The sequence below is a fragment of the Arachis ipaensis genome, chromosome B10 (genome assembly GCF_059453495.1).
Source record: "Arachis ipaensis isolate K30076 ecotype BB chromosome B10, ASM5945349v1, whole genome shotgun sequence".
NCBI classification, from domain to species: Eukaryota; Viridiplantae; Streptophyta; class Magnoliopsida; order Fabales; family Fabaceae; genus Arachis; species Arachis ipaensis.
In genome coordinates, this window is record NC_142435.1 from 2,569,492 (window position 1) to 2,713,670 (window position 144,179).

Here is a 144,179-nt window from a genome sequence, read left to right on the forward strand (position 1 = left end):
AAATTCTGGCTAAAATTGAGGGACCTGAGCAAAAATCTGATTCAGAGACTGACAAAGGACTGCTGATGCTGTTGGATTCTGACCTCCCTGCACTCGAAATGGATTTTCTGGAGCTACCAGAGTCCAAATTGCGCGCTCTAAATTGCGTTGGAAAGTAGACATTCAGGGCTTTCCAGCAATATATAATAGTTCATGCTTTGCTCGAGGTTAGATGACGCAAACTGGCGTTGAACACCAAATCTCTGCCCAATTCTGGAGTCAAACGCCAGAAACAGGTTGCAAAGCAGAGTTAAACGCCAGAAACACGTTACAAACTGGCGTTTAACTCCAAGGAAGACCTCTACATGTAAAAGCTTCAATGCTCAGCCCAAGCACACACCAAATGGGCCCCGGAAGTGGATTTCTACATCATTTACTTATTTCTGTAACCCTAGTAACTAATTTAGTATAAATAGAAATTTTTACTATCATCTTCGGGGAATCTCTGGATGTTTAGTTCTTAGATCATGGAGGCTGGCCTCTCGGTTATGCCTGGACCTTGTTCTTATGTATTTTCAACGGTAGAGTTTCTACACACCATAGATTAAGGTGTGGAGCTCTGCTGTACCTCGAGTATTAATGCAATTACTACTATTTTCTATTCAATTCAAGCTTATTCCTATTCTAAGATATTCATTCGCACCCAAGAACATGATGAATGTGATGATTATCTGACGCTCATCACCATTCTCACCTATGAACGCGTGCCTGCCAACCACTTCCGTTCTACATGCAAACAAGGCTTGGATGTGCATCTCTTAGCCTCCTGATCGTGAGATCAGAGTCTTCGTGGTATAAGTTAGAACCCATGGACAGCCATTCCCGAGATCTAGAAAGTCTAAACCTTGTCTGTGGTATTCCGAGTAGGATCTGGGAAGGGATGGCTGTGACGAGCTTCAAACTCGCGAGTGCTGAGCGTAGTGACAAATGCAAAAGGATAGTAAATCCTATTCTAGTATGATCGAGAACCGACAGATGATTAGCCATGCAGTGACAGCGCATTGGACCATTTTCACTGAGAGGACGGTGATAAACCACTATTTTATGGTTTATCTTGTGCTCAATTGAGTGGTTTTTATCTATTCTTTACCCACTTATTCATACTATTGCATGGTTTTGTATTTGCCTTCCTAATTATGTGCTTTGATTGAAAACATGCTTCTTTGGCCTTAAGTTCCCTATGTTTAATCCTCTCTTATTACCATTAGATGCCTTGATATGTGTGTTAAGTGATTTCAGAGATTACAGGGCAAGAATGGCTCAGAGGATGGAAAGGAAGCATACAAAAGTGGAAGGAATACAAGAAGTTGGAGAAACTGCTAAGCTGTCCAGCCTGACCTCTTTGCACTCAAACGGCTATAACTTTAGCTACAGAGGTCCAAATAATGCGGTTTTAGTTTCGTTGGAAAGCTAACGTCCGGAGCTTCGATTGGATATATAATATGCCATAGTTGCCCTGACGCTAGGCGACGCGAACACGTACTTCACGCGGACGCGTCGCAGTGACAAAAAATCAGCGTGTTTGAATTCGCAACCAGCAAATTCTGGGCTGTTTTCGACCCAGTTTGCGGCCCAGAAAACACAGATTAGAGGCTATAAAGTGGGGGAATACATCCATTCAGAAGGAGGCTCTCATAATTCATAATTTTAGGTTTAGATGTAGTTCTTAGAGAGAGAGGTTCTCTCCTCTCTCTTAGGATTAGGATTTAGGATTTCTCTTAGTTTTAGGATTGCTTCTCAATGTTCTTTTTATTTATTTTCTCAATTTAATTTATGAATATCCATGTTAGATTTAAGTTCTTTTGTTAATCCAATTCGAGGTATTTTCAGATTTAATTTTGCTTTGCTTTATTTATATGAATGCTTTTAATTTAATTTAGATATTTTCCCTTTTGGCTTTGGTTAAATAATTGGTGACTCTTGAGTTATCAAACTCATTGTTGATTGAAAATTGAAATTCTTCAAGAATTAATTCGAGATCCAATAACTCTAACTTTTCCCAAGGAAAGACTGGGACTTGAGGATTCGAATTAATTCGTCCACTTAACTTACCTTCATAGTTAGAGGTTAACAAAGTGGGAGAAAAATCCAATTCTCATTACAATTGATAAGGATAACTAGGATAGGACTTCCAGTTCTTCATACCTTACCAAAAGATTTTATTATTGTTAATTTATTTTACTTGTCATTTAAATATACCTGTGCCCATTGCCCAAACTTCAAAACCCCGATTTACAATTTTCATAACCAATAATAAGAACATACTTCCCTGCAATTCCTTGAGAAGACGACCCGAGCTTTAAATACTCGGTTATCAATTTTAAAGGAGTTTGTTACTTATGACAACCAAAACGTTTGTAAGAAAGGTTGATTGCTTGGTTTAGTAACTATACTTGCAACGAGAGTTTACTATAACTTCTAAACCATCAATCTTCAAGTTCTTCAGACGGGATGTAGCCATTGACAACGGTGATGCCCAACATACAGCTTGCCATGGAAGGGAGTAGGAATGATTGGATGAAGACAGCAAGAAAGTAGAGGTTCAGGAGGAGCGAAAGCATCTCTATACGCTTATCTAAAATTCTCACCAATGAATTACATAAGTATCTCTATCCTATTTTATATTTTATTTCTATTTTAATTATCAATTCACCATAAAACATTTGAATCCGCCTGACTGAGATTTACAAGGTGACCATAGCTTGCTTCATACCGACAATCTCCGTGGGATCAACCCTTACTCACGTAAGGTTTATTACTTGGACGACCCAGTGCACTTGCTGGTTAGTTGTGCGAAGTTGTGACAAAGTGTGATTCACGTTTGAGAGCACCAAGTTATTGGAGCCATTGTTAAAGATCACGATTTTATGGACCAGTTCGCCACTAAATTTTGGGAGCCACTCCTATCTTTAATTTCTAAATCAAATTCTTGTAGCAACAATATCCAACGTATTAACCTTGGTTTGGACTCTTTTTTAGCTAATAAATATTTTAGAGCTGCATGGTCTGAGTATACTACCACCTTAGTACCAAGTAAATAGGCTCGTAATTTATCCAGAGCAAAAACAATAGCCAGAAGCTCTTTTTCAGTGGTAGTATAATTAGACTGAGCAGCATCTAAGGTCTTAGAAGGGTAAGCAATTATATAAGGGTCCTTACCTTCACGCTGAGCTAGTGCCGCTCCTAATGCATAGTTGGAGGCGTCACACATTATCTCAAATAGCTTGCTCCAGTCTGGCCCTCTCATAATTGGAGCTTGAGTCAAGGCGATCTTCATCTTATCAAACGCTCCCATGCAGTCCTCACTCAGTTCGAATTCAACATCCTTCTGCAACAGTCGGGATAAAGGCAATGCTACCTTACTGAAGTCCTTGATAAATCGCCGGTAGAAACCTGCATGACCAAGAAACAAACGGACTTCCCTCACGGAGGAGGGGTAAGGTAAACTAGAAATGACATCTACCTTTGCTGGATCAACTAAAATACCAGTATTAGAAACAACATGTCCTAGAACAATGCCTTGTTTAACCATAAAATGACATTTTTCAAAATTCAAGACAAGGTTTGAACTAACACACGTGTCTAATACTCTAGCTAAACTATCCAAGCAAAGGTTAAACGAATCACCATACACACTAAAGTCGTCCATGAAAACTTCCATACAGTTCTCAAGAAGATCTGAGAAAATGCTCATCATGCATCTTTGGAACGTAGCCGGTGTATTGCATAAGCCAAAAGGCATCCTCTTATACGCATACGTTCCAAAGGGACATGTAAAAGTAGTTTTCTCCTAATCTTCAGGAGCTATATGAATTTGAAAATAGCCAGTGTAACCATCTAGAAAATAGTAGTGTGATTTACCTAACAGGCGATCAAGCATCTGATCGATGAAAGGCAGTGGATAGTGATCCTTGCGAGTAGCCTGGTTGAGACGCCTATAATCAATGCACACTTTCCAGGAGTTTTGCACTCTAGTTGCCATGATTTCTTGATGTTATGATTTTTGTCAGTAAAGAATGTCATAAAAACAGTCGCGTTGTAGATATAGTCTCTAAACCAACAAAAATCCCTTCGTACAAACGTTTTGGTTGTCACAAGTAACAAACCCTTTTGAAATTGATAACCGAGTATTAAACCTCGGGTCGTCTTCTCAAGGAATTGCAAGGAAGTATGTTCTTATTATTGGTTATGAGTTTGTAAATTGGGGTTTAGGAAGTAAGGTGGGAATATGTTATATGACAAGTAAAATAAAATAATAATAATAAAAATAAAATAAAATCTCTTGGCAAGGTATAAGAACTGGAGGTCCTATCCTTGTCAACAGTGATGAAATTTGGATTTTAATCTCACTTTGTTAACCTCTAACTATGAAGGTAGATCAAGTGGATTAATTAGCTTAATCCTCAGGTCCTAGTCAATTCCGATGGAAAGACTAGAGTTATTGGAGCAACTCCTAATTTCAATCACTGCTTTATTGACAGCTCAAGCGTTACAAATTACTTAACCAAAGTCAAAAGGAAGAAAATAGTAAATTTACTGAATAAAAAATGTCTTCAGATGGGGAGCAGTAATCATGTAAATAAAAGAAAGCAATCATGAATTGAAATACCTCAAATAACATTAATTAAGAAAATTATATGTAACATGGAAGAGTTCATAAATTAAATTGGGAAAATAAATACTATAAAAATAAAGAACCTGGGATTGAGACTCACTCCTAAAATTAAGAGAAATCCTAAATCCTAATCCTAAGAGAGAAGAGAGAACCTCTCTCTCTAAAAACTACATCTACTCCTAAAATTGTGAATTGTGAAAGCCCCCCCTATGAATGTATGCAGTCCCCCACTTTATAGCCTCTAATCTGTGTTTTCTGGGCCGCAAACTGGGTCAGAAATAGCCCAAAATTCGCTGGTTGCGAATTCAAAACGCGCTGATTTCCGTCACTGCGACGTGGCCGCATGGATCACGCGGTCGCGTCGCCTAGCGTCAGGGAAACTATAACATATTATATATCAAATCGAAGCCCCGAACGTTAGCTTTCCAACGCAACTGGAACCGCGTCATTTGGACCTCTGAAGCTAAAGTTATAGCCGTTTGAGTGCGAAGAGGTCAGGCTGGACAGCTTAGCAGTTTCTCCAACTTCTTGTATTCCTTCCACTTTTGCATGCTTCCTTTCTATCCTCTGAGCCATTCCTGCCCTGTAATCTCTGAAATCACTTAACACACATATCAAGGCATCTAATGGTGATAAGAGAGGATTAATAATAAGCAAATATAAGTCCAAAGAAGCATGTTTTCAATCAAAGCACATAATTAGGAAGGCAAATGTAAAACCATGCAAATAGTATGAATAAGTGGGTAAAGAGTAGATAAAAACCACTCAATTGAGCACAAGATAAACCATAAAATAGTGGTTTATCATTTCTCCATGCTCATTCTTCACTGTTGTGATGCCAGACTTTTTTGGTACCACCTGTACTGGGCTGACCCATTCACTATCTGAGATTGGATAGATGATGTCGGCTTCAAGCAATCTGGTCACTTCCTTCTTGACAACCTCTAGAATGGTGGGGTTCAGCCGCCTTTGAGGTTGACGGACAGGCCTTGCTCCCTCTTCTAAAAATATACGGTGCTCACAGACCTAAGGGCTGATGCTTACTATATCCGCCAAGCTCCACCCAATAGCTTTCTTGTGTCTTCTCAGCACACTAAGCAACTGCTCCTCTTATTGGGAAGTGAGTTCCCGTGCAATGATAATTGGGAGCTTCTAATTATCCACAAGGTAAGCATACTTGAGGTGGGGTGGAAGGGGCTTCAACTCCATTTTCTGCTCATGGCTAGGCACTTGATCATCTAGAGCCATTGGTGGTCGCAAGGTATCTTCAGTAAGCTCAGAGGGTTTCCCACACTTGCACCTTGCTCCATGTTCATCTCTTCTACTTCTTCTTGATGAACTTCAGCCACGGTCTCATCAATAATGTCGCACTGGAAGATGGAGTGATCTTCCGATGGGTGCTTCATAGCTTCATCCAGGTTGAAGCTCACTACTCAGCCATCTATCTCAAAAGAGTAAGTTCCTGAGAAGGCATCCAATTTAAACCTTGAAGTCTTCAAAAATGGCCTTCCAAGCAGGATGGATGATGGTCTTCCTGAGTCATTAGGGAGGCATCTCCAAAATGTAGAAGTCAATAGGGAATGTTAGCCCCTTAATGCTCACCAGCATGTCCTCAGAAATTCCAACCACCGAGATTATGCTTTTATTTGCCAAAACAAAACGTGCTGCCAACCTTTTTAAGGGAGGGAGCCTCAAAGCATCATATACAGATAATAGCATAATACTCACACATGTACCTAAATCACACATGCAGTAAAAAAATTGTACACCCTCAATAGTACAAGTAACTATGCATGGACCCGGATCCCCACATTTTTTTGGTATGGCACCCATTAAAGCAGAAATAGAGCTACCTAGAGGAATGGTTTCTAAATCATGTATTTTATCTTTATTCATGCATAAATCTTTTAGAAACTTAACATATTTAGGTACCTGGCGAATAGCATCAAAAAGGAGAATGGTTACCTCAACCTTTTTGAAGATCTCCACCATCTTGGGGTCTAGCTCCATCTGCTTTCTGGGTTTCCTAGCAAGGTATGGAAAAGTATTGGGAATGGCTTCTCTTGTAACTTCATCTTCCTTTGGTTCTCCATTCCCTGGTTGAGCCGCTTCTTCTTCAACCATGTCTTGTACTTCATCCTCCTCTTCAACATCCTCTACCTCAACAATGTCTTCAACTTGAATGTCTTCTTTTGAGTTTGGCTTCTCATGACTCCTCTCTTGCAGTATGGTTCCGGATCTCAAAGTAATGGCATTGATGCCACCTTTGGGGTTAGGTAAGGGTTGAGAGGGAAGTGCACTTGAGCTTGAAGGCTGATTGTTGGGGATAGAAGATGGTTCCAAACGGGAGATAAGAGCCTGTAAAGTGGAGTTAAGACCATTTATGGTAGAGTTAAGTGTATTCTGAATGCCTTTTTGTCCTTGCGCAATAGAGCGAAGCATCTCATCATTGAAAGAGGAAGGGGGTAAGTAATTTGAGGGGCTTGCTGTTGGTTGTTTTGAGGTGCCTGGGCTTGCCTTTGGTGAGGTGCTTGGTAAGGCTAGCCTTGGTTCTGCTATTGGTAAGGAGGGTTCTGCTGACACTGGTTCTACTGATTGTTGTTGTTGTTCCACCTCTGATTTCCACAGTTGTCTCTGCCTCCTTGATTGTAGTTGTCCCTCCATCCTTGGTTAGAATTATCTCTCCACCCTTGGTTGGAATTGTCTCTCCAGCCTTGGTTGGAATTGTCTGTCCATCCCTAGTTGGAGTTGTCTTGCCAACCTTGATTGTAGTTCCCACCTTGGTTATAATTACCGCCTTGTTGATAATTCCCTTGATTCGGGCGGTTATAGTAGTTGCTAGTAGCTGCCAAGGTGTTGTCTTCTTGTTGGAATTGTGGACATTCATCAGTGTAATGAGAATAGAAGGCACATATTCCACACATTCTCTGAGGAACCAACTGTTGACACTGTTGTTGTGGAGGAGGCTGAGGTTGCTGTTGATTCAGCTGTAGCTGCTTCAATATGTTGGTCATCTCTCCCAGAGTCTGTGTGAGAGTAGTAGTCTCACTACTAGAGGAAATCTCCGCAATAGCCTTGGGATAGTTCTTCCTGTGCCTGGCATTCCGGGTAGACTCATCTAGATCGGCGATCAGTTGCCACGCTTCTGTCGCTATCTTGTACTTAGTCAGAAAGCCATTACTCGCAGCATCTAATATAGTTTTGTATTGAGGCTTCATGCCTTGTGTGAAATAACTAATCAACACCAACTGGTCAATCTTGTGGTGGGGACATGAGCCTAGGAGATTCCTAAAGCGTTCCCAATACTCGTAAAGAGTATCTGATTCGCCTTGGATAACGCAAGAAATTTATTTCCTCAGTCTATTTGTAACTTTAGCCGAAAAGTATTTGTCCAGGAATTCCCTTCTGAGCAGATCCCAATTAGTAACAAATTCTTCAGGTTGAGTGTAGAACCACTTCTTTGCCTTTCCCTCAAGAGAAAACGGGAAGGCATATAGCCAAATAGTAGTCTCATCTGCACCATGACGCCTAGTAGTTGAGCAGGCTGTCTGAAAATCTCTGAGGTGCTTGATAGGCTCTTAAGCAGGTAAGCCATGAAACTTGGGCAGTAAATTGATTAGCGCAGTCTTCAGTTTAAAATCCGCAGCTAAATTTGGATGACGCACTTGGTATGGTTGCAGTGTAAACTCCGAAGCTCCTGCTTCCTGGAGAGTAATCCTTCTAGGCTCCTGATAAACCACTATTTTATGGTTTATATTGTGTTTAATTGTGTGGTTTTATCATGATCCTTACCCACTTATTCATTAATTTAGCATGAATTTATATTCCCTTCCTGAATTTATTACATGATTGAAAATTGCTTCCTAGAGACTTTTAATTATGTATTTTTAATTCTCTTTTACTCCACTCGATGTCGTAATCTGTGTGTTAAGTGTTTCAGGCTTTATAGGGCATGAATGAGTTGGAGATTGGAAAGGAAGCTAGCAAAAATGGAAGGAACACAAGAAATTGAGGAGATAACCAGCGAGAAGTGACGCAGTCGCATGGCTCACGCGACTGCGTGAATGAGGAGAAACTGCAGTGTCGCGGTCGCATGGCTCACGCGACCGCGCGAATTTTAAAAGCTCGAGCGACGCGGAAGCGTGGACGACGCGAACGCGTGGCAGGGAGAAACGCGAATGACGCGTCCGCATGGATGACGCGATCGCGTGACATGCGCGATCTGCAAAATCTGCAGAATTCGCTGGGGGCGATTTTGGACCCTATTTTGACCCAGTTTCTGGCTCAGAACAGCAGACTAGAGCCAGAGAACATGCAGAAACAAAACACAACATTCATTCTACACAGTTTTTAGTTTTAGATCTAGTTTTACTCCTCCTCTAGGTTTTCTCTCTAGACATTCATAGTTTTTAGGATTTTAATTTTCAATTGGTCTTTGTATTGGAACACTGAGAAGAGTTATTACCTCATCAAGACTTCGTCATTCTAGTTCTTTTTCTTTACTTGGCTTTACTCTTCCATGTTCTTTGCTTTGTTCAATTTTACCATTAGAATACTCTTAGGATTATTTAATACAAAGATTATTTTTATTTTTAATTAATCATTCTAATTTCTATTTATCATGTCTTCTTTTAATTCCCTTTCATATGTTATGGATTTATTATTCACAATGAGCGAGTAGTTTCCAAACTTGATGGGGAGTTGATTGAAAGGAATTCTTGAGTTGGAAGGATTGAAAGAGAAATTGTAATTGGGTTAACTGTTGGATTGCTCTCTAGTCACTAATACCAATCCCTTTTAATTAAGTGGATTGCAACTTGTGAACAGACGTAGCATTCCAACTTGTTTGACTTTCCCTTACCTAGTAAAGGATAACTAAACAGGCCAACCTTTAATTATCAATTACTCTTGAGAGCATTCCAACAATAATAGAGATTCCAACTAATCAACTCCCAGTCAAGGCTTTTTTATTTACATTATTCAATTTCATCAATTTTAATTTCCTGTTTACTCAACTCACTTCTTTGAAAACCTCTGGTTAATAAAATAGCACACTTTTCTGCAACTCGTTGGGAGACGACCTGGGATTCATACTCCCAGTATTTTAAATTTCAATTTTCTGTGACACCTTTCTAAATTGATGAGCGGATTTCTGGCAAGTTAAGAACTATACTTGCAACGTAAATATTTTAACAATTTTTAATTTGCCAATTTATGCATCCCATCAATTTTTGGCGCCGTTGCTGGGGAGTTGCAATAGAGTGCTAAAGTTATTAATTAGAATTTATTTATTTGCATTTTATTTTATTGTTTTTACTATGAGCTGCATGTTTCTTTCGTCAAATGGCGCGTTCACTACCTGACCCCAACTTGCCAATATTCGATCCTGAAATTGAAAGGACTATTTCACGAATAAGGCGAGCTAAGCGTCGGTTAGTCCTCTCTGAGGGCAAATCTGAAACGTCAGTTGAGGAAGAAACCAGCCCCCGCTCTACTGATTCGGTTGATCCACGCGCAGAAGACATGGCAGCTAGGAGAGTTACCATCCAGGAGGAAGGAGCTCCTGATTTTACAATGCAACCGTTTCAAGCGCATCACCCAGCGGTAGCTACAGATTTTGAAATAAAGACCACGCTGCTCAATTTGATGCCCAAGTTTCATGGCTTACCTGCTCAAGAGCCTATCAAGCACCTGAGAGATTTCCAGGCAGCCTGTTCTACTGTTAGGCGTGATGGTACAGATGAAACTTTAATTTTTCTAAAAGCTTTCCCATTTTCTCTTGAGGGAAAAGCAAAGGAGTGGTACTACACTCAACCTCTAGCAAATGTATCCAACTGGGATACACTCAGAAAAGAGTTTTTGGAGAAATTCTTTCCATCTGAAGTTACTGATAAACTGAGGAAAGACATTTCCACAATTGTTCAGGATGACAATGAGACTCTCTTTAAATACTGGGAGCACTTCAATAATCTTCTGGAAGCATGTCCCCACCACATGATTGACAAGATAGTGTTACTCAGCTATATCACACAGGGTATGAGGCCCCAAGATAAGACCACATTGGAAAGTGCTAGCAATGGGTCCATGAAGAAGTACAAGACCACTGATGAGGCATGGCAATTGATCAGTGATTTAGCTGAATCTACTAGGAACCACAGGCAGAAACAAGGCCGTTCAAAAGCCGTTCCAAAAGTATCCTCTAGCCGAGAGACTACTGCTCTAGCTCAGAGTATTTGTGAGATGACCAACTTGCTGAAGCAAATGCAATTGAATCAACAACAAGTTCAGCAAGCTCAACCTCCTCCACCACAGCAAAGCCAACAGTTAGTCCCACAGAGAGTTTACGGAGTCTGTGCTGATTATAGCCATTATACTGATGAATGCCCGCAACTCCAACAGGAAGACATCATGGTGGCATCCACTCATAACTTCTACGACCGCCCCAACCAAGGGTACATCAAGGTGGAAATAATAACCATGGATGGCAGGACAATTCTAACTAGAATTGGAGGGACAACAATAACAGAGGAGGCAGAGATAATCAGGGAAATCAGAGGTGGAATAATAACAACAACAGGCAACAGAACCTTACAGAGCACCTCACCTAAGGCAATCCCAAAGACCACAGAACACCCAACAGCAGACCTCTCAATTTACTCATTCTTCTTTATCTCCTAATGAGGAGTTACTACAATCTTATGAGTGGAGACAACATACCATGGAAAATAACATCATGAATAACATTAATGCCAGTCTGAATGGTCTGACCTCTACTTTGCAAGCTCTTGTTTCACAGATTGGATCAATGCAAAATTCTAGTAACCAACCTTCAAGCTCCACTGGAATCCCCTCTCAACCATTACCCAATCCAAAGGGAGGCATTAATGCCATCACCCTGAGGTCTGGAACCACACTGCAGGAGAGGAATCAGGAGGAGCCAAGCTCACCAGAACACGCCTCAGCTAAAGAGGTAGTTGAATTAGAAGATGTTGAAGAGGAAGAGGACATACAAGACATAGCTAAAGAAGAAGAAGCTCAACCACCGGAGGAAGCACAAAAAGGCGCAGACACTGCAGAAAACACCACTCCTATTCCATTTCCACAACTTGCAAGGAAGCCCAAAAAGCAGCTGGAACCCGATCCTAAAATGGTAGAAATATTCAAAAAGGTTGAGGTAACTGTTCCTCTTTTTGATGTTATTCAACAGGTACCTAAATATGCAAAGTTTCTAAAAGATTTATGTATACATAAAGACAAAATTAATGAATTAGAAACTATTCCTTTAGGTAGTTCCATATCTGCTTTAATGGGAGGATTACCTGAAAAATGTAGTGACCCAGGTCCTTGTATAGTTAGTTGTACTATTGGTGGTGTAGTAATTTATGATTGCATGTATGATTTAGGAGTATGTGTTAGTATAATGCCTTTGTCTATATATGATATTTTGAGGCTCCCCCCTTAAAAAGGTCAGCAGCTCGTTCTGTGTTAGCAGATAAAAGCATTATTACAGTGGCTGGAGTTGCTGAAGATGTTTTAGTGAACATTAAAGGGCTTACATTTTCCACGGATTTTTATATCTTGGAGATGCCCCATAATGACTCAGATAAGCCATCATCAATCCTACTTGGAAGACCATTCCTGAAGACATCAAAATTCAAATTGGATGCTTTTTCAGGAACATACTCTTTTGAAATAGATGGCCGCATAGTAATCTTTAATCTGAATGGAGTCATTGACAACCCTCTAGAAGATCATTCTATCTTCCAGTGTGATGTCATAGATAAAAGTGTAGCTGAAGTTCACAAGGAAGAGTTAGAAGAGAGGCACACTGGACAAGGTCCAAGTGTGGGGACCCTCTTAACTGACAATGAGGGCACTTCGCCATTTTCACAAGCTCCAGATAATCCAGAGCCTGCCCATGATCAGAAGTTAGAATTGAAACCCCTTCCTCCACATCTCAAATATGCTTATCTTGAAGATGAGCAGAAGTTTCCAGTTATCATTGCAAGGGAACTCACTTCTCAACAAGAAGAGCAGTTACTTGATGTACTGAGAAGGCACAAGAAGGCAATTGGGTGGAGTTTGGCAGACATAGTAGGCATCAACCCTCAAGTATGTGAGCACAGAATATTTTTAGAAGAGGGAGCAAGACCTGTCCATCAACCCCAGAGGATATTGAATCCCACTATATTGGAAGTTGTCAAAAAGGAAGTGACCAGACTATTGGAAGCAGGTATCATCTATCCCATTTCAGACAGTGAATGGGTTAGCCCAGTACAAGTGGTGCCCAAGAAGTATGGAGTCACTACAGTGAAGAATGAGCATGGAGAGCTCATAGCAACTAGAGTTCAGAATGCTTGGAGAGTCTGCATTGATTACCGGCGTCTCAACCAAGCCACCCGTAAGGATCACTACCCACTTCCATTCATTGATCAAATGCTGGATCGCCTGTCAGGTAAATCAGATTATTGCTTTTTAGATGGTTACACAGGTTATTTCCAGATTCATATAGCTCCTGAGGATCAGAAAAAGACCACTTTTACATGTCCTTTTGGGACTTATGCTTACAAGAGAATGCCCTTTGGCTTGTGCAATGCACCAGCTACTTTCCAAAGGTGCATGATGAGTCTTTTCTCTGATCTTATTGAGGACTGTATGGAGGTTTTTATGGACGATTTTAGCGTTTATGGTGATTCTTTTAGCCTTTGCTTAGATGGATTATCTAGAGTATTAGATAGATGTGTTAATACAAACCGTGTATTAAATTTTAAAAAATGTCACTTTATGGTAAAACAAGGGATTGTATTAGGACATGTGGTATCTAATAATGGCATTTCTGTAGACCCAACAAAGGTGAATGTTATTTCTAGTTTACCTTACCCCTCCTTTGTGAGGGAAGTCCGTTCGTTCCTTGGCCATGTAGGTTTTTACAGGAGATTTATTAAGGACTTTAGTAAGGTAGCACTTCCCTTATCCAGATAACTGCAGAAGGATATTGAGTTCGAGTTCAGTGAGGATTGTAAAGAAGTGTTTGATAAGCTAAAGACCGCTCTGACTCAAGCTCCAATTGTGAGAGGACCAGACTGGAGCCAGCCGTTTGAAATCATGTGCTATGCTTCCAACCATGCAGTAGGAGCAGCGTTGGCTCAGCGTGAAGGTAAGGATCCTTTTGTTATTGCTTATGCGTCTAAGACTTTAGACACTGCCCAGTCCAATTATACTACTACTGAGAAAGAGCTTCTTGCTATTGTTTTTGCTCTGGATAAATTCCGAGCTTATTTACTTGGTACTAAAGTAGTAGTGTATTCGGACCATGCAACTTTAAAGTATCTATTAGCTAAAAAGGAGTCCAAACCAAGACTTATACGCTGGATACTGCTATTACAAGAATTTGATTTAGAAATAAAGGATAGGAGTGGTAACCAGAATTTAGTGGCAGACCACTTGAGTCGCCTTGAGCACATTAAGGATGATTCTACTCCTATAGATGATAATTTCCCATTTGATAACCTGTAAGCAGTATCTGAGGTAGTCCCTTGGTATGCACCTGTAGCTAATTATCTAGTTAGCCGCACATTTCCTCCAAACTTTTCTAAGCATCAAAGAGACAAGCTGAAAAGCGAGTCTAAATATTATATATGGGATGACCCATATTTATGGAGATGTGGCGCTGATCAGGTAATTAGACGTTGTGTGTCTCAATTAGAATTTCAGTCCATTTTAGAGGCCTGTCACTCATCTGAGAGTGGAGGACATTTTGGCCCTCAAAGAACAGCTAGGAAGATCTTAGACTGTGGATTCTGGTGGCCTACTCTTTTTAGAGACGCTGCTGAGTTTTGTAAATCTTGTCTCCCATGCCAAAAATTTGGTAATATATCCAGGAGGGATGAGATGCCTCAACAAATTATGCTTTTTTGTGAAATTTTTTATGTTTGGGGCATTGACTTCATGTGTCCATTTCCAAATTTTAATGGATATTTTTATATATTATTAGCTGTGGATTGTGTTTCCAAATGGGTGGAAGCAATTCCTACCCGCACTGATGATGCTAACACTATTGTTTCCTTTGTGAGAAACCATATTATTTGTCGCTTTGGATCACCACGAGCAATCGTGAGCGATCAAGGCACCCATTTTTGTAACAGGAGACTAACAGGATTAATGAGGAAGCATGGGATAATTCATAAGGTTGCAATAGCATACCACCCTCAGACCAATGGGCAAGCCGAGGTGTCAAACAGAGAGATAAAGCGTATCTTGCAGAAGATAGTCAAACCTCATAGAAAGGACTGGAGCACCAGGCTACAAGATGCACTCTGGGCATATAGAACAGCATATAAAACACCCATTGGGATGAGTCCTTTCCGCTTAGTTTATGGAAAAGCTTTCCATCTACCAGTTGAAGTGGAGCACAAAGCCTTTTGGGCAGTCAAGGAGTGCAACATGGGAATGGAGAAAGCAGGAGCTGAAAGGAAGTTGCAACTGCAAGAACTGGAGAGCCTTCGCCTAGAAGCTTATGAGAACTCAAGACTATACAAGGAGAAGATGAAGGCTGTACATGATCAGAACATCAAAAAGAAAGAGTTCCAACATGGGGATTTAGTCCTCCTTTATAAATCTCGACTGAGGCTCATGCCAGGCAAGTTGAGATCAAGATGGGAAGGTCCATATAGAGTAGAGAAGGCCGAACCATACGGAGTTTATCACCTAAGCCATCCCTCAAGCTCTGAACTTTCAAGGTTAATGGACAACATCTGAAGCTATACCATGGCGAGAAGATGCAGAGAAACAAGGAACTTGAGATCTTCCTCTTGGAAGATCCCCACATAGTAGAAGATTGAGCTAGTGGAGCATCCAACTTACGGGCGTTAAAGCAAAGTGCTAGGTGGGAGACAACCCACCATGGTATGATCGTTCTTTTCTTTATTTTTAGTTTTTCCTATTCAATGACTCTTCTCTTTATCAGTACATTTCGTGCATCTGCATACCTTTAATTTAAAAAAAAAATTGCCACGCGACGCGATCGCATCAGCAACGCGTCCGAGTCGCATGGAGAGGGGAAAAAAATAAAAACGAACAGAGAGTCACGCTAGAGCGTGGCTGGAGGTGTGCCAATGGCACAAATCGTCCCACACGACCGCGTCGCTGATGCATCCGCGTCACATGGGAATAATGGCTTCCCACGCGACCGCGTGACCCACGCGGCCCCGTGCCCTGATTTTCGACGTAAAAAGGGTGCACAACGAAATATTGTGCGAGAGTGGTGCTGGATTGGTGCTGGACGCACAATCCCTATCACGCGACCGCGTCGCTGATGCGTCAGCGTCATTCCTTTCTGGAGCCCACTCACGCGATCGTGTGACCGACGCGATCGCGTCACCCCAATTTTGGCAAATAAATTAATTTGAACAGAGTGTAACTCGCGCCAGAAGCATAACATGGGTCACGCGACCGCGTGACCGACGCGACCGTGTCACCTTACTTGAAGCGCATTCACGCGCCCACGCGGCCGCGTCGCATGCGCCGCACAGCTCAACCTAAATTGCCAAAATATCTTATCTTTCTCTTCTCCAAATCCTAATTTTTCTTTTCCCTCCTTATTCCTTCCTTCTCCCTTCCCTCTTCTATCTCACCTTTCACTCTCTCTCTCTCTCACCTCCATTACCAAGGTTCTATTTTCTTCTTCCCTCTTTCCTTTTCTATCATTCTTATTATTTTATAAGTTATTTTCTTTTCTTTTCTTTTCCTTTTCATTTTTCATATTTTCTTTCTTCTTCTTTTCCTTTTTACATGGTGTTAGAAATTTATTTGAGTCATTATTCCTCATTATATGCTTGTGGATTGTTGCAAATTGTGTGGCAATTATATATTATTTTCTTTAAAGAGTTGCTTGCATGTTCACTTTAATACTTTCTATACCTTATTCACCATGCATGCTATGTGTTTGTGAAAAAGCTCATATGGCATTATGCACTTCTCTATTATACTTTCTACTATTCAATGCTTGCTTTTTCATAAATTCTCTTTACTATTGTATTACTTGAATTTAATTGTCAATACAAACATGGCGATTTATTACAAGTAATGCCTGATTCATGCTACTCATGGCCTTTGCCGGCATGCCAATAAACACCTTGCATTCACTTGTCCTTATATGCACTAGCTATTTTCCATTGATGGCTTTTCACATGTACTCGCGAGCATGTGTTAATGTCAGTATATCTTAATGTGCATCCATCACCACCTTTTCCGTTCCCTTCCTTGCTGTATATCCCTTTGAATTTAATTTACTTTCTCTTCCCTTTTTCAGGATGGCCACCAAGAAAGGAAAAGAGAAAGCTACTCCCAAACCACCAGCAAGAAGAGGAACTAAAAGAGCACTAGTGGCAGAGCCTTCTTCAACTGCAGTCAAGCCCTAAACAAAAAGAGTTAAGAGGATTCTCAAGGTTGATGAAAAGGAGAAAGCTTTTCCATCAAAGGACACTGCGCGATTTCCCAATCGCTACTTGATGAGCGGATAATTTATACGCTTTTTGGCATTGTTTTTAGTATGTTTTTAGTAGAATCTAGTTACTTTTAGGGATGTTTTCATTAGTTTTTATGTTAAATTCACATTTCTGGACTTTACTATGAGTTTGTGAGTTTTTCTGTGATTTCAGGTATTTTCTGGCTGAAATTGAGGGACTTGAGACAAAAATCAGATTCAGAGGTTGAAGAAGGACTGCTGATGCTGTTGGATTCTGACCTCCCTGCACTCAAAGTGGATTTTCTGGAGCTACAGAACTCAAAATGGCGCGCTTCCATTTGTGTTGGAAAGTAGACATCCAGGCCTTTCCAGAAATGTATAATAGTCCATACTTTGCATGAGTTTAGATGACACAAACTGGCGTTCAACGCCAGCTCTCTGCCCAATTCTGGCGTCCAGCGCCAGAAACAAGTTGCAAAGTGGAGTTCAACGCCCAAAATGGCACAAAAGCTGGCGTTCAACTCCAAGAATGACCTCTCCACGTGTAGACTTCAAGCTCAGCCCAAGCACACACCAAGTGGGCCCCGGAAGTGGATTTATGCATCAATTACTTACTTCTGTAAACCCTAGTGACTAGTTTATTATAAATAAAACTTTTTATCATTGTATTCGTAGTCTTGGTTACTTCAGTTCCCCTCTGGGGCCGAGACCAATGAACTCCATTATCACTTATGTATTCTCAACGGTAGAGTTTCTACACTCCATAGATTAAGGTGTGGAGCTCTGCTGTTCCTCAAAGATTAATGCAAAGTACTACTGTTTTCTATTCAATTCATCTTATTTCGCTTCTAAGATATTCATTCGCACTTCAACCTGAATGTGATGAACGTGACAATCATCATCATTTCCTATGAACGCGTGCCTGACAACCACTTCCGTTCTACATCAGATTGAATGAGTATCTCTTAGATCTCTTAATCAGAATCTTCGTGGTATAAGCTAGATTGATGGCGGCATTCATGAGAGTCCGGAAAGTCTAAACCTTGTCTGTGGTATTCCGAGTAGGACTCTGGGATTGAATGACTATGACGAACTCCAAACTCGCGAGTGCTGGGCGTAGTGACAGACGCAAAAGGATAGTAAATCCTATTCCAGTATGATCGAGAACCTCCAAGATGATTAGCCATGCAGTGACAGCGCATCGGACCATTTTCACAGAGAGGAATAGGATGCAACCATCGACAAGTGTGATGCCTCCAGACAATTAGCCGTGCTGTGACAGAGCATTTGGACCATTTTCCCGAGAGGATTGAAAGTAGCCATTGGCACCGAGGACATCCTTACATAAAGCCAGCCAGGGAAAGGAGTAAGACTGATTGGATGAAGACAGCAGGAAAGCAGATGTTCAGAGGAACGAAAGCATCTCTATGCGCTTATCTGAAATTCTCACCAATGATTTACATAAGTATTTCTATCCCTATTTTATTATACTATTTTCGAAAACTCCATAACTATTTTGCATCCGCCTGACTGAGATTTACAAGGTGACCATAGCTTGCTTCATACCAACAATCTCCGTGGGATCGACCCTTACTCACGTAAGGTTTATGACTTGGACGACCCAGTGCACTTGCTGGTTAGTTGTATCGAAGTTGTGACAATTTATGAATTGAGATTAGAGCACTAAGCCTTTGGAGCCATTACCAGAGATCACAATTTCGTGCACCAAGTTTTTGGCGCCATTGCTGGGGATTGTTCGAGTTTGGACAACTGACGGTTCATCTTGTTGCTCAGATTAGGTAATTTTCCTTTTGTTTTATTTTCAAAAATTTTTCAAAAAAAAAAATTTCTTTCAAAAAATTTCTCATCTGTTTTCGAAAAAAATAAAAGTGTTTTCAAAAATACATTTTTCTTCAGAATTTTTAAGAATGAATTCTAGTATTTCATGAAGCATATGAAGCCTGACTGGCTGTAAAGCCATGTCTAAATTCTTTTGGACTGAGGCTTCCAAACCATCAGCATAGAAGTAAGTTACCTTGATAAGTAATAAGCAGTATATTCTCTGATGTTACATGCTAAAGCTTGGCTGGCTATTAAGCCATGCCTGACCCTTTGATTGGAGCTTTAAACTAAAGAGCATAAGATTCCTAGAATTCATATTAAAAATTTTGGAATCCTTATTTTTCTTTTTCAAAATGATTTTCGAAAAAAAAATTAAAAGAAAATAAAAAAAATAATAAAATCATAAAAATCAAAAATATTTTTGTGTTTCTTGTTTGAGTCTTGAGTCATGTTATAAGTTTGGTGTCAATTGCATGTGCATCTTGCATTTTTCGAAAATTTTCATGCATTCATAGTGTTCTTCATGATCTTCAAGTTGTTCTTGGTAAGTCTTCTTGTTTGATCTTTGCATTTGCATGTTTTGTGTCTTTTCTTGTTTTTCATATGCATTCTTGAATTCTTAGTGTCTAAGCATTAAAGAATTCTAAGTTTGGTGTCTTGCATGTTTTCTTTGCATAAAAAATTTTTCAAAAATATGTTCATGGTGCTCATCTTGACATTCATAGTGTTCTTGATGTTCATCTTGACATTCATAGCATTCTTGCATGCATTCATTGTTTTGATCCATAACTTTCATGCATTGCATCATTTTTCTTGTTTTTCTCTCTCATCATAAAAATTTCAAAAAAAAAATCAAAAAAATATCTTTCCCTTTTTCTCTCATAAATTCGAAAATTAGATTTGACTTTTTCAAAAATTTTTAAAATCAAGTTATTTTTATGAGTCAAATCAAATTTTCATTTTAAAAATCTTATCTTTTTCAAAATCTTTTTCAAAAATCAAATCTTTTTTCATTTTTCTTAGTTATTTTCGAAAATTCCAAAAAAATATTTTTCAAAAATCTTTTTCTTAATTTTATTACATAATTTTCGAAAATAGCATCATCAATTAATATTTTGATTCAAAAATTTCAAGTTTGTTACTTACTTGTTAAGAAAGATTCAAACTTTAAGTTCTAGAATCATACCTTGTGATTTCTTGTGAATCAAGTCATTAATTGTGATTTTAAAAATCAAATCTTTTTCAAAACTAATTTCAATCATATCTTTTTAAAAATATCTTCTCATCATATCTTTTTCAAAAAGTTGATTTCAAAATATCTTTTCTAACTTCTTATCTTCTTATCTTTTCAAAATTGATTTTCAAAATTTGTTTCAACTAACTAACTAACTTTTTTGTTTGTTTCTTATCTTTTTCAAAACTACCTAACTAACTCTCTCTCTCTAATTTTCGAAAATATCTTCCCTCTTTTTCAAAATTTCTTTTTAATTAACTAATTATTTTAATTTTTTATTTTAATTTTCGAAAAAAACTACTAACCTTTTTCAAAAAAAACTATTTTCGAAAATCACTAACTCTTTTTCAAAAATTATTTTCCAAAATTCTCTCCTCCTCTCATCCCCTTCTATTTATTTATTCATCTACTAACACCTCTCTTCATCTCACATCTCTGCTCCTATCATCACCTTTGTGTTTGGATTCTTCATTCTTCTTCACCCTTATTCCTTTTCTTCTTCTACTAACAATAAGGAACCTCTTTACTGTGACATAGAGGATTCCTCTTCTTTTCTTGTTCTCTTCTCTTTCTTATGAGCAAGAACAAAGAAAAAGGCATTCTTGTTGAAGCTGATCCAGAACCTGAAAGGACTCTGAAGAGGAAACTAAGAGAAGCTAAAGTACAACAATCCAGAGACAACCTTATTGAAAATTTCGAACAAGTAAAGGAGATGGCAGCCGAACCCAACAACAATAATGCAAGGAGAATGCTTGGTGACTTTACTGCACCTAAGTCCAATTTACATGGAAGAAGCATCTCCATCCCCACCATTGGAGCAAACAATTTTGAGCTGAAACCTCAGCTAGTTTCTCTGATGCAGCAGAACTACAAGTTTCATGGACTTCCATCTGAAGATCCTTTTCAGTTCTTAACTAAATTCTTGCAGATATGTGATACTGTTAAGACTAATGGAGTAGATCATGAAGTCTACAGGCTCATGCTTTTCCCTTTTGCTGTAAGAGACAGAGCTAGAGTGTGGTTGGAATCTCAACCCAAAGACAGCCTGAACTCTTGGGATAATCTGGTCACGGCTTTCTTAGCCAAGTACTTTCCTCCTCAAAAGCTGAGCAAGCTTAGAGCGGATGTTCAAACTTTCAGACAGAAAGAAGATGAATCCCTCTATGAAGCTTGGGAAAGATACAAGCAACTGACCAAAAAGTGTCCTTCTGACATGCTTTCAGAATGGACCATCCTGGATATATTCTATGATGGTTTATCTGAGCTATCAAAGATGTCATTGGATACTTCTGCAGGTGGATCCATTCACCTAAAAAAAACGCCTTCAGAAGCTCAAGAACTCATTGACATGGTTGCTAATAACCAGTTCATGTACACTTCTGAGAGGAATCCTGTGAGTAATGGGACGCCTATGAAGAAGGGAGTTCTTGAAATTGATACTCTGAATGCCATATTGGCTCAGAACAAAATATTGACTCAGCAAGTCAATATGATCTCTCAGAGTCTGAATGGGATGCAAACTGCATCCAACAGTACTCAAGAGGCATCTTCTGAAGAAGAAGCTTATGATCCTGAGAACCCTGCAATAGCAGAGGTAAATTACTTAGGTGAACCTTATGGAAACACCTATAATCCATCATGGAGAAATCATCCAAATTTCTCATGGAAGGATCAAAAGCCTCAACAAGGCTTTAATAATGGTGGAAGAAACAGGTTTAGCAATAGCAAGCCTTTTCCATCATCCACTCAGCAACAGACAGAGAATTCTGAGAAGAATCCATCTAGCTTAGCAAATTTAGTCTCTGATCTATCTAAAGCCACTGTGAGTTTCATGAATGAAACAATGTCTTCCATTAGAAATTTAGAAGCACAAGTGGGCCAGCTGAGTAAAAGGATCACTGAAATCCCTCCTAGTACTCTCCCAAGCAATACAGAGGAGAATCCAAAAGGAGAGTGCAGGCCATTGAATTGATCACCATGGCCGAACCTGTAAGGGAAGGAGAGGACGTGAATCCCAAGGAGGAAGACCTCCTGGGACGTCCAGTGACCAATAAGGAGTTTCCCTCTGAGGAACCAAAGGAATCTGAGACTCATCTAAAGACCATAGAGATTCTATTGAACCTCCTTATGCCATTCATGAGCTCTGATGAGTATTCCTCTTCTGAAGAGAATGAGGATGTTACTGAAGAGCAAGCTGCCAAGTTTCTTGGTGTAATCATGAAGCTGAATGCCGAATTATTTGGTAATGAGACTTGGGAAGATGAACCTCCCTTGTTCACCAATGAACTAAGTGATCTGGATCAACTGACATTGCCTCAGAAGAAACAGGATCCTGGAAAGTTCTTAATACATTGTACCATAGGCACCATGACCTTTAAGGCTCTGTGTGACCTTGGTTCAGGGATAAACCTCATGTCCCTCTCTGTAATGGAGAAATTGGGAGTCTTTGAGGTGCAAGCCGCCAAAATCTCATTAGAGATGGCAGACAATTCCAGAAAATAGGCTTATGGACAAGTAGAGGACGTGTTAGTAAGGGTTGAGGGCCTTTACATCCCTGCTGATTTCATAGTCCTAGATACTGGGAGGGATGAGGATGAATCCATCATCCTAGGAAGCCCCTTCCTAGCCACAGCAAGAGCTGTGATTGATGTGGACAGAGGAGAGTTGATCCTTCAAATAAATGAGGACAACCTTGTGTTTACAACTCAAGGATATCTCTCTGCATCCATGGAGAGGAAGCGAAAAAAGCTTCTCTCAAAGCAGAGTCAAACAAAGCCCCCACAGTCAACTCTAAGTTTGGTGTTGGGAGGCCACAACCAAACTCTAAGTTTGGTGTTGAACTCCCATATCCAAACTCTAAGTTTGGTGTTGGAGAGTCTCAACAATGCTCTGAACATCTGTGAGGCTCCATGAGAGCCCACTGTCAAGCTATTGACATTAAAGAAGCGCTTGTTGGGAGGCAACCCAATTTTTATTTATCTAACTATATTTTTTCAGTTATATGTCTTTATAGGTTCATGATCATGTGGAGTCACAAAATAAATATAAAAATTGAAAACGGAATAAAAAACAGCAGAAGAAAAAATCACACCCTAGAGGAAGCACCTGTCTGGCGTTCAACGCCAGAACAGAGCATGGTTCTGGCGCTGAACGCCCAAAATGGGCAGTATCTGGGCACTGAACTCCCAAAATGGGCAGCATCTGGGCGTTTGAACGCCCGAATTGCACCCTGGAGAAGAGCTGGCGCTGAACGCCCAGAACAAGCATGGTTCTGGCGTTCAACGCCAGAAATGGGCAACAAATGGGCGTTGAACGCCCAAAATGGGCACCAACCTGGCACTGAACGCCCAGAGTTGTGTGCAAGGGCATTTTACATGTCTAATTTGGTGCAAGGTTGTAAATCCTTGAACACCTCAGGATCTGTGGACCCCATAGGATCATCTCAGGATCTGTGGACCCCACAGGATCCCTACCCACCTCACCCTCTCTTTCTCCATTCATGATCATCCCTTCTGTTTTCCATTCACCACTCACGTCCATACACACATCCCTCCATCTCCTCCATATCTTCTTCTTCTTTTATTCTTTCTTCTTTTGCTCGAGGACGAGCAACATTATAAGTTTGGTGTGGTAAAAGCATAGCTTTTTTATTTTTCCATAACCATTAATGGCACCTAAGGCCAGAGAAACCTCAAGAAAGAGGAAAGGGAAGACAATTGCTTCCACCTCTGAGCCATGGGAGATGGAAAGATTCATCTCACAAGCCCATCTCTAAGAAAAGGATGGAGCAAACAAGAGAGCACATTCATGGATCTCAACAGGCACATGAAGAAGCTCATCATCAAGAAATCCATGAGATACCTCAAGGGATGCACTTTCCTCCACAGAATTGTTTTGGAGCAAATCAACACCTCCCTAGGAGAATTAAGTTCCAACATGGGACAACTAAGGGTGGAACATCAAGAGCACTCCATCATCCTTCAGGAAATCAGAGAAGATCAAAAAGCAATGAGGGAGGAGCAACAAAGACAAGGAAGAGACATAGAAGAGCTCAAGGACATCATTGGTTCCTCAAGAAGGGAACGCCACCATCACTAAGGTGGATTCATTCCTTGTTCTTACTTCTTCTATTTTTCGTTTTCTATGTTATGTGCTTATCTATGTTTGTGTCTTCATTACATGATCATTAGTAGTTAGTAACTTTGTCTTAAAGTTATGAATGTCCTATGAATCCATCACCTCTCTTAAATAAAAAATATTTTAATTCAAAAGAACAAGAAGTACATGAGTTTCGAATTTATCCTTGAACTTAGTTTAATTATATTGATGTGGTGACAATGCTTCTTGTTTTCTGAATGAATTCTTGAACAGTGCATATGTCTTTTGAAGCTGTTGTTTAAGAATGTTAAATATGTTGGCTCTTGAAAGAATGATGAAAAGGAGACATGTTATTTGATAATCTGAAAAATCATAAAAATGATTCTTGAAGCAAGAAAAAGCAGCAAAGAACAAAGCTTGCAGAAAAAAAAAAGTAGCGAAAAAAAATAGAAAGAAAAAGAAAAAGCAAGCAGAAAAAGCCAAAAGCTCTTAAAACCAAGAGGCAAGAGCAAAAAGCCAATAACCCTTAAAACCAAAAGGCAAGGGCAAATAAAAAGGATCCCAAGGCTTTGAGCATCAATGGATAGGAGGGCCTAAAGGAATAAAATCCTGGTCTAAGCGGCTAAACCAAGCTGTCCCTAACCATGTGCTTGTGGCGTGTAGGTGTCAAGTGAAAACTTGAGATTGAGCGGTTAAAGTCAAGGTCCAAAGCAAAAAAAAAAAAAGAGAAAGTGTGCTTAAGAACCCTAGACACCTCTAATTGGGGACTTTAGCAAAGCTGAGTCACAATCTGAAAAGGTTCACCCAGTTATGTGTCTGTGGCATTTATGTATCCGGTGGTAATACTGGAAAACAAAGTGCTTAGGGCCACGGCCAAGACTCATAAAATAACTGTGTTCAAGAATCATCATACTGAACTAGGAGAATCAATAACACTATCTGAACTCTGAGTTCCTATAGATGCCAATCATTCTGAACCTCAATGGATAAAGATCCGATCGACCGGTCCGTTCCAGTTTCGAGGTTTATTGTTGAGAACAAAAACCGCTATCAATTAAGCATCAACACATTTCGTGTTCAATAGTGAGGTTGCAATTTTTCATCTTTTTATTGCAATATTTTTTCTGTAGGAGCAGCATGAAAGAGGTCCTGATGGAGGACCATGATCTATTCTCTTCATGGCAAATCTTGGTCCAAACTGCACTGAAGATGAACTCAGACAAACTTTCTCAGTGTGAGTTGTTGTGTTTATAGTAAAGTTGTTCTTATTGGAGCAGTGCTGGACCTACTGGTTCTTCTTATATCTTGATCTTGCAATGTTCATCTTCCACTTGATTTTGAGTTTTTACTATCGAGCTTTAATGTCTTAAATCCATTTTCCAGGTATGCTGGATTCAACATGGTCAAAATCCGTTCTAGAGGAGGAATGCCGGTTACATTTGCTGATTTTGATGTGAGTCATAGTTCTTGTTCAATCCCCTGATGGTCAGTGTAGTAAATTTTGCTTGCTTACCCCTTATCAATTTACTAACCTTTATTCTTTTACAGGTAGTTGAACAAGCTACTAAGGTCATGGAGCAGCTTCAGGGCAGCATGCTGTCGTCGTCAGATCGGGGTGGCATGCACATAGAGTAACTTCTAACCTAATGGTTTCTATTAATTTTAGATACTCTAGCTAGGATTGATGTCTTATGTCCCTAAATATTTTCTTGTAGATACGCAAGGTCTAAAATGAGGAAGCATTAGAAGAAAGGGAAGCAAGCCAACCAATGAATTTATGTTGTCTGAACCCTCTCAGGATTGTCATCATCAGCCAACCAATGAATTTTGCTTCACATGATTCCTAGAAGTCAAGAATTCAAAAAAGCATAGGACATTGTCAACATCAGCCAACCAAGATTTTTTGGTTTTATTAATTGCTTCAAAATTTTAAGATTTTTAAAATGGATAAACTCTATCAGTCTCATTAACTGCTACTATATATTCAGCATTTTTTGCTTTTGTTTTGTCATGTCTATACTTACCTCTTTTTTAATTATGAGATATTAAGATTAGTGCTATATTTTATAAAATATGAAGATATTGTGTCATGAGTCATGAGACTTGCATATATTAGAGTTTAGTGTACATTTTCATAAATAAAATGTTTCTGATATCATTCAAACTCAAAAAGGTGAAGTGTCATTATTAATTACCCTGTGATTTTAGTAAAAGGCTAACTCTGATTTGTCTGTGTCACTGTCCAAGTTGGTTCAGAACTTTAGGTGACAACCATCAAACCATGTTTGTTTGCTTCTCAACGCATGCATGTGCATGGACACGCACATGGAAAGTGAAAAGGGATAATTAAACCAACAATCTTTGAACTTAGAAGAAGCTACTCCATTTCATTTCATTTCAAGACCCCACAAACTCTCTCAAGTCAAAGAGGCCCTTTTAGGCACAATAGTGTGTACATGATTTTCCCTGAAGAATTTCAAAAGCTTCTATATTTTTTTACCTATCCTACTTTCACCCTGCTATTATACACATGCAAAATTAGATCACTGCAGAAACATAGATAGAAAGATGCAAAATTACAAAATAGGAGGGAAAATAAACAAATTTAGCATAACAAGAAAAAAGCAATTTTCAATTTTGATCAAGTATCAACCCCTTTCTAAATGTCATCTTCACATGAAGTCCTTCTTGCTTTGTTGTCCCTATCCCAATATGCAGGCTTGTATTTGTCAAGAGATATCTTCCCACTGAATGATTCAAGTGACTCCTCTAACAGAGGACCGCTGTAATGGTGCTGCCTCTGCAGCGGCTCCGACCAGATTCGGCCACTCCGGTTTCCCACATCATAACTTGGAGTTGAAATGTAACTTGTGTCCATGACCATGTCGCCGTCCAGTATACGAAGAACCTTGAATAAACAAGCAAAAATAATTTTAAAAACAGTTAGTCAGGGAACATGGTCAAATTCAAAAAACATGATCGAAACATGCAGCATTAGCTTTTCCTATTGATTTTAACTTAAAACAGAGTTTGATCAAATTATAATAAATATGTGATTGAGAATTCTTCAAAGCAATTTTTTCCAACAAAAAATAAGTTCAAGAACTTGTTTACCTGTGACATGCGTGGTCTAGAATGAGGATCTCGCCGTATGCATAATGATGCAGCATGCAACATGCAATAGACCTCATTTTCTAAGTATTGGTTCCCCAGCCTTGGATCAATCAGTTCCTCAATGGCATATTCTTCCAACAGAGGTGGTGCCTGTTAAATATCAAGACATTTACTCAAATTTCGACAAGACTTGGCATGAACAACCAGAAACATAAAAGGATATTAATATAGGATTTCTGATTGTTAATTATAGACATAGCCATACTTTAAATCTTAGGCAATGTTTGGTTGGGGATAAAATAAAAGGTGAAACTTTTCACAGAATGATTCGAGTAAAAATTGCAAATATAACTTACCCACTCAGTAAGACACTGCTGTCCCTTAGGCCGCATGAGATCCACAGCTTTTCTCCCTGTAACAAGCTCCACCAATACCACCCCAAATGAATAAACATCAGCTTTTTCAGTTATTTGGCCGCTTTGAGCATATTCAGGAGCCAAATACCTACACAATAACGACATATCTTAATTGTGAGTTCATATTTCTCAGACAAGTTTTGATTATGAAAACCATTCAGGACAAACACAAATACATACCTGAATGTTCCAATTACTCGGGTTTCCACACCCGTGTCTCCATCAGGTTGTCACCTCGCCAATCCAAAATCACCAACCTTGAAATCACAATATAATGCTGTTAAAAAAATTAGGCATGTATGTAATCCAACTCAAATTCAGCATACACCAGAGTTTAGAATGTAATCTATACAAGACTCAGAAAATTTTGTCTTTTACATCCAATGGTAATTAAATTTAAAAATGTAGATGGGTGGATATTCAAAAGTGAGGTAAAGGTGCCTTTTATAGTGTAAACTACAAACCTACAAGAATGCATTGTACAATAGGCAAGCACTACCATACCAGTGGTTCAAAATCATGAGTTATGAGAATGTTGTTAGGCCGCATGTCACGGTGGATAATGCATTCCACTCTGCACTCTTCATGAAGATATTGTAACCCACGAGCAGCTCCAATGGCAATTTTTTGCCGTGCAACCCATTCTAATGGTTCTCGCTGTCTCCCTGAAATAGTTTGAAATATTAGACTAATTTTCAATCATATCAGGAAAATATATGTCTTGTTTCAATCACTGTATTCAAAATGAAAAACATCGTCACATTAATCCTACTTCACCACCTGCTTTTAGTTGGCATCAGATTAATAAAAATCAAAGTAGCAAACATAAGTCTGATATTATAGTCTAGTGCAATTGAAAAAAATTCTGTAAGAACAGAAGTTCGGATGCAAGAGAGCAAGAGAAATCACCATATAAATGTGAATCCAATGATCCATTGCATATGTACTCGTAAACTAGTAGCCTTCTCTTATCCTCTATACAGAATCCAATCAGCATAACAACATTTCGGTGCTGAGCACAACTCAGGACTTCTACCTCTGAGCAAAACTCAAGGTCACCCTGAGAACTAGCCAATTTATGTTGCTTGACAGCAACGACTTGTCCATTCGGTAGAACCCCTCTGTGAACGGATCCAAATCCCCCCTCAGCCAGGAAGTTGGCCTCAGAGAATCCACCAGTGGCAAGTTCTAACTCGGCATAGCTGAACCATCTTCAAGTCAGTCACTGACTTGCCATTATCTTACACAAGAAATTAAGTAAGTATTTCATGAATCAGTTTAACATGAAGCCAACCCTTGAAACTATCTAACTAATACAAGGTTAGCATTGGCTGACGGCTCTGTGAGTTATGGTTAACAGATTGGCTTAGAGCATGAGAGAGATTTGCTCTCAGTATAGGTAAGAATTTCTCTGACCACGCTCACTATCTCAGATTTTAGAACTATATCAGATTGAAGAAACAAAAAATCATGAAATTTTTCAGAACAATATCAAATCAATAACAAAATTTCCAAACAATATCAAATCAATAACAAATAAATTCAGAACTGTATCATAATTCAGGCAAATCAAATTCATGAAAAATAAGTTATCTAAAAAAAACCTCAGGAGGGCAGTTCCAGAACTGTTTTGCTAGAAAAGGGGAGTTGAGGGAAGGGCGAAAGCGAGTCGGCTGCTTGAGGGTGAGAACGATGGTGAGCGTACGGCTTCTTGGACGGTGAGAACGAAGGTTGGGGACTGGGGGGGCACTAGTGAGTAAAGCCCGCCTTCTTGGTGTTATCATCGTTCTGCTTCTTCGTCGCCATTGAAGCTCAAGCTCTGAACTCTGAATGGGGATGATTGATTTTGAGTCTGAGCAAGCCGTGAGACACCTACTATCATTTGAGCCGCAAACACAATATCACCAAAACAAAAGGAGTAGTCTGGGTGCTCTACAAGTTCGTAGGCGCTCACAGTTTCCTCTGTTTTTTCTCCAACAAAATTATCTTTATTGGAAATGGAAACAGCTTTCCATTGTACAGAGTTGAGTTGATTTTTTCTTCAATTTCAGAAAAAAATGGGATCGAGGTGAATTGAGTTTTTGCACAATGATAAAAATATAATTTTACTTTTTAATGTTTATAGAAATTATATATTTATCCTTCTTATAAAAATATTTAATTACAAAATTACCCTACTTTAGTTAACATATTAACTCTTATTGAGTTAAATTAACTCAAACTAAAACTAAGCATCCAATTAAAACACGCCACGTCACAAGGGGTAATTTACATGTTGGAATAGAGGGGGTTGGGTAGAACTCACCTTTATTTTAACATCATATTATAAAAAATATTTAATATTATTAATTATTACTATTTACTAATTTTTTTTTGAAAAATCTTGGGGGAGACCATGCCACCTTAGGCCCCCATCAATCCGCCTCTGATGCTGGTTTTGGTTGTATCATTCGAAATTCTGATGGATGTTGGTTGAGAGGTTGTATTGAAAAAATCGAAGTGTGCAGTGTTCTTTTTGCTGAATTGTATGCGATTTGGAGAGGTTTACTTATAACTTGGGATAGTAGATTTCGTGAGGTTATTTGCAAAACAGACTGTTTAAAAGCTTGTTTTGATAAACCAAAGAATGTTTGGTAATGATATTCCGAAATGAGATTTGACAAAGCATGAACAGGAGCTTATGAATTGGAATTAGAGAATCTCTATTCTTTAATGCAGAGAAATACGAATAGTGTTGTAGATTGTATGGCTAAAGCAGCTGCTTTTAACGCGGACATTTATTCGAATTAGAGTCAACCATGGAAATATCACTCCAAACCAAACCATTTTAAAAAAACCAGTTTTTTTTTTTAAAAAATCCAAACCACATTGCATTAATTTTATGTGGCGTCGAGCTTCCCTCGGCGCTTCTCCTTCGGTCTTCTCCTTTCTCGTTTGCGGTTGTCATCCTTTGATTTCACCGTCTCCGTCTCGCCGACTTGCCGTCACAGGTGTGGTCACAGCGTTAGGACCATTACCTAATGCTCGTAGTCTTTGTTTGCTTATGATGTTTCTACCTTCCAAACTTGTTATTCTTCTATTTTTCTTGCCACTGGGTTAGGTTAATTTAGTTAGTTTACTAGTTTCTGATTCTTGGCTCAATGTATTTGGAATTGTTCTAAGTTGGTGATGTATGGTGGAGATTCACTATTTTACTACTGTTTTTCTGAGTTTACTGTTATATTCTGTTGAACCAGTTTGATTGATGTTTTTGTTGGATTAATGGATAATTTGCCAACGAGCTAAATTGGTTACTTGATCTGATTGTCTAAATTCTGTTAATCCATGATATTGATTGCTGGATTCTTTGGTTTTTACTTTATTATTGCTATTTGCCATGCTGTTATGCTATATGGTTTAGTGAATATGTATTATGTGCTGATGAATTGGAATTGCAATTTATTGATTTGATCATGCCGAATTTCTCAGCTATCTTGTTGCTTTTGTGTTATTAAGGCTGAATATTTTATCTCTCATCCAACGCACTATTTTTTTTTTTTTGTTCCCTTTTTTTGTATTCTTTTTCATTCTTATGTGGCTGGGGAAGAAACAAAAGCTATATCGAAGCTTTGCTTCTACTTTGAGGGAGTGGCTTTAGTCTTTAGCAAGAAAAGGTTGCTAAATAATGTAACAAGACATTTTGTTGCAAAATTTAATATCGTTTTGGGTTCTTAGCGAATTCAAAATAGATCCTATATCTGATTTGTACCTATGTACAGATACTAGTATATATTCTACGAATTAGCCCTGAAAGTTGGACAGAAATGACAGAGAGAGAAGAGAAGAACAATATTGGTATTAAAGTATTTGTGAAGGAGGTTTAGGAGTTTTAGAAGGAGATAGAAAAAAGAAAAATACATCTGTTAATTGTGAGAACAAACGTGGGGATGGTTTAAGAGTGAAAGTCCTCAGTTTTTGAGATTAGCCCATCATTTTAATTTTAATATTAATGCTGAGTTGTTTAAGACTTAAGAGTCCAATAATCCAGATATGTTGTAGTAAGTAGTCTATAAAAATATTAACAAAACTAATCAGTTGTTCTTTATACTATGTGATAGGGGTGTTCAAAACCGATCCAAACCAAACAAAACCGACCAACCAAACCGAAAAACTGAATAAATCAAAAACCGAAAAAACCGAAAAAATAACATTTTGCAGTTTTTTTGCGGTTTGGTTCGGTTTTTGGTTCTTCAAAAAAAACCCTAACCGAACCGAACCGAACCGGTTCACTTAAAAAGCCTAATTTATAAAGCCCCCTCCCTCAAGCAGATAACCTAGCTAGCCGCCACTCTCTTCACTCGACCACTCCACAACGCCAAAACTCCTCCTCCCACCCTCCTCTCTGCATCTGACTCGCCGGACAGCACAGTCACGGCGGCCCTTCCGCATCGCGCTCCTTCTTCTCGGCGCGATCCTTTCTCTGCCTCCCTTCCTCGTCGCGCTTCCTTCTCGCCGTCGCACACTAACCCTCAGTCAGGGAGCGAGCCCAGACCCCAGAGCTCCCCTCCCTTTCCCCTGCACAGCGCCGTCTCCGATATTGCAGTCACAGGTTGCTGATTGCAGCGTCGTAATTGTCCTCTACTACTCTGCCATACGTCTCCGTCTTCTTTAGTAGGATTTTTTTAATTCTGATGATTTTGGGTTTCAATTTGTGTTTATGATTCTGAATTTTCATTTCTATTTTGATGATTCTGTCATTCAAATTCTGTGTTTAGGGTTCTGATTTTTTTATTGTATTTTCAAAATCTGTTATAATTATGCAGTTATGGGACTTGGTGTTAAACCTCTTTTATTGTTGATTTGTTTTTTATTGATTATCAATGTTCTGAAAACCGGATCGGACCGGCCAGTCGAACCGATCCAACCGTGAACCGACAGCTTAAACGGTTCGGTTTACTAATAGAAACCGCTATTTTAAAAACCGGATATGAACCGCTGAACCGGCCGAGAACCGGTTGGTCAGACCGGACCGGAACCCGGCCGGTTTATAAGAAACGACGCCGTTTCCTTCTTTCGTTGAATGAAAAGGTTGCACGCGTTTCTCCCCCAGCCCCATTCCTTTCTCTAACTCTTCCCTTCAGCAAATGCCCTAGCTTCACCAAAGAAAGAAACCCTAGCCTCCACCAATCTTGTCGCCGTCTGTCGGAGTGGGAAACTGCTGCTGCCGCCTCCGTTGCACTCAAGAACTTCCGTCTTCGTGCTATCGGCGTTCGCTACTTCGATCTCACCAACCCCTGTTCGCTCTACATCCCCTGTTCGCTCTCACGAATCGCCTGGTCGCCGTCGTCTGCGCGCTCAACAGCTCTTCGTCGTCCGTCGAAGGTCAATACTCACTGCTAGTGGCTTGTTCTTTGTGTTTTTTTATTGTCTGTTCAGAAATCAAACCCTCTTCGTGCTTGTTCATCGATGGTCAGTGATAGTCATTTCTAGTGTTTTTGTTTTCATTGCTTGATGATTATTGATTAAGTGATGCGTTGCTGTTTTCTTTTTTTACTTTGTGCTTGAGATTGAATGCTCTGTCAGTGCTTAGTGCTTGTTCTTAGTTGATTGGCTTTGCTCACTACTCTGGCTTGTTCTGGCCTGCTCTTGATTGATTAACTCTGTTACTGACTTATTGATTGATGATAAATTGCTACTGATAAGCTGTTACTGTTTTGTTAGGGATAAATTGTTACTGTTACTTATAAATTGTTAGGGATTAGCTGTTACTGTTTTGTTATGTTTGTTGCTTAATGGTAAAATAGAAATCAAATCAAATATTGTTTGTTGCTGAATGATAATCTTTGTTGCTGAATGCTGTTGGTAGTATTAATTCTGTGCTGCTATTAATTCTTTGGCGGTGCTGCTGCTGTTTTTAATTTTGTGAATGATTTATTAATTTCAATGAAAAATTTGCCACAGATGTTGAGGGACTCTTAAGCTTATATGAAGCTTCACATCTTAGGATTCATGGAGAAGACATATTAGATGAAGCTCTTTGATTCACCTTAAATCCATTGATCTTTGTTGCCTATGTTAGTTAGTGTTTGTTGATGGCCTGGAGTTTTGAGCTGTTTGTTAGATGAGTTTAGTTGTGATAAATTTTGATAACTGTTATATTTTGAGAAGGTTTGGTTCAGTAATTAGGTTGAGCTTGAGTTTAGATTGTGATAAATTTTGATAATTGTTATGTTTTGAGAAGGTTTGGTTCGGTGATTAGGTTGAGCTTAATTGTAGAAGAGGTCTTGCTACTTAGTTGTAAGATTGTACAGTATTAACTTATTAAATGATTAGAATTGCATTTTGTTTGAACAAAATTGCATTTTGTTTGAATAGTGTTGACCTATTGAATAGTATTCAATGATTGGAATTGCATTTTGTTATAGATGGTGGTGATTTTCTTATGGAATGACTAAGTTTGTATTACACTACAAGTATGTGTTAGGCGTTTATTTATAATTTATTTATTATTTTATTATTAAATGGTTTTTCCGGTTAGACCACGGTTGAACCGGTTGAACCGATGAATTAGTGAACCAGTAACTAAAACGGTTCGATGACCGGTTCGGTTTTCAAAACCTTGTTGATTATTATTCCCTATTGAGTATTTATTGTTGATTTTTTGGAAATGTTATTGATTATTTGTTGAACCTATTTTATTTTGTTGTTCTGCTGCTTCTGTTAAACTTTTATATGATTCTTTGTTTCCAATTTTGATTTTTAATGCATATATCCTCGAACTCCAGCTCTATCTCCTGGTTTATCTGCAGCTCTGGCCGGCTCTCATGGTATCTCAGATAGTCATGAATGTCGCAACCGGCTGGATTTGTTTGAATTTCTGCTTCTGTTTGAATAATTTATGTTCTATGTTCAGTGTATTTTGAAATTGCTAATTGTTGTTGATTGTTGTATTTGTTTATGCAGTTTGTTATATTTGGGGGTTTTAGCTTATGAATGTGTATTATTTCTAATTGTTAGGGTTCTAGGTTTTGATTGTTAAAGAAGGTGTGTTTTTTAGTGTTAAGGTTCTAGGTTCTAATTGTTGTATTTGGGGGTTTTAGCTTATGAATGTGTATATTTATTTGATTAGAGAAATTGCTTTGATAAGATTGGAATATATGGACCACGTAACATTATATTCTTTGATAAGATCTCTTGGATGTTGTACATGTATATGTGTTGTGTGTGCATGTTTTCTAAGTTATTGGGTCCTGTTTACTGTGCAGTGCTCTGATTTCTTTTGGTCATCTAAGATATCTTCATTTGTTAATTGTTATGTTAATAGATCACGCTTTAAGATACTGAAAGATGGAATGATCAACTATCATGTATTTCCAAATTTGACTTGTGATTTAGTCTATTGGTTCACGTTAGATAGCTAATTAGCAATGTACTGATCACTTATTAACAGTGGTTTTAAAAATTATGGTTTGAAAATTGAATTTCTAGAAACTGGTTTTAAAAGTGGATTTTTTGTTAAAATATCTGGTTTGAAAATTGGATTTTTAAAAACTAGTTTTAAAATTGGATTTTTGGTTGAAGAAACTGGTTTTAAAACTGGATTTTATAAAAAAAAACCGGATTTAAAACGGTTTGTATGTAAAACCGAATTGAAAACCGGTTTGTAAGTAAAACCGGATTTAAATTCTAAAACCGGTTTAAAACTGGTTTTTATTTTTTCAAACCGGTTTAGAACTGGTTTTTCTCTTCAATCCAGTTCTGGTTTAGTTTCATGAACCATAAAACTGGTTCTGAAGTGGATCTAGTTTGGATTTATAAAAATCCAAACCATGTCCACCCCTAGTGATATTCAACATTTAATAGATTTAGATATGAATCTAGCCAATTAATTTAGCTTTGCCTTTTTCTTTCTTTCTTTTTTGTTTAGTCATAAAAAAAAAAGGTAGGACCAAATATAGGATTTTTTTTTCTTAATTTAGATTAGAGAAAGATAAGATGTGATATGTGTTGAATTGAAGATTGGTTTGTGATAACACATCTCTGGGCAAATATAAACATGTGATGTGCCTCCTAGTTCCCTTTTGGTGTCTGCAATTCCTTTTCCTTCTCATCTTTTTTGGTTCCCGATAAATTGTATTGATTTGTGAGGAATCAAAATCAAATCATGGAAAAATTATTCTGCTTTCTTGGCCTCGTTCGTGTTTGATTAATTTTCTGTCCTTGGATTCAGTTTCTTCACATTTAGGGTTTTGAGGAAATGGCTGCGGCTTGCAAGCGATTGGCTCAATTGTCGGGCTTTAGGTCCTCAACTTTCAACTCAAGTCTCAGATTATTTTCCGCAAAGGGAGGGATTGGTGATACAACCGCTATTGTAATTTAAATTTACCTTCTTACCATTTTTATTTTCTGTTTTCATGGTTTTTTGTTGTGTTTTCTAACTAATGTGCAATTTTAAGCTCGATAATGAGTGTTAATGAGTGGTTTGTCTTACCATTTTTTGTCTTGCTTATGGCTTTTGCTTTTTAGACTAGGGGACTTGAGGAGCAAGGACTGCCCAAAAAGCAGGCTGAGGCAATAACTGCTGAAGTTTGGGAAAATTTTCAAGAATCATTCTGGAAGAGGGTGAGGTCTTTTGATGTTTGTATTCTTTGTTTGTGAACTTTACCACTTTCTTGGAATCTAAAATAGTAGTTTCGTGTACTAACATAAATTTTTTTTCCCTCCTTTTTCTTTTTGTCCCTTGAAAGATTGAAATGCTTGAAGAGTCCAATCAGTTGAAACCCAAAGCTGAAGTGGAGAGCTCACAGGTATTTGGAATTTGTGCATATCTCATATTCTCATTTAATCATGAGATGAGAAATTTGATTATATTGATATAGATTTGATTATATTGATATAGATTTAAGATGGAAAATTTATAATGTAGATGAAGCTGCAAAGTGAGATTGAGAAACTGAGGATTGATATGGAGATTAATCACAATAAATTGAGGTCCATTTTAATTTAACTGATTGACCAGTTGACCCACTAGTTTTTTTTTGTAACTTTATCCTCTTTAAAGTGCAACTTAGTGCAACTTTGTGGATGTGGATTGTGATGCAGGTTAGCCATAGATGAAGCTAAGAGGACTTTCAAAACAGAGTTGTCATCCATAGAAAATGAAGCTGAAGGATATTCTCTAAAAACTATTTTGAAAGTGTCTGTCTTTGTTTTTCTTGGCCAAATGGGTTTTTTTTTCTTGGCCGAACATATAGATAGTTTAATTTAGGATAGTTTAATTTAGGAGTATCTAGTACTGGTTCTGGATCAGACTTTGATGTAGTTTCTCACAATTTGTTGTTTCTATTTGAATTCTCTTTATTTCTCTCTTCGTTCATCATTACTTATCAAACAAAATGAATAAAATTCTTACGGTGATAAAAGAAGAGAAGATGAAAACAGAGATGCTGATGTAATTTTGAGGGTTAGAATTTTACACCAATGAAGAGACTAGAATAAATTGAATAAAAATATTTAAAATTAATGTCCGCTATTAATATCATAAATTTGATCATTTTATGATTAGAATTAAATATTCTTATCATGATTAGACCGGTGACATTATCATATATTATTATTATTATTAAGATAATTAAAAGTATTTTTAATTAATAATTAATAAGTAGTTTAATTATGTATTAAATATTGATTTGATATAATTATAATGAAAATATGTTTCTAAATTAGTATAATTATGTATTATTTATTAAATATTAATTATAATATTATTATACTAAAGATATTTTTTATAAAATAATTTAAAATAAAAAAAACTGCATTCATTTTGGAGGGAAAATGGAATTACGAGGAATCGACACCTCACCTTTATTAGTTGAAGGAAAACCAATTTTAGTATATTAAGTAGATAGATAGAGAGCATGAAAAATAAATATATTTCTATGTACGTTTCTATATTCATAAAATGCAAAATTCATTTACAAAATGGAATAAACTACACTTTATTGTCACCGAGGACCAGAAAGCTCAATGGCTTCAATAACAAAGGAAGGTTCTTCATGAACATCACTATAATTTTGGGAGAAACTGCATGCTCTTTCTTCATATAAGTTAGACCCTCCTTGCGGCTCCTCCGGCTGCGCCGAATGCCCAACCAGGCCTTCTAGAATCTTCAAGACTTCCGACATCTTCGGCCGCAGACTCGGAAGTGACTGAGTGCACTGTAAAGACAGCTCCACTGCCATTTCTAGGTCAACTGGATCAAAGCATCCCCTTAGATCCCTATCAACTAACACTTCTAGCCGCTTCTCCTCAAATAATGTCTTAACCTTCAGGAATTCAGGCCAGTACACATTACTCAAAGTTTAAGGTCAATATATACTCAATGATGGAAAAAAAATGGATTACATGAAACTAGAATTGAGCAATAATGACATGTTGCATTGATTTTAAGATTACTTGGTTGTGAAGCAACAAAACATTTGAAAAAATTTACTTGTTACTTACCCAATCAAGAATCATTCCCTTTTGTACTTGACCATTCCCAGCATCTAGTGCCTTTTGTCCTGTTATGAGCTCCAGAAGTAATATGCCAAATCCAAAAACATCTGTTTTCTCAGAAGACTGTCCAGTGGAGAGATACTCCGGGGCAATGTGGCCTACTGTACCGCGCACGGCGGTGGTGACATGCGAATCCCTTTGATCCAACAGCTTAGCAAGGCCAAAATCCCCCACCACAGCTTCAAAACTTTCGTCTAGCAAAATGTTTGCAGCCTTAACATCCCTGTGGATTATTTTAGGGTTGCACTGCTCGTGTAAATACAGAAGCCCGCGTGCAGCGCCAACAGCAACTCGCATTCGCCTGTTCCAGTCCAGAGATGGCTTTTCTCGGCATGTGTCTGCTTCGGAACAAGGGAAAAGATAAAATCCATCAAACACTAAACATATCACAAGTTAATAAAAGAACAAACAAATTAATGAATAATTGGTAGCACCAATACATAAGATTTAGGCCTCTAACTACCAACTATACAAGGAGAATCACTGTTTCTTGTTTCCCCATGTAATGGAATCAGTAATTGACATTAATTTTGAGACACATTGTCTTAACTATAAGATAGGATGAACAACAAATGATAAGGATTAATATGAAACAAACCTCTCAAGCGATCAGCAACACTGCCATTAGGCATGTAGGGATAAACAAGTAACCTTTCATCTGGAGTCATACAAAATCCATAGAGACGCAAAAGGTTACGATGCACGGCCAAGCCGATCATCTCAACTTTAGTTTGAAATTGCATTTCTCCAGTGTAATTGGGATCTCAGCCTCTTCATTGCCACCAGCATTTTGTTTGTAAGGCATCCTTTGTAGACAATGCCAAAGCCTCCTTGTCCAAGGATGTTCTTTTGACTGAAATTTCCAGTAGCAATTTGTAGTTCACGGAAGGTGAACCTCTTCAAACGGCCAATATCAAATTCACAATCTTGCTCCACTTCAGATGTCAATTATTACATATTGTCAGAATATGTGCATATCTAGAAGCAATAAAAAAGGTAATGAAGTTCATTTAAGGAGGTACCATAAGATGTATAGAGGATGCGTGATCTGTACCAATGCAACTAACACACAAGCATCACTGAAATTATAAATGTGCAACTGATGCCAACAACAACAGAAATCACCCTTTGGTGATGACTCTTGACTTTCTGAGATGATCCTGTATCTGTAATTGAATCATTATCTGTAACATAGTCCACTGATTATTGGGTTTTAATAAATAAAAGTTAAATATATTACCGTTTAGTGGTTTTGAAATGTCCATACAATGTTCCGAAGGAGATGTACAAAGGAAGTTATTTCCTAAAATACTATTATGATAAAAGAAGTATAGTGTCAGTTAATGCATGATTAAAGAAAATTAAAAAAAAATACAAGTGTTTATTCTTTTTAATAGGATAATCAGAATTTAGCTGTTGCATATCTATTCTATCCTTCTTATAATAACATGTAATTTACCCCCATGACATGTCATCTTCTAATTAGTTGCTATGTTAACCATAGTTGTCCATAGTGAATAATTATGTAATTTACTAAAAATTCAATCTTTGATTCTTCCCAAATTAAGCTCTCACACAATGAGCCCTAATCTTCTGTATCTCCTTCCTCCATATCCGTTTGTCCCTCTGTCTCCTCTCTCTCTATGGATCCTACTTTCATCACTACCGACACCCAAATACGTACATTCCTCTTCCTCCGCCGTATAACCACCACCATCTCCGTCAGGTTCCCAACCACGTTCTTGTGAACCCTACCGCATTCAATTTCAACCCTCCCGTTTCTTTACCCCCCAATCCACTCTTTGTTCCTCAGGTTCCTGTTCTTTTCGGGCATGATTCGCGTCACCGTAGTTCAATGCTATCGCAGCCTCCTTCAAATTCTAACCCTAGCCGCAGTGCTTCCAGGTTCAGTAAGGAGTGCTTTGGCGGAGCAAACCGCCGTTGCCGTGTGGTTGTTCCTCCGAATTCCAGTATCGAATCGAAACTTTGCTCGGAAGAGGCGCGAGACTCTTCTCTCAAGACAACGGCTTTGGAACTGGATAGGTACGATTACTATAGAGCAGATAGGGTTCATGAATATAATGGCATTCCAAAGAAACAGGTTAAGAGAAAGAGTGCTTTTCTTAGAATCCAGGCGCCAAAACCGAGCAATGGTAAGAATGAGGATGATGAACAATTACATTGTGATGATTGTGCTGTTGTTGACTCATTGGTTATTTTAACACTAAAAAAATTATTTGGATTTACGTGCATATCTACCTTAGTTCCTTTGGTGCTTGGTTTTATTGCTTTGTTTATTATATTCTGAAATTGTAAGTCATGTAAGGTGTTAAATAAGCATATGGTTTCCTGGTTTGTATCTCATCAAGTGTTTGTAGGTTGGAACTACTGAATGTTTTGTCTTTTTATCACAAAATGTAGAATCACCATTAATAGATTGTTCCAACTCTTACTTCCTTGTGCAATTTGATTTTAACATGCTGATTTTTTATGTTGTAAGATATGATTCTGATTGGACTGAAAAAAATATTTTTTGCAAATCCTTGTTTGGACACAGAACAGCATAGTGAGTTCAAATTCATAATGATTAATGAGGTCTGATAAATAAATGTCCTACTCCCTCCGCAAGTGAATTATGGTTAATATTAATAAACATGGCATAGAGAGTTCAGAATAATTAAAGAAAGGGAACCGAGGAGTTTTCACGGTTCTTCCGGATTTTAAGCATTTGTTTAAAGATAGGTTTGGAGCAATGATTGAGTTGTCTTTGTGTGCATAAAAATAATTAGCTTCTACATTTTCCTTTAATGTTGAGTGTTTCTTGTTTTAGAGGTTCTTGGTTGCCTGAAACTTGAATTTAAGTAAATGGTGGAAATGTGTAAAGTAAAGTGGATTTTTTTTCTTCTTTTCATTCTATTCCTCTAATACTTGAAATCTTAGTTCATAATCATTAGCAACTGCTCCATTGTAGATTGATTTTGCCTTTGATGATGCTGATGCTATAGAAGAAGGGACACTTGTTGCTATCATTGGGCGCCGTCGTCACAAGTAGTGCCGCCTTCCTCACGGTATCCTTCCCTCTCACCTAATATTATTATTATCAAGATCGGTACATGGATGGATAGACGATAAGCATAATTCCTTTGTATTTTGGGGGTACATGGATCAGATATTTTTCCATCTACACATTCAACTTATCATTCGCAGGTCTGCAAACTCTCTAAATTGCTGTTGTAATGAATAAGCCTCGTTCTTTCTGCAGTTTGCTTGACTTTAATATTCATTCTGAAGCAAGATTTTAGACATCCTAACCACTTCTGGATTTGTTCAAGGCAAGTGGACCTCCTGGGATTGGATTAAGGCCATTAAATTCTCCAAATACAGTCTCTAGTATGGGTCAGTATGGCCAGATCCTCCAGCAGTATCAACAGCACCAGAAGTAGTCGCAGTTCCACCTTCAAATGTCAGCCGTAAATCAGTCGTTTCGGGATCAGGGCATGAAAGCTATGCAAACTGCACAATCCACACCAGATCCATTTGGTTTGCTTGGCTTGTTAAGTGTGATCAGGATGAGTGATCCAGACTTGACATCTCTTGCACTTGGATTGATCTTACTACACTTGGATTAAATTTGAATTCATCTGAAAATCTACACAAGACGTTTGGGTGTCCATGGTCCGATGAACCTGCAAAGGGTGATCCAGAGTTTAATGTGCCACAATGTTATTACGCAAAGCAGCCCCCTGCTTTACATGCGAGGTTTTTTAATTATGCCATAGAATCGATTTCTTTATTTGCAAATCCTTCATTAGGCTTACTGCTTGTTGCATGATGCAGCAAGGTTACCTTTCAAAGTTTTCGGTGGAAACATTGTTTTACATATTCTACAGGTTTGCAATTACCTCTTACTTGATTTCTAATTGGCTTGCTTAGTATTATAATTAACCAGTTTTTTTTCTTGGTTGCAGCATGCCCAAAGACGAAGCACAATTATATGCTTCAAATTAAATGAGCTGTATGCACATACCCTCCAATTCATCCTTTTTTTGTTATTTATATTTTATTTTTCTGTGGTTAGGGCTTATTTCCAAATTATGTTGGGATTGTTACAATTTGGGAGCAATTAATGGTTAAATCAGTCAATACTTGGTAACCTTTATTTGTTTATCAGTCACGGATTTTAAGTATTCCTCCTGCAAAACTTGGCAGGAACTCCTGAATTAAAATCTAAATTGTTTTCCTCTGACTAATAATTTCTAACAAGGTAGGTGATTGTTGCTTTCGGGCACAATAGAGGATGGTATTATCACAAAGACAATCGTTTCTGGTTTATAAGAGTTTCCAACATGGAGCCGCTTGTTAGAACGAACACATACGAGAGAGGATCTTATCACTGTTTCGATCCAAACACATTTGAAACTGTTCACAAGGTTAGCTTTATACATAATAGTATTCGTAGTGTTCTTAAAATGATATCTCGTGGTCCAACGTTTATTGTTTTCCTTTTATCCCTGATCCTATTTTAGGCCTCTAATGAAAAAAAATCCTTGCAGGATAACTTTGTTTTACATTATGAAATGTTGGAAAAGAGACCGCCTCTACCACAGCATCGAGTAGGAATCAGAACCTTTATTGTAGAGTTTCAACTGTAAATTTTCATTCTGGATTTTAATTCCTCAGAATGTCATTAGCATAAGTATTCCTTTAGTTTGGGCTTTCTCGTACTATATGTTGCTTGAGTGATCCAAGCATTTCTTCTTTAACTGCTCTAATTTGAACAAAAGAATTATGATACGTAGGTATTTCGATAACCTAGTTATCTGATGGATTTTGTCTGCCCCCTAGCTCCAATGCACACAAAAGAAAAGCACCTTTGTCAATATTTGATATGGTTCCTAGGAATTATGCGTCAGAGTTAACACCTAGCTGAATAATGATTTAATTAATGTTAACCTGATATCTGAATCTGACAGACCAAAAACTAATTTGTTACAAATCAAGGTTTCATTTAAGAGTTTGTTTTTGGCTAATGACTTGTATGCACAAGGCAGGAGTTGATTATAGGATTGTTTAATTTTCCAAAGTTACACTCCCATTGCATGACATCATTTTGCCCTTTCCCCTGTTCCATTGTAGTTGGGTCAGACCAGTAAAAGTATATTTATTTCATTTCGGATTATTTAGTTCTTTCGGCTTTCATATTAAAACAATTAGAATGTTGCTTGATATTTTAAGTGATCTAATCCATAATTATCTTGGTATTTTAACAAATGGTTATGAAAAATTGTCTTTAGGTTCTAAATTCTTTGGTAGCATCATTGAGGCTCTGGCTCAGAATACTTGTTCAGCATAATATGAGTATTATACTTTAGTCTTTACTCTTTAGGCACACTTTTAAATATTATTGACTAATTATTGGATAAAAACAATAAATCGTGTTGATCCCGTCACGTTGCTCCAAACATTTTTCACTTATTTTTCTTTCATTAGAATTAGAATTTATAATTTTCAAATCAACATAATGTTGGCCAAGTTCAGCACCACTAATATCTATGACAACCAAGTCTTAAAACAAGTCTTTTCAATAAATAACCAGAAAACATTCCTGTTCCTAGTGCTTTACACTTAATTAAATTGATGAAATTAAATACCAAAGCACGTAAAAAAAAAGACATTATCATCACAACAAAATGTCGGACACCAAACCTCAATCCGAGGAGGTGGAATGCATAGACCAATAGTTTAATACATTCAAAAAAGTTGAATCAACATTTGGAAAGTTTAGCATCCCTGGTCAAGAGTACCGAAGAATTTCGAAGCTAAGACAATTCATCTGCAAGAAAGAAACCAGGCAACATCTAACTCAGTTTAAGGAAAACACACACAGGATTAAATAAAACTAATGCAGATGCCTATAATTTCTATATCTATTTAGTTGGAACCTAACACAATGGACATATTGAATTCCATCTTGCCTCAGAGAAACACAATGTTCAAAACATACATCACGAGAGAGGCAGTGGCTTGATGAGTGTCAATGGCTCAAGCCATTTTACTTGTGGAATACCCTTCTAAAGCTTTTAAATGTTATAGAATTAACTACTATATTAAACATGATTCCACATAAAAATGTGACTATATTTGTAGAACTCCAAAGTGTGAAACAACTTGTCAGTTGCCACCATTCAAAATTCACCTTTGCCTTAAGATTACATTATGGTCTTGCTTTCCATCTCAATCTTATGGCTATCTTCATCTTCTGAATCTGCATAATGGAAATGAAGCAGTTTGAAATCAAATAATCAGTTGGAAGAAATTCATATTAAGCTTTTGAAACTTCTACAGGCTGAAGCTTCTACTGAAAATAAAGCAATATAGTTGACGTAAATCCATCAAGATTTATTGAATAAAAGTAAACTGCAGACAGCAATGTGTTTAGGCACAAAGATGTCCTAAAATCATATACAATTACATTGAAGGAAGCAATTTAAGGGGAAGAAGTCAACCAAAACCTAGCTACCATATCAATACAGATACCAGATTCAGATGACACATTAATAACCCGTGCCAGAACTTCTAAAGCATGTCTACTTCCATGAACACACTAAGCATGCAAAACATATTGAGAACAATGCTCTTTGAATCAAGAGTTTACATTAGCAAGCCAGGATCTTTCAACTTACCAGATCGAACATCATCACTAATTTTTCCTCTTGCTTGAAGTTGTCTAACAAGCATCCGAGATATCATCACCCACCAGTATATATGCAGAACAAGCAAGCAATATAGAAGACTGTTGAACACATAATAATATTTTCGACCCTCCACTTTGTGCTTTTCCTTATCCAATGTGAGCAAAACTTCATAGCTGGCAAAGAAAGATGTAAAACTAATGAGCATCGAAAAGCAAGATTATACAGACAACCAACAACTGTAATATTACACTTCGTAATCAATTGTTGAAATTTATACATGGAAAGATCTTCTTTCTAATTTAGTGAATCTTTTATATGAGCTATTATTTGATAGGAAGGGGAAAATACAACATAGGATAAAAGATTACCGAAAAGAAACCACAAAGCTAAAGGAAAACAAATGATATCCCGACCCCCCTTTTATTCTTTTTTATTCCGCCAAAAAAAACACACAAATTATTGTCAAATGCATTATTCGGAGGACTGGAGCAAGTTATTATTCACAAATGCATTGTTAGCAGCAACAACTAATCCCTAGTAACACTGAACCTGAAATTACAACAGCAGCAAGTACAGCAACAGGTAATCCCTAATCACACTGAACCTAAATTTCAACAGCAGCAAGTAATCCCTAATCACACATTCACACTAAACCTAAAATTTCAACAAACATTACAACACAGTAACAAGTAATCCCTAGTCACACTGAACTTGAAATTTCGACAGCAGCAAGTAATCCCTAATCACACTAAACCTGAAATTTCAACAAACATTACAAAACAGCAACAAGTAATCCCTAATCCCTAAACAAAAATTTCAACAATGATTTGATTTTCAATTTTAGCAGCAACAAGAAAATTTAAACAAAAATTTCATGAAGTAAAGAAAGAGCAGCATCACAGAATCAGCAAAAATTAGCAATTTCACAGTTTCACATTAAAAATCAGCAAACAGAGGCTATGGGGAGAGAAGACTGAGACACGAACTGAAGAACTGAAGAACTGAAGGACTGACGAATTGAAGAAGTGAAATCAGCAAACAGAGGCTCTGGGGAGAGAAGACTGAGACACGAACAAGAACTGAAGAAGATAGCTGTGACACTAACCTTCGACGGAGACACGAACGGCGATCGGGGAGACGACGGCGAGCGACGACACGGCGAGCTGCTCCAAGCCAACAAAACAGAGAAGCCACGGAGGACGGACGGAGGACAGGGGGAAGGAGGACGCTGAGCTACAAGAGAGGGCTTGGCCACAGACGATGCCGACAGCACGGACGGCGGCAGCAGTGCGGCAGAAATGTTGCAGGGAGGACCTAGGGTTTTGGTTTGGGGATTTAACTTTGCTTCAGAGTACAGTGATTCACGAATTGGTAGGGGGGTTGTTGGGGGAAGGGGTGAGGGTGTAAACTGTAAACGCATTAACGCAACGTTGGGTTTTTTTTTTTCCCCTCAAAAAAATCAAAATAGGGTCGTTTATCAAGAACCGAAGAGTTACCGGTCGGTAGAACCGGCCGGTTTTCAGCCGGTTCGACGGTTTGATAGCGATTTTCTAAGAAGAGGTTATTAGAGATGGACCGGATCGTTTTTACTGCCGGTTCCCAATTGGACCGGTTCAATTGGCCAGTTCGGTCCGATTTTCAGAGCATTGGTAATTAGCATGATTTAATCAAGAATCCTCACAGATATAAGTATATAACCATTTCAGTTTGAATTTTGCGAAAAATAAACAAACACAAACAAATTAAGAAAATTATAGATTTGTATCTCCAAAGAAATTACAATTAAAAAACAAAAAAAAAAATTTGCATGACAAGACAATAATAAATTAACACACCTAACAATGTAAGACAGCACAATGAGAATGAAAGTAGCCACATGGTGACCCATGGACACCCCAAAGTCAGAGCACCGTGTCTCCCAAAATATTAAAGCAAAGAAGGAGTAGGAATATAATCCAGCAGCATACATGTAAAGTGCCTTCAGTTTTAACCTGAAATGTTTAGAGCTTACAACTCTATCACCAGACTTAATTTGAACACAAAATTTATAGCAAGGGAAAATGATTGATGAAAGATATTAAACATTGCAACTGGATAACTATAATAACTGGGCTTGTAAGCAAATAATCTTACTTAATCTTTTGATCTGGCCAGACCTGGCTCCCTGGCCCCACCCAAAAATTTCTTCTATTAGTAAACCAAGGTTCATCATAAGCTACGGACAGAGCAAGTACTTCTGCTGACAGAAAATAAACACATTTCCAGGCTGATTCCTTGAACTTCCTAATTTTTTTCTTCTCTTATCATTCTGGAAATCCAGCTGCTTATGCCCCTTTCCAAATATCAACCGTCTACCCAATTTCTGTAAATGTTGTTTACTTCAGTTTATATGAACAAACTAGAACCAGAAATAGAAAATTCTAAAAGTATAGAACGACCACAGTGCAAGGCCACCAAATGATGACTCCTATCATCATCACAGTTTGATAGATAAAACAAGTGATGAAAAGCATAAAGAAAAATAACATGAAAAAATGAGACGAGAAAAGAAGCTTATATGTTACCAAGATTATATAAAGTAAGAATGTAATCACCTAATTCAACATAAATATTTAAAATCAGTTTTACCATCTATCATGAACGAGGGAGGGGGGATGAAGCATGCAGATATTCGTTGTCTTTGGAATTTCCAATGATGAAGGGTCAGCATTTTTGCTCTTTTAACAAAAAAGTATGTTAACATCATAAATTTAATTAGCTTGTGAAGAAAGCTAACCAAACCCTCACTGATAAACACACTAATCCAATAAAGGAAAGCAAAAAAAGGATCAAAATGTTGATGCTGAAGCCCCCAGTAGAAATAAAGAAGATATCATAAATTATCAAGGCATATCTGTGAAGATAGCATAGAATCAATTTTGTTATTTACTTTATATATGATCAAATCACATCAGTGTTATTTTAATCAAAATTATACCATTAATTTGCATTGAATTTTGTGAAAATTGAACATCAATAAGACTGACAACTCATATTCATGCATATTTGAAACTCTTATATATTACCATCAATTTTGATCTATAAAAGAGTATGTCTAATGATTTTAGATTGATATAAAATTTTTTAGATTTGATCTACAATGCACAAACTTCTAATCCAACCTATTCAACGTAATAATTTTGATATAATTCAAGTTTCTATCTCTTCCTCTCCTACCTAAGACCCTCAATCTCAACAGAGCTCCAGATAACAGAATTGGATTGAATTTAGGGATTCAAAAACACATTGAAGATACTGTAATCACCCCCAAGCTAAACAGTGTAAGAACCATCTCACACATCTGAAACTATAATAACAATAACGCCGCACAGAACAACACTCCTTAAACTGATACAACAACTCACACATATTATACTAAAAAACTCAGTAACGAGTAGCAAACGTAAACAACAATACATTCAAGTCAACGCCACCATGAAAACACTACTGAGAAAAAAATTACGAACTTAACGTAGAAGCCCTTGCAATCGCAATTGTACTTTCCTCAATATTAAAGGCATTAATATTAAAAAAAAAAGGAACACAAGCTAATAAGAATAAGTAAAAAAATCCAGTATGAGTAACTAAGAGAGAATTAGGGAATATTCAAATAAAGTTTGCCCAAGTTAATTCTTTGGTTGACATGTATGCTAAATGTGATTCGGGGAAGCAATTATGATTTTTGCAAATTGGGCTCTTCAAAGTTCAGTTCCTTGGACAGACCTGGTCTCGAGTAATGTTCAGACGGGACACCCTAAAGAAGGTATAAAGCTATTAATTGATATGTAAAGAGCTGAAAAGACTGCAGATGTAGCTACCTGTGCTAGCATCCTAAAAGCCTGTGCAAATTTAGCCTCTCAGGCTCTGGGAAAGCAGTTACACTCGCACATTAATATTTTGGGTAATTTTCAGTTGGTCTACCAATCTGATATTTAATACATTACTAGTGTTATCGACAGTATATTTGTGAATCTAGTAGATTCAAACAAATTTTGATAAAGCTTTTTGCGGCTGAAAGCCTAAATACCTTACGATATGAATGTAAAAGTGTTCTTTCAAGTTTCTTGTCGAGTCTTTTCAAAGGCTATGCACTGAGGGAAAAAAAGAATATTCAACATCAAATCACATTGCAAGGCTTGAATCACTACAGAAGCACTGGAGGTCAAATCATTCCTAAAGCTCAACAAAATAATAGACACATTACCTCTCTTCAATTACTGCTCTAAATGCGTCCATGAATACTTCAACATTATGGTTTGAACATTCACATTCAACTTCTAATTATACTGTTCACAAATCAGAGAGGAGAATAGTTCTGATGCTTAAGAAAAACGATATTTTCACCCGACTGGTCGCAACTGTAAATTGAAAAATGGTTGGCAATGAATTACATAAACCTTAACAACAAGATTTGTTGCAAAATTAGAAATGCCATCCTTTCCCTCCAATGCTTCTACAACAGCAAGAGCCTTATCTGCCAGAGGTCTAGGAAAACTCTTGGACTACAAAAGGAAATAATAAACAAAATGTAAGTACTCATTCTATGGCTCCTACTAATGCTCAGCAGCAAACACAAAAGCAATACATACGTTGATGCAAATAACATCTTATTCTTACAATTGCAACTCTGTCTCCAGGACTAACTGAAATAGATTCAGAACTTGGAGCCTCCTGAAGCTCAACACCGTTCTTCAATTTGTTCTGTTCATCCTGCAGATGATGAATCTATTGCGTTAGACCATATTAAACCCTCTAGATATATATTACGTTTACAGACAATTTATTGTATAGAATTACCAGATCATGAAGAAGCATATCCACCACAGGAGCTGCTACTATTCTTAGTAAATGCCTATGTAAAACAACCTGCCATCATTTACATGTCAATTTGCACATTTCAACAATGATAACAGAAAAATAAAACTTCTAAAAAACATAACAGAACTTACATAAGAGTAAAAACTGGAAATGCAATACATCAAAAGAATTTAAAATTGCGTCCAATTGTTGCCAACCAAACATTGAGAGAAGGATCATCAAGGGTTCAACCAAAACAAAGGCCCAAGAAAGAAACCATAAAACCTTAATCTGGACATCACTTTGACAATGCATAATCGATCGCAAACATGTCAGTTACAGCTGGTGTCCAATGCACTCCTGCACGAACTGATCCTTGAATCTCGCCTTCCTTCACAAGTCCATTAAACAAAGATTGGAAGAAAGATTCATCAACCGCTACACCACCAGTTCCGCCCATTTCCTGCAGTAACTGCTGCAATGAGCTCCACAACACCGTCAAATTTGTTGGCACTGTGATGCCCCTTGCTGCCCCCCGAACCATTGCATTCATGCGGGCCACATAGGCGGGAGTATACAATTGCCCTCCCTCAAGCCTTCCTTTCACCTGTCCCAAAGATCAACATCACGTAAAATATAACTCCGATGTCATTCCAGATCTTACATAACACATGAGAAACACTATTGCGGTGGGTCGTGGCTCAGTGGTCAGGGATAAATAACAAGGAACAGAGTTGACGAGAAGATGGGTTTAGAGAAGGATAGACGATGGTTTTAGGGAATAAAAGCTCAGCAAAACAGAGATTCTGGTGAGAAGCATTGACGAAGGAGTTAGGGAAGGATGGAGAAGAATGTTTTGTTTTGGGCGGGTTTAGGTTTTCCTTTTGCCCCAAATTTTGGGAAAAATTGAAAGAGGCGCTTATTTATCTAAGATTAAAATTTTTTTTAAGGGGTTTATAAAATCATGTAAATAGAATTTTGAAAAAATGAAAAGGAAAAAAAGACTTCTCCTATTAATATTGCATGAATTTATAAAAAGTCATAGTAAATGATATCAGTAAAATAAAATATTTTTTGGAATGCACAATAATTTTAAATTGGATGAAACATTATTCAAATCTAGTGTACTGACCTGCTTAAATATTATATTAGTAGTTTAATATATTCAGTAGCTTTTTAAAAGATTAAATTTTCTAATTTTAATTTTAATCTTATTAATTGGACATAATAATTTAAACATTACAAATAAAAACATTAAAAAACGTTTAAATTTTTTTTAATTTATATTATATAAAATTAATAAATTTAAATTAAATAAGATATTAAACAAATTTATTATGTTGTAATAACAACATAATAAATTATAAATAATTTATACACATTATTTTTAATTATTTATAAACGTTATTAACTTTACTTATCTATTTTTAATAGTATCTAATTTGAAGTAGAGATAAAAATTCATATTCAAAATAATCTTTATATTCATACTTAATATCAATTGATGAAAAATTTTTTGTTAAATTTTATGTTTAATTTTTTAAATTATCTTTATTTTTATTTTTTTTCAAAACATTAATATACATTTTTGTAATATCCCTTCACTATATTAAACAATATTCTTTTTCTTATTGTATACTAATCTCTGTACACATACCTAATATTAACTATTAAATTATATTGGCCTTCCTTCTTATTTTTTTCTTCTCCCGTTACCTTCTCTTCACCCGATCGTTATGAGTTATCACCACGTATTATCATCGCAACTTTCACCCTTGTCTATCACTATAATCTACAACCATCTATGCTGTTAACTTTTATGAGTTGTTGAAGGTTTGTGGAAAAAATTAAGACACAAAGCATTTATAATTTTTGGTCAAATTATCAAGATTTGATGTTAGTAATCCTATAAAACAATATCAAAATTTATTATTTCGAACTAAGTTAAAAAAAAAACATCTCATAAAAAACAGCTCATGAAAGTTATATCTTTGGATTTATCTTGAAAGCTAAAAATTAAAGTTATATGATATTAGCATCTTTTATTAAGCACATAAATAAACATAAAAAAGGCTCAACAATAGGTTCGATTAGAGAACAAAATATCCTATAATAAAAGAATCACTTAAGCTAAAACGTGCGTAACAAAATATGACGTGTCTCGGAAAATATAAAATGCGATGAAAATAATAAACTATATATCCTTTTGCAGTCGTGACTATTTTTGTAGTATTTCTTTCATATATGCACGTGCCTTATCCATAACTTCTGACTTCTTTAAATTGAATTCCTTGCTAACCAAGTCGATTGCTAGCCTCATCCTATCACTGTCATAGACCTAATAATTTTAAAAAGTACGAAGCAATTAGAATAACATATATATACCTGGATACATATTACATTTTGTCCTAATAATAATGAAAAATTTAGAAAATGAATAAAGTTGGTTACCGTGATGCCAAAATCATCAGTCCATCCGCACTCTTTCATCCATTGAGCAATCCAGATACCGCAGTCATTACTGTTTAGTTAAATGTGTGATTGTACTAATTCATCAGTTTAACCGAAACACATGATTTGTACATAACAAACTCAAAAGACATGACAGCAAAAAAAAAATTTAAAATTAATATTACTTACGAGCCTTTCCTCTGTTGTGGCAGGTCGGACGGTTCCACGACACGAAACTCAGAAATCCTAGGTACAGTGATTTCACTAGACATGTAGAAAGATTTGTGTTCTAACATTCGTTCGATGAATATAGCCTATGTGACATAAAATATTGTTGGTTACTGTGTAGTACAAGCAATGTAACGGGTTAATTTTTATTACCTGTCTAAAATGGATAGATTATAAAAAATTTAAAAATAATTAATTCGGTATTAGTGTTAACAAATGAACCTTCATTTCAAATTAAACAAACTACTAAATTACTTACAAACCAAATATAGCAATGATCTTAAATTACAAATTCAAATCGTAATTTCAAACGATGTCGTGTTTTTTTTTTGTTATATACAAAACATTCAAAATTAATAGAGAATAAACGTTTAAAAACTAAATGTACTTTTAACAAAATCAAACTGGACCACTTACCATGGTTTTAACTGATAATAGCCTACCATAGTTTCTGTCTGGTATTTTACAAGAATCAAGCACAAAGATCTTTTCTTTTTTCACGTCTACGGTCATCAGGAACCAATGCTCATTGAGGTCGTTGATGGGGACAAAAATCTACTTATTTACAAAATAACGAGGATTGTGAATCTATGCTATTAAGATAAACATACAATTTGGATTAAATAAATCATATATTCTTTACTAAAAAATAAAGGACTTATTACCCTTGACAAATACTCAATCTTATGCATGTACTTATCCGCATATTGTTTCCTTAGTTGATTGGGTGGTCTAGACCATGTAAGTGCTAGTTGCTTGAGTATATTGTGAAAAAAAAAATAATACATCAAATTATTCATATGCGGCTTGAAACTTAATTTAAACAAAATATCAAATACAGATTTTTTTTGGGTATTTTTTTACTGAAACTTACCGAAAAGGTTGTTGGCAAAAACCATATGGATGGCAACTTGTTAAGCTTTTTATGCTCTTGTGTGAGAATGCAAGTAAGGGAATCTATAACCTACAAACAAATAAATTTGTACATTTTCAATTTTACGATATATAACATTAACATTTTGTACTTTTTTAATGTTAACTAATAAAAAATAAATATTTACATCCTGGATGACTTGTTCTCCTGGAACTAATGTGGCTAAACTTTCTCTATTTGCATATGCGGTACGAGTTGACACCAGTACTTCATCCCTTTACGAATACACATGCAAATATTTATCTCATAAAATTGTCATTACGAAATGATAAATTAGACCTGCATCAAATCGAATAGTGTTATAAGTATTTACCGATTAACTTGCCACTTTAAATCCGGGCCAAAAATATAGGCGGCACAAGCAACTTCATCCGTCGTTAGAATCATGTCCTCCGGTGGTCTAAAACTAATGGGCATCCACTGCAAATACGACACCATCATCATGTGTAATTAGACAATAAAATTAAAAAAAGTAATACTAAACAAAGTCATCACAACACATTCTCATGTTTTTATACACATACCTGTGGAACTTTCGGGCCACATGAACGCCGCGGCAGCTCAAATGATGAGGTACCCTTTTTACCAATATATATTTCCGTATTTGAATTCAAATCTAATTCAGATGATCTTCGTGGGGAGGCATTTGGTTTGAATATCTCCTTGAGATTCACGTCATTTGCGTGGTTATCAGAATCGTTGCTAGTGGAGAATTTGTGTAGGGTGGGTTGTACAACTGTTTTTTGACATTCTTGGGATCGAATGAATTTGCTCATTATTTTATCTATGTCGACTTTATTATCAGTTTTTGAATTATTAATATTCGTGGTATTATTAATAGCTAGATTTTTTATGTACGGATTGTCTGATCTAGTTCTATTAACGGCGTACAATGGATAAGCCATTTGGTTTTGTTTTTCTAGGATTTTCGTCAGACAGGTTATGGCTGTTGTCATCTTATCAACTGCATTAGTAAAAATAATATCACAATGGTGGTGGTACTGGTTGTAGGTGGGTGGTGAGTGAGCTTCAACGTCTTGAGAATGGTTCTTCTTAAGGGGCGAACTCACCTCTTTTTTTACCCGTATTTAAACTTCCATGAAAACTGTATTTTAAATGTTGCAAATAATACACAATTTAAGAACACTTATTTAAAGCATCAGCAGATACTAAATAATTAATAAACGTTAATATTGTATTCTAAATATTACATAAAATTTAATAAAAATTAATTCCTATTAAAACATGATCACAAAGTTTGTATCTTATTGAAGTTGAAAAATTGATTACTTCGTTGTTCACTAAATGTACGCTGAAATATTAATCTGATACATTGTTCAATAAGCTCTGGTGCAGAACGAAATTAATTACACAGGAAAAAATGGTTCACGTTTTAAAAATTATAATTAAAATTGATCTACAAAAATTTCATAGGTTGTTTAAAATCTTGTACTAAAAATATGTACTAATAAATAATAAAACAGGTTTTTTCCTATTATATTAAATATTACGGGATAATAATTAAGAATTAAATTAATGTTAAAAAAAACACAAAATTGAACGTACATCTATTACTCAAATAAACCGACTATACTATAAAGAAAATATTTAGTTGTATAATAAAATTGGACCGGTTACCTTGAGGATGTATCTATTATTTGTTTTAGTGTTCTTTTCCTCTGTTTTGTCTTATTCTTGTTCATGCTGTCCGTTGATTCGCTTGTTACGTTGATGGTATATCTAGCTCTTTCCTTGCTCGGCCTCCTACCTCTCCCCCTCGAAGACATGTTTTCGTGATAATAGTTAATTCAAGCTAAAATTAACTAAATTTTTTCTCGTATGAATAGGTAAATTATAAAAACTTTTGACTAGAGTAGATCCATGTGCTCCGAATTTATAAGGGCTACTGATAGAGTAGATTTCAAAATTTCAAATTTCAAATATTGAATTTTGAACAAATCAAATTTAAAGTTACAGAATTCAATTTGTTTTCAATCTACATCATGTCAACCACATTTGAAAAAAATACACTAAACTATTAAATTTAAGTGATAGTTTCCCTTTTTAAATTTATCCAAAAATATCTTATTCCAATATAAAGACGCAAACACATTTTTTAATATATCTTTAGAAATTGCTACTAGCAATAGCGGTTTACGTAAACACATAATCCGCTATAGCCAGCTGCATATTACATGCAAATGGGGGAACACATAATCCGCTAGAACAAAGTCGTAGTTTCTGTTTATCGATGCTTGGCCATAAACCGCTACTGGCAATAGCAGTTTATGTGCATAGAGACACGTGCGTAAATCGCTGGAGGCTATAATGATTTAGTTTGAAAAAAGATATTTGTTGTTTCTGTACCATTTAAGAGAAAAAAAATAATGCATTTAAACTCAAAAAGCATTAAATCGAATTTATTTTTAACCGAATTGCTGAATTTCTTTAGTTTAAAATTTAAATGGTATTGTTGTTATTGTTTTCATATATCGTAGTTAATTAAAAAATAACAGAAATTGATAGCGATAATTAATATTATTCTATTACGCCTATACATCTAATATTCTTCAATTTTTGAAACCACATATGTAATATTTAATTTGTAACCATACGGTTTGGACTTTTTTTTATAAATCATTGGAAATTTTAGTTTTTAAATTTCAGTTTAGGTATATCATTTATTTGCAACTCATTTTACACATATTTAATCTTATTTAAATTTTCGTTTCCAACAAATGCTGGAACGATAAACTATCGCTTTTAATTCTTTTTAAAATTTGATTTTTTTTTAAATCGAATTTGTAACTTTCTTAATTTTAAAATTTAGATGGTATTTTTTTAAACTATTGGAGATTCGTTTACGAGTAACGATGATCATGAGATTAACGTTGATCATGAGCCATCCTCTCTGTGTAGAAGATATCGTTGGACAATTTAGTTGGTTAGAATATCTCATTCTTGGACTATTAGATAGTTTTAGTAACAAAATACGTTTGTCAAACTTTTTAAATAATTGTTACATAATTCTTATTTAATTTTAAATATAATTTAATCTTTTATATACTATTTAATTATTAATTTTATCTTTTATTTTATAAATTATTATCTCTTATTCATGTATTATGTAACACCCTACTACACAGTGTTTTATGCTTAAGTCATAGAACAGAGGTAGTGTGGTATTACAGACCTTTAATAGTAAGGATATACATATAATACTGAAAGAAATAATATACTAGGAGCCTTGAAACAGAGCGGGTAAACAAAAATCGCAAAATAAAAAAGCGCAACGCTCAAGGAATAGGATTACTTGCGTGCTAAGAAACCTAATAGGAACATGATAAAACAATAAACGAAGGGATAAAGAAAAGCCAAGGAACAGCATAACTAGCCTCTGACTCAGCCTGCGAAGCTAAGGCTGGCCGGAGGATACATATATACATATAAACATAGATAAGTGTCCCCAAAATATACCAAAATACCAAAGTAAACTCCTATCTCTCCCTCAACCTCTAAGAGGAGCGGCATACATAAGTTACTTGGAGAGTAAGCTACACATATATATACATATATACAAATAGAAACCAAAATACACCCAAGGACTACTTCGCTTTCCAGAATCCAGATGCCTAGCGAGGAGCCTCTCGACCTGCATCTGAAAAATAACAATACAATATGGAATGAGAACCGGAGGTTCTCAGCATGGTAAAAGTGCCACGCGTATAAGAAATACGGTCCTGAGAATGCCATAGGCAATCCTAGAACTCCGTTATTCAATTATCCAACTTAAGTACTAAACAGAAGCCATAAACAGGGGTAGGTATTCTAAATCTGCCTAACTTACTCAAGTTCAAGCTTAACCTAACACCAAACCATTTCCTCCGTTTCCTCCATCCTTTCATCATTCAGAATGCAACAGAAACAAGCAACCAAACAAGTTCACGCACAAGTAATGATCAAATAGTACAAATAGCAAGTATAACAAATAGCAGGTAATATATATCAATTAGGCATACCCAGGAAATGCATAGCAATCAATACAAACAAATGCATATGATGCATGCCTGTCCTATGGCTGATGGGGCCCATCTGTCGGTTATCCAGCCAACCCGACAAGTCCGAAAACCTTAGACTGTCCCCCGTCGCGCATCCCCAAGAGTCTATGCATAGAGTTCACATTCAATCATCATATAATCACTCAATGGGGCTATCCATACCCGGGAATTTATACGTGCCCGGTCACCCTTACGACGTAGGGTCAACAGAGTATCGAGATTCAACCTGGAACACGTGGTGGCGAGCCACGGTTCTTACCCAGGGAAACTCGTATCTCAGATATCATTATTCATAAGCCATTTCATAGTCATAATCATTATTTAATCATTCATCAAGCCATGGCATATTAACTCCTTTTATTAACAACCTCCCTTTCACATTTTTCATCGTTATTCCCTTATAATTCATCTTGATTACCCTTTCCGGGTCCTGACCAAACTTTTTATCAAACTCTTCTCATCCTTCTTAATATCGAATAATCTTAAAATCAACCCAACTCTAACATTAAATCAATCACATCACACGAGGATTGAACTTTAACTTCTCGAACTCATGACTATCACTAAGACATCCTCAACACTCTATTTTCTTTTCTATTTTTAATATAGCAAATGAACTCGGAATTGCACAAACTTTATGTCCAGGCGTTCATATTGAAATAAGCTTTCTAACAAACTAAATATCATAATTTTCTGATTTTTCTAGCCTCAGAAATAAAGGAAAAACCGTGACTGCTCTGCAGTGCATAAAACCCAAAAAACAGCAGCAACATGTGATATTCAAAATTCAATATAAAATCCAAGTTAAATCCAATGACTTTGAAAATTAGTGTAGTTAAACTTTACTCATCCAGGTTTCTTTCTCAATTGGTTTTGAGTCAATACCATTTTTAATGAAAAAGTTACATTACCTGGAAATTAAGTAAAAATGAGACAAAATCTGTTTTAAAAACCAACAAGCTTAGTACCTTTCAATTGGAATAACTTTTATTACAAAACTCCAATTAAGCTAAATTTTGATTTGAGAACCACTAGCTCATCTAGAAACAAGTGTGTCTTGGTTGCAACCCAATTTCTATTTAATTCTAAGAGTTACAAGCATTGGAAGTTGATGCATAGCTTGCTAAAATCTGTTTCTTTTCAGTTTTGACCACCAATATTCAAAAATTCACAGCTCCCAATCCTCAACTCTTAAAATTCTGAAATTTTAGTGAAATAAAGCAAGTTAATCAAATTTTATAACAAAATTGGTTTCGCTCCAAAACTCAACTCGTAGAAGTCGCAGCAAGACAAACAAGTTGCTGCCCTGTTTGATCTTTTCTGCTGCTGGACAGATTTAACAACCTAACTTTAAAAATTTGCCATAAATTGTATATTTAACAAAAAGGTCCCAAATTTTTCAGTTTAGTTTCTTATATTCCCAAGTTTAGCCCAAACTTGGTCTCATACAATTCCGATCATTACATAATTAGTTACAGCATATACAATACCACCACAACACAACTCTACATCCTTATTAACAAACACCAATTCTAATCCATCATAAATAAATATAAGAGCACACTATTAATAACTTTCACACCTCATAATTCTAATGTATAAATTCACTAACAAATCTATTCTAACAACATTACAAGGCTAATCATTAAATACAACAAACAATCTAACTTATTCTATGGTTCCTCTAACCTAAGTTTTCACAACACCGTAAATATTAAACGTGCGAAACTTAAACCATACCTTGGCTGATCACTTAATTCACCCAAGGCAGCTTCTCAACATAAAATCACAGCCCCTCCAAGCTCAATCAAACAGCCCCAAAGCAAGCCTTGTCACCAACAAAGCTCCAAGTAATCCAAATTCAAGTTCAATGCATAAGCACCCTCTTAAACTACACCTAATACACATATATATGTTCTAATTCAGTTTTTTATTACCAAAAACAAGATTGAGCTAGGGTTAGGGTGTTCTTACCATACCCATATGCTCAATAGCTTGAGCCCACAAGTTCCGGAAGCTAACTTGAACCTAGAACACAAAAATTGGACAAGATTCACTATAGGTTTTCAAGTTTACCAAAGAAAGAGGGATAGAGATTCTGAATTCAATAGAAGGCTTACCAGAGAAATTGTTTGGATAGAAAGGTAGAGCTCAACGCGCTGAGCGCGTGGCCGCGAACGGTGCGGCAATCGGAGCCCGGATGAGGAAGTTATGGTAGTTGGAAGGAATGGTGAGGGTTAGGTTTCTTCTCTTCTCCCCCTTGCTGTGTTTTTCGTTGCTGTGGTGAAATGGAGAAGATGAAGCTGCTGCTTCATTTATGTTAGGGGCCCGGTTGAACCCATGGGTCCGGTTTGGGCCCCGGTTCAACCGGTTTGGTCCTTCCGGTCCGTTTTTGGACCAAATTTTAGAAATTGGTATCAAAATTTTCGTTTCGACGAGCTCTATCCTATTTTGATATTAGTTTTGTATTTTTAGCTTTCCTAATTAAAATTCAATTTATTAACTAATAATTTACCGATTTTAGCGGGGTTTACATATTATATTTAATAATGTTAAAAATAGAAGAAACAACGAAACACATCTTCCATTAATCAACAATTTTTTGTCCTTGATCCATCTTTAAACACCAATAAATTCGTGTTTCTTGGTAAATCAATCGAATTGGCCGTACAACACCGTCGTTTGAATATCGTATGTTTCTTCAAGATTCAACTGATTAGTGGTAACACCTTTAATTTCTAATTTTTATTTAAAATTATACGAATATGTTTATTTAAATAAAAAAAATTAAAATAATAAGAGTACATTTATTTAAAAAATTTTAATTTAAAAATAACATAAATGTATTTATTTGTAAGTTAACATTTAACAACCGTAATTTATTTCTTTTAAACAAAATCTAATAAATAAAATTAATAACATCAGTACAATAATACAAACACATGCAATTTAATAAATCATTAAATTTTTAATTACAAAGTACTACAAATTTTATAATTTAGATTATTAATTATTTAAATAAAATTAAATTTATCAAAAGATAAAAATATACTAATACACTTCAAATTGTATTAAAATTATACAGGTTTGATGAGTCCATAAACAAACTTTACTTAAATAAATAAGTCTAAGTCAACGGTGAATTTTGTGCAAACATTTCGAAAACACATTAATAATATTAAATATTAAAAAGTAACATGATTTTTTTCAGAATTGCATTTTTTTTTATCTATAACAATATACCATCAGAATACGGAGAATCTGTTCTCAAATTCTCTCTTCCTATTTTACTCCGATTTTTATAATCTAAAACTAGAAATATGTACCCAATTTCTGTCAATTCTACATTAAGTCAGCACAAAAATATATAACTGCTTCACTTTCAACCATCAAAAGAGATTTAAAAAGAAAAACCGCTCAGTCTCAACGTAAAATTATAAAGATAGATTCGTTTGCAAAATAATTTTTACACGGTAATTTTTAAAAATAAATCTTCCAGCAAATAATTTTCCTCTTTAACATACATGTAACAATATATAATGGGAATATGAAAGATGTAGTATCCAATTCTCTTTTTTCTATTTTACCCCTATTTCTTATAATCTAGAACTACATGCACGTACTCACGTTCCGTAAAAGTTTACATTGACTCTCGAGAAAAAAATGTAACTACTTCACTTTCAACTATTAAGGAAATTTAAAAAATCTACTTACTCTCAACCTAAAATTTAAAAATAGATCAACTTACAGAATAATTTAAACAAGCTGATTTCTTAAATTAAATGTACAGAATAATGTTTCTCTTTAAACTATTATCATACTATGTTAATATACTCTTGATATTTATACAATATATTATGATAATTGGTGTCTACATTCAAGCTTTAATAAAATAGGTTTATTATTAAATAAATTCTTTCGTCAATTATGTTAAATTCAAAAATCTCTAACCATTTTTTCACATATATTTTTGCTGGATGTAAATTAATCTTACAGATTTTCTTAATAGGATATTTTTATTCGTAAAGGAATTAAAATAGTTGAACAAGGCTAGTTTTTTGTTAAAAGAAATTTATAAAGACAAATTCTTCTCGTTAAATTATAAACACACCTTTCTAATATACTCTAGGTACCTACACAATATATGATATCAATTACCGTTTATATTTAAGTTATAATATTGTTATTAATGAGATAGGTTTATTATTTTTCAAACAATATAGAGACAATAATGTTTGTGTTAACATATCATGATCTATTTGACATATAATATTTATTCATCTGAGTCCATGAGGTGCTTTAAAAAATAATGTTTAAGTAATTTATTTATTTTTGTAATTTTTTTATTTTGAAATTCAAATTTTAGTACATTTATTTTTATTCAAGGCTTATTTTTTTTATTTTATTTTAATTCTGTTAAAACAAGTTATGAATTTTAATTTTAGTTTATAATTTTTCGGATAAATAAAACGCTAAGATTAATTTTATAAATTAACTTAGTGAAACATATTTAAGATTTAAATTAAATTTTGAAAGGCAACATTTTTAACATATAGTTTAAACGGTTTGCCACCTGTGCAAAGAGTAACTTGAATTTGAATATTGTTAAAGGCCATCAGATAAAAATTCGTAACAAATTCCACATGTGTAGTTGAATTAATTTAAAATTGAAAGAAAAAAATTTAACTTAAACCTCCTATTTTTTAGATAGTATTATCTTTTCAAATTTCAAACGACAATGGAAACATTATAAATAACTGTTAGAGTAGTCACTACTATTCAGGCCTCCCTAACAACTTGTTTTATGTTTCTGTGTTATTCACCCTTTTTAGCATTCACATTACCATTAAAGTGACAGCATGACTGGTCGTGCAACTAGGAGCAGTTCAAAGAGATTCGTAACGTCAAGTTTTTTATTAATTTTTTTGGTATCTAATTTTATTTCATTTTAATTTTTGTTTAATTTTTATTCGTTCCATACTATGCTTCGTATTTTATTGTCTACGTCTTAGTATTAACGTATAAAATTGTAACTGATGATTAACTTATTTAAAACTCAATCTGACATTATTTACGTGTTTTTACTTTGTTTGAAGAGTAAACTCAACGCAAAAAAAAGATATGAAAAAAAAGGTCACGCACAAGATGCTGTTTGTGACATATCCTCCAGGTAAATCTCAATTTAAAGGTATTTCTAATATTATTCAATTTTCACATTACCAACTCCAGTGAAACATTCACGAATTGGAGTCCAAGTCAAAAGGGACGACCAAGAAAATAGAGTATGAGATTATATACTAGTATTCTTATTCAAAATTTTAATGGTTAAATTTTCACGCATAACTGGTTAAATTTACACACCCTAATGGTAATATTATTAGATTACATACAAACATGTATAAACTTAGTTATGTTCATATGATTTAATGGTTAAATTATTAAAATTATATAAAATTATATAATCATTAATCTTTTCAAAATATAATTTTGTTATTATGAAGATAAAAGTTATATTTCTCATTTGTTTGTTATTCACCGATAATGTAAAATTATTTCCACTGTTAATTAATGGAACTTGGGAGGGTAAAAAATGGTAACAAAATATATACAAAGCTACGTTCAATCATGAAAACAATGCAACATAAGGAATAAAAATATAAAATTTAGTGTTCAGTTTTTATATTTTATTTGATAATAAATTACACATAAAAACTAGAATATAAAAGTGTATTTATCATTATTTTTCATACAAAATTTTACAAAATATATATAATGACAAGAAATTTATAAATAAACAATTGATAAGAATAATAAAAAATAAAAATTAAGTTGATATCCTAATTAATATTTCACGTCTTTCGTATAAAAAAATACAAAATATATTAATTTTATGTTTCTAAATATCATATATGTGTTTATATCTTATTTACTAAATATAATTTTATAATTTTATTTTCCTGTTTTAAACATACTGTTAACTTATTTATTTATTTACAAAAATTAATCTAAACTTTAACTACTTAGGCCTGCGAAATAACATGGGAAGACTCAAATAATTGCAATGCAGGATTGATTGAAAATATTTATTTTGTTTTCATGAATTTAGATTTTGAAACTTTTTTTTTATTTGTGTTTGAAAAAAAATATGGGATACACAAGTCATAGTTTTCGATATGTGTTTAAAAAATTTTATTAAATTGGAGTATACAGATCTACATTTCGGAGTGTATATTCCAAATTTTTTTAATTTTTTAAACTCAAATCCGACGATCCGATTTCTACTTCCTAAATAAGATCATCACACTTTTAATACTAGAATAATTTACAATTAAAAAGCATCCCATTGTTAAATCAGTATTAAAAATAATAATGTGGAAATATGTAGTGAAAGTCTATGATAATAGATGTTAGGGTCGGCTCAAGTGAAAAGAAACCTCTAACTTTTAATTACACTCCAATTCGGGGATGCCCTATCGGAGGTGTCATTTGTACTGGAGCCCGCCACAAACTGTGGTCTCCCCATTTATTGCGTAGGTGCCGTGCCAGAAATGCCTGTTGCTCATGTCAATCCTAATTCATGGCTACCACATCTAAACTAGAGTGTAAATTCAATTCGCAGACGCGCCGCCTATGCTTTTGTGAATTTTCGGAACCATTTATCTTCATGCTTTTTTTTGGAAATAATATAGTTGTGATATTTGTCTATATAAAAAAGCCTATGTATATTGATAAACAAATTTTCTTAAAATTGATTTTATAAGAAATCTTTTCTAATCACAGCTATGACTTCCTAATTTAATTTACTTTATACATTAGTTATTTGACGTCCAGAAAATAATTCACTAATTATTCTTTATTCTTAAATTTCAGTAACAATAAATTTTTTATAGAGCACTTTTAAGTTTTTTTTATCAATCTAAAATTAGACTATGATAATCTCAGCAACTATGTTATACTTTTAAGCCATGTTATATAAATAATTATATGTTTGAGTACATTAAAAATATTTTTAATTCATATCATATTGTAACTATAATATATTTTATTAAAATTATTATGGCTCCTTTATCATAAAACTTAATTTTATGAACAAAAATTTATAACGGACTATACTGTGTATTAATTTATCATAACATTTGGTTTTGATAAGAAAATAGCACTTTATATAAGTATAATATTAATTACTTAATTAACACCTTAAGTTTTTAACTGTAATAATATTTGTAATATTATGTTAATCTAAATAATTAATTAGTTTTTTTTTATATATTAATGACGAATAAAAGAGTGATACATTGTGCAAAAAATCTTGTAAACTATCTCTTTAATCTTTTGAAAACGTAAGATGTTTCATTCCACTAGTCATTATTAAAGAAACACTTTCATATTAATCAACTGCAAAATTTCAATCAACCGGAATTTACAGGATGGATTTGCTGGTTACACTTTTTTTTAATAAATTTGAACCGTTTTAATAAATTTTATGCATAAATTCATTAATCAACCATGAATAAATATTTAAAATTAACAACTATATATTTTCGGCTTTATAAAAGTCAATTGTCTTAATCTTATTTGTTTAGTATTTGACTATCAATTTTATTTTTTACAATTTAATCCTATGTCAAGTAAATTAATATTAACTAGATTCTTGTTACGGTATTTTTTTCTTTTTGTTATTTTCTCACAAGAAGAGACCTGTATGACAGTCTAAAAAAAATTTTTTTAACTATAATTTAATTTCGCACTTGTGTAGCCAAAGTCTTTCCAAGAAGAACACAGAAGCCTCCTTCGACAATTTATTTGTCAGCAATCAACATTTAGATTTACTCTCAGAACCAATGTATCAATGTTTAATTGAATACATTGATTCAAAGATTTTGAGAGTGAAACAAGAGGTACAAATAACGATACGCCAAGAGTTTCAGAATTTGGCCCAAACATTAACTCCTCCTGCAAACACCGTAATGTCTACTGCTGGAGGTGAAGAAGCAAATGGCAATAGGGTAAGTAGAATTAGTAATCTCTGTTTTAAGGATTACTAAAGTTTGCCAAATGCGAATTTCATACTTAATAGTAGGTGAATATAGTAACATATGAACAGTACGAAATTGTGTTTAATGAAACTGAAAATGATCAAAATAAATATTTGTAATGTATACATTTAATATGCAGGCGACTAACCGTGATGGACAACTGTGTGGGTTGGATGTCGTCAAATGTGAAGTTGAAAGATGGCGTTCGTTGACAATACCAGTAAGTAAAAATTATTTTATTAAGAACATGTTCATTATGAATAATTTGACTATGATTTCATGATTATTTTTATTTCAGTTGACGTTTGAAATCCCCAGAGATATGCTGGTCAATGAAGAAGAAGCAATGGTAGCTATATACTTATATAATGCTAATGCCTCTCCCGAGTAAGTATCTTGTTAATATACATATAGATAAAAGTTGTTAAATATTTTATTTCACGTGGTAAGATTATTTATTTATTTATCTATTTATTTTTACAACAGTGAGAAAATACTTATATACGAAGGTGTGGATGGTTGTAGAAGATCATTCGATGCACTTAAGCCTATGCGACAGATAGATGCTGATGTAACATTCCAAATTTTTTTCGTTAAATTTTTTATTTTTCAAACCTCTGAGACTAACTTTATTTGTTACCTTTAAACTTGCTAGATATTAACAATGGTTGCATGCAAAATGACTCATGATGAAAAAAACCGTTCCGGAGGTCCAAAGATATGGTTTCTTCCGCCTAGGGTCTCCGTAAGTCATATGAATTCAAGGTCTACTATATGCTTTAATAAAACAACCAAAGTGAATCATAATTTTCATTGACTGTAAAACTTGATAGGAACAAGCACTTTCCTTTTTCTACCCACCATCAGAGGTGGTAAGGAACCATTCAGCATACTTATCTGATGTTAGCAGCTTATCAAAGGTAGCTAATGTATTTGTTTTAACTTTGAAACCTACCCATCTACTTTCATTTGCCATTATATGTTTTTATAATATTGGGTTTTTGTGATTTTTAGATTTATGTACCAATTAAGGACCTCTTTAAACACTGGTACTTATTATGTGTTGACGTGAAGAAGAGGAAGTTGATATGTATAGATCCGATGCAACAACGACCAAGGAAAACCATAAGGGATCGACAGATTCGACAACTAGTGAGTTATTCATGCTTATAAATTGAATTTGTCGCCAATAACTCATTTAATTTTCAGCAACAATTACTTATAATTACAATTCCTGTCAATGTAGGCAAATTTCATTGACTGGATGATCCATGAACATTTGGCCGATGAGAGAATAGCGGGTAAGTCAGAGTTGGATGAAGTTGCATATCAACTCGGTGAATTTCGGATATACTATCCACAGAATCTTCCACAACAGGAGAACTCGTAAGACAAGTTACTATATGAATTTAAGCAAATTCAAATAAGTTTCTAATGAAAGTGAAGCAAATACTTTAATTCGTGTGCCTCAGGTTTGATTCTGGAATGTGGGTTGCTAGATGGCAGATATATGCTGAGACCAGAAATTCATTTATCATACCAGTGAGTATAATATTATAGTTGTTGATATTGTATCCTTATTAAATAGAATATTCACTAATCTATTAATTTCACAACATGCAGCCAGTGGACGATACTACACGCATGCGATTGGCCTTAGACTTAGTGCTGAGTAATTACAATAAGGCCAAAGAAAAGACCATCGAAGCCGCAAAGAATTTGGTCACCAAAATTAACTGAAGTGCAGCCATTTATTATGTTCATGATCCGAGTCTTATTTATTTTTCTAAGTTTAAAATACTTTGAATTATTTACATTGACAGGATTTGGTATTTTATTTTAGTAAGACTTTATATTATAGACCGTTTCTAAATATTTGTTTCTAATTCTGCTGTTTTTGTCGATAGTAGTGTGTTGTTTCCGTTTATTTTACTAAAATTGTAAACTAAAAAGAAGACACGTTGCAACCTCATAATTCAATGAGGAGTTACGCTACAAAATAATTACAATTTTACCGAAATTATATAGCAAAGGTGTTAAAAAACTCCCGCATGTTTACACAAAAACTCTACTCCCTCTGTAATTTAACTGATAGCGGTTTTTGTTTTGAATAGTTTGGGTGGTAGAAACCCCCCCCCCCCCAAAATTAAAATCTCTGATATTCAAACAAGATACTCTCGCGCACAAACCCGCCAAACCAAAAACTCCAATAGACCCAAACCCGCGAAAAATAAAGCACTCACCTAAATTTGTGACCCTATCTTCAGCCTTTCCTTCAAATAGGCACTCCCAGGAGTGTCATCGTTGTTCATAGTGGCCCTCTTCTCGAACTGCTCCTCACGTTAGTGGGTTTGGTATTCTCTTTCTTGAATTCCTGTTGTATTTAACTTTTTCCCCCTTTTTTGCAGATGACAAGTCAAGCGGATAATTAGGTCAGATGTTAGTTTCTTCTCCCTTTAGAAAGTCTTGGAAAAATGAAGAGAAACTTGTTCATCCCAACTCATGCTACATAAAATTTTGCCCATTTCCAGAGGATAGGGTTTACAAAAAGTTTGGTCTATTCATCATGACATGTCTTCCAGCAGAGGCTGAGAAACTGGAACTTGATATTCATCTTGCTGATGGTAGATATGTTATATCAACATTTGTTCCATTTGGAGTAGTAGAATTCGACAAAGATGAGGTAAATGGCATTTTATTTTGTGTTAAGCAAAAAAAAAATAATAATAAATTTTTTTTTTTAAGTTTATGATTGGACTCTTCCTCTTGCAGATTAAGATGGCTAAACATCTTTAAGAGATGTTCCTTAAAATTATTCTTGACCGATCAGAATTTGCGTCTAATTGTGTAACCCTAGGTAAAGGTGCTGAATCTCGCAATGATTCTTGAAATTGTTCTTGTACTTTGAATAGTATCTTCTTGTTCATCCCAATTGTTGTGTTCAGTTTTAAAACTTGTTGTAGTCCATCAATTTTAATATCATAATTTGATATTATCATGCTTGTGGCAGGCAGTTCAAGAGGTTGTCTGCTTCGGAATTAACAGATTTTGGATGATTTCTTATTATGAGTGGTGGATTCATTCTTCTGCAGAAGACAGGTCTTCTGATTCTCTACTCCTATTATCGTATGTTATACCACTATTTTTTTGTTGATTAGGTATACTGCTATATACTGAATTTGTTTTAGTCATCCTGAAAATCACGCTGCCTCAGATATCAGCTTAATATATCATATGATTCCGTGGTCAAGGACCAATCAAATTATATGTGGTCTTCAATGTTTTAGAGATGAGCATTTTCGTAATACATAAATCTCAGATATAGGGAATAAGTAGTTCTCTATATGTCGATCCGTATTGTCAATTTTCAATCAAGAGTAATGTTAATGTGAGGAAGATACTGGCGTGACAATGGAAGGGAAATAATTCAACTCTGACATCAGTATCAATATGCTATGCTATCTCCATGTTTTTATTTTTCATATGGTAAGATATGTGAGTGGCAGTATCCCTGCTCTTCCAAAGAAGTAAATTCACCATTTGGTTTTGTATCAAACCTGAATTAGTACCTTTTGGCAGGAAAATGATCCACTTTAATTATAGGTCAACTCATAATAAATTATTCTTCTTCTCCTTTATCCTCCTTCTTTCAATGTTGACCTGAGGGAAACACAACACAATCCCTTGGCCATAGGGGGAAAGAAGAAAACAAGAAAGACAGAAAGAGCCACAAAAATCAATATCACCGCCAATCATCATCTTGTTGGAATCCAATCTAATTCAATAAAATATCACACGTAATTGTATATTCATATCCCTAATCCTTTCTTAATTTTTACCCTTTTTCTGAATCAATTTTGTCATACGATTAATCATCAGGAAATAGGAATTTCTATCCAAGTTCTCCTATTGCTTTAAAGTTATATTTTTTGTTAGTTTGTTTCACTTATGTTGCTTTGTTGTGTTCTTTGATTGCAATAATAATTTACAACTTTTATTGGGAATTTGGATTGATTTGTATAGACCAATATTGGAAATTTTTTACTGGTTTTTGCGTGACCAATTATGGGGAAGCCAACAGGGAAAAAGAAAGATCATGAAAGTCCCAAGGCAAAAGAAGCTAAGGTTCCTGCTATTAATAAGACTATGGACCGTAGCGCCTCAAAGGCCCTTGATGATGACACTGCCATGTTCATCAACATGGCACAATAGCTCAAGGAAGAAGGCAACAGGCTATATCAGAAGAATGATCATGAAGCTGCCATGTTGTAGTTTGCGAAGGCGTTGAAGCTCCCGCCTAAGAGTCACATTGATGCTGCACACCTTCACACAAGTATGGCCGTCTGTTACATGCAAATGTGACTAGGGGAGTACCCTCATGCCATCAACGAATGCAATATGGCGTTAGAAGTCTCACCTAGATATAGCAGGGCTATGTTGAAGAGGGCAAAGTGCTACGCAGCATTGAATCGGTTGGATTTTGGCAATGAGGGATGTTAGGATTGTTTTGAATTGGGAACCTAATAACCTTACAGCATTTGAGATCCAGGATAGTCTGAGAATTACAATGGAAGAAAAGGGCATCACTATAGATGAGACTGAGATTGCTTTGGCTACAATCGCAGAGCCTCCAGTTGCCCGGTTGCGAAAAGTGGTGAGGGAGAAGCTAAAGAAGAAGAAAGGTCATCACCAGAAAAGTGACGAGAAGATGGAAGAGGATAAGGAGGTTGTGCACAAGGAGGTGGTGCAGACGGATCATGTGCAGGAGAATGTGAAGAGTCATGTTAAGGAGGAGGATAAGGAAGTGGTCAAGCACACAACTGAGAAACACAATTTGGAAGCAAGACCTGTTAAGTGGCGAGAAACTGCGGTTACAAGGACAGTGAAATGATAATTTTCCCATTCATAACTTGAGAGATGTTTTTACATGTATTCTTGTGGTGGAAATGACAGTAAAAAAGCTTTGGAGACGCATGTATGGAAACACGGGGTGCATGTGCTTGACCTTATAGTAACTATTACTGACTGGATAATTGTGATTAGTTGACAAATGCTTAGGTTCATGTTTCCTTGAATTATAATTTGATGTTGCTGTCTTTAGTACTACCTGAGATTTCTTTGAAGAAGCAATATGAGTTATTGATAAGGCTCCAGAGACGTTAGGTCAGCTAAGACATGCTTAGTATTATTTATGGGAGAAGGATCATCATATTTCAAATTTGAATTATTTTTATATGGAGATTTGTGTGAGAAATAGGCTTTGGTAGGATGTTAGGAAGTATTCCGCAGCTAACTGAAAAGCTTCTTACGGGGAAGAACAATATTATTTATCCAACAGAAAACATTTTGAGGGATTTCATGGCCTTGTATACGTCAAACTTTAATACAAGACCCGACTTACAAGAGAATTTACATGATTGATGTATTTTAACTAAATATATATAAAACATTAATAAAATAGGAAGCGAAAAATATATTTATGTTTTTTGTGCACTAATTCTAATAATTTTATATAAAGAAAAAGGTATTACTTTTGTAGTTTTTACAAATAAATTTATTGATTTGAATAATAAAATTATTCATTATTTTTCGTAAAATTGGATTAGTTTAAATATAAATTGGTTACTATAATTTGTTATTTTTTTAAAATTGACACCCCAAAATATTATATAAAATTCGTTTCTAAAAGATATATTACATAAGAATTTTTTTAAAATAATTTGTTGAATTGAAATTAGAATTATATTTTTTATTTATTAGATTTTTTGAAATTATGAATAATAAAAATATGTCTTTATTCTTTACAAATATGTATAAAGTAAAATGCTATATATTTGATACAACAATCCGCGTATTGCGCGGGCATTTACCTAGTTGAAAATTATAAGAGAATATCAATCACAAACAGAAAGAGTAAAGCAGAAACCAGGGATTGCATCTCATAGTTATGTGCAAAATAGGATTGGCTTCTGAAATGACATAATTCTTCATGACTTGATTTGATTTTTGGTCAATGTCAGATTCCATGACGTAACTGACTTCGCCTAGTAGAATAAGACTTTGTTATTGCTGTTGGATTGCATGATAGTGCATATAATTCAATATTTTATTTTCTTCTAATCCTTTCAGTTAAGTTGTATTTATATAATGTCAATGATGACATTGTATCTCTTTGATTGCAGGGATTTTTTGTCATATTTTTTTTATTTTCTCCCCCTCCATGCTGCTTTGAATAGCTCATTGATGGTTGCTGAGATTGGATTATGTTTTCATTTCCATGTCAATTTTGAATGAAGTTGGGATGTCATTGTAGAAGGCATTGTTATATGTATATTTTTTAAATCTTTTATTAGGGTATTATGGTGTAAGTTTGTCATTCTTTTCGATTGTAATAGCAGTATATGATTTCATTTATTGGCAAGGTAGTGAGGTGACCTGAATTTTTCAGATGGAAAAAGGAAAAAAACCAGTAAAATGATTGTTCAGTGTGTTGATCAGCTGAGGTTTGCTGATTATTTTGGTTGTCAAATTTCCATTTTGTAACATTATATGATTGTCATATAGCAAAAAGTATGTATTTTCATCCTGTATTCCTTTGTTACTACTTATATACTATCCTTTTCCACTGTTAAATTTACATATTGAGGAAACGTTGGTGTTATACTTATAGGTTGTTATTGGCTCATTGTATGTTATGTTGGGGTGTGAAATTTGAAAAACGGTTAGAAACAAATCAGACCATATGAGCTTCTTAATTATTTTATATTTTAAAACCTCAACACTAACCCGGCAATTTTCCAGCCTTATAAATAAAGAAAAAAGAAAAACCTCAAATCGGAGGTTCCGAGTTACAACCCTTCAAATTTGAATTTGTCATTCCATAAATCAAAGCCTCTGGTTTTTTTGCTTTTCAAAAACTGCGGTGCAGGGACAAATAATTTTAATATGAATTGTCAGAATATCCCCCAAAAACAGAAAACAAAAAAAATAAAAAAATTCAGATTCTTCATCTTTAGAAGCTGATAAATAGTATCTCTGGGGAGAAGTCAGCTTTTAGCTATTTCATTTATATAAAAAATAGAACTCATACAAAATCACTTTTTCTTTATTCAGTAGTCAGGTTTTGCAAGCCACAAAAAAACCAAGCAGTCGATCATCTCAACTGTCTTCTAGCCAAACATAACAATATAGAATGGTTCTCAAAAGGATGGCCAAGACCACAGTTTACCATACCATCAGAGGAAGGCAAAAGTAAGATAGATGTTAATGCTCACCAAGTTTATTATACATGATTTTAAGTTCAGAATCAACAACTAAAAAAGATATATGCTTCAAACTAGTGAATTAAATTTTATGGAACAAAACATACAGCATTCACTTTTGTAAAAAAAAAAATAAAGCAAAATGAAAGAGCCAAGAGAGATATACAAAGTGAAAGTAAATAGCAGTAAAAAAGATGCATCAAATCAGAAGGCTACTGAAGTGACTGTTGTAAATAAGGGATATACAATTAGTTCTTTTGCATCATAGGAAAACGAAATTCAAGAAAGGAAGGAAGGGGGAACGACGAAAAAAGCGGGAGATAAATATGTACAAGTATTATTTACTCATTTTCAGTCATTAATATGTGCAAAGTATTCAAAACAGAAAAATCAAAACCAGCAAAGAAATGACTGTTTTACTGAAAACTGAAAACTTATCCAACATTAATAAGCAAAAGATAGAGCAGGCCATATAAAAACTCTGCATAATGCCTCATCAACCATTAAATTGTGTAACATCACCTTACCCCAAACTTTAATAGGTATAAATTCGTCCATTGTGCAATGGTCTCACCATTCTCCATTTGAACAGCATCCACTGGGTTGATGCCATATAACCCTGCATGCTGCAAAATTGGATCAGATGAACAAATTAAGTATAAATGTCAAGCGTGATAGGAAACTAAGTTAACTCTTCAAGGAGGCCAATTGGCGAAGCTAATTTTCAACAAAATAGTGTAGCATATGCGGTGAAAGTATTTACCTACCTCACAAAACTTAAGAACTGACATGTGGCAAGAGTGGCATAAGCAAACAATACCAAGAAGCCCTGTATTGCTGAGAAGAAGGTATCCACCTTTTAAGATAATATAAATACAAATGTGAGTTGTCAATATAAGTAGAATGGATATCCCTTAACTGCAGTTGGGGTAAACAGAATCTTGCATCTCTCCCACAAATTATCTGGAACAATGATTAACTCCTCAGTAGCTACCTTGGCCTGCATTCAACTCTTTTTTAAAACTAACATAGTCATTCTGAACATGAATATCTTTTTTAGAGAGAAAAAGAATTATAGAAATAAAAAACGCAGCAAAGGCAAGGGGGAAAGACACGGTAGTAAATAGAAGACACGAGTTAGCGTTTGTAGTTATAATTTGGTGGTTAACATCCGTATACGTAATTACTTACTACAGTACATGGGGACACTTCAAATGAACTAGCATTAAGCTCAAATTCGTTTATTGATAGAATAAGTCGAAAAGCAATTTCTACAAATTTAATAGTAAATGAGCAAAATGACGTAATCTTCCTAGTTCAATAAATGTGAATTCAATCAATGAATGCAAAATATACAATCATCAATAAAAGGTAATTAGTAAATGGAACGAAATAACCAATCATCCAAAAATCTGAATCATCTTCAAGCTGCCATTCCAGTTTCAGGGGCCACAACAGAAGACCCAGCTGGTATGGAACCCATCCCGGACTCTTCGTTACTTGTAGACGCACAAACCGGGATATTGGGACCAAGACTTGATGTTTTCACTTGATCAATAAAAGCCGACTTAGCTGCTGAGGTTGGTGCTGTTCCACCACCAATGTTACTATCTTTTTCCATCTTATGCTGATTTTTCACACTGTCATGTCTTTTGCGCTGATCACAAAGCAAACACCACAATCCATTACAAATGCATGAGAGTAACATATTTTATAAATCCATAACACAATATGACGGATCAGCATACAACAAATGTCTAGACATAGTTATAGTATGAGATACCTTAGGGAGGATGCTGCTGATATTCGTTTCTGTATCATCGTCTACTGGCTCCTTTGGGATTCTACCAGGAGCATTAGGACAACTTTTGTTGTAGTGCCCTGTCACACCGCAGTTTGAACACTTTCTCTGTTGCTTGAATTTTGAGTTTTTCTTGGGAGCTCCCTTACTCTTCACCACCAATGGGTCACCAACGCAGTCATCGTCTAAGTTAGCGTTACGTGGATTTTCACCTCGCTTTTGGAGTTTTGTAATTGTGTCGACAACACTATTCATTGCTTCCACAAAGTCACTTGAATTCTTACAGGCCAAATCCATCAACCTAGAACACTCAGCACCCAACACACCTAAACGACACTTTAGTACCTTATCAGAATCACTTGGATCATTGACGTTTGACTTCATGAAGTCACTCTAGGCATTCTTCGTCCAACGCTTGCACACAAGCTTTCTGGAATAACTTCAACGTGTTGGTGCTTTAGGCAGGCGAATATATGCATGCAGGGAATTCCTCTATTTTCGAACCACTTACACTCGCAACGGAGAATCCCCCGAACTCTGTCAAACTCAACCACATGATGAATCTCTGGCACTCCAAAAATGTTACACTTGAAGTATAGTTTTCCACCATCCTGAATTACCAACTCTGTATTCATTGCACAAGCACCCTCAATTTCCTTCCTGACCTCCCGGAACATTTTACGAGTGAAAGTCTTTGCAGCAAAATCTTCAAGTGTCGGCAAAGAAGTCACAAGTACTGGAGCGGTATATTTACTATTGAACTCTGCGACTCTTTCATTGTTCCTGTAATGGCTAACCACGGTCTCCATGTTATTGATGAATTCAAGAAGGGTATCTTTCTTTCTCACATATGCTTTTATTAGAGAGTTAATCCCTTCACACTGGGATGTTGTCCTGATTCGCCCAAAAAATTGGTCCCTCAAATATTCAAGAGCCCATAGATTCCTCATCTCATAGGTTTGGACGACCCAAGAGTTGCTTGATAAGTTATACCTGGCCACCATGTCTTCCCACCTGACCTTAAACTCTTCAACACTCACATTGGCATAAATCAATTGCTTGAAGTCCATTAGAAATCCACTGTTCTTAACCTTCTCGCATGCATTCCTATGTAAGTGCCATGCACATAGTCGTTGTGTTGCAGAAGGAAAGACCTGTTTAATTGCTTCTCTCATTGAAAGATCTCCGTCGGTGACAACTGCCGTAGGGTGTTTACTCCCCATTGCTTCCAAAAAAGTTTCCAAGAGCCACTTGTATGAACCAATATCCTCATTAACAAGAATACCACAACCGAATACGACGGTCTGCCCATGATGATTGCTACCAGAAAATATAACAAGTGGTTTATTGTAGACATTCCTATTGTAAGTCAAATCAAACGTCAACACATCCCCAAAGCACTCATAATCAATGCGGCTAGTCCCATCAACCCAGAACAAATTTTCCAATTGATTCTCATTACTTAATGTGTACTTGCCAAAGAAATAAGAATCGTTCCCAGCTTTACCTCTCAGATAGCTTATTGCAGCATTTGCATCACCACCCTTCACCTTTTCCTTCCTATATTGAGTAATGAGGTTGTACATGTCTTTTTGGTTGAATGGCAAGTTTGCATATCCACCTTTTTGAGCAGCCAAGTATCCCAAGATGTGACAGGTCCTGATGCCTATGTCGTGCAAATTCTTCGCTTGAGCTTTATCCGATACACTGAATGTGCGATACTCAGGCATCATGCTAACGTCGAGTGGAGCAACTAATTCATGAGAGTGCTCTTCGTAGAACGAAACAACCTTCCATTGTTGAATTTTTTATCTAGTCTTGCACGAATTCTAGCCGGGCAACAACTTCGAGTTAGGGGTCGGTGGTCCCTGATTCTTTCGTCCTTTTCAACCTCTTCCTTTCTTGAGCCCGCCTGATTGTAAACAATTTGGCGCATAATTACGGAACCATCGCTATCGCGTCTGACTTCATCCAACCTCACAGCGAAACCGTGCATCATTGCATAAGTCTTGTAGAATCGATAGACAGCTTCCTCATCTGTAAACTGAAGTTGCATGATATCTTCTCGTGACAGCTCTGCTATTCTCTTATCTTAAGGTCTATCTTCATCAGCCTCTGAATCGTCGTCTAAAAAGTCTGGATCGTCTCCTCTAGGGAACCCAACATCGGAGTCTGATCCGAAAAAATCGCTATCCGACGGATCCATCTCCCAAAAACGAAGATACACCTCCAATTTATAAAAAAAACAAACACATCATGACACAATTAACATTTCAAAGATATGTAGACTACAAAAATTACCACTAATTCACATAAAATACAGCAACACCTTTTAAGGAACTAAAAGTTTTTAATACAATCCATCCAAGTGTATTTACTTTTATGTCCCTCGTTTGGTTGACTATCTTCTTTGTATCTTAAAGATCTAAGCATAACAACATATATTTAGATTACTTTTTTTTTAAATGAGCATCAATGATTTCATCACTTTAGAATTTCATTTGTAATGGTCTGTACGAAATAGAATGACATTCTCACCAAAATTGAGGTGGCTACGGTGGTTGGCGTGGCTGCAGTGCTGCGGGAAGCGGGGCTCGGTAAATGGGTGGGTAGAGCTTGATTTGCCTTTTTCTTTCAATTCAGAGAGGAATGGGGCTGAGGTGCATTGAGTTTCTGCAAAATGATAAAAAAATATAACTTAACTTTTTTAATGCTTACAGAAATTATATATCCAGTCCTCTTATAAAAATATTTAATTACAAAGTTGTCCTATTTTAGTTAAGATATTAACTCAAACTAAAACTAAACATCCATAATAATAAGCATTAAATCATATCCAGATTCAACATGTATAGCATTTAGTTCAGTTAGTACAAGCAACTACATTTATCCCATAAAACATCACTAACCAATAATAAACTGTTATTTAGAATATCCAAAAATTATGTACATTTATTTCATCCAAGCCTATATAAATCAGACTTCAGATCCATACTTTGTTCTTTCCTAGAATAAACAATTCGATGGAGTCCTCAATAAATCTATGTTCTACACAATTCAAATAAGAGACAACGGAGTATCAATTTAAGACGCATCCATGTCCCAGGTTCCCCGCACCTTTTTTTTATTTTTAAATATCATTTCTTTTCTCAGTAAGAGCATATGTAAAACTACATTAAATACAATAAATCAGAGGAATGAAAGAGTCAAAATAATGTCATAGTCCGTACTCCATATAATATCCTCACTGCCTGAATATAGTATGTTGTCTAGTTGAAAATGTGTACTATAATATCGGTGCCCAAGATTCAGAAAAGAGTTCATATAGTTACAGTTTTCAGGATCTCATACTCTAACATGCAAGATGATTATTAGGTATACATAACATCAGCTAGTAACAAGAAGAGTGTGGCATTCTTATGTCTAATACATTTCAAACTCTTACCAAATCTTACCCTTTGCAATTCTGGAAAAGTTTAATCTATATCAAGTAACGAATTCATATATACTGGATTAAACTGCAAAAATTAAAGAAAAAAAAAACCACGTGCAAAAGCACCATTCCTAGAGGAGGTAATTTATACAGTCTAACATAATAAATGCATCCATGACCAATTACACGACATAATCTCGTGACCTTAAGGTCATACAAAGATAACTCAACCATTGCTCCAAGACATCTCTTTTATCAAAATGCAAATAGTTGAAGATAAATTTCAAACCAGCATAACAGCACCTTTTCTGTTTGTTGTACAGTATTGTAAGACCTCGTGTAATGCCACTGGTTTGATATCTAACACTACCTCCAACCAGGTTACAAGAGTAGGATCAACAGCTGCAAGAAATGCAGTGGGGTCATGAAGGTAAACCCCTGCACAGAAAAATACACATACATTAGAGAAAAAAAAAGCAAAAAAAAAAAAAAACAGGTTAAAGGCAGTATAAAATGCAGAGGCAGCATCTGAAAAACCAAGGATTTTCCCGTTTCAGAAACAGAAACGTCTACCCAAAACATGTTATAGTTGTGAGCTCAAGTTAAAGATAACTATAACAACAAGAAAAGATTATAATTACTATAAGTGAATTATATTAATTTCACAGATTTGAAGTCAAATTCCATCTACTTGCGCAGGGACCCAATTCAACAAAGCAACCGTTGCTTACCAACTTTTCGTTTTTCTATACAGCAACTCGCTGACAAATGCTTTCCATAATCCCACATAATCATCTTTTAATATTTGGTACACAACGCTTACTCTTTCTGTCACTAATTAATTGCAAGAAGATAAAATAAAAAAACAAAAGAAAACACCAACAACAACACGACATCAGCAACTATAACATGAAAAGTTCGGAAAAATAACCCAACAACATCGAAGGTGTGTCTGATCAAAATTAAATCTACTCTTATGCCAATTACATACTTCAATTCCAATTAACTCAGTTCAGAACAAAATTAAAGGACATCAAGCAAACAATGAACAGCACAAAACTCGGGCTAGAATAAACCAATATAAAAACTTTTTTTTTTCTTCTCCATTCGCACCAATCCGCCTACTCGACTTCTTATATTAAAAGTGATTGGTGTATTTGTTTCAATACCCAAGATCCGGGGGTAACAATTCCATTTTTGTCTAAATTTCGGAGTAAATGGGCTTCTAGGTGTGGGATTTCCTTAGTGATTTTTTCAGGACCGTGGCTTGTCACATGAGTTTGAATTTCATATTTCCGTATGTGAAAAGAAGTATAAATATCTTCATAGACCAGACGTTCGCTGATGAGTACAGCATCTTCAGAATTGTAAATACTACAAAATGATTCCAAGTCACAGCAAACAGAATTCAAATTCCATCTAACGAAGATCATGAACAAAGTTAAGTAGTTAACCACGATAAATGATTCCTATTCCCCAGTCACAGAAAATAAGACATGCAGAACTAAAAATCATGAACAACTTAGGTTAAGGATCTTAATGATAAAAAGTCTATTATTGAATAATGTGTATTTCTTGATTCAAAATTGGTGTCTTAGGCATCAACAAGTTAACGACTGTGACTAGGACAAGTATAAAAGGATACTATAGGAGTATAGTAGATATAGTAGAAAAATTGATCTGATTAAAAACTATGATGAGTTAAATATCTCTTTAATAGAAGTTCCAATGATATACTGTGATAACTTCAGTGCAGTATTATTAGCTGTCAATCCTATTTTACATTATAAGTCTAAATATTTTAAGACATACTTGTATCTTTTTAGAAATCATGTAAATAACAAAGAAATCGGAATATACCAAATCTCAAAAACTGTGCAAGTGGATGATATTTTCACAAAGGTTATACACTCATAAAAATTTCTACACTTCAGAGACAAACTTAGCATTAGTGATCAAGGTCAAATCAGCACAGCAACAGCAGTTTTCTAGAAAGCATAATTTAGAGATGATGAAGATCAAAGAAAAAAGAAATAGCTTAAAAAATAAGAAAATTAGAGATAATGATAGGAGTTACGGTATGTATATATCTTAGTAAGGACTTTCTTAATTATAGTTAGTAATGGGTCAGCACAAATTAGTTAAAATTAGCTTAGTTATGGCTAGAGGTTAGTAAGAAGGAGTACATGCTAACAACTTATGTTAGTTAGTTTATCATAGTAATTTCCTTTCTCATTGTAATTCACTTGGCTTTCACCTCATGTCATAACAGAATCATCTCATTGTGATTGATTCAATGTATCTCTCAACCAATTCCTCTTCTTCCTTCTCTACCCTCTAAGGCTTGGGGTTTTTTATTTCAAACAAAATGATTCTAAGTCACACAAACAAAATTCAAAATACAGCTAACAAAAATTATGAGCAATATTAAGTAATTAACCAAAACAAATTATTCCTATTTCTTAGTCACAGAAGATAAGATATTCAGAACCAAAAATCAAGCACAACTTTAAAATTTCAGAATTAGTAACCACAAGCATCAACAGCGCAAAACTCAGGCTAGAATACACACATAAATGAATACTATACAATTACAAGTTTCTTCAAATCCTCTACCAACTCTTTAGGGTTTAGTTATAGCAGCATACAACACAAAATATCTGTCTAACCTTAATACTTATAAAATTAAGCATACTACAGAACAAGAGCAGTTGGATAAGAGGGCCACCATCAACACCGAAACAATCACAAGCATACAGAACATGTGAATATTATTATACCAAACATAATAATAAAATAGCTCTTCTAATGCATCTCCGAAAATATCCCAAATAAAGAAAACTACATAATCTGATCCACCTGGTTCAGAAAGCTACATACATTAGAAAAATTAAGAATCAACTAAGAGAAAAATAAAAAGAAAGCATGGTTGATTCGATTCAATTGACTGAGATGAAGAATCAAACAGGGCTGAGAAGCTGAGAGTTAAAATGTTAAACCTCAATATTCAAGTAACATGACTCCATTATTGTTATTATTACACCCTTCTGATGTCACAAATTCAATACATATTATGGTCCGTTGACACTAGTGTATTCACAACTTGGCCTCATCATTCTGATTCATACCTTAAGTAGAAGAAAAAGTCCCAATAAGCTTTCATTACAATTTTTTACAAAGAGTTGGGGCTTTGGTTCGGAGTTCATGCCATTGATAATTACGAGAGGCATGAAGCCGTGAATCAGTTACATAGGCAGTGCAAATTTTAACAAAGTTCACCACAATGAGTAGCAACAAGCAAAAGCACTGAAGGAACACTCAGTAATATAGGTAGTTCAAATTTTAATAAACCTCATCATGATGATTAACAACAACAAAAAGAACTGAAAGAACAGTGAATCAGTAACATGGGCAGTGCAAATGTAAATTTTAAAAGTTATCAACTTAAAATTTATCATCAAATACAATCAGCAAGCAAAGATTATTCAAGCACTGACTGAGCATTCTGTTCTGATTCTGTGACTGAGAAGCAATAAATTCAGCAACAAGTGCTAGTTACAGCAACAAATTTAACAAATCCTATTAAAGTACCGATTTACAGCAAAAATGCGAATTTATTGATTACCAATTCAGCAACATGCGGGAACACAGGGAGAAACATATGCAAATTAACCATGCACAGCCAGCTGTTTAATGCCTTTTTAATCAGAATAAACAACCAAAACTAGTGCATGGATGATATGCACATAAAATCAGATGAAAAAACCTGTTTACAGAGGTCTTCAAGGAACTCAGACTATGTACTGGGTTTCATGTCATTGAATTTAACAATGAATGAATGCTTGATGAGCTCAATTATCATTTCGCATACATATTACCATAGTTCTCACTCACTAACAACGTACCTCCTAATTGTCTATAAAACCCTTATCATAGGCATATCATATTTCATTAAAAAATCAAAACGCATACATAAAATATTTATTAGTGTTTAACCAATGCAACCCATTAAGTCCTAACAAAATTAGAATTTAAATCAAAGGGATGCACTAATCATGGACTTCAACACCACATCTAACTTTCATAGTAAACAATCTCAAATACAATGATCACCAATATCCAGCGAATAAACAATAAATATACAGCAACAAGTTAGCAAATAAACAAGAACAAGACCTAAATAGAAAATCCAACAAATGAAGTCGCAGCAACCGAACAATTTGACAAATTAGAATAACAGCAGCCCAACAATTTAGCAAATCAACTTAAGAAATTCAATAACAGAAAATCACAACAAAAAAAAGGTAACACAAGAACACGAACAATTAGCAAATTAAGAAGTTCACAATAACAGTTTAAACATTTACCAGAAGAACACTAATGCAAGTGCAATCATCATGCTAACATGTTTTCTGCAAAGATGCTATTTGTACAGCTAAAATTTCTTAATTACTATGATCCAATTATTCTAATTTCACATGCAATCAACTTAATAAGTTTCTAAAAGCTAGAAAGTATAAAACCAACCAGAAATATAGTTAAAGCAATTCATCAAACATGTTGAGTGCGGTAAAATTAAAACGAAATAAGAGAATTCAAAGCTTGATTTCATCGTGATAGAGAAGAGAACATAACTTTTGTAACTTTAATTTAGTCTACCAAAACATCCAAACCAATACCAAATAAAATAAGTACTTATTGTAATATAAATCATAGGTTGCAGAGTTTGAAGAAGAGTATTGGTGTTGTGCGAGTGTATTGTCTGGTGGCGGGTTTAGGGAACTTACGGCGGGGACAAAAGAGAGCAGTTTGAAGGCTGTGTGGAGCGCGCGGGTTGGTCGCAGAGTTTGAAGCAGAGCAACGTGGCTTCCAGACGCACACGAACTCGAACGGTGAACGGCGATTGAACGCGAACGGTGAACGCCGAGCGAACGCGTACGGCGAAGAATGCGATCGAAAACGCGAACGTGAACGGCAAACAAACGGCGACGGAAGCGGGGCTGAGCAGACAAAGACGACGGACGCCGAGGTCGAGGAAGCAACCGCGATCGGTGACAGCAAACAGGAGTTGAAGATTTGGAGCACGAGGGACGCTAGATGACGGATGGCGAACTGTGAGTGCAACGGACGGCGGCAGTATGACACTCCTTGTGGCGGTGGTGTAGGCTTACAGTGCTAGGGTTTTGTGGTTGGGTTTGGGTGATTTCTCTGACTGAAAGAAAGAAACGGAGAAAGGGAGAAAGAAACGAATGAGCTTCCCTTTTTTTGTGTAAACTGGCCTGGTTCCGGTTCGATCCGACCGGTCGGCTTTTGTGCGGTTCAACGATTTTTTGCCGGTTTTTTAATTACCAGTTTTATATGCCTGCTCGGTCTGTTAGTGTTATTAGTTTGCGGTTAAACCGATCCGATATTGATTAGTTGAAAAGATTTTAGAGTGAAAAAGATAGATTTGTTTTTAGAAAAGATTTGAAAAGAGTTGGATTGAATTTGCAAAGAGGGTTTGTGCTTATGGATTAAGATATATTTGATATTTTTGAAGTAGGATTTTTAGAAATTGGGGATTTTAGAAATCAGGGTTCTTAACATGTTTATGTAAAAATCATGCATTGAAACATAAAATTTGAAATTAGAATGGAAAAATGTGTGGAAAAATGAATTTGGCTCCTCCCTGCCATCCTGGCGTTTGAACGCCCAAACACTGCCTGTTTTGGGCGTTCAACGCCCAATTGCTGCTATCCTGGGCGTTCAACGCCCAGTTGCTGCCCTTTTCTGGCGTTGAATGCCAGATAGCTATCCTTACTGGCGTTCAGCGCCCACTGGATGCCCATTTTGGGCGTTGAACGCCCAAAATGGCCTTCACTGGCGTTTTCTTGCCAGTGAGCTCCCTATCTCTGTTTTGTGTGCAGATTCTTTCTGTAACCCTGTGGATTTATGAAAATAATGATTTACCTTAGTGTCAGGGAACTTTATATAAACAAATAAAAATAAAAATAGGGCAAAATGCTCAGAGAATTGATGCCCCATGGCTGGGTTGCCTCCCAGCAAGCGCTTCTTTATTGTCTTTAGCTGGACTTTGCTGAGCTTTTAATCTAGCTTCAGCCTTGAGCATTCTTGCTCAACGTTGCCTTCAAGATAATGCTTGATTCTCTGTGCATTGACAATGAACCTCTTATCAGAATCAATATCTTGAAGCTCCACATAACCATATGGTGATACACTTGTAATCACGTATGGTCCCCTCCACCAGGATTTCAATTTCCCGGGGAATAGCCTGAGTCTAGAGTTGAACAGTAGAACCTTCTGTCCTGGTTCAAAGATTCTAGATGACAGCTTTCTGTCATGCCACTTTTTTTATTTCTCTTTATAAAGCTTGGCATTTTCGAAAGCTGTGAATCTGAATTCCTCTAGCTCATTTAGCTGGAGCAATCTTTTTTCTCCTGCTAATTTGGCATCAAAGTTAAGGAATCTGGTTGCCCAGTAGGCTTTATGTTCCAGTTCCACGGGCAGGTGACATGCCTTACCATACACAAGTTGGTATGGAGAGGTCCCTATAGGGGTCTTGAATGCTGTTCTGTAAGCCCACAGAGCATCATCCAAGCTCCGTGCCCAATCCTTTCTACGGGTACTTACTGTCCGTTCTAGGATTCTCTTTAATTCTCTGTTAGAGACTTCAGCTTGCCCATTAGTTTGTGGATGATATGGAGTGGCCACTTTATGGCGAATTCCATACCGAACCATGGCAGAGTAAAGCTGTTTATTGCAGAAGTGAGTGCCCCCATCACTAATTAGTACTCTAGGGACGCCAAACCTGCTAAAGATATATTTCTGGAGGAACTTCAGCACTGTTTTAGTATCATTGGTGGGTGTGGCAATGGCCTCAACCCATTTTGATACATAGTCAACTGCCACCAGAATATAAGTGTTTGAGTATGATGGTGGGAAAGGTCCCATGAAGTCAATTCCCCATACGTCAAACAACTCAATCTCCAAGATTCCTTGTTGAGGCATGGCATAACCATGAGGCAGATTACTAGCTCTTTGGCAACTGTCACAGTTACGTACAAACTCTCGGGAATCTCTATAGAGTGTGGGCCAATAGAAGCCACATTGGAGGACCTTGGTGGCTGTTCGCTCACCTCCGAAATGGCCTCCATATTGAGATCCATGGCAGTGCCATAGGATTCTCTGTGCTTCTTCTCTAGGCACACACCTACGGATTATTCCGTCTGCACATCTCTTAAAGAGATAAGGTTCATCCCACAAGTAGTACTTTGCATCAGTGATTAATTTCTTCTTTTGTATACTGTTGTACTCCTTGGGTATGAACCTTGCAGCTTTATAATTTGCAATATCGGCAAACCATGGTGTTTCCTGAATGGCGAATAAATGCTCATCCGGAAAAGTCTCAGAGATCTCAAGAGAGGGGAGGGGCGTCCCTTCTACTGGCTCTATCCGGGACAGATGATCAGCCACTTGGTTCTCTGTCCCTTTTCTGTCTCTTATTTCTATATCAAACTCTTGGAGAAGCAACACCCATCTGATGAGCCTGGGTTTTGAATCCTGCTTTGTGAGTAGATATTTAAGAGCAGCATGGTCAGTATACACAATCACTTTTGATCCTACTAAGTATGATCTCAATGGCATAAACCACTGCAAGTAATTCTTTTTCTGTGGTTGTGTAATTTTTTTGGGCATCATTTAAAATGCGACTAGCATAATAAATGACGTGCAGAAGCTTGTCATGCCTCTGTCCCAACACTGCACCAATGGCGTGATCACTGGCATCACACATTAGCTCAAATGGTAATGTCCAGTCTGGTGCAGAAATAACTGGTGCTGTGACCAGCTTAGCTTTCAGCGTTTCAAACGCCTGCAGGCACTCTGTGTCAAACACAAATGGTGTGTCAGCAGCTAGCAGATTGCTTAGAGGTTTTGCGATTTTTGAAAAATCCTTTATAAACCTCCTATAGAATCCTGCATGCCCCAAAAAGCTTCTGATTGCCTTAACATTGGTAGCTAGTGGTAATTTTTCAATTACCTCTATTTTTGCTTGATCCACCTCTATTCCCTTGTTTGAGATTTTATGCCCAAGGACAATCCTCTCAGTCACCATGAAGTGACATTTTTCCCAGTTTAAAACTAGGTTGGTCTCTTGGCATCTTTTCAGAACAAGTTTCAGGTGATCAAGACAGGAGCTGAATGAGTCTCCATATACTGAGAAGTCATCCATGAAGACTTCCAGAAATTTTTCCACCATATCAGAGAAAATAGAGAGCATGCATCTCTGGAAGGTTGCAGGCGCATTACACAGCCCAAATGGCATCCTTCTATAAGCAAACACTCCAGATGGACATGTGAATGCTGTTTTCTCTTGATCCTGGGGATCTACTGCAATCTGGTTATAGCCTGAGTAGCCATCCAAAAAGCAGTAATACTCATGACCTGCCAGTCTTTCTAGCATCTGGTCTATGAATGGTAAAGGGAAATGATCCTTTCTGGTGGCTGTATTGAGCCTTTTGTAGTCAATACACATGCGCCACCCTGTAACTGTTCTTGTAGGAACCAGTTCATTTTTTTCATTATGAATCACTGTCATGCCTCCCTTTTTTGGGACGACTTGGACAGGGCTCACCCAGGGGCTATCAGAAATAGGATAAATAATCCCAGCCTCTAGTAATTTGGTGACCTCTTTCTGCACCACTTCATTCATGGCTGGATTTAGCCGCCTCTGTGGTTGAACCACTGGTTTGGTATTATCCTCCAATAAGATTTTGTGCATGCATCTAGCTGGGCTTATGCCCTTAAGGTCACCTATGGACCACCCAAGAGCTGTCTTGTGTGTCCTTAACACTTGGATCAGTGCTTCCTCTTCCTGTGAATTTAAAGCAGAGCTTATGATCACTGGAAAAGTGTCACCTTCTCCTAGAAATGCATATTTCAAGGATGGTGGTAATGGCTTGAGCTCAGGTTTAGGAGGTTTTTCCTCTTTCAGAAGAGATTTCAGAGGCTCTTTCATATCCTCTGAATCCTCCAAATCAGGCTGAACATCTTTAAAGATGTCTTCCAACTCTGATTCGAGACTCTCAGCCATATTGATCTCTTCTACCAAAGAGTCAATAAGATCGACTTTCATGCAGTCTGTTGATGCGTCTGGATGCTGCATGGCTTTGACAGCATTCAACTTAAACTCATCATCATTGACTCTCAGGGTTATTTCCCCCTGTTGGACATCAATGAAGGTTCGTCCAGTTGCTAGGAAGGGTCTTCCTAGAATGAGAGTAGCACTCTTGTGCTCCTCCATTTCCAGCACAACAAAGTCAGTGGGAAAGGCGAATGGCCCAACTCTGACAATCATGTCTTCAATCACGCTTGATGGGTATTTAGTGGAGCCATCAGCAAGTTGGAGACATATCCAGGTTGGTTTAACTTCTTCAGTTAAACCAAGCTTTCTGATAGTGGATGCAGGTATTAGGTTGATGCTTGCCCCAAGATCGCATAAAGCTGTCTTGGTGCAGTTACCTTCTAATATGCATGGTATCAGAAAGCTCCCAGGGTCTTTAAGCTTTTCAGGAAAGCTCTTCAGAATGACTGCACTGCATTCTTCAGTGAGGAGAACTCTTTCTGTTTCTCTCCAATCCCTTTTATGACTCAAGATCTCTTTCATGAACTTGGCATAAGAAGGTATTTGCTCAAGTGCTTCTGCAAATGGAATCTTTATCTCAAGAGTCCTGAGGTAATCTGCAAAGCGAGCAAATTGCTTATCCTGCTCCTCTTTCCGAAGTTTTTGAGGATAAGGTATCTTGGCTTTATATTCCTCAACCTTAGTTGCTGTAGGTTTATTGCCTACAGAAGTGGTTGAAGAAGCCTTTTTAGAGGGGTTGTTATCAGCATTTGTGTGTGTCTGATCCCTCACTGGCAACTGAGTGCTAGAGTTAGACGTTGGAGTGACGTTGGACGCCAACTCCTGGTCTGTTCCTGGCGTCTGAACGCCGGAACTGTGCCCATTTTGGGCGTTCAGCGCCAGATCCTGTCCATTTTGGGTGTTCAACGCCAGATCCTTGCCCATTTCTGGCATTGAACGCCAATTTTGCCTTGTTTCTAGCGTTGAACGCCAGTCCTGAGCATGGTCTGGGCGTTCAGCGCCAGCCTTCCACCAAATTTCTGGCATTTTAGTTCCAGAATTATTTTTCCCTGGGCTCTTACTGTCCTCAGGTGAATTTTGGGTGGTTTTCTCATTTCTTAGCTTCTTGCTGCCTTGAGGTGGGGTACTTAATGTTTTCCCACTTCTTAATTGAACTGCTTGGCATTCTTCTGTTATTTGCCTTGACAGCTGCTGCTTTGTTTGCTTAAACTGTTCTTCCATGTGTATATTAGCCATCCTTGTCTCTTGTAGTCTATCTTTGAATTCGGCTAACTGCTTTGTTAGGAAGTCCAATTGCTGATTGAATTCAGCAGCTTGTTTTACAGGACTGAGTTCAGCAGTTGCTGTTTTAACCTCTTCTTTCATGGAAGGGTCACTGCTTAGGTACAGATGCTGATTCCTGGCAACTGTATCAATGAGCTCTTGAGCCTCTTCAATTGTCTTTCTCATGTGGATAGATCCACCAGCTGAGTAATCTAGAGACATCTGAGCTCCTTCTACAAGCCCATAGTAGAAGATGTCTAACTGAACCCACTCTGAAAACATTTCAGAGGGGCATTTTCGTAGCATCTCTCTGTATCTCTCCCAGGCATCATAAAGATATTCATTATCTCCTTGCTTGAAGCCTTGGATGTCTAGCCTTAGCTGTGTCATCCTTTTTGGAGGGAAATACTGATTCAGGAATTTTTCTGTCAGCTGTTTCCATGTCCTTATGCTGGCTTTAGGTTGGTTATTTAACCACCTCTTAGCTTGATCTTTTACAGCAAATGGAAACAGTAATAGTCTGTAGACATCCTGATCTATTTCTTTATCATGTACTGTGTCAGCAATCTGTAGAAACTGTGCCAGAAACTCTGTAGGTTCTTCCTGTGGAAGACCGGAATACTGGCAATTTTGCTGCACCATGATAATGAGCTGAGGATTCAACTCAAAGCTACTGACTCCAATGGAGGGTATGCAGATGCTACTCCCATATGAAGCAGTAGAGGGGTTAGAATATGACCCCAGAGTCCTCCTGGACTGTTCATTTCCGCTTAGGTCCATGATGGAGAAAGGGTGATGATGTAAAATAGAAAAAATATTTTTATTTATTTATTTATTTATTTATTTCGAAAATAAAATAAATTAAAATAAAATAAATAAAAATGAGTGAAGGATTTTCGAAAAAGTGAAGAGAGAGAAATTGGTTAGGAAATTTTGAAAAGGATATGATGATTTTTTTTTTTTTTTGAAAAAGGTTTTAAATTTTGAAATAAAAATCTGAATTTTTAAAGGAGAGAGAGAAAAACAATAAGATAGCACATGATTTAAAATTTTTTAGATCTGAGGCTCCTTATTTTCGAAAATTTTGGAGGGAAAAACACCAAGGAACACCAAACTTAAAAATTTTAAGATCAAGACACAGGGAAAACTCAAGAACACTTTGAAGATTCACAAGAACACAAGAACATGGAGGAAGAACACCAAACTTAAAATTTTTAGAAAACCAAACTAAAATTTTTGAAAAACACAGAAAAATCAACAAGGAAACACCAAACTTAAAGTTTGGCACAGGATTTAATGGAAAAATATTTTTGAAAAAGATTTTAAAAAGAAAATAAGGATTCTAAAACTTTAACACAACACTAATAAGAGACTCTAAACAAAAAAAAAGAAATTTTTCCTAATCTAAGCAACAAAATAAACCGTTAGTTGTCCAAACACGAACAATCCCCGGCAACGGCGCCAAAAACTTGGTGCACTAATTATGAATCACACTTTTCACAACTAGTACCACTAACCAGCAAGTGCACTGGGTCGTCCAAGTAATACCTCACGTGAGTAAGGGTCGAATCCCACGGAGATTGTTGGTTTGAAGCAATCTATGGTTATCTTGTAAATCTTAGTCAGGAAGCCAATTATGTTTATCAGTTGAATGGTGAATAACCAGGAGAGCATAAATTAAAGGTTACTTGTTATGCAGTAATGGGGAATATGTTGGAGTTTTGGAGATGCTTTGTCTTCTGAATCTCTGCTTTCCTCTGTCTTCTGATTCACGCACGCACATCCTCCTATGGCAAGCTGTGTGTAGGTGGATCACCGTTGTCAATGGCTACCATCCATCCTTCCAGTGAAAAGATTCCAAGTGCGTTGTCACCGCACGGCTAATCATCTGCAGGTCCTCAGTCATACCGGAATAGGATCTGCTATCCTTTTGCGCCTGTCACTACGCCCAGCACTCGTGAGTTTGAAGTTCATCACAGTCATTCGATCATTGAATCCTACTCGGAATACCACAGACAAGGTTTAGACTTTCCGGATTCTCATGAATGCCGCCATCAGTTCTAGCGTATACCACGAAGATTCTAATTAAGAGATCTAAGAGATACTCATTCAATCGGATATAGAACGGAGGTGGTTGTCAGGCACACGTTCATGGTTTGAGGAAGGTGATGAGTGTCACAGATCATCACCTTCATCACAGTTAAGCGCGAATGAACATCTTAGATAGGAACAAGCGTGTTTGAATGGAAAACAGAAATACTTGCATTAATTCATCGGGACACAGCAGAGCTCCTCACCCCCAACAATGGAGTTTAGAGACTCATGCCATCAAAGAGTACAAAGTTCAGATCTAAAATGTCATGAGCCCCAAAATAAGTCTCTAAAAGTTGTTTAAATACTAAACTAGTAGCCTAGGTTTACAAAAAATGAGTAAACTATGATGGATGGTGCAGAGATCCACTTCTGGGCCCACTTGGTGTGTGCTGGGGCTGAGACTTAAGCAATTCACGTGCATAAGGCTGTTTCTGGCGTTGAACTCCAACTTTTGATCCTTTTCTGGCGCTGGACGCCAGAATTGGGCAGAGTACTGGCGTTGAACGCCAGTTTACGTCGTCTATCCTCGTGAAAAGTATGGACTATTATATATTGCTGGAAAGCCCTGGATGTCTACTTTCCAATGCAATTGGAAGCGCGCCATTCCAAGTTCTGTAGCGCTAGAAAATCCCACTTTGAGTGCAGGGAGGTCAGAATCCAACAGCATCAGCAGTCCTTTTTCAGCCTGAATCAGATTTTTGCTCAGCTCCCTCAATTTCAGTCAGAAAAATACCTGAAATTACAGAAAAACACACAACTCATAGTAAAGTCCAGAAATATGAATTTTTCCTAAAAACTAATAGAATTAAACTAAAAACTAACTAAAACATCCTAAAAACTATATGAAATTAACCCCAAAAAGCGTATAAAATATCCGCTCATCAATCGTCTTGGGGCGCCTTTTGGATCTGGGTCGTATTCCTTGAGTTGGGCCCTTCTTTGGGCTTTTCCTGTCGTTTTGGCCGACTTCTTCGTAAAGAGGCCGGTCCGCTTGACCTAAAGAGGTCGGTCGCTTTGCTACTGAACATCCCGACTCGGTCATCTCGACCCAGGGTATGAACACTGATCTTCCGGAGAAATCCGTACTTTCAAAAAAGATCTCACATACTCAAAAAATCGGGGTTGTTACATTCTACCCTCCTAAAAAAAATTTTTGTCTTCAAAATTTCAGTTACCTGAGAACAGATGCGGGTGATCAGATCTCATCTTATCTTCCAATTCCCAAGTGTGCTTTTCTTCTCCTCTTTGTCCCTAAATAACTTTGACTAAACGAACAGTTTTGCCTCTTAGCTGCTTATCACTTCTTTCTACGATTTGAACTGGTGATGCTTGATATGTCAAATTGTTTCGTAACTGTACTGTCTCTGGTTGTAAAATGTGATTCTCTTTGGGAATATATTTCTTAAGTTGTGAGACATAAAAAACACCATGAAGGTTCGACAGGTATGGAGGAAGGGCTACTTGATAAGCTACTGGACTAACTCTTTTAAGTATTTGGGAAGGTCCTATATATCGAGGGTTAAGCTTTTTAGTCTTTAAGGGCTCTACCTATTCCAGTGGTCGGGGTTACTTTTAGAAAGACATGGTCTCCCTCAATAAACTCTAAGGGTCTACGTCTATTATCGGCATAGTTCTTTTGACGGCTTTGTGCTGTCTGGATCTTCTGACGAATCTCCTTTATCTTCTCAGTAATTTCTCGCATTATGTCTGGACCTAAGACACTAGCTTCTCCATCGTCATTTCAACACAATGGTGTCTGACATCTCCATCCGTAGAGAGCTTCATATGGTGCTATCCCGGTACTTTGTTGGTAATTATTATTGTAGAAGAACTCGATCAACAGCAAATACTTATCCCAACTGCTTCTTTAACTCTGCAAGTTCTAATGATGATATCCGGTACGGTGCTGTGGAAGTTGGACCGGTTTCAGGTACTAGATCAATGCTGAAATCTATCTCTCACTGAGGAGGAAACTCAGGTATGTCGTCCGGAAAACATCAGGATATTTCTTTACCACTCGGATCCGTTCCAGGCTTAATTCACTATCATTCGAGCTAGCCGCTAACAAGACGTATCCCTCACAATCACTCCCATTTAAGGTAACTCTTACGAAATTTAGGTATAAGGTATGGGACAGAAATGGTTTAATATCTAAACTATCAGATGAAATAACAGCACTTCTTTCAAAGCAATCAAGAAAAACATGATACTTAGATAACCAATCTAGTCCTAGGATAACTTCTAAACCACATAGAGGCAAATATATTAGATCATGTATAAAAGTCCTATTCCTAATAACAAATGGTACAAGCAGGCAGACTAAAATGGTCAAAGCATTTTGGAATGCAGGTGTATGGACAATTATATCAAAGTTCAATTCAGAGAAATCTAGTCCTAACTTACGAGCAACAATTTAAAAAAACATAAATAAATAAAGGAATGCGATGCACCCGAATCTTACAGTACAGTTTGAAATCGATTTTTGATATAAAACTGACCTTGGATCAGGGCGTTTGATTGCATAGTATCATCAGCAATCATAGCAAGCACTCGACCTTGTTGTTGGGTCTCGGTTAGCTGTTGGATCATTCTCTTCTTACAGTTCCTAGCCATATGTCCAGGTTCCTCACAAATAAAGCAAACGTTTGTTCCATATAGGCAAGGTCTATTACCATGATCTTTTCCACAGCGTCTACAAGTAGAAGTTGTTGGTGTCTGTTGGGGTTGCTTACCCTTATTCTGCCTCATTCTACCTCCATTTCCACCTGTAGGGCAAGCAGGAATGTTACCAGCTTGTGGGTTTCTTCAGTGTGGTACACCATGCACTTTGAAATGCACCCTCCGACCAGCGAACTGATGATTGCTAGAATTCCTTGGTGGTCAATCCTGATGACCCATTGTTATTGCTGCCATCTGCATCTCACAGTCCCCCTTCAACAGGTTTTGGTTATCCAACTTTGGTTTTCCCTTCTTTACCATTTGACAATGTTTTTCCTTATGCCTAATATTGTTACAACAATAGCATTTGCCAGTACCAAGCGAACAGGGCCTGTTGCCATGATTCTTTCCGCACTTTGAGCATATTAAAATCTCCTAAGAAGTAACCAAGGTCATAGGTCTCGCATTATTCAGTGCATCTGCATTACTATTCTCTCCATGCTCGTTATTGCACTCACCACTACGCTCATCGTTCTTTTCCCCTAAATGATTAACTACCCGAGTAATTGCATTTGCCGTATCACGCATAGCTTTAGCCATGGAATGAGTCGCAGCTATAAAAGCCTATGCGCTCCTCATAGGGGTATCTCCCGAACTCTCCTATTGTATACCACGTCTTTGTCTCCGTGTAGCCATCAGAGTCCTGTTCACATCCCACATTCAATATTAAGGTGATCAGTCTTAATATTTCAGGTAGAATGTGAATAGTCTCAAAAATGGTTACACACCGACAATCATGCAACTTATATCACATAGATATCCTATAAGCATGAGACACACAAGCAGAGTATGCAATGAAGCATAGTCAGTCCACTCCCCAGGCTCTATTGGGAACGAACTGCTCTGATACCAAATTGTAACGACCCAATTTTCAGTATGTCTAGATCATACCGGAAACTGAGCGTTACCAACTTGTCTTCCTAATTATTATCTATTATTTATTATATGAGCCCGATTCGCTGTTAAAAACGTAGTTATTTTGCGAGGCACCTTTTTTTTTGAAAATGTTTGGATTAACAAACAGAATCATTCATAATCAATTCACAAGTAATAACAGATAAAATAGTTATAAACAACCACACATACATACATCACAAGTAGTTGACAACATTCGGTGATTTAGCCTTTATTAGAGTATAGACTTTTAGTTAGAACACCCCTAGATATAGCTAGATAATAACCATATACATATATATACATATAACATCCCAGGCCCTGACCTGTTCAAGAAGTCCCTAAGCTGGCACCCAGGCTAGCCTAGACTCTATACTCACCTAGTCCCTCTAAACTACTAAACTGAGGGAAAGTACGTTCTAAGTCTTCAAAACTCAAGTCAGGTGGAAATTCATCAAAAGGTGGAACATCATCTACTACTCCTCTGCACGATCAGACATTGCCATATGACGTCACTCCAGTACCTCATCAAGTAGCGACATAACAAGAGTTTCGTACATAGGATTTAGGTTAAAGTTCGCCTACAAAGGGGGTGTAGACGTTGGCTGGTCTCACCGTATATACATATGAACAGAGAACGGGATTCACCCTAGACTCAGAAGACTACCTGGAGTGGAATCCTCTTTATGAACGGTCATCAGCGAACTACGGAAGGGTACCCAAGCTTCCATCTGAAGGGGGAAGGGAGAGAGAAGGGGTAAGAACTGGGGAGTTCTTAGTAGGGTCGGGTTATTAGTTAAGTTCATTAATTCTGTGTTGCTTAGCAGACTAATAGCAGAATACAGAGAAGCAGTAAACAGATAAATAGAGAAAATAGAGCAAACAGAAAATAGAACACAAATAGAAGAATACAAGAAAGTAAAATACAGACACAGTGAATAGAATACAAACAAAGAAAGCTTACATTCAAACAACAATCATAACAGAGCAAATGCACAACCAAGTATGATGCATGTCTAGCCCTAGTGCAGGTAATGAGCTCATCTGTCGATTTCTACCCGCGCCCGATGTAACCCGAAGCAGCTGAAACGGGTATGGCTTTCCAGTTGGCTATACCCCTGTGTACAGGAAATAACCCCTCTGCCACCACAGGGTCCACTGCACGCAGGAAATAACACATCTGCCACTGCAGGGATGTATGCCTACACACCTTCTGTATATAGGAAATAACCCCTCTGCCACTACAGAAATGGAACTGGTGGTCACGGTACTTCTGTAGCAGGAAATAACCCATCTGCCTTACAGAATTAAAATATGGATCTGTACCGTAGGAAAGCGTTCTCAGTGGTCGCACCACAATCTATCTAACTGCCTCAATGCAGTAGATGATCATACAAGTATATCTGGAGCTTCCGTAATGCAACAAATAAACAAATATCTCTTGATCTCTTTACTCTACTCTGGTTACTCTTTTCTCTCCTTAACGTATGTATTTAAAGCTTATGTAAATTTCGGTATGAATAGTTAGCTTGTCCCAAGTATAGGTTCATTAAGTCTATACTGAGACAATTTAACTTTTCATATAATACCTAACCTTAGGCGCAACTCAAGTACTAACTATGTTGCCCTAGTTCGTTCGCTAATCTCTGTTTGATTTTGTCATTAAAACTTTATAGAATTTTCTTTGGTTTTTATCTTTTCTTTAACTTCTTATCTTTCCTTCATCTTTGCCTCACTAATATGTTCTTACCACTCCCTAAGTGTTTTATGAAGGTAATTATGAGATTCTACGCTTAAAATTGTCTTTCTAATGCTTTTACAAAAAACTGCCTTTTCCGCATTATTTTATTATTTTTATTAAAATATTATTTTTAATTAAATATTATTATTTATTATTTTATTATTATTTATTATTTTATCATTAATTTTCGAAAATTAACTTACTTTTTACTTTTAACCTTTAAAATTCACTTTTTACCACCTGTAACTTTTAATATTTCTACTTTAACCACCCTAACTTTCAGAAATTACCAAATAACCCCTTAAACACCAAAAATTTTACTTCCTTGCCCTTTTAAGTATCTAAAGCCTGTTCTTCATTGTTCTTCATCACACTCAAAGTGTTCTTCATGTTCTTCGTAAATTCTTCAGATTCTTTCTCTGTTTTTACCCGTTTTTCAGTCTTTTCAGCAACCGATTTTTACCATAATTCATAATAAATTAGCAGCCACTAAAACCCCCATCTTTTCTACATGATTTTAACACAAATTGAACCTCAATTTAAGCCTAGGGTTTCGTTTTTCCAGCTGCCCCAAGAACATGAACTTTAAAGCTTGAATTTCATCAAATTTCATTAAAATTTCACCAAATTTTCACCAAGAATCAATCATATATGTAACCAATTTTTAGCACAGCCAAATCATACAACATTCACACAATTCAAACACAAATAATCAAGATTAATTTCGTGACACCCTACCTAGTTTTGCTGCTCCTAATTCAATTATACTTTCAGGTGGTCCTTTAGCACTTTTTCCTCCTAAATCACATCAAGAACAACTTTAAATCCAAAAACCCTCAACTAACCAAATCTCCCTCAGCACGTTAGGAAGTGATTTATAACCTTAGACTTGCTGGAAAGTCACGTTTCTTGGCCCTCAAGTCAAGTTAAGCATGATTCCTAAGGAAGAACATCAAGAAAACACATATTTAAGCATGTTTCCTTGAAACCGAATTAAAAGGGAGATGGTGCAGCCAACTCACCTTGATTCCAGCCTTGATAAGTCATATGATCATGTAGAGAAAGAATAAAGGATCATTTTGGTGAAATCGGAGTTTTGATTTGAGTTTTAGTTCAGAAGAAATCAAGCTTTGAAGATTAAGTGTTCATGAAGTTTTCTCTCTTTTCTCTCTTTTCAATTTCGGCCAAAGGGAGTAAATGACCAGCCTTGGAGAGTTTTGGGAGTGTAAGGTGAGTTGTGATTGGTTGGCTTGTAGGTGGATTAAAATAATATTAAAATATCTCTAGTGTATAACTGCTAAAACTAGGTGTATCGGAACACTTGTAAAAACATCTCTAAAAATTATTTTTTGAGCTACTAGCATAAATGACACTAGTAACATATTTATTATGAGAATAAAACATGTATAATGAGGCCTTATAATTGCTAAAGTCATCAGAGAGTGCTGGTGCTAAGCTGCACCAGTAAACTGTGAACCCGGTTAAACCGATTTTCTGTTTTTAACTAAAACAGACCAGGTAACCTTATAATATCATTTATGAAGCTTCTAATACTAATATAATGATAATATTATCCTATTATCTCTCTTCTCTTATGAATTCGGTCCGGTTCGTCAAACTGAGACTATTTATGAAAAATCGAATCAAAACTCCTAACCGATACGGTTCAAAAACTAGGTTCTACGTGGCTACGTTATTGAGCTTGCCTCAAAAGAGTCCTAGCTTAAAGATGACATAATGACAATGAGGAATGAAATGCTTGATGATATAGCAGAGGTTCTCCCCTTACTGATCTTCCGGAGAAATCTGTACTTTCAGAAAAGATCTCACGTACTCGAAAAATTGGGGTTGTTACAATTGTAACTGCTTCAACTCAAGATAGGAGGCCCATATCCAAGACTTGAAGAGCTAACTAGAGATCAGATGAGTAGTATATATAGGGGTAGTTTTGAATTAGAAAAGGGCTTTTGGGGGAGATTAGATCTGAGAGTAATTCTTGAGAGCTACACTTGTATACTTTACTTTCTCTGTAATTTCTAGTTTTGAATTCTGCAATGTCTTCTTTTCTATCATCTTCCATTTCCAAAGCTATGAACAACTAAACCCCTTTTCATTGGGTTAGGGAGCTCTGTTGTAATTTGATGTATCAATTATAGTTTTCATTCTTCTTCCTCTTTCTTTTCTCTTGATTTTACTAGAAAGCTTTCGATCTTTATCTAATTGGTTAGTTGTCTTGGAAAAGAAACTCTCCATAATTGGATCTCCTCTAAGCCTTGGAAAAGGGATGAGGAGATCATGCTAGAAATGCTTTCTCATGTTGGACCAAATTGGGGTTTGGATGGATATAGTGACATATAATCCTACTAACACTTTGATTTGGAAATACATGTGGTATAATCAGTGACCATACTTCATCTCTTCCCATGAGCAATTAAATCAAGGAATTGGGCAATTGTTCAAGCTTAGAGAGATTGGGTTGCCAAGGAGATCAATGAATGCATTGATTGAGGAAGAGATGAGAATGAACTTGATCAGGAGAATGCAATATCTCCTAAGCCCAATGAATTCCCCATTTCTGATCTTACCCATTCTCTTTACTTTCTGTTATTTACTTTTATGCTCAACACCCCAATTCCCCATTTAAGATTCTGCAATTTACTTTTTGCAATTTACATTCAGCCATTTACTTCTAGTATTTACATTTTCTGTTAATTACTTTCCGGCCATTTAATTTTCTGCAATTTTCAACTACATTTTGCTTAGCTCAACTAGAACATTCCTCCGATTAAAATTGCTTGACCAATCAATCCCTGTGGGATTCGACCTCACTCTATTGTGAGTTTTTACTTGACGACAATTCGGTATACTTACCGAAGGGAAATGTGTTGAGAGACAAGTTTCCGTGCATCAAGTATTCTATTTAATGCAATTTGAGGTATTTCAGATTTATGATTGCTTTCTTCCATTTATGGTATAAATAATTTAGATTTTTCTCCCTTTTGGCCTTGGTTGAGTAATTGGTGACACTTGAGTTGTCAAACTCAGCTGTTGATTGAAAATTGGAATTCTTGCTGGTTGATTTGGATCCCTCTAAAGCTAGTCTTTCCATAGGAGTTGACTAGGACTTGAGGAATCAAGTTAATTAGTTCACTTGACTTTCCTTTATTTAGTAAGGGTTAACTAAGTGGGAGAAATAAACAATTCTCATCACACTTGATAAGGATAACTAGGATCGGATTTCCAGTTCTCATACCTTGCCAAGAGTTTTTCAAATCATTAATTTATTTTTCTTGCCATTTAAATTCCTGTTCTCTATTTCAAAAACCCAAACGATACCCTTTTCCATAACCGATAATAAATCATACTTCCCTGCAATTCCTTGAGAAGACGACCCGAGGTTTAAATACTTCGGTTATAAATTTTATTGGGTTTTGTTACTTGTGACAACCAAACTTTTGTACGAAAGGATTCTTTGCTGGTTTAGAAACTATACTTACAACGTGATTATTTTTATAAAATTTTTTACCGGCAGAAAATCCAATTCGTCATCAATCAAAAGCGAAATGCTCGGGCACGAGTTCCTCAAAGGGATCGAAGTCTAAAGACACGACCTCAAGGGGAAGATCGAACTTGAGCAGGGGCACTATTCATACCATGAGTCGAGCAAGGCGAGCCGGGTTGGATGAAGACAATAACAACCGACCTCTTACAAAGGTTGGACGACAGCAACCTCTTCCCAAAGAGCTCGACCAAATTGCTATAAGGGCCCAAATAGGCCCAAAGCAGAAGATCACATCCCACTTAAGGGCACCTAGCCAGAAGATAAGGGGACCCACCCACAAAAGATAGGATAAGATAACTAACTTATCTCAAAGAGAGGTCATTTCACACTACTATAAATACACTGGAGCACCCAGGTATAACTCATACTCTGACTCTATACAAAATACCTGCTCAAAGCCCATGCTAACTTAAGCATCAGAGTCTCTTGCAGGTACTACCACCTTCTGGTGATCAAGGATCAGCAGCGCCACCAGATCCAAAAGAGCTGCTAATAATGTTCCTAAAGGAAAATTCTAACCTTTTCGCATGGAAAGCGGTAGACATGCCCGACATAGACCCCAGATTAATGTGCCACAAACTGTCAGTGTACCTCGGATCTCAGCCTGTACAACGGAAGCGCAGAAAGCTCGGTCCTAATGCACGAAAACTTGTCTCTCAACAAATTTCCCTTCGGCAAGTATACCGAATTGTCGTCAAGTAAAAACTAACAATAGAGTGAGGTCGAATCCACAGGGATTAACGGATTAAGCAATCAATGGTTAATTAATTATCCTAGTTAGACGAATCATATTGGAGTGATGAGTAACAAGAAACTGTAAATGGAATAAAAGTAAAGAAAGCAATAAAGTGCAGAAAAGTAAAATGGCAAGAAAAGTAAATGTAAGAACTAAAAATAAAATGAACAATGGGATCAAGAGATATTGCAATCCTCCGGATCAAGTTCATTCTCATCTCTTCCTTAATCAATGCATTCATTGATCTCCTTGGCAATCTTAAGTGATTGGATCCCAATTCCTTGGCAATCCAATCTCTCTAAGCTTGAATAATTTCCCAATTCCTTGATTTAATTGCTCATGGGAAGAGATGAAGTTTGGTCACTGATTATACCACACACATTTATAGATCAAAGTATTGGTAGGATTAAATGCCACAATATCCATCTAACCCCTAACCTAATCCAATGTGAGAGAGCATTTCTAACATGATTTCCTCATTCTTCTTCCAAGGTTCAGAGAAAATCCAAGTATGAGCAATTTCTCTTCCGAGACAATCACCCAATTAGATGAAGATCGAAAGCTCACTACAACAAATATGGGTTTTAGCAACGCCAAATTTTGCAACGTCTTAAAACCATTCTCTTAGATAGTTTTAGACAACGGTTTTTTATAGTGTTACTGTTGAACTCAATTTTTTATTATTTTACAGCAACAAATTAAAACCGTTCTCTTTGACTATTTTAAAGAACGGTTTTATAACCATTACCATGATTTGGTTTTAAGCAATGGTTTTTTATTGTTGTTTAAATAATTGTACAAAAGAAACACATAAAAACCGTTGCCAAAATGCTACACTTTAAAACCGTTCTATTAGATGGTCTTAGACAACGGTTTTTATAGTGTTACTGTTGAAGTTCAATTTTCCATTACGTTATAGTAACAAAATAAAACCGTTCTCTTTGACTATTTTAAAGAACAGTTTTATAACCATTACAACAATTTTTTATCAAACAATAATTTTCTTATATTATTTAAATAATTATACAAATTTAAATAATTTTCTCTATAAATATTAAATTTTTAGAACACTCAAAATTATTGTTATAAATATATTAAAAATATTATTTATAGAAGAAATAAATTTAAAATAAATTTATAACAATGATATATTTTTGGTTTCATTCCCGCTCTAAAATTTAAGATAATATTTTTTTAACACTTCAAAAAAATTTCAACAACCTCTCTTCAAAATAAAACATAGAGACTTGTTAATTTTCCTTCCTCTATTAGCCCTAGCGCTCCATAACGGACACCACTCATCATTAGAGTCATCATCGAACAATGTCAAACTTGTAACAACCCAAATTTTTAGAAATTAAATAATAATTTATTTATAATTTATCATATTTTTTGATAATTTTTGTAAGCCCCAGATTTTTAGAAAATAAATAATGAATTATTTATAATTATATATATGATTTTCTTTTTAGAAAGGTTATGAGACTTCCTGTTTTAAATTAATTTGGTTTTATATAAATTTCAATTATAAATTAGATATTTTTGATTTACTAAAACTAATGATTTTCGCTTAATTAAAATTCAGAGTTTTAGTAATTGGAGATGAAAGAGAGTTTTGTATATAATTTAAATTGAAATAATTTAAAGTTTTGATTAATAATATGAACTAAAAAAAATTATTTATTTATCTATAATTTTAAATTAAAGTATTTAATTACAAATAATTTGTAATTTAAAGAATAAAATAATATTCTTAAAATTAATTATATTGATTAAAATGATTAAATTGGGTTTTAACTCAAAACTCTACTCAAATCCTAAATTCCCAATTCTAAACCCTAATTCCTAATTCATTAACCCTAACCCCTTTCTAACCAACCCACACACATGTACTCCTCCCCCTACCACCTGTTCATTCTCCACTGAGCCACTTCACCCTTTCTCACCGCTACTCACTCACAGCACACACCACACACCAAATAAACAAACATGCACAGACACATAAACATACATAGAGGGAGAGAGAGAGATCTGAGAGTGAGAACCGAAGGGAGAAGAGGAGAGGAGGGGAAGCCGCGCCTTGCCGCCGCTGCTGTCCGCGAAGTCATCTTCATTATAGATCAGAACTGAGGCGAGAGAGAGGACCGCGATGGAGGAAGGAATCGCACAGCCTAGTCGCCATCCTTTTTATTACCCTTGCCTTTTGGTTTAAAGGGCTATTGGCTTTTTCTGCTTGCTTTTTTTTCTCTTTTTTTTTTTTTTGAATTCACTGCTTTTTCTTGCTTCAAGAATCATTTTTATGATTTTTCAGATCCTCAGTAACATTTCTCCTTTTCCATCATTCTTTCAAGAGACAACAATTTTAAGATTCATGAACAACAAATTCAAAAGACATATGCACTGTTCAAGCATACGTTCAGAAAATAAAAGTATTGCCACCACATCAAAATAATTAATCTGTTATAAAATTCAAAATTCATGCAATTCTTCTCTTTTTCAATTAAGAACATTTTTTTATTTAAGAAAGGTGATGGATTCATAGGACATTCATAACTTTAAGGCATAGACACTAAGACACTAATGATCATAAGACACAAACATAAATAAAACATAAAGCATAATTTTCGAAAAACAGAAAAATAAAGAACAAGGAGATTAAAGAACGGGTCCACCTTAGTGATGGCGGCTTGTTCTACCTCTTGAAGATCTTATGGAGTGCTTGAGCTCCTCAATATCTCTTCCTTGTCTTTGTTGCTCCTCTCTCATGATTCTTTGGTCTTCTCTAATTTCATGGAGGAGGATGGAGTGTTCTTGGTGCTCCACCCTTAGTTGCCCCATGTTGGAACTCAATTCTCCTAGGGAGGTGTTGATTTGCTCCCAATAGTTTTGTGGAGGAAAGTGCATCCCTTGAGGCATCTCAGGGATTTCATGATGAGGAATTTCCTCATGCTCATGTCCATGAGTGGGATCTCTTGTTTGCTCCATCCTTTTCTTAGTGATGGGCTTGTCCTCATCAATGAGGATGTCTTCATCTATGTCAATTCCAACTGAATTACAGAGGTGACAAATGAGATGAGGGAAGGCTAACCTTGCCAAGGTAGAGGACTTGTCCGCCACCTTATAGAGTTCTTGGGATATAACCTCATGAACTTCTACTTCCTCTCCAATCATGATGCTATGAATCATGATAGCCCGGTCTATAGTAGCTTCGGACCGGTTGCTAGTAGGAATGATTGAGTGTTGGATAAACTCCAACCATCCCCTAGCCACGGGCTTGAGGTTATGCCTTCTTAGTTGAACCGGCTTCCCTCTTGAATCTCTCTTCCATTGAGCGCCCTCTTCACAAATGTCTATGAGGACTTGGTCCAACCTTTGATCAAAGTTGACCCTTCTAATGTATGGGTGTGCATCTCCTTGCATCATGGGCAAGTTGAATGCCAACCTTACATTTTCTGAACTAAAATCTAAGCCTTTCCCCCGAACCATTGTAAGCCAATTCTTTGGGTCCGGGTTCACACTTTGATCATGGCTCTTGGTGATCCATGCATTGGCATAGAACTCTTGAACCATTAAGATCCCGACTTGTTGAATGGGGTTGGTAAGAACTTCCCAACCTCTTCTTCGGATCTCATGTCGGATCTCCGGATATTCACTCTTTTTGAGTTTAAAAGGGACCTCGGGGATCACCTTCTTCATGGCCACAACTTCATAGAAGTGGTCTTGATGCACCCTTGAGATGAATCTCTCCATCTCCCATGACTCGAAGGTGGAAGCTTTTGCCTTCCCTTTGCTCTTTCTAGAGGTTTCTCCGGCCTTAGGTGCTATTAATGGTTATGGAAAAACAAAAAGCAATGCTTTTACCACACCAAACTTAGAAGGTTTGCTCGTCCTCGAGCAAAAGAAGAAAGAAAAGAGTAGAAGAAGAAGAAAATGGAGGAGATGGGGGAGGCTTTGTGGTTCGGCCAAGGGGGAGAAGTAGTTTGGGAGGGAAAGTGGTTTGAATTTGGATAGTGAGGTAGGTGGGGTTTTATGAAGGATGGATGTGAGTGGTGAAGAGAATGGTGGGATTTGATAGGTGAGGGGTTTTTAGGGAAGAGGTATTGAGGTAATTGGTGAATGGGTGAAGAAGAGAGAGAGTGGTGGGGTAGGTGGGGATCCTGTGGAGTCCACAGATCCTGAGGTGTCAAGGATAGCTCATCCCTGCACCAAGTGGCATGCAAAAATGCCCTTTCTGCCAATCCTGGCGTTAAACGCCGGGCTGCTGCCCTTTTCTGGCGTTTAACGCCAGCTCCTTGCCCATTCCTGGCATTAAACGCCAGTCTGGTGCCCCTTTCTGGCATTAAACGCCCAGAATGGTGCCAGACTGGGCGTTAAACGCCCATTTGCTGCCCTTACTAGCGTTTAAATGCCAGCAAGCTTTTCCTCCAGTGTGTGCTATTTTTCTTTCTATTTTTCATTCTGTTTTTGCTTTTTCAATTATTTTTGTGACTTCACATTATCATCAACCTATAGAAAACATAAAATAACAATGGAAAATAGATAAATATAACATTGGGTTGCCTCCCAACAAGTGCTTCTTTAACGTCAGTAGCTTGACAATGGGCTCTCATGGAGCCTCACAGATGTTCAGAGCAATGTTGGAACCTCCCAACACCAAACTTAGAGTTTGACTGTGGGGGCTCTGTTTGACTCTGTTTTGAGAGAAGCTCTTCATGCTTCCTCTCCATGGTTACAGAGGGATATCCTTGAGCCTTAAACACAAGGGAGTCTTCATTCACTTGAATGATCAATTCTCCTCTGTCAACATCAATCACAGCCTTTGCTGTGGCTAGCAAGGGTCTGCCAAGGATGATGGATTCATCCATGCACTTCCCAGTCTCTAGGACTATGAAATTAGCAGGGTTGTAGTGGTCTTCAACCTTTACCAAGACATCCTCTACAAGTCCATAAGCCTGTTTCCTTGAATTGTCTGCCATCTCTATTGAGATTCTTGCAGCTTGTACCTCAAATATCCCTAGCTTCTCCATTACAGAGAGAGGCATGAGGTTTACACTTGACCCTAGGTCACACAGAGCCTTCTCAAAGGTCATGGTGCCTATGGTACAAGGTATTGAGAACTTCCCAGGATCCTGTCTCTTTTGAGGTAATCTCTGCCTAGTCAAGTCATCCAGTTCTTTGGTGAGCAAAGGGGGTTCATCCTCCCAAGTCCATTACCAAATAACTTGTCATTTAGCTTCATGATTGCTCCAAGGTACTTAGCAACTTGCTCTTCAGTAACATCTTCATCCTCTTCAGAGGAAGAATACTCATCAGAGCTCATGAATGGCAGAAATAAGTTCAATGGAATCTCTATGGTCTCAGTGTGAGCCTCAGATTCCCATGATTCCTCATTAGGGAACTCATTGGAGGTCAGTGGACGTCCATTGAGGTCTTCCTCAATGGCGATCACTGCCTCTTCCTCCTCTCCAAATTCGGCCATGTTGATGGCTTTGCACTCTCCTTTTGGATTCTCTTCTGTATTACTTGGAAGAGTACTAGGAGGGAGTTCAGTAACTTTCTTACTCAGCTGACCCACTTGTGCCTCCAAATTTCTAATGGAGGACCTTATTTCAGTCATGAAACTTTGAGTGGTTTTAATTAGATCAGAGACCATGGTTGCTAAGTCAGAGTGGCTCTGCTTAGAATTCTCTGTCTGCTGTTGAAAAGATTATGGAAAAGGCTTGCCATTGCTAAACCTGTTTCTTCCACCATTGTTGTTGAAGCCTTGTTGAGGCCTCTGTTGGTCCTTCCATGAGAGATTTGGATGATTTCTCCATGAAGGATTATAGGTGTTTCCATAGGGTTCTCCCATGTAATTCACCTCTTCCATTGAAGGGTTCTCAGGATCATAAGCTTCTTCTTCAGATGAAGCGTCCTTAGTACTACCTGGTGCAGCTTGCATTCCAGACAGACTTTGAGAAATCATATTGACTTGCTGAGTCAATATTTTGTTCTGAGCCAATATGGCATTCAGAGTATCAATCTCAAGAATTCCTTTCTTCTGATTCGTCCCATTATTCACAGGATTCCTTTCAGAAGTGTACATGAATTGGTTATTTGCAACCATTTCAATGAGTTCCTGAGCTTCTGCAGGCGTCTTCTTTAGATGAAGAGATCCTCCAGCAGAGCTGTCCAATGACATCTTGGACAGTTCAGACAGACCATCATAGAAGATACCTATGATGCTCCATTCAGAAAGCATGTCAGAAGGACACTTTCTGATCAATTGTTTGTATCTTTCCCAAGCTTCATAGAGGGATTCACCTTCCTTCTGTCTGACGGTTTGGACTTCCACTCTAAGCTTACTCAATTTTTGAGGTGGAAAGAATTTTGCCAAGAAGGCATTGACTAGCTTTTCCCAAGAGTTCAGGCTTTCTTTAGGTTGTGAATCCAACCATATCCTAGCTCTGTCTCTCACATCAAAAGGGAATAGCATAAGTCTGTAGACCTCAGGGTCAACCCCATTGGTCTTGACAGTGTCACAGATTTGCAAGAATTCAGCTAAGAACTGATGAGGATCTTCCAATGGAAGTCCATGGAACTTGCAATTCTGTTGCATTAGAGAAACTAATTGAGGCTTAAGCTCAAAGTTGTTTGCTCCAATGGCAGGGATAGAGATGCTTCTCCCATAGAAGTCGGGAGTAGGTGCAGTAAAGTCACCCAGCACCTTCCTTGCATTGTTGGCATTGTTGTTGTTTTCGGCTGCCATATCTTCTTCTAGTTTGAAGATTTCTGTTAGGTCCTCTACAGAGAGTAGTGCTTTAGCTTCTCTTAGCTTTCGCTTCAAGGTCCTTTCAGGTTCAGGATCAGCCTCAACAAGAATGCTTTTATCTTTGCTCCTGCTCATATGAAAGAGAAAAGAACAAGAAAGTATGGAATCCTCTATGTCATAGTATAGAGATTCCTTGAGGTGTCAGAGGAAAAGAAGAATAGAAGGAGGAGGTAGAAGAAGAAGAATTCGAACTTATTAAGAGGGATAGAGTTTGAATTGTTGATAGTGGAGGAGTGTTAGTCCTTAATTAGAAGGATGTGAGAAAAGGGGAAGAATTTTCGAAAATAAAGTAAAAGATTTTGAAATAATTAAAAAAATTTGAAAATTTGATGAATGATTTTCGAGAATTAAAGTTGGAAAAGAAATAAAGTGATTTTTGAAAAAGATTTTTGAAATTAGAAGTCAAAAAGATATGATTGAAAACTATTTTGAAAAAGATGTAATTAAGAAGATATGATTGAAAAGTTATGGTTTTTAAAAAGATATGATTGAAAAGATATGATTGAAAAACAATTTAAAAAGAATTGATTTTTAAAATTAATGACTTGGCTAACAAGAAAAGATATGATTCAAACATTAAACCTTTCTCAACAGAAAAGGCAACATACTTGAATTGTTGAATCAGATCATTAATTGTTAGCAAGTATTTTTGAGAATGGAAAGAAATTGATTTTGAAAATATATGATTGAAAAGATATGGTTTGAAAAAGATTTGATTTTGAAAACTTATGAAAACTTGAAAAAAATTTGAATTAAAAACAAAATCTTCCCTCTTGTGTCATCCTGGCGTTAAACGCCCAGAATGGTATCCATTCTGGCATTTAACGCCCAAAATGCTACCCTTTTGGGCGTTAAACACCCAGCCAGGTACCCTGGCTAGCGTTTAAACGCCAGTTTTCCTTCTTCACTGGGCATTTTTGAACACCCAGCTTTTTCTGTGTAATTCCTCTGCTGCATGTTCTGAATCTTCAATTCTCTGTATTATTGACTTGAAAAGACACAAATTAAAAAATTTTTGAATTTTTAATGATGAGGAATAATCAAAATGCAACTAAGATCAAATAAACAATGCATGCAAGACACCAAACTTAGAAGTTTGTATACTATTGACACTAACAAATTGAGAATGCATATGAGAAACAACAAAACACTCAAGACAAGAGAATTTAAAGATCAGAGCAAGGAAATCATCAAGAACAACTTGAAGATCAATGAAGAACATAATGCATGTAATTTTCGAAAATTAGAAGAATAAAGACATGCAATTGACACCAAACTTAAAATGAGACACTAGACTCAAACAAGAAACATAAAATATTTTTGATTTTATGATTTTATAAATTTTTTGTGCTTTTTTCGAAAATTGAGTGGAAAAGAAAAATAAGGGTTCAAAATTCTTAATGAGAATTCCAGGAATCATTGCAATGCTAGTCTAAGACTCCGATCCAGGAATTAGACATGGCTTCACAGCCAGCCAAGCTTTCAGTGAAAGCTCCGGTCCAAAACACTAGACATGGCCAATGGCCAGCCAAGCTTTAGCAGATCATTGCTCACAACAGCAAAATTGATAGAAATCAACAAGCTCTTGTGATGATAAGTTGAAACCTTGGTCCAATAAGATTAGACATGGTTTCACAACCAGCCAGACTTCAACAAATCATCATAAAACTCTAGAATTCATTCTTAAAAACTCTGAAGAACAAATAAATTTTTTTTTAAAATTTTCGAAAATAAAAGTAAAAAGGCTTAAACATAAAATAAAATTACCTAATCTGAGCAACAAGATGAACCGTCAGTTGTCCAAACTCGAACAATCCCCGACAACGGCGCCAAAAACTTGGTGTTGTTGCCGGATCAAACTTGGCACTGTTGTTGCTGGAAACAAATGCGAAATTATTGTTCATTTATCCCCGGCAACGGCCCCAAAAACTTGGTGCACGAAATTGTGATCATCAATGGCGCCATCAACATGGTACGCTCAATTGTAATCTCAACTCTTTATCATAACTTCGCACAACTAACCAGCAAGTGCACTGGGTCGTCCAAGTAATAAACCTTACGCGAGTAAGGGTCGATCCCACAGAGATTGTTGGTATGAAGCAAGCTATGGTCATCTTGTAAATCTCAGTCAGGCGGATTCAAATGGTCATAGAGGATTAATGATTAAAAGATAAATAAAACATAAAATAAAGATAAATATAATTATGTAATTCATTGGTGAGAATTTCAAATAAGCGTATGGAGATGCTTTGTCCCTTCCGTCTCTCTGCTTTCCTACTGTCTTCATCCAATCCTTCTTACTCCTTTCCATGGCAAGCTGTATGTTGGGCATCACCGTTGTCAATGGCTACAGTCCCGTCCTCTCAGTGAAAATGTTCAACGCGCTCTGTCACAGCACGGCTATTCATCTGTCGGTTCTCGATCATGTCGGAATAGAATCCAGTGATTCTTTTGCGTCTGTCACTAACGCCCCAGAATCACGAGTTTGAAGCTTGTTACAGTCATTCAATCCCTGAATCCTACTCAGAATACCACAGACAAGGTTTAGACTTTCCGGATTCTCAAGAATGGCCGCCAATGGATTCTAGCTTATACCACGAAGATTCTGATTAAGGAATCCAAGAGATACACACTCAATCGAAGGTAGAACGGAGGTGGTTGTTAGGCACACGTTCATAGGTGAGAATGATGATGAGTGTCACGGATCATCACATTCATCAAGTTGAAGAACAAGTGATATCTTATAACAGGAATAAGCTTAATTGAATAGAAGAACCATAGTAATTACATTAATACTTGAGGTACAGCAGAGCTCCACACCTTAATCTATGGTGTGTAGAAACTCTACCGTTGAAAATACATAAGAACAAAGTCTAGGCATAGCCGTGAGGCCAGCCCCATGATCTAAGCTAGCATAAGACTAATCGAAGATAGCTACCAAGATGATCCGAAGATGAAAATACAATAGCAAGAGGTCCTATTTATAGAGAACTAATAGCTTAGGGTTTACAAAAAATGAGTAAATGATGTAAATATCCACTTCCGGGCCCGCTTGGTGTGTGCTTGGGCTTAGCATTGAAGCTTTCATGTGTAGAGACTTTTCCTGGAGTTAAATTCCAGCTTTTGTGCCAGTTTGGGCGTTTAACTCCAACCTTTGTGCCAGTTCCGGCGTTAAACGCCAGAATTTCTTGAGCTGATTTGGAACGCCGGTTTGGGCCATCAAATCTCGGGCAAAGTATAAACTATTATATATTGCTGGAAAGCCCTAGATGTCTACTTTCCAACACAATTAAGAGCGCACCAATTGGGCTTCTGTAGCTCCCGAAAATCCACTTCGAATGCAGGGAGGTCAGAATCCAACAGCATCTGCAGTCCTTTTCAGCCTCTGAATCAGATTTTTGCTCAGGTCACTCAATTTCAGCCAGAAAATACCTGAAATCACAGAAAAACACACAAACTCATAGTAAAGTCCAGAAAAGTGAATTTTAAATAAAAACTAACTAAAACATACTAAAAACATACTAAAAACAATGCCAAAAAGCGTATAAATTATCCGCTCATCAATTCCTTTTCCTCTTTTCTCTCTCAAAGGGGGAAGAAATGATGCTGAAATGGCTTAATGTGAAGGCTTGTATATGTGGGTTTGGGTCTACTTGGGACCGGTTCACTTATGTGGCTCGTTTGGCCCACTTTTGGACCAAAACCACTGAATCCAAATATCATATTTAATTCACCAAATTCTGATTGCTAAATTTTCTAATCATATTCTCTCATATTTAATCTATTATTTAATTAATTATAGTTTGACCAGATTTTATATTATGCAGTCTGCTTTCTCAAGAATTAGCTAGAATCCAACCAGTTGACATTTCTGTTATCCAAAATGTGAGATTTTTATTTTACCTTCCAATCTAATGCCTATGCTTTCAAGTTGATATCTTAATTCTTATTCAATTAGTGGCAGTTGCACTCTTAGTTCATTGGATTTAGATGTTTCTGCTAAAATAATTTTTATTTGGATTTGGTAGTAGGTTGATTGACAGATCTTATTGACGGTCATTCTTCTTATTTTTGGACAACACAAAAGATCTTAGACCAGCTTGAATTAGATTTCTACTATCATGTATATAATAGCATTCTTTGTCATTTCTGATCACTCCTCCACCCTCTCTTTTATTCCTTGTTTGACAGTGGATCAAGTACATAATATGAGAATGTGAAAACTACTTAATGCATATAAAGAAGGATACAAAAGAAATGAGGAGATATTTTAATGCTATATCGTCTTTAAAAATTAAGAATAGCCTATAAAAATAGTAAAATATATTATAGTGACTAACTTTTCATTAATTTATTTGGGGGATTGATGGGGGAAAATCGTCGGTAAAGAATTTCACAAAAGTAATCACGTTGTAAGCATAGATCTAAACTGACAATTAAACCTCAATCAAATTTAATTTGTTTGTCACTAAAGCAAACCCAATAAAAATAACCGAAGTATTAAACCTCGGGTCGTCTCTCAAGGAATTGCAGGGAAGTGTACTTATAATTGGTTATGAGATTGTATCTTTTTGGGTTTTGAAATAAGGAACAAGAAAGTAAAATAATAAGGAAATAAAATAACAACTAAGAAAAAGTCCTAGCAAGGATTGATAATTAGAAGTCCTATCCCCATTATCATAGTCACTTGTGATGGTAATTGCCTTTTGCTTTCACTTAGTTAACCTCTAACAATGAAGGAAAGTCAAGTGAGTAAAGTTAACTTAAGTTCACAAGTCCTAGTCAAAGACTAGCGTTAATGAAGCTCATAGTCAACTAGCAAGTTTCAATCATCAACCAACAAGAGACTTTGACAATTCAAGAGTCTCTAACTACTCAATCCAAGCTATGAACATAAAAAGCTAAATTAAAATCCAGCCAAGCATTTTATCAAACACTTGGTGGGCGCAAAATGAAAGCATAGAAAAGCAATAAGAGAATGTAAAATCTAAAATCAACAATTGCAAAATCAATGATGACAAATAATAGGAGAAACAATAAACATGAAATACCTCAAATTGCATAAAAAGGGAAATCAAATCTAACATGAGAATTCATAAACCAAAATGGCAACATAAAGTAATCAACAAGGAAAATAAATAAACTAGAATACTAGAACAATTAAAAGTAGAAGAGAAACTAAATTAAAACAAGATAGAATTCTGAAATTGAAAAGGAATAAAACTAAGACCTAAAACCTAGAGGGAGGAGAGAGCCTCTCTCTCTCTAGAAAACTACATCTAAAACCTAATATTATGTGAATGAATTCATGAATCCATGATTCCCTCACTCTACAGCCTCTATTCTGTGTTTTCGGGCTTGGATCTGGGCCAAAAAAGAGCCCAGAAATTGCCTCCAGTGTTTTCTGATACGTGCAGCATGTGGCTCTATCACGCGTACGCATCACCCACGCGTACGCGTCGTTGAACTTTCACAAGGTCACGCGTACTTGTTGCCTAACTGCATGGAAACTATAGCAAATTATATATCATTTTGAAGACCCAGATGTTAGCTTTTCAACGCAACTGAAACTGCCTCATTCGGACCTAGATGTTAGCAAATTATGATCGATTTAGTATGAAGAGGTCAGGCTTGACAGCTTAGCAATTCCTTCAATTTTTTGTATTCCTTCCACTTTTGCATGCTTTCATTCCATCCTCTAAGCCATTCCTGCCCTATAAGCCCTAAAAATACTTAACAAACATACCACGGCATCGAATGGTAATAAGAGAGGATTAAACATAGCAAATTTAAGGCCAAAGAAGCATGTTTTCCGTCATAGCACAAAATTAGAAAGGAAAATGTAAAACATGCGAATTCTATCAATAAGTGTGAGAATAGTGGATAAAATTCACTCAATTAAGCACAAGATAAACCCTAAAAATGGGATTTATCATTTTTCCCACACTTAAACATTAGCATGTCCTCATGCTAAGCTCAAGAGAACCAAAAGAGTGAAGAGGAATGGTAGAAAGTATGAAATGCAACCTATCTATATGAATGCAACTAAATGCAAAATGCTTTTACCTACTTGGTTAAAAGTAAACAAATCCTTCAAGAAGAAATATAAACTGGATCTCATTAATTCAAATCATGAAATAATGTACAAGTAAACTTGCAAAAGAAGATAGCTCATGAAAGCCGGGAATAAGGAATCGAGCATCGAACCATCACTGGAAGTGTATACACTCTAATTACTCAAGTGTTTAAGGTTTGATTCTCTCAATTCTCTACTAACCTTGCTTTCTAAGACTTGCTCTTCTTCTATCAATCAATAGAAATTTAATGCACAAAATACACATATCAAGAGGTCTTTTAAGGGTTGTAATGGGGTTAAGGTCACGGTAGGATTGTATTTGGTCAAGTGGACTAAAATCTGAATCCTTAATTAGCCTAAACTTCCCACCTAACTTAAGACAATCCATATAATCACATGCAAAATCTAACTACCCACTAATTATGTTTTTCACATATTCATGGATCCCAATTTTGAGTACAACTCACATGCATTGCTACTAACACTTACTTTGGGGCATTTTGTCCCCTTTTTATTATTTGCTCTTTTTTTCTTTTTTTTCTCTTTTTTTTTCTTTTCTTTTCTTTTTTTTTTCTCAATGCATATGATTAAATTATTGAATGCAATAATATGTGCTCAACTATTGTTTTGCACATTTTCACAAGAATATACAACACCCAATTCTCGAACCAAATATTGGCAAACCCAACTTTTCCACACTTAAATCATGAATATTCTCACTAGACTAAGCTAACCAAGGATTCAAATTAAGGACATTATTGTTTTCCGCTTAGAGTTAGTGATGAGCTAAAGTAAAGAATAAATGGGATAAGTAGGCTCAACATTGGTTTACAAAGGATAATGAAAAGGTTAAGGCCATATGGGTATGTAAGCTCAGTGAAACAAGGCCTCAATCATATAAGTGCATGCATACATCAAATAATGGAAATATAGAATTAAGCAAGACAAAGATCACAGTTATAGAGAGAACAACACACACCAAACAAAGTATTGGTTGACAAAATGCAACCAATTAAATAGGCTTAAAATCTTACTGGTTTTGTGTTTTCGAGCTCTAAACCATATTCCAAAATAAATTCTTCAAACAAGTTTAACAAAAAAATTTTAATTCAAATTAGTGAAATGCTATAAATAGTTTCCTGAAAAAGAATTCATCACTTCAACCAAGTAGTGGTAAAATATGCACAAAATCAAACAACATGCAATCAAACATGCAAATGCAACAATGAACTAACAAAGAAAATTAAACATTAGTGTTGAGACAGGAATGTAACTAAACCACAAAAGTCGGTATCGACCTCCCCACACTTAAAGATTACACCGTCCTCGGTGCATGCATAGATGTGCAAGTGAACGGGTGGCTACAACTGATGCTTTTTGTCCAAAGAATGTGCGCAGGAACTTGTTTGTCGCCCCAGGTAAAAGTCTTCCGTTTCCTTCTTGATGGCCATCCTGAAAGAAGAGAAAAGAAAAGAAAGGTAACACAGAAACAAAGATAGAAAACAAATAGTATATGGGTGGGTTAATGCCAAATAATGAGGGTCTCAATTACATGGTAGCTACAACATGCAAGAGAGAAAATAGTAGAAGCAAATGGCATATCAATAGTGCAAAAATTGCAACAATGGGAAAGAGATAGTGGGTCATGAAAGACAATATAAGTTCATATCAATGCGAAAGGAATATAGGTATCATAAAAGATTAGCATTGACTTGAACAATATTACCCAATCAGAGTAAAACAAGTCATGAAGTACCAAAATAATTCAAGAAAAGATACAACAGTTGAATAAGAACATTTAACACCAATGGTAAAATAGGAAATTAGAAAAGGAGATAAAAATATGAATAAAATTAAAATGCAATGAAGAAAAGTATGCAAATGCAGTATGTAAAAAAGAACGAAAGAGAATAAGGATGAGAAGAAAGTGAGAAAAGAAGAAGAAGGAGTAGGAGAGGAGAGAAGAAAGAAGAAAAATAGAAAACAGGAAATGGAGTCGACGCACGCGCCTGCATCACGCGTATGCGTGAAAACTGAAATAGCCATTCGACGCTTACGCGTCGCCCACGCGTACACGTGGGTGGCCAAAAATAGGAACTGACGCGTGAGCGTCGGTCACGTGTACGCATGACCACTCGCGCGACTCCAGGGCTATGGCATCACAACTCTCTGTTCAGACACTTGATGAGCGGATAATTTATACCCTTTTTGGCATTATTTTTACATAATTTTTAGTATGTTTTAGTTACTTTTTATTACATTTTTATTAGTTTTTATGCAAAAATCACAATTCTGGACTTTACTATGAGTTTGTGTGTCTTTCTGTAATTCAGGTATTTTCTGGCTGAAATTGAGGGACCTGAGCAAAAATCTGATTCAGAGGCTCAGAAAGGACTGCAGATGCTGTTGGATTTTGACCCTCCTGAACTCGAAGTAAATTTTCTGGAGCTACAGAAGCCCAATTGGCATGCTCTTAATTGCGTTGGAAAGTAGACAGCTTGGGCTTTTTAACAATATATAATAATCCATACGTTGCTCAAGATTTGATGGCCCAAACAGGCATTCAAAAACCAGCCAGAGACTCTTTTCTGGCATAAAACGCTAGAACTGGCACCAAAACTAGAGTTAAGCGCCCAAAATGGCATCTAAGCTGGCGTTTAACTCTAGAAATGGCCTATGCACGTGTAAAGCTCAATGCTCAGCCCAAGCACACACCAAGTGGGCCCCGGAAGTGGATTTCTGCACTATCTGCACTTAGTTACTTATTTTCTGTAATCCCTAGTAACTAGTTTAGTATAAATAGCACTTTTTACTATTGAATTCACACAACTTTATACTTTTATCTTTTGATCATCTTATGTTACATTTGGAGGCTGGCCACACGGCCATGCCTAGACCTTTTTCTCTTATGTATTTTCTACGGTGGAGTTTCTACACCTCATAGATTAAGGTGCGGAGCTCTGCTGTTCTTCATGAATTAATGCAAGTACTATTGTTTCTCTTTCAATTCACGCTTACTTCTTCTCCAAGATATACTCTCGTACTTAATTCAGTTAAGTCAGAATGAAAGGGTGACCCGTGACAATCACCCATTATCTTCGTTACTCGCTTAGCCAAGATCCGCATGCCTGACAACCACAAGCGGTCTACATGATGTTCAACGTAGTCATTGGATGACAGCTGGAGTATATTCTCTTGGGTCTCTAATCCACAATTTGCATCGTCTCTCCTGACAACAGAGCATCCGAATCCGTGAGATTAGAACCTTCGTGGTATAGGCTAGAACCATTGGCAGCATTCCTGAGATCCGGAAAGTCTAAACCTTGTCTGTGGTATTTCGAGTAGGATCTGGGAAGGGATGACTATGACGAGCTTCAAACTTGCAAATGTTGGGCGCAGTGAAAGTGTGCAAAACGATAAAGAGATCCTATTCCGACGCTAGTGAGAACCGACGGATGATTAGCCGTGTGGTAGCTGTACCTGGTATTTTTCATCTGAGACGAGAAATCCGACAGTTGATTAGCCGTGCAGAAACCGTACCTGGTATTTTTCATCCGAGAGGATCATACAGCTTGTCATGTAAGGGAGCACGCATGATTGGAAGAAGACAATAGGAAAGCAGCGGTTCAGAAGCAACAAAGCATCTTCAAACGCTTATCTGAAATTTCCACCAATGAATTACATAAGTATCTTTATTTTATTTTATGTTTTATTTATCTTCTAATTATCAAAACTTCATAACCATTTGAATCCGCCTAACTAAGATTTACAAGATGACCATAGCTTGCTTCAAGCCGACAATCTCCATGGGATCGACCCTTACTCAAGTAAGGTATTACTTGGACGACCCAGTGCACTTGCTGGTTAGTTATGCGGAGTTGTGAAAAGTGTGATCACAATTTCGTGCACCAAGTTTTTGGCGCCGTTGCCAGGGATTGTTCGAGTTTGGACAACTGACGGTTCATCTTGTTGCTTATATTAGGTAATTTTATTTTATGTTTAAGCTTTTTATTTTTATTCTCGAAAAAACAAAAAAAAACAAAAAAAATGTTCTTCAGAATTTTTAAGAATGAATTCTAGAGCTTCATGAGATATGTTGAAGCCTGGCTGGCTGTTAAGTCATGTCTAATCTTTTGGACTGAGGTTTCCACTTATCAATGCAGGAGCAGTTGGATTCCTATCTATTTGGCTGTTGTATGTAATGCACTGCTAAAGCTTGGCTGGCCATTTGGCTATGTCTAATTCTTTTGGACCGAAGCTTTAGACTAACATTGTACGAATCCTGGAATTCTTATTAAAAATTTTGAATTTCTCTATTTTCTTTTCCAAAATAATTTCAAAAAATATACAAAAAAAATTAATAAATCCATAAAAAACCAAAAATTTTGTATTTCTTGTTTGAGTCTAGTGTCAAATTTTAAGTTTAATGTCAATTGCATCTTTTTTATTTTCTCAAATTTTTGAAAATTCATGCATTGTGTTCTTCTTTGATCTTCAAGTTATTCTTGATGATTTTCCTTGTTTGACCTTTAACTTTTCTTGTTTTGTGTCTTTTCTTATTTTTCATATACATTTTCGAATTCATAGTGTCTAAACATTAAAAATTTCTAAGTTTGGTATCTTGCATGTCTTTCTTGTCTTAAAAATTTTCAAAAATATGTTCTTGATGTTCATCATGATCTTCAACGTGTTCTTGGTGTTCATCTTGACATTCAAAGTGTTCTTGCATGCATTATTTGTTTTGATCTTAAATTTTTATGTCTTGCGTCATTTTGTTGTTTTTCTCTTTTTTCATTAATTCAAAAAAATCGAAAATAATATCTTTCTCTTATTTTACTCATAAATTTCGAAATTTTGGGTTGACTTAGTCAAAAATTTTTAAAATTTAGTTGTTTCTTGTTAGTCAAGTCGAAATTTCAATTTAAAAATTTTATCTTTTCAAATCTTTTTCAAAAATCAAAATTTTTTTTTCATTTTTCTTCTTAGTATTTTCGAATTTCTTAAATAAATTTTCAAAATCTTTTTCTTAATTTTATTTCATATTTTCGAAAACTTTACCAATAATTAATGTTTTGATTCAAAAAATTCAAGTTTGTTACTTTCCTGTTAACAAAGGTTCAATCTTTAAATTCTAGAATCATATCTTTTAGTTTCTTGTTAGTCAAGTCATCAACTTTAATTTTCAAAATCAAATCTTTTTAAATGTCTTTTTCAAATCTTTTTCAAAATAAATTTCAATCATATCTTTTTCAAAACTTAATTTCAAAATCTTTTTCTAACTTCTTATCTTTTCAAAATTGATTTTCAAATCTTTTTCAATTAACCACTTGACTTGTTTGTTTTGATTTTAAAAAGTTTACTAATTCTTATCTTTTTCAAAACCACCTAACTACCTTTCTCTTTCTCTAATTTTCGAAAATCATTAACCACTTTTTCAAAATTCTTTTTAATTAACTAATTATTTTAAATTCTAATTTTATTTTATTTTATTTCTTTTTTTTTAATTTTCAAATTCTAACTTAATTAATTAAATAAAAAGAAAAATATTTTTCTTCTTCCTCTTCTTAAAATTCGAATACTCTATCTCTCTCATCTCTTTCTATTTATTTTATTTAATTACTAACACTTCTCTTCTACTCATAATTCGAATCCTCTCCCTCTCTCAGCGTTCAAATTCCTCTTATTCTCTCTCTATCTCATTTTTCTATTCTTCTATTCTTATACTCACATAAAGAAATCTCTATACTGTGACATAGAGGATCCCCATTCTCCCTTTGTTCTCTTCTTTTTCATATGAGCAGGAACAGGGATAAAGACATTCTTGTTGAAGCTGATCCTAAACCTGAAAGGACTCTGAAGAGGAAGCTAAGAGAAGCTAAAGCACAACACTCCGGAGAGGACCTGACAAAAAATTTTGAAAAAGAAGAAGACATGGCAGCCGAATCCAACAACAATGGTGGAGATGCAAGGAAAGTGCTTGGTGACTTTACTACACCAACTTTCGACTTCTATGGAAGAAGCATCTCAATTCCTGCAATTGGAGCAAACAACTTTGAGCTTAAGCCTCAATTAGTTTCTCTAATACAGCAGAATTGCAAGTTTCATGGACTTCCATTAGAAGATCCTCATCAGTTCTTAGCTGAATTCTTGCAAATCTGTGATACTGTTAAGACCATTGGGGTTAATCCCAAGGTCTACAGGCTTATGCTTTTTCCTTTTGCTGTAAGAGACAGGGCTAGGATATGGTTGGACTCACAACCTAAAGAAAGCCTGAACTCTTGGAAAAAGTTGGTCAATGCTTTCTTGGCCAAATTCTTTCCACCTCAAAAGTTGAGCAAGCTTAGAGTGGAAGTCCAAACCTTTAAACAGAAGGTAGGTGAATCCCTCTATGAAGCTTGGGAAAGATACAAGCAATTAATCAGAAGGTATCCTTCTGACATGCTTTCAGAATGGAGCATCTTATGTATATTCTATGATGGTCTATTTGAATTGTCCAAGATGTCATTGGACCACTCTGCTGGTGGATCTCTTCATCTGAAAAAAACGCCTGCAGAAGCCCAGGAACTCATTGAGATGGTTGCAAATAACCAGTACATGTATACTTCTGAAAGAAATCCTGTGAATAATGGGATGAATCAGAAGAAAGGAGTTCTTGAGATTGATACTCTGAAAGCCATATTGGCTCAGAATAAAATATTGACTCAGCAAGTCAATCTGATTTCTCAGAATCTGACTGGATTGCAAGTTGCATCCGGCAGTACTAAAGAAGCTTCCTCTGAAGAAGAAGCTTATGACCCTGAGAATTGTGCAATGGAAGAAGTGAATTACATGGGAGAATCCTATGGAAACACTTACAATCCTTCATGGAGGAATCATCCTAATTTCTCATAGAAGGATCAGCAGAAGCCTAATCAAGGCTTCAATAATAATAATGGTGGGAGAAATAGGTTTGGCAATAGCAAGCCTTTTCTATCATCTTCTCAGCAACAGACAGAGAATTCTAGGCAGAGCCTCTCTAACTTAGCAACCATAGTCTCTGATCTATCTAAGACCACTCTCAGTTTCATGACTGAAACAAGGTCCTCCATCAGGAATTTGGAGGCACAAGTGGGCCAACTGAGTAAAAGTGTTACTGAAATCCCTCCTAGTACTCTCCCAAGCAATACAGAAGAGAATCCAAAGAGAGAGTGCAAGGCCATCAATATACCCAATGTGGCTGAACCTATAGAGGAGGAAGAGGCAGTGATTTCCAGTGAGGAAGACCTTGCTGGATGTCCACTGACCAATAAGGAGTTTCCTATTAAGGAATCAAAGGAATCTGAGGCTCATACAGAGACTATAGAGTTTCCACTGAACTTACTGTTGCCATTCATGAGCTCTGATGAGTATTCTTCCTCTGAAGAGGATGAAGATAGTGTTGAAGAGCAAGTTGTTCAGTATCTAGGAGCAATCATGAAGCTAAATGCCAAGTTATTTAGTAATGAGACTTGGGAGGATGAACCTCCATTGCTCATCAATGAACTGAATGCCTTGGTTCAACTGAAATTACCTCAGAAGAAACCAGATCTCGGAAAGTTCTTAATACCCTGTACCATAGGCACCATGACCTTTGAAAAGGCTCTGTGTGACCTGTGATCAGGAATAAACCTCATGCCACTCTCTATAATGGAAAAACTAGGGATCTTTGAGGTACAAGCTGGAAGAATCTCATTAGAGATGGCAGACAAATCAATGAAACAGGCTTATGGACTTGTAGAGGATGTCTTAGTGAAGGTTGAAGGCTTTTACATCCCTGCTGATTTCATAATCCTACACACTGGGAAGGATGAAGATGAATCCGTCATCCTTGGAAGACCTTTCCTAGCCACAGTAAGAGATGTGATTGATGTAGACAGAGGAGAGTTAGTCCTTCAATTGAATGAGGACTACCTTGTGTTTAAGGCTCAAGGATCTTCTTCTGTAACCATGGAGAGGAAGCATGAAAAGCCTCTCTCAATACAGAGTCAAACAGAGCCCCCACACTCAACTTCTAAGTTTGGTTTTGGGAGGCCACCATTAAGCTCTGAGTCTCTGTGAAGCTCTCTAAGAGCTCACTGTCAAGCTATTGACATTAAAGAAGCGCTTATTGGGAGGCAACCCAATGTTATTTAATTATATTTATTATAGACATTTGTTTTCCATTGTTATTTTATGTTTTCTTTAGGTTGATGATCATGTGAAATCATAAAAACAGCTACAGAATTAAAGCGGAATCAAAAACAGCATAAAAATAGCACATCTTCGAGGACAGGATTACTGGCGTTTAAACGCCAGTAAGGATAGCAGAATGGGTGTTTAACGCCCAGTCTGGCAGCATTCTGGGCGTTAAATGCCAGAATTGGCAGCCAGACTGGCGTTAAACGCCAAAAAAGGGTCTCTGGTGTCTAGCTGGCGTTAAACGCCAGAATTTGCAGACAAACTGGCGTTTAACGCCAGCTAGACACCAGAGATTGGCAGACAAACTGGCGTTTAACGCCAGAAAAGGGTGTCTGGTGGGCGTTAAACGCCAAAAAAGGGCATCAACATGGCGTTTAACGCCAGAAAAGGTAACAGCGTTGGCGTTAAATGCCAAAAATGGCACACAGAGGGCGTTTGAACACCAGAAAGGTACATGGAGCAGAATTCCTTGACACCTCAGGATCTGTGGATCCCACAGGATCTCCACCTACCCCAACTCACTCTCTCTCCTCTTCACACCTCTCACTCTTCCCCATATTCTCTTCACCACTCACATCCATCCATCATAAAACCCCACCCACCTCCCCATTCAAATTCAAAACATTTCCCTCCCAAACCCAACCCCTCATACACGACTTCCCTCTCTCTTATAGCCTATAAATACCCCTCCTTACCACCTTCAATTTCACATATCATAAACGCTTAACCCCGTTGGCCGAATTCACTACTGTCCTCCATCTCCTCCATTTCTTCTTCTTCTACTCCTTTCTTTCCTCTTTTGCTCGAGGACGAGCAAACCTTTTAAGTTTGGTGTGGGAAAAAGCTCTGCTTTTTGTTTTTCCATAACCATTAATGGCACCTAAGGCCGGAGAAACCTCTAGAAAGAAGAAAGGGAAGGCAATTGCTTCCACCTCTGAGTCATGGGAGATGGAGAGATTCATCTCAAAAAGTCCATCAAGACCACTTCTATGAAGTTGTGGCCAAGAAAAAGGTGATCCCTGAGGTCCCCTTCATGCTCAAAAAGAGTGAATATCCGAAGATCCGACGTGAGGTTCGAAGAAGAGGTTGGGAAGCTCTCACCAACCCCATCCAACAAGTCGGAATCTTAATGGTTCAAGAGTTCTATGCTAATGCATGGATCACTAAGAACCATGATAAAAGGTTGGCATTTAACTTGCCATTGATGCAAGGAGATCCTCACCCTTTCACTAGAAGGGTCAACTTTGATCAAAGGTTGGACCAAGTCCTCATGGACATCTGTGTGGAAGGAGCTCAATGGAAGAGAGACTCAAGAGGTAAGCCAGTTCAATTGAGAAGGCCTGACCTCAAACCCGTGGCTAGGATGGTTAGAGTTCATCCAATGCTCTATCATTCCTACTAGCAATCGATCCGAAGTAACTGTGGATCGGGCTATCATGATCCATAGTATCATGATTGGAGAGGAAGTAGAAGTTCATGAGATCATACCTCTAGAACTCTACAAGGTGGCGGACAAGCCATCCACTTTGGCAAGGTTAGCCTTTCCTCATCTCATCTGTAACCTATGCAATTCAGCAGGAATTGTCATAGAGGAAGACATCCTCATTGAAGAGGACAAACCCATCGCTAAAAAGATGATAGAGCAAACAAGAGAGCCCACTCATGGACCTCAACAAGAGCATGAGGAGATTCCTCATCAAGAAATTCCTGAGATGCCTCAAGGGATACATTTCCCTCCATACAACTATTGGGAGCTAATCAACGCTTCTTTAGGAGATTTGAGTTCCAACATGGAGCAACTAAGGATGGAGCACCAAGAGCACTCCATTATCCTCAATGAAATCAGAGAGGACCAAAAGGCCATGAAAGAGGAGCAACAAAGGCAAGGAAGAGATATTGAGAAGCTCAAGCACTCCATAGGATTTTCAAGAGGAAGAACTAGCTGCCGTCACTAAGGTGGACCCGTTCTTTAATTTTCTTGTTCTTATTTTTCTGTTTTTCGGTTTCTATGCTTTATGCTTTGTCTATGTTTTTGTCTTTACTACATGATCATTAGTGTTTAGTGTCTATGTCTTAAAGCTATGAATGTCCTATGAATCCTTCACCTTTCTTAAATGAAAAATGTTTTCTAAAAAAGAAAAAGAAGCACATGAATTTCGAATTCTATCTTGAAACTAGTTTAATTATTTTGATGTGGTTGCAATACTTTTTGTTTTCTAAATGAATGCTTGAATAGTGCATATTTTTTATAGTGAATTTTATGAATGTTAAAATTGTTGGCTCTTGAAAGAATAATGAAAAAAGAGAAATATTATTGATGATCTGAAAAATCATAAAATTGATTCTTGAAGCAAGAAAAAGCAGTGAAAAACACAAAGCTTGCGAAAAAAATGGCGAAAAAATAAAGAAAAAGAAATAAAAAGAAAAAGCAAGAAGAAAAATTCACTAACCCTTTAAACCAAAAAGCAAGGGTAAAAAGGATCCAAGACTTTGAGGATTAATGGATAGGAGGGCCCAAAGGAATAAAATCCTGGCCTAAGCGGCTAAATCAAGCTGTCCCTAACCATGTGCTTGTGGCGTGAAGGTGTCAAGTGAAAAGCTTGAGACTGAGCAGTTAAAGTCGTGGTCCAAAGCAAAAAGAGTGTGCTTAAGAGCTCTGGGCACCTCTAACTGGGGACTCTAGCAAAGCTGAGTCACAATCTGAAAAGGTTCACCCAGTTATGTGTCTGTGGCATTTATGTATCCGGTGGTAATACTGGAAAACAAAATGCTTAGGGTCACGGCCAAGACTCATAAAGTAGCTGTGTTTAATAATCAACATACTGAACTAAGAGAATCAATAACACTATCTGAATTCTGAGTTCCTATGGAAGCCAATCATTATGAACTTCAAAGGATAAAGTGAGATGTCAAAACTATTCGGAAGCAAAAAGCTACTAGTCCCGCTCATCTAATTGAAACTAATCTTCATTGATAGTTTTGAAAATTATTGTATATTCTCTTTTTTTTTATCCTATTTTGTTTTTAGTTGCTTGGGGACAAGCAAAAATTTAAGTTTGGTATTGTGATGAGCGGATAATTTATACCCTTTTTGGCATTATTTTTACATAGTTTTTAGTATGTTTTAGTTACTTTTTACTATATTTTTATTAGTTTTTATGCAAAAATCACATTTCTGGACTTTTCTATGAGTTTGTGTGTTTTTCTATAATTTCAGGTATTTTCTGGCTGAAATTGAGGGACCTGAGCAAAAATCTGATTCAGAGGCTGAGAAAAGACTACAGATGTTGTTGGATTCTGACCCTCCTGCACTCGAAGTATATTTTCTGGAGCTACAGAGACCCAATTGGCACGCTTTTAATTGCGTTGGAAAGTAGACATCTTGGGCTTTCCAAAAATATATAATAGTTCATACTTTGCCCGAGATTTGATGGCTCAAACTGGCGTCCAAACACCAGCCAGAGCCTCTTTTCTGGCGTAAGACGCCAGAACTGGCACCAAAACTGGAGTTAAACGCCTAAACTGGCATCCAAGCTGGCGTTTAACTCTAGAAATGGCCTATGCATGTGTAAAGCTCAATGCTCAGCCCAATCACACACCAAGTGGACCCCGGAAGTGAATTTCTGCACTATCTGCACTTAGTTACTTATTTTCTGTAATCCCTAGTAACTAGTTTAGTATAAATAGCACTTTTTACTATTGTATTCGCACAACTTTATACTTTTATCTTTTGATCATCTTATGTTACATTTGGAGGCTAGCCACACGGCCATGCCTAAACTTTTTTCTCTTATGAATTTTCTACGGTGGAGTTTCTACACCTCATAGATTAAGGTGCGGAGCTCTACTGTTCTTCATGAATTAATGCAAGTACTATTTTTTCTCTTTCAATTCACGCTTACTTCTTCTCCAAGATATACTCTCATACTTAATTCAGTTAAGTCAGAATGAAGGGGTGACCCGTGACAATCACCCATTATCTTCGTTACTCGCTTAGCCAAGATCCGCGTGCCTGACAACCACAAGCGGTCTACATGATGTTTAATGTAGTCATTAGACGACAGCTGGAGTATATTCTCTTGGGTCCCTAATCCACGATTTGCATCGTCTTTCCTGACGAAAGAGTGATAAACCACTATTTTATGGTTTATCTTGTGTTTAATTGAGTGGTTTCATCAAGTCTTTACCCACTTATTCATATGAATTGCATGATTTTACAATTCCTTCCTAAGTTTGTTCTATGGTTGAAAACTTGCTTCCTAGAGATCTTTAATTAGTATATTTTAATTCTCCTTTATACCATTCGATGCCGTGATCCGTGTGTTTAGTGTTTCAGGCTTTATAGGGCAGGAATAGCTTAGAGAATGGAGAGGAAGCTTGCAAAAATGGAAGGAACACAAGAAACCAAGGAGATAACCAGCGAGCACCGACGCGCATGCATGGCTCACGCGAGCGAGCGGAATGAAGAAATTTCCAGCGACGCGAGCGCATGCCTGACGCGTACCCGTGGATTGAAGTCTGCACAAAAGACGCGCATGCGTGGACAACGCGTACGCGTGACCTGCGCGATCTGCAAAAATAACAGAAAATGCTGGGGGCGATTTTGGGCCGCGTTTTGACCCAGTTTTCAGCCCAGAAACACAGAATAAAGCTAGGAAACGTGCAGAGACTCAACATACATTCACACATTCTCATTAGGATAGTTTTTAGGATTTTAGATCTGAATCTAGAGAGAAACTACTCTTCCTCTAGGTTTTCTTTACATTCATAGTTTTCATAGTTATTGCTTTTGCTTTTGGATATTGAAGAGTTATCACCTCCGTTGAAGATACTATTCTAGTTTGTTTTCTTGCTTACTCTTTTATTTATTCCATATTCTTAATTCTTGTTTAGAGTGGTAATTGGATTATTTTGGATTTATTTAATGCAAAGGATTACTTTTATCTTTAATTAATTTTCAAAGCTTTATTTTATTTAATTTATCATGTCTTCTTCTTATATTCTTATGGGCATTACATTCATGTGAATGGAGTAGATTCCCTACTTGACATGGGGGTTGATTAGGAGGAGACACTTGAGTTAGAATGCTCGAATGCTTAGTTAAATTGGAAGTTGTTGGCTAATTCTGTATTTACTAATGCTAGACCTTCCCAAGGGAGAGGACTAGGATTTGCGAATAAGAGTTAGCTCAATCACTTGACTTTCCTTTATTTAGTAAGGGTTAACTAAGTGAAAACAACAACCTCTTTATACTACACTTAGAGAATTCCAACAAGGATAGAACTTCCAATTAATCATTTCCCCCAGTCAAGGATTTTTAATTAGAATATATATTTCTCTTTAAAATTACAATTACTTATTTTCTGCCATTCAATTCTCAAAATTCTCAAAAAACTCCTGATTAATAACTTAGCACCCTTTCTAGCAACTCGTTGGGAGACGACCTGGGACTCATACTCCCAGTATTTTTATTCTAAAATTTTGTGACAACTTTTCTAAATTGATGAGGCGGATCTTAGCTGGTTAAGAACTATATTCACAACGTATTCCCTATATTGATTTTCTTAATTAGCCGACTTCTGCCCTCGCATCACAGAGCATCCGAATCCGTGAGATTAGAACCTTCGTGGTATAGGCTAGAACCATTGGCAGCATTCCTGAGATCCGGAAAGTCTAAACCTTGTCTGTGGTCTTTGGAGTAGGATCTGGGAAGGGATGACTGTGACAAGCTTCAAACTTGCAAATGTTGGGTGCAGTGACAGTGTGCAAAAGGATAAAGAGATCCTATTCCGACGCTAGTGAGAACCAACAGATGATTAACCGTGCGGTAGCTGTACCTGTTATTTTTCATCCGAGACGAGAAATCCGATAGTTGATTAGCCGTACAGAAACCGTACCTGGTATTTTTCATCCGAGAGGATCATACAGCTTACCATGGAAGGGAGCACGCATGATTGGAAGAAGACAATAGGAAAGCAGAGATTCAGAAGCAACAAAGCATCTCCAAACGCTTATCTGAAATTCCCACCAATGAATTACATAAGTATCTTTATTTTATTTTATTTTTTATTTATCTTCTAATTATCAAAACTTCATAACCATTTGAATCCACCTAACTAAGATTTACAAGATGACCATAGCTTGCTTCAAGCCGACAATCTCCGTGGGATCGACCCTTACTCACGTAAGGTATTACTTGGACGACCCAATGCACTTGCTGGTTAGTTGTGCAGAGTTGTGAAAAGTGTGATCACAATTTCCTGCACCAACACTCTTTTAGGCGGATTGGGAAGCCCACCCGTACGCGTCACTGACGCTTACGCGTGGATGGACTAATGTGCAGGTGACGCATACGCGTGGGGCACGCGTACGCATGGGGTGGCTCATGCTCCAGGCACCCCTCCCGAGTGTCTCCATTGCAACTCTCTGTTCATTTTCTCTTTGTTGTGCAGTCACACATGACGTGTGCGCGTCGTAGACGCTTGCGCGTCGATTCCTCTTTTTTTAATAAACCATAAATTAATAAGCAACTAAACCATAAATTAAAAGGAATAAACATAACTAAAAATGAAAACATAACTTATTACTAACATAAACAAAAGGTAAATTAGAAAGAATTTACCATGGTGGAGTGTTTCCCACCTAGCACTTTTAGTTAAAGTCCTTAAGTTGGACATTTGGTGAACTCCTTGTCATGGTGGCTTGTACTTAAACTCATCTTAAAACTTCCACCAACGCTTGGACTTCCAATAAGCTTCAACATCTCCAAGTAAATTCACCAGGCCTTGATGAAGTTTTCCACAAGCTTTGAGCTCCCAAACTTGATCCTCTTGTATGCCTGATGATCGGAGTTTTGTGTGGTCTAGAATTTCACAAATGAAAGCTCGTTGTAAAGTATAGTCTCTAAACCAACAATAGTCCTCTCATGCAAAAATTTTGGTGTTGTCACTAGTAACAAACCCCAAATGAATTTATAACCGGAGTATTTGGACTCCGGGTCGTCTTACGAAGAGTTGCAATGAAGTGTATAATTATTGGCTATGAGGGGTATAGGGGGTTTTGGTTGATATGAGGCAAGAAAATAAATGACAAGAAAAAGTAAGTCAAACAAGTAATTAAAGAAAGCAATTAATAAAAAGAGACATTCATGGCAATGGATTGAGATCATAGGCTTTCTATCCTAGTCATGCATGATTAGTTCATCTTATTTAGTTAACTCCAACAAATAGGGAGAATGTCAAACAAGATTAACCAATCATGTCACAATAATAAACAAGAATTTGTCTCATTACGTCAACTCCAACAAATAGGGAGAAAGTCTAATGAGACTAGCTAATCTCAATCCAAAAGTCCTAACCAACTTACTAATTAAATTAGCAAAAGATTAGCGTCAATGGAAACAATATTCCATAAGTCCTAATCAACTCACTAATTAAATTAGCAAAAGATTAGCGTCAATGGAAACAATACTAGCTAAGAACTCTAGATCGCCAACACAAGTTGGGTTTTCATTACTCAAGATTGCCCAATTACTCTTTCCAAGCCAAGAATGCTCAAAATCTACTCTAACATCCTACCAACCATTTTATCAAACACTTGGTAGGCATAAAAGAAAAGCATGGTAAAATTGCAAGGAATGTAACTCTACACTACTCAATTGCAATGAATTAAACAACAACAAATCCAAATCAACAAGAAAGGAACATGAATCATAAATTGCATTGAAGGAAAATAAAAGAAGAAAGAGTGCATCAACAACAAAGTAGGCAATTACAAGAATGAAATACAAAATTAAAGAGAGAAAGAGTAGAGGAACAAGAAATTGTAAAGGAAAAGTAAATCAAAGCATGAATTAAACCTAGATCTAAGATGGAAATTAACCTAACCTAATTCTAGAGAGAAGAGGGAGCTTCTCTCTCTAGAAAACTAACTAAAGGCTCATGTTGGCTAAACTAAGTGCTCCCCCTTGCTTGGACTTCAATTCTGCATGAAATACACTCAGAAACAAGTTGGATTTGGGCCTGGGCTGTTCAGAAATCGCCCCCAGTGATTTGCCTTTAAGTGGGCCAAGTAAGAGTATTGGCGCGCGCGCGCCAAGTGCGCGTGCGCGTCGATTGGCAAATCCCCATCCGCGCGGAAGCGGCATGTACGCGTGCGCGTCCTTGTGGAAAACCGCTTTTGCGCGTGCGCGTCCATTGGTGCACTCCAAATCTTTGTTTCTTCATGCATTCTCCTCTTAGCATGCTTTTCTCCTCATTTCTTCCATCCAATACTTACCTTATGGACCTGAAATTACTTAACAAACACATCAAGGCATCGAATGGAATTAAAATGAATTAAAATTGCCAATTTAAGGCCTAAAAAAACATGCTTTTACATTTAAGCACAATTCAACGGAGAATCACGAAACCATGCTATTTCATTGAATAAATGTGGGAAAAGGTGAATAAATCCCTCAAAATAAGCACAAAATAAACCACGAAATCGGGGTTTATCAAATCTCCCCACACTTAAACTAAGCATGTCCTCATGCTAAAATCAAGAAAGAAGCAAAGGGTATTACATTTATTCAATGCAAACTACTAACTAAATGCAATCTATATATATGATGCAATAGCTTAGTCAGAATAAATCAATCTCCAAGAATATATATGCAAGCATAAGGGCTAAGGAAATGGCAATCAAATCAACCCACAATTGAATTGAATCATTGAAAGATTTTACAAACTTGCAAGAAAAGATGATCATGGATGGAAACATGTAATTGAGCGATCGAACCCTCACCGGATGTGTATCCGCTCTAGTCACTCAAGTGTATGGGGTTGATTCACTCAATTCTTCCCTAATGATGCTTTCCAAGATTTGTTTTTTCATCTAACAATCAACAATTACTCTATGCATGCATACAAATATCATGAGGACTTTCCCATAGGTTGTAATGGGGTTAAGGTCAATGTAGGATGCATATGGTCAAGTGAGCTAGAAATTTGAATCTTTGATTAACTTAAACTTCCCACCTAACCTATGACAACCTATACAATTCTAAACAAACCTAACTACCCATTCTTCACTTTTTCACATACTCATGCATTCTATTTTTTATCACCACACATATGCATTGACTCTTATTGAACTTCACTTTGGGGCATTTTGTCCCCTTTTTATTGCAATTCTTTTTCTTTCTTCTTTTATTTCTATTTTTTCCTTTTTGTATATATATATATATATATATTTTCTTTTTGTTTTTCTCATTTCTTTTTTTTTTCAGACTAAAATATATACAAGAACATCAATGCATATGGTTTACAAATGATTAATACATGAGTATGTACCCAATTTCCAAAATTTTTTATTTTTTTATTTTTTTTTATTATATTTTTTCTCAACAACAACACAAAAATACACTTTCATCTTTACCCAATGTTTCCAACTCTCCCAAGATCAAGTAATGAACACTCTCACTAGCCTAAGCTAATCAAAGATCCAAAAAAGGGACATTTATTGTTTTTCACTTAAGGCTTGTAATGTGCTAACATTAAGAACAAATGGGTTAAGCATAGGCTCAAAATTGGCTAACAATGGAAGATAAAAGGTAGGCTATTTGGGTAAGTGAGCTATTTGAAACAATGGCCTCAATCATATAAATGCATGTATACACAAAATAATGGACATAAAGAATCAAACAAATCAAGGATTACAATCATAGGAAGAGAATAATGCACACAAGAATGAAAATAAGTGGTTATGTATGATGTAACCACACAATTAGGCTCAAATCTTACATGCTTGTGTTCTTAGCTCAAGAACATGATCCACAAAATATATAATTCAAGCAAGTTCTAAAAAAAAAATTTTTTCAATCAATTGGGGTGCCCTAAAGATAAAATCCTTGGAAAATATCATGATTTTGACTAAGTTTAATATATACATATGCAAAATAGGAAAGTGCAACTAAAAATCCTAAAAGGAAATGCAAAAGTGTTGGATTAGAAATTTGTTACCCAAAAACACCGAGTGGTCGGACGACCTCCCCACACTTAAAAGTTTGCACCGTCCTCGGTGTACTAAATGAGCAAGGGGGTACGGCGACTTTCCTAGTTGCTACCTTCAGCTGGTAGGTCAACTGGTTGCTGCGTGTTCTTCCTTTCGCTTCCATTTTTGCTTATGGTGCATCAATCATGAAAAAACAAAATAAACACCGTAAGATGAGAATATACAAAAGCAAGGAAGCGTGAATTGTTGGAATGAGGTAAATCACTAGAATTGAGTGAGTGAATTGGCGTGGCATTGATGAAAACTAAGTGTGTGGGTTCTAAAATTGCGCATGGTTTAGAACACATACACATTAGTACAAAAAGTTATGTCACGATTACACAAAAGAAAACATGCACTTCACTCATTCTAGTGTGCTTGAGATACTTTAAAAGATTTGTAGGTTAAGGCAACCAAACAAGTAGTGAAGAAGCATAAAAGCATTCAAGTAAAAATCAAGCAATTGTGAAATTGGATAATGAATGGGCATTGATTGATGTGTAAGTAAACTTGATGAACATATTGGCATATGAAACTTACACCACAATCAATGACACCTATTAAAGTTGTTGAAACACCTAAGTGACATAGAGGTGGAGCACATGGATGCTATGGAACTTAGGAAAAGGACATAGAAGTCAAAAATCATTTCACATAGCAAGCATGGTCCACAAAGCTTGAAAAGCTCAAAAATACGTCACTAGGTAAGCTCCCGATCCAATTTCACAATTCCACAATCTCAATGCATGAAATAGGTGATGATCAATTAGAACAAGCATCCTAAAAAATGCATTGATAATATACAATTACCTAACAATAGATAATGAATGCATGGTGGCCAAAACATGCAATTCAAAAGAGTTAAGATACATGAAGGCAATGTAACAAGTACTTGGTATTCAAAAATATTAAGCATGAAAAGTTCAGGACCAAGTAACCAAATATAACCTCAACAAAGAAATCCAATAATGACAATTAATAACAATGATGTTAAACTAACATCCTATTAATAGTAAGCAGCAGTAAACAGTAAACAAGATTAGTAATCCAACACTTATAATGGAAAACAAAAATTAAACTAACTAACTAACTAAAAGAAATGGTTATGGATGATGCTTGGTAGTATTGGATGATGATTGAAGGGTGGAAAGAAAAGAAGAGAAGAGAGAAGAAGGAAAGAAATGGAAAGGAGAGAAGAAAAGAAGGTGAGTGAAACAGGGCAATCCACGCGTGCGCGTCATGTGCGCGTAAGCGTGGATTGATGAAATGGAAGCGACGCGGACACGTACGGCACGCCTGCGCGTCGGTGAGTTATTTCGAGAGTGGCGCGCCCGCGCAAGGTGCGCGTATGCGTGCCTTTGGGCACAAAGTTGGCACACTCCAGGCACAATTCTCGGGAAAATGTATGGAGGGTGAAAAAGGCTCAATCCACGCGTACGCATACATGGCGCGGGCGCGTGGATGGTTGAAATTGCTTAGGCATGCGTACGCATGGAGTGCGCGTGCGCGTGGATGGTGCTCTGTTTTTCAAAAATTTTTCTATGTTTTTGCACCAAACCAAGCATTCCAAGCCTCCGAACAGCTACCAAAACATCATAAAACCTTATTTAACCTACTAGACTCCCAATTAAACACAACTAATCAAACAAAACATGAAATTAAACCTAAATTACCAATATTTACAAAAGAGAAAATGAAAAGAGTTTACCATGGTGGGTTGTCTCCCACCTAGCACTTTTGTTTATTGTCCTTAAGTTGGACTTATGGGGAGCTCCTATCAAGGTGGCTTGTGCTTGAATCCATCCTTGAACATCCACCAATGCTTGGACTTCCATTGTGCTACATCATTCAAAGATAATAACTCCAAACTTTGATGGAGTTCTTCACAAACCATAGGCTCCCAAAGTTGATTTTCCTTGTGTGATCCGGGATCCCACACTTTGTTTTCACACCCATCTTTGAGTTGATCATGGTGATCTCCTCCGGGTCGCAAGAGAGATGAATTCTCATAGAAGCACCAAACTATCCTCCTAGACCCATTCAATTGAGTACTACACCAATCCATGCTCCTCAATTTTGAGCTTCCAACCATAATGAGCCTTAACTTACAATGCCAACCACCAAACATCCTCCTCTTACGCTTAATTCCGCAAAGCGCCCTAAGTTGGCCATCCGTCTCAAGCAAACCAAATTCAAGTGGGATAATAAAGCTAAAAGTTGGAAGTTTTACCCACTCAAATGAAGGATTGGATGACAACCTAGGTGGAGGAGTTCCCAACGATCTTGACAATGCATGCTCCACTCCCGTCCATCCTTTTTGGAAGGCTTCCACCACTTAGCAAGGTTCTTCAAGCTCTACCTCTTGCCAAGCTCCCTCAAGTTCACATTCTTCTTCACCAATGTCTTCTAGCTCTTCCCCATCACTCAAATCATAAATAGGAGGTTGAGTGAAATCTACCTCATCATCAATTCCAAGTAGAGTGGGGAAGGTTTCTTCAAGCTCACAAGGATCACATGTTGACTCGAAATCGTCATAAATAGGAGGACCTATTTCTTGGGACACTTCTTCCAATTCTTCAATCACATTGTGCCTTGGAGGTTGTGCACTCTCCTCCTCAACATCAACTTCAAACTCCATGGAAGAAGGCTCTTCAATTTGTGATTCCTCTATGTACTCAACATGTCCTAAGGTTCCAACCACTACTTCCTCTTGTTCAATAATCTCTACCTTCTCCTCTTGTTCCTCTTCTTGCTTTGACTCCTCTTCTTCACCTTGGAGCTTCAAGTTCACTCCCTCACCAAGCTCCTTCAGTGCTTCTCCACATTCAACAATAGGAGTGCCTTGATCGCATAGGCTTAGGCAAGATGAGACTATGTTGCTAACGTCTTCTACCATGATAGCCATCTTAGCTCTTAGCTCCGCAAACTTCTTTTCATCCTCCTCGTGTTGCCTTAAGATGTGAGATTCAAGATCCCTTAATTCTAGCATAAAGGCTTCATCGGAGGGTTGTGGTGGAAGAGAGGGTTCATTGTTTGAGGGAAAGGTATTATAGTCGGAAGGTGGTTCATATTGGTGAAATTCTTGAGGTGGTGTGTGTGGTCTTTGTGGTTCATGGGAGTATTGGTATTGAAAAGGTGGTGGTTCTAGATGTGGTTCATATGGTGGTTGGTATGGTGGGTATGGGTTAGGATCATATGGAGGTGAATGGTGGTATGAGGCATGTGAGTATGGTGGAGGGCTATGTTGAGGATATGGCTCATAGGCATATGGTGGTGGTTCTTAAAAGTCACAAGGGGATTCACCATAGCCATTGGATTGATATGCATCATAGAATGACTCTTCTTCATAGTACATTGGTGGAGGTTGTTGCCATGAAAATTGTTCATAAGCTTGAGGCTCCTCCCACATTTGATCTCCAAATCCTTGATGCACATCCTCGTTGAAGCTTCCATTTCCTACAACATAGTTTGAACCAAACTCATAGCCAAAGTGAGAATCCATGATAGCAAGAGAAAATAAAAATAAAATCAAATAAGAGATAAAGAAAACCAAATCCTAAAAACTAGCAAGAGCTAACAAAAGCAAACATATTCACACTATTCACATATATACAATAACCAATAACATAACACCATTGCAACTCCTCGGCAACGGCGCCATTTTGATGATCGGACTTTTGTGTGGTCTAGAATTTCACAAATGAAAGCTCGTTGTAAAGTATAGTCTCTAAACCAACAATAGTCCTCTCAAGCAAAAATTTTGGTGTTGTCACTAGTAACAAACCCCAAATGAATTTATAACCGGAGTATTTGGACTCCGGGTCGTCTCACGAAGAGTTGCAATGAAGTGTATAATTATTGGCTATGAGGGGTATAGGGGGGTTTTGGTTGATATGAGGTAAGAAAATAAATGACAAGAAAAAGTAAGTCAAACAAGTAATTAAAGAAAACAATTAATAAAAAGAGACATTCATGGCAATGGATTGAGATCATAGGTTTTCTATCCTAGTCATGCATGATTAGTTCATCTTATTTAGTTAACTCCAACAAATAGGGAGAATGTCAAACAAGATTAACCAATCATGTCACAATAATAAACAAGAATTTATCTCATTACGTCAACTCCAACAAATAGGGAGAAAGTCTAATGAGACTAGCTAATCTCAATCCAAAAGTCCTAACCAACTTACTAATTAAATTAGCAAAAGATTAGCGTCAATGGAAACAATACTAGCTAAGAACTCTAGATCGCCAACACAAGTTGGGTTTTCATGACTCAAGATTGCCCAATTACTCTTTCCAAGCCAAGAATGCTCAAAATCTACTCTAACATCCTACCAAGCATTTTATCAAACACTTGGTAGGCATAAAAGAAAAGCATGGTAAAATTGCAAGGAATGTAAATCTACACTACTCAATTGCAATGAATTAAACAACAACAAATCCAAATCAACAAGAAAGGAACATGAATCATAAATTGCATTGAAGGAAAATAGAAGAAGAAAAAGTGCATCAACAACAAAGTAGGCAATTACAAGAATGAAATACAAAATTAAAGAGAGAAAGAGTAGAGGAACAAGAAATTGTAAAGGAAAAGTAAATCAAAGCATGAATTAAACCTAGATCTAAGATGGAAATTAACCTAACCTAATTCTAGAGAGAAGAGGGAGCTTCTCTCTCTAGAAAACTAACTAAAGGCTCATGTTGGCTAAACTAAGTGCTCCCCCTTGCTTGAACTTCAATTCTGCATGAAATACACTCAGAAACAAGTTGGATTTGGGCCTGGGTTGTTCAGAAATCGCCCCCAGTGATTTGCCTTTAAGTGGGCCAAGTAAGAGTATCGGCGCGCGCGCGCCAAGTGCGCGTGCGCGTCGATTGGCAAATCCCCATCCGCGCGGAAGCGGCATGTACGCGTGCGCGTCCTTGTGGAAAACCGCTTTTGCGCGTGCGCGCCTTGTACGCGTGCGCGTCCATTGGTGCACTCCAAATCTTTGTTTCTTCATGCATTCTCCTCTTAGCATGCTTTTCTCCTCATTTCTTCCATCCAATACTTACCTTATGGACCTGAAATTACTTAACAAACACATCAAGGCATCGAATGGAATTAAAATGAATTAAAATTGCCAATTTAAGGCCTAAAAAAACATGCTTTTACATTTAAGCACAATTCAAGGGAGAATCACGAAACCATGCTATTTCATTGAATAAATGTGGGAAAAGGTGAATAAATCCCTCAAAATAAGCACAAAATAAACCACGAAATCGGTGTTTATCAATGCCTGGATCCCAAATCTTGTTCCTACACCCGTTTGTAAGTTGCTCATCATCATTCCAACCGGGTGGCCAGCAAGTCGAATTCTCAATGCAATAGCAAACTGGTCTCTTAGATCCCAGCAATTGATCACTAGGCCAACCTTTGGATCTAACTCTTGAGGTTTCAACCTTGATGAGTCTTGATTTGCAACTCCAACCACTAAGCATTCTTCTCTTACGCTTAATGCCACAAAGCTTCCTAAGTTGACCATTGGTTTCAAGAATACCATACTCAAGTGGGACAGTAAAGCGAATAGAGATAAGTCTTACCCACTCGAATGAAGAGTAGATGGCAACCTAGGTAGAGAAGTCTCCAACGATCTTGACAAAGCATGTTCAACTCCCGTCCAACCTTGCCGAAGGACTTCCGCTTCCACATCATTCTCAGACTCAATCAGAGAAGGTTCTTCATACCCAAGGAGGTCATTTGCGGATGCAGATTCATCACTAGGAAGACTTGATTCATGATCATCATCACCAAGGGGACTTGCTTCTTGATCTATTCCATCCAATTCTTCATAGAGAATATGCCATGGAGGTTGTGCACTAGCCTCTTTGACATCAATTTCAAGCTTCTTGGAGGGCTACTCTACAACTCTAGACTCCCATGGAGGTTCAGCATCTCCTAAGTCTTCAACTACTTCTTCCTCTTCAACTATTACGGCTTCCTCCACTTGTTCCAATACAAAGTCACGTTCCTCACTGTCCACCAGAGTTTTTAGTGTCTCATTCATGCTTCGTTCTTCATTAGATTCTGCACATGTAGCCATGGAGATTTCTTGAGTGTCCAAATATTGGGAAGCTAATTGATTTACTACCTCGGTCAAGGCAGCCGTGAATTCTAGTACCTCCCTTTGCATCTCTCTTTGCCCTTGAAGAAGAACACCAATAGTGTCATGCATTGAAGATTGGGGTGGATATGAGGGTTCATTGATTGGGAGAAAAGGTTCATGATAGGAAGGTGGTTCATCATAATAAGGATGCGGTGGTTCAACACTCTCCATCTTTTCTACTTGTTGCACAACACACTTCAATCCCTTGTTCTCAAGTTGAGATTTTTTAGCCATGAGAGTTTCGTGTGCTTTTCGACTTTCTACTTGCTCTAATTGATGAATGGTTGCTTGAAGTTGATCCAGTGTTTCCTTGAGATGATCCCTTGACTCTTGTTCCGCTTGGATATCATAAGTAAGATCATAAGACTCTTGGATTGATGGATACTGACATGGTGTATATAGAGGTGGTGGAAAAATTAATGAGGGAAAAATTGTCGGTAAAGAATTTCACAAAAGTAATCACGTTGTAAGCATAGATCTAAACCGACAATTAAACCTCAATCAAATTTAATTTGTTTGTCACTAAAGTAAACCCAATAAAAATAACCGAAGTATTAAACCTCGAGTCGTCTCTCAAGGAATTGCAGGGAAGTGTAATTATAATTGGTTATGAGATTGTATCTTTTTGGGTTTTGAAATAAGGAACAAGAAAGTAAAATAATAAGGAAATAAAATAACAACTAAGGAAAAGTCCTAGCAAGGATTGATAATTAGAAGTCCTATCCCCATTATCATAGTCACTTGTGATGGTAATTGCCTTTTACTTTCACTTAGTTAACCTCTAACAATGAAGAAAATTCAAGTGAGTAAAGTTAACTTAAGTTCACAAGTCCTAGTCAAAGACTAGCGTTAATGAAGCTCATAGTCAACTAGCAAGTTTCAATCATAAACCAACAAGAGCCTTTGACAATTCAAGAGTCTCTAATTACTCAATCCAAGCTAAGAACATAAAAAGCTAAATTAAAATCCAGCCAAGCATTTTATCAAACACTTGGTGGGCGCAAAATGAAAGCATAGAAAAGCAATAAGAGAATGTAAAATCTGACATCAACAATTGCAAAATCAATGATAACAAATAATAGAAGAAGCAATAAACATGAAATACCTCAAATTGCATAAAAAGGGAAATCAAATCTAACATGAGAATTCATAAACCAAAATGGCAACATAAAGTAATCAACAAAGAAAATAAATAAACTAGAATACTAGAACAATTAAAAATAGAAGAGAAACTAAATTAAAACAAGATAGAATTCTGAAATTGAAAAGGAATAAAACTAAGATCTAAAACCTTGAGAGAGGAGAGAGCCTCTCTCTCTAAAAAACTACATCTAAAACCTAATATTATATGAATGAATTCATGAATCCATGATTCTCCCACTCTGCAGCCTCTGTTCTGTGTTTTTAAACTTGGAACTGGGCCAAAAAGGGGCCCAGAAATCACCCCCAGCGTTTTCTGATACGTGCAGCACGTGGCTTTGTCACGCGTCACTGAACTTTCGTAAGGTCACACGTACGCGTCACCTAACTGCATGGCAACTATGGCAAATTGCATATCATTTTGAAGATCCGGATGTTAGCTTTCCAACGCAACTAGAACCGCCTCATTCGGACCTTTGTAGCTCAAGTTATGATCGATTTAGTATGAAGAGGTCAGGCTTGACAGCTTAGCAATTCCTTCAATTTCTTATATTCCTTACACTTTTGCATGCTTCCTTTCCATCCTCTAAGCCATTCCTGCCCTATAAACCCTGAAAACACTTAACAAACATATCACGGCATCGAATGGTAATAAGAGAGGATTAAACATAGCAAATTTAAGGCCAAAGAAGCATGTTTTCAATCATAGCACAAAATTAGGAAGGAAAATATAAAACATGCGAATTCTATGAATAAGTGTGAGAATAGTGGATAAAATCTACTCAATTAAGCACAAGATAAACCAAAAAATGGGGTTTATCAGAGATCAAATATTTAAATTGATGAAGGCCATGAATAGTTGAATACTATTTATTCAACAACTTGTCCGGTACTTGTCACTACAATATGAGCGGTTTTAATAAATAGATCTAAAATCTAATTTAAATAATTAGTTTGTCAAAAATAAAATCAAATTAGATTCAATTAAATACAATTTTAATCGGTTTTTGGTTTAGATTGTATTAGATAAACGATTTAATCTATCTATTTATAATATATAAAGGCTAATACCAACTTTCTTCACAATGAATTTAAGCTATCTTTTCTTTGTTAATGATGCCACCTCAGCAATTTTAATGATTTGGCAAAAGATTAAAATCAACCAATCACTATTTAGTAAAATATTTTTAAAAAGTTAAAACAAAAAACTCTTATCTATTATTATTCAATTGAAACCTCAAATACTAATTAAACTAGTATATGTTCCCGTGTCCTACACGGGATAATACATAAAATTATATAAAAAATTTTCATTAAAATTTAAATGAAAAATATCTATAGTAATTATTATTATTATAAATATTTTATAACTTAAAAATATTAAAAATAACTAATATTTGTTTTAATCAATTTGGATTGGGTGAATGGTCATCTCATTTGTCCGTTTGAGCAAGTATTTAGAGTTCGAATATCGTTTTGTGTGTATAACAATCCATTAGTTAGCAACAGACCCTTAATAAATAGAGCATCAATATGTGGTGAATTAGTTATCAACTTGCCGAGTTAGGAAATCCGTAGAAAAAAATTGTATTTGTCTTTAAAATAGATTAATTTTCCATTAATAGCAATACTTATGGACTTTTGTTTTGTTGAAATTTACTTGGGATAATTTTATTTGTTGGTATTATATTCATTCTTGAAGTCAAAATAATATAATCAGCATTATTACTTGTTAAAACTTCACATTTTATGAAATGATTTCTACATTTTCAAATTCATAAACTTATGTCATTACAAAAGTTATTAGATCGATCAATTAATATTTTTTGGCAATATAGTGTATCGAAACACCATTGTTGAGTATTAGTTAGTGTGAAGAGAAACCAATAACAACTTTTGTTATTCAATATATAATTTATTCTATTGAAAAATAAATTAATATTTTCTAAACTTGTAAATACATTTTTTTCTAATTTCTTACACTATTTTATTTGACAATATTTACCATTAAAAAATAGCAAATGACCATACTATTTTACAATATATATGAGGTACAAAGTAATTTCTTATCTTAAAATTAATTCTGGTTAGTGAGATAAAATTAAAAATATTTTTTTTATTTTCTTACTCAAATTTAAATTTAAATTTAGAATTGATTAACAACTCAATTTTTTTAATTTCAATAAAAAAATATGGTTCGATACAAAATATTGAGTATTTAATAATTTCAATCATTTAAATTTTAATTACCAAAAATTAGATTAAAAATTAATTATAAACTTAATAATCATTAATATATATATATATATATATATATATATATATATTAGTATGTAAATAATAATATCCAATGTATTAATTATTTATTTTTTTGATAGAATTAATGTATAATCTATTGAGAATTGATTTATTATCCAAAATTTTTTTCATAAACTTTGTAATATGTGAAAATAGTGAACTTATTTTTTATTATTATTTAAGAAATTATTCATAAATTTTTAATTATGTAATAACTTAATTCATAACCTTTATTATTGCTTTTATACTAAAAAAAGATTAATTTATATTATTTACATATTTTTCGCTACTAATAAATAAATAAGTATTTGCACTATTATACTTATTGTCCTAGATAATGACTTAAATTACTTATTTTGTATGTTAAATAATATTTTATATGTTAAATTTATTAAATATTAAGATGAAAAAATTGTTCAATAAATTATATAAATAGTCATTACAGAAAAGAAAAAAAATTATATATCATATATAATATTCCTTGATATATATAGTGTCATGTATATATTATCTATTTTAATTATGTGAGTAATTATTGTTATTTTTACTTTTTCGTTACATTAGAAAATAATATTTAAAATTAAAAAAGAGATAATTAATTTTTTTTAATTTGAATTAAAAATATCTTATAAATATATCCAACTTTTATATATACTAAGTGTTATAACATTAAATAGTATAGTATTTGCTATAACAATGATTTAAAATATTAATCCAAGATATATTTAGGCCTAATAAGACCTCAATGCAAGCAAGATCAACTAAAATCCATTGTTAGGATCCCAAATCCGACTTAGGTTCACTACCTTAAATGCCCAATGCAAATGAAGTCCACGCGTCCCTTCTTAAATCGGTTCAGATTGGATCCTGTTGCTAGTTAGATATGGTAATGAGTACTCAGGGGAGCGTGAGAAGCCTCCTTTCCATCCCTCACTCCTATTTAAAAAAATGCCCCGTTCCTTCTCTGTCATTGCAAGTTCCTATTTATTACCTTTTAGGGAACACAGATCTCCTCGGGTATCTACGAGTATTCTTTGAAAACTTTTGGGACGATACTGAGCAACATAGTGACGGACTTGAGAGGTAGAGAAAGTGAGTTAGAGAGAGAGATGATCGAGGCAGAGAATGAGTCTGGAAGAAAAAGGAAGAATTTGAATTAGAGGCAGAAATTAGGGATACTCAATTCAAGAAATGGATTTATGTATATATAAATTAGGATAAATTAATAATTTTATATTCGCGTATATTTAATAAATTCTATAGGGCAGGTACTTATGTTCATGTCCCCATTAGGGTGACAAACAGAAAAGCCTGCCCTGTCTTACAAAAAGCCCGCCATCTGGTGGGCTGGCCTGCCCTGTCTCGCCTAGTAAGCGGTCCTGAATTTCTCTGCCGCCCTGCCTAATGGTACGCTGGTGGGTTCTCCTTTTACTTATAAACCATTAAATATGAAATAATATAAATAATTTCACAACAATTTTAATAAATTTATAATTTCTAAAAGTATAAAAAAATTCTAATTTTTAAATTCACACACATTAAAGTCTTTATAATTATAAATATGTAATAAATATAATTATGAACCAAATTTATTGAAACGAAATAATAAAATCAACATTGTCCAAAGCAAAATAAATATTATCCAAAATATATAATTAAACATCTTCAAGTTTATAATCAATCAAATATAAAACGTAATCCAAAATATAACTTAGAATATCTTTAATTATCATCTTCGTCCTCTTGTAGATCAATAACATCATAAAAATTTGTAAAAAAATGGTCCTGACAAAATAAAAGCTTGGCCCAGCGGGAAAGCCTGCCCTGTCCCGCCGAAACCCGCCAAATCCCATGGATTAGGCGGTGTGGGGTAGGTAGGCTTTTTAAGATTGACAGTTTTAAATTTTCAGCCCAACCCACCTTTTGGAGGGGTCATGCAGGCCAACCCGACGGATTTTGGCAGGTCGTGAGGATTTCACGAGTTCCCATCTAGTCCCCAAATGCGAGTAATCCCTGCAAATACCCGTTTCGGCTGTTTTTGTGATTATCCCTATTGCAAGCATTCATTGGTTCGTGACGTGGAGCTATTCTAACTACTCAATAAATTCTCAGATAATCAAAGTTAAGGTTATATCATTTTTATAAAGTCACATATATCTTTGTTATAACAATATTAATAGAAAATAAATGGATAAACACTAAGATATTGTTTGGATATAAGATGGAAAATTAGAGGAAAGACAATGGAAAGAAAGAAAATGAGAGGAAAGAAAATGGAAAGAAAAGTATATTTTTGTATGTGTTGTTTAGATGAAGAAAAAATGAATGAAAAGAAAATAGAGAAAAAAAAATTTTTTTGCTTAGATGGAAGGAAAAGTAAGATGAGAAAAAATTATAATAGAGTAGAATTATATTAATATTTTTATATATTATATATAAATTATAATTCAAATGGTAACTTTATATTTTTACCCATGTTTGTACTTCTGCATCAGTTTTCTTTGCAATTTTGAAGAGAAAAAATTTATATGAGCTCCACATACACTTTTATGTTTTCCATTCAATTTCTTTGTTGATCCAAACAATGAAAATTAATTTTTTCGTCCATTTTATTCTCCAGCATTTATTTCCCTACAAATTCTTCTAATCCAAACAATGCATAAATAAGTCACATTTTTTATATATATAACAATAAATAATATTATATATTAGGTTAATTTACGTTGATAAATCAAAGCCACCCCAAAATTATTTGAATCTCCCAAACTCAAAAACATTACCTGATTATCTCCATTTACATTTCTATATAAATCGAATTTAATGAATTCGAATTAGCGTAATAAGTAGTAAATCAAATCTATAGGATTTGAATTACTTGACATTGTGATTCGAAAGTAAATTGAATTCAAAGAATTCGAATTATGTCATCTCCTACTAAATCGAATCTATACATTTCGATTTATATGTCCATGCTAAATCGAAGCAATAAGGTTCAATTTATACTCACTTAGTAGCAATCCAGCTCATTGTAAATCGAATCACCTTCATTCGATTTAGTAGTGATATGACTGTTACAATCCGAAGATATAACTCGGCACTGTACGTTACTACGAAAACACATATTTTGAACTCCATAAATTTGGTTTACATAGATATGTAAATTGAGACATGCACGTAGCCTTTTTTATTTTGGGGGATATACATAAAATTGGTTTGTAAATGGTTTATAAAGGTGA

General features: G+C 36.3%; 5 protein-coding genes, 2 long non-coding RNA genes, 3 other non-coding genes and 1 pseudogene across 21 annotated transcripts; 2 read left to right on the forward strand and 9 right to left on the reverse strand.

Annotated features, from left to right (window-relative positions):
* Positions 1-21,307: 21,307 nt before the first annotated feature.
* LOC148578955 (small nucleolar RNA R71) lies at positions 21,308-21,415 on the reverse strand. Its single transcript, XR_015896707.1, has one exon. It is a non-coding gene; the product is annotated as a small nucleolar RNA R71 (small nucleolar RNA).
* Positions 21,416-26,654: 5,239 nt separating this feature from the next.
* On the reverse strand, positions 26,655-27,868 carry LOC107619917 (inactive protein kinase SELMODRAFT_444075-like). Its single transcript, XM_016322150.3, has 3 exons — positions 27,765-27,868; positions 27,409-27,558; positions 26,655-27,202 (listed from the first exon to the last, which is right to left on the reverse strand). The coding sequence occupies exons 1-3, from the start codon at positions 27,798-27,800 to the stop codon at positions 26,954-26,956; spliced, it is 435 nt and encodes a 144-aa protein (XP_016177636.2). The 5' UTR covers positions 27,801-27,868; the 3' UTR covers positions 26,655-26,953.
* Positions 27,869-28,328: 460 nt separating this feature from the next.
* Positions 28,329-29,917, reverse strand: LOC148578956 (uncharacterized). The gene is made up of 3 exons (XR_015902815.1): positions 29,451-29,917; positions 28,734-29,064; positions 28,329-28,489 (listed from the first exon to the last, which is right to left on the reverse strand). It is a non-coding gene; the product is annotated as an uncharacterized LOC148578956 (long non-coding RNA).
* Positions 29,918-32,881: 2,964 nt separating this feature from the next.
* Positions 32,882-37,167, forward strand: LOC107623760 (uncharacterized). Its single transcript, XM_088503354.1, has 6 exons — positions 32,882-33,185; positions 36,034-36,174; positions 36,330-36,425; positions 36,551-36,610; positions 36,730-36,794; positions 36,906-37,167. Exons 2-6 carry the CDS (start codon positions 36,061-36,063, stop codon positions 37,069-37,071), a joined length of 501 nt encoding a protein of 166 aa, XP_088359480.1. The 5' UTR covers positions 32,882-33,185; positions 36,034-36,060; the 3' UTR covers positions 37,072-37,167.
* Positions 37,168-37,807: 640 nt separating this feature from the next.
* LOC107619918 (protein CLAVATA3 INSENSITIVE RECEPTOR KINASE 4-like) lies at positions 37,808-39,154 on the reverse strand. Its single transcript, XM_088491352.1, has 3 exons — positions 38,959-39,154; positions 38,307-38,698; positions 37,808-38,128 (listed from the first exon to the last, which is right to left on the reverse strand). Exons 1-3 carry the CDS (start codon positions 39,101-39,103, stop codon positions 37,808-37,810), a joined length of 858 nt encoding a protein of 285 aa, XP_088347478.1. The 5' UTR covers positions 39,104-39,154.
* A 676-nt stretch (positions 39,155-39,830) lies between these two features.
* LOC107622870 (uncharacterized) lies at positions 39,831-43,247 on the forward strand. 12 transcript variants are annotated; one of them, XR_015902869.1, is made up of 7 exons: positions 39,831-40,513; positions 41,332-41,428; positions 41,623-42,119; positions 42,198-42,250; positions 42,329-42,509; positions 42,625-42,790; positions 42,914-43,247. It is a non-coding gene; the product is annotated as an uncharacterized LOC107622870 (transcript). The 12 variants fall into 12 exon arrangements; XR_015902904.1 differs by having other exon boundaries at positions 42,329-42,375; XR_015902858.1 differs by having other exon boundaries at positions 42,329-42,375; positions 42,629-42,790.
* A 679-nt stretch (positions 43,248-43,926) lies between these two features.
* Positions 43,927-46,475, reverse strand: LOC107619919 (uncharacterized). Its single transcript, XM_088503355.1, has 4 exons — positions 46,042-46,475; positions 45,044-45,228; positions 44,557-44,625; positions 43,927-44,193 (listed from the first exon to the last, which is right to left on the reverse strand). Exons 1-3 carry the CDS (start codon positions 46,473-46,475, stop codon positions 44,570-44,572), a joined length of 675 nt encoding a protein of 224 aa, XP_088359481.1. The 3' UTR covers positions 43,927-44,193; positions 44,557-44,569.
* Positions 46,476-56,886: 10,411 nt separating this feature from the next.
* LOC107622869 (uncharacterized) lies at positions 56,887-59,919 on the reverse strand. The gene is made up of 4 exons (XR_001616284.3): positions 59,683-59,919; positions 59,537-59,590; positions 59,303-59,459; positions 56,887-57,162 (listed from the first exon to the last, which is right to left on the reverse strand). It is a non-coding gene; the product is annotated as an uncharacterized LOC107622869 (long non-coding RNA).
* Positions 59,920-74,075: 14,156 nt separating this feature from the next.
* Positions 74,076-83,332, reverse strand: LOC110267887 (protein FAR1-RELATED SEQUENCE 5-like). Its single transcript, XM_088491730.1, has 4 exons — positions 82,882-83,332; positions 78,398-78,532; positions 74,644-76,888; positions 74,076-74,517 (listed from the first exon to the last, which is right to left on the reverse strand). Exon 3 carries the CDS (start codon positions 76,392-76,394, stop codon positions 75,042-75,044), a length of 1,353 nt encoding a protein of 450 aa, XP_088347856.1. The 5' UTR covers positions 76,395-76,888; positions 78,398-78,532; positions 82,882-83,332; the 3' UTR covers positions 74,076-74,517; positions 74,644-75,041.
* Positions 83,333-119,467: 36,135 nt separating this feature from the next.
* Positions 119,468-119,575, reverse strand: LOC148578957 (small nucleolar RNA R71). The gene has a single exon (XR_015896771.1). It is a non-coding gene; the product is annotated as a small nucleolar RNA R71 (small nucleolar RNA).
* Positions 119,576-136,938: 17,363 nt separating this feature from the next.
* LOC148578958 (uncharacterized) lies at positions 136,939-143,006 on the reverse strand (annotated as a pseudogene).
* Positions 143,007-144,179: the final 1,173 nt, after the last annotated feature.

Excerpts from the sequence above, each read along its gene's own strand:
- LOC107619917 (XM_016322150.3), bottom strand. The coding sequence starts at position 27,800 with ATGCGGCCTAAGGGACAGCAGTGTCTTACTGAGTGG. Across the intron at positions 27,559-27,764 it reads AGCAGTGTCTTACTGAGTGG|GCACCACCTCTGTTGGAAGA; the intron begins GTAAGTTATATT and ends GATATTTAACAG. Across the intron at positions 27,203-27,408 it reads CTAGACCACGCATGTCACAG|GTTCTTCGTATACTGGACGG; the intron begins GTAAACAAGTTC and ends TGTTTATTCAAG.
- LOC107623760 (XM_088503354.1), top strand. The coding sequence starts at position 36,061 with ATGGCTGCGGCTTGCAAGCGATTGGCTCAATTGTCGGGCTTTAGGTCC. Across the intron at positions 36,426-36,550 it reads AAGAATCATTCTGGAAGAGG|ATTGAAATGCTTGAAGAGTC; the intron begins GTGAGGTCTTTT and ends GTCCCTTGAAAG. Across the intron at positions 36,795-36,905 it reads ATTAATCACAATAAATTGAG|GTTAGCCATAGATGAAGCTA; the intron begins GTCCATTTTAAT and ends ATTGTGATGCAG.
- LOC107619918 (XM_088491352.1), bottom strand. The coding sequence starts at position 39,103 with ATGCAATTTCAAACTAAAGTTGAGATGATCGGCTTGGCCGTGCATCGT. Across the intron at positions 38,699-38,958 it reads TGTTGCTGATCGCTTGAGAG|ACACATGCCGAGAAAAGCCA; the intron begins GTTTGTTTCATA and ends GTTCCGAAGCAG. Across the intron at positions 38,129-38,306 it reads AGGGAATGATTCTTGATTGG|GTTAAGACATTATTTGAGGA; the intron begins GTAAGTAACAAG and ends GAATTCCTGAAG.
- LOC107619919 (XM_088503355.1), bottom strand. The coding sequence starts at position 46,475 with ATGCGTTTACAGTTTACACCCTCACCCCTTCCCCCAACAACCCCCCTA. Across the intron at positions 45,229-46,041 it reads TTCAGTTCTTCAGTTCTTCA|CTATGAAGTTTTGCTCACAT; the intron begins GTTCGTGTCTCA and ends TTTCTTTGCCAG. Across the intron at positions 44,626-45,043 it reads TAGTGATGATGTTCGATCTG|ATTCAGAAGATGAAGATAGC; the intron begins GTAAGTTGAAAG and ends TCCATTATGCAG.
- LOC110267887 (XM_088491730.1), bottom strand. The coding sequence starts at position 76,394 with ATGATGCCTGAGTATCGCACATTCAGTGTATCGGATAAAGCTCAAGCG.